The sequence below is a fragment of the Hoplias malabaricus genome, chromosome 4, assembly GCF_029633855.1.
Source record: "Hoplias malabaricus isolate fHopMal1 chromosome 4, fHopMal1.hap1, whole genome shotgun sequence".
Lineage (NCBI taxonomy): Eukaryota > Metazoa > Chordata > Actinopteri > Characiformes > Erythrinidae > Hoplias > Hoplias malabaricus.
In genome coordinates, this window is record NC_089803.1 from 64,207,311 (window position 1) to 64,351,489 (window position 144,179).

A 144,179-nucleotide genomic window follows, 5' to 3' on the forward strand; every position below is an offset into this window, starting at 1 on the left:
GACCGTGGCCTGAGGAGATACACATCGTTTTACATTAGATTTAACTATTGATTCTCGTTGTCCAGCACAGATCTGCTGGAGCAGAACCTGTAAATATGTTCCATTTATGTGTACAAACCAGGTTCCAAAAATGCTCTGACGGTTGCTAAAATGCAAATGAAAAAGCAGAAAGCAGTGATTTTTAAATCCACTTTGACCAGCTTTTAAAGAAAAACAGAACAAAACAAACTGCATAACATCCTCTATGTTATTTTGTATATTTTAACTCATTCTGACGCTCTCCCGCCTGCAACACGCTTCAAAAAAGTGTCAGTCTTCACAAGAAACGTCATGCAACAAAATATGCTCCAGAGATGAGTCTAGTAATTTAGTCTCCTCAGCGCACAGGCGTTTATCTGTCCCTATGGAAAATAAATTTACTCCTACACCTGTCCGGGCCTACAGTGCTCCTGGGAACAGCCCCTCCCACTTCAGCACATTTTTCAAAGATCAACCAAAGGTAGATTTAGCTGAAGCTAGTGGTCCAGTTTGCCTTTACGTGCAATTTTAAGTGTTTAACCCTCTACAGCACATGACATCATCAACAGACTCAGGACTCTGAAGAATATTTATGAAAATATGAGCAAAATATGATGAAAAAAGTCCAGTGCAGTTGAGCAGATGTAGACAGGACTTGTTTAACGGAACAACAGCAAAAAAATCTGCTTTAAAACTGGACCTCAGGTTTCAGATATCAAGATCAATGTACATTAAAACTGCCATAATTTAAAATTAATATGATAAAACATTAAATGGCTGCTTTCTGTTTTTATTGGAATAAATAGTTGTACAAAGAGGGGCGACACGGTGGAGCAGCAGGTGGTGTCGCAGTCACACAGCTCCAGGGACCTGGAGGTTGTGGGTTTGATTCCCGCTCCGGGTGACTGTCTGTGAGGAGTGTGGTGTGTTCTGTGTCTGCGTGGGTTTCCTCCGGGTGCTCCAGTTTCCTCCCACAGTCCGAAAACACACGTTGCAGGTGGATTTGGCGACTCAAAAGTGTCCGTAGGTGTGAATGTGTGTGAGTGAATGTGTGAGTGTGTGTGTTGCCCTGTGAAGGACTGACGCCCCCTCCAGGGTGTATTCCCGCCTTGCGCCCAATGACTCCAGGCTCTGCACCCACCGCGACCCTGAACTGGATAAGCAGTTACAGATAATGAATGAATTTGTACAAAGACAGCATCATCGACAAGCGGCCCTAATGTTTTGTTTCATTAGTCAATTTGCACAATCCATTATCTTTCAAGCTGAAGCATGTCTTGACTTTTTGAAAAACAATTGAAGCCATGGGAGTGGTTTTATAGCCCTCTGGCAGACTCTTGGCGTTGGGAACAGTCAACTAAAGCTCATGTGCAACTACTCCAGAGCATCCCATTCCAAGAAGGAAACAGTGCCTCGACTGATCTCCTGTATTTTGAGGAAACTAGAGTAAATCTGAGTGTTGTAAATTGACCAATCCAGACATTATTGATTAGACCTGACTGGCAGCACGTTGGCCTTTAGCTTCCTCTGGAGCTAAAGCAGAAATAAAATGTCAGCCAGAAATTGGGAGATGTTTTTAAATTCTAGCGAAGAGACAGAGGCTTTGGGTAAAGGTCACGTCCAAAAGGACAGCGCCACATAATCACATCCACTTTCACACTGTCTAATTGCTTTAGAAACAGACTGAGGGCCAGAGAGACCTCAGCTAAATCTGGATTGCCTGGACAAAATTATATGGACACCTGTTCATCCAACATTTCCTTTAAAAAATAAAGGTATCAATGAGGAGTGTGTTCATGTTTACTGCAGTTACTGTCTCTGCAGTCCTGGGAAGACTTTGCACTTCATGCTGGGATACTGCTCTGAGGAGCTGAATGACTTTTCCCTAGATACTCAGTGGGGGTTGTATAAGTGATGTTAAATGCTGGATGTTGGACACTACAAACTAGTGTGAGTTTAAACCACATTATATTATACTACATTAAACGCAAACCAAATATTCTCTATAGCATTTACATCTGTACTCTGAGCAGAACTTGATCCTCATGAACTTGTTCTCCAGACTCCTCATGGTGGTCTTTGGTCAGCATTGTCTTGTTTCATAATAATGTCTGTTCATTCCTCTTTACAAAACAACTTTTCAGTGGTGGGAGACAAGCCTTTCTGGAAAAACCTAAATACTTTGCCACTTTAGGCTTGGCCATTGTTTTGCTGCGAGAGTGTTTTTCCATATTTTCCTAGCATGGACTGGCCGGAGTCCTGTCGTGTTGAATGTGTCAGAGTCAGGCCCTCGGGATGGTGCTGAGATGATTGCGTGCAGTTTTACTCTTTAACTCACAGGCATGCTGGGAACTGGGGCGGAACTGGTGGGCTAACAGACCACCAGGAAAAAAGTCTCAAAGGCAAGTCAAACACAGTGCATCCCACAATAAACAGAGAGCTTTATCTGTTTTTTTTTTAAGTGAAAGGAAACAGAGTGCATCCAACAATTAAAAAAGTAAAGAAAACTTAGTGTGTCTTTTATGGCGTAATAGAAAACATGCTGCAACAAACACTCAAGAAAGTCTCATTGAGAAAATTAAAGGTTATTTTTATCATCAATGATAAGTAAGGTGTCTTATCCTAAGTTTACATATGGCCACCTCCCTATGGGGACCCTCTCTATGGAGCATAAACTGGTTCATTCAGGGACTACTCATCCCATGTGCTACTTAAAGTGCAACAATAACCAATCCTTTGGTGGTACAAATAACAGATTGCTCCATTGAGGACTGGGTAATAAAGGGAATCTGGGTCAATTAAATCACTGACACATTAGTTTTTCCCTGAACCCCTGCTTTGTAAGGACTGTGTGTCATTTTGTAGCAGAAGGTATAAGGATGAAGTATTTGTTCTCAGTGAAAAGAGGCTGGAGGAAAATGAGCATAACTTCCTGTCACTGCGATCCTCTCTCTGGTCGACTGAGTCGTTTTAATGAGAAAAATACGCTCCTTAATCCTGTCCAAAGAGGAGAAAGTCAAAACTGCAGTCTAAACTCCAGCTCAGTTTTCATTTCATTTCTCTGAGTCTTCCAGAGATGCGAGACAAATAGGAGCTTATCACTGAGGGAGAAAATACAGAACAGAAATAATACACACCGCTGTTAGGCTCAGTTCAATTCTGTCCTATTTCCATGTTTAGAAAAAGCCTCAGACAGAAATGTTTCACTTGACACCAATAAGTCTCCTTATCTGCCCTTTAATGTGCTTTACAAGGTCCCTCCATTTCAAAAGACTGCATATCCATATCAGGTCAAATAAAGCTCAGCAGGAAAGAAAATAACGTCATCAACTAGCACCACAATTCAATCATTCATTCATTCATTCATTCTTTCTTTGTTTGTTTATCTTCTGTCACCCCTTCACTCATTTCAAGGTCAGTGGGTCATTAGACTGCCTAGAAACACTGGGGCAAGGCAGGAACACACCCTGAACAAGGTGCCTGTCCATTGCTTGGTATCACACACTCACCCAGTCACTCACACTCACACCTGTAGATAATTTCACATGTTTTTGGAATGGGTAAGAAAACCAGAACACCAAGAGGAAACCCACACAGTCAGAGGGAGAACACAGACAGTGACTGTAGACGAGGATAGGACCCCGGACCCCAAGACCCTGGAACTGTGAGAAACTGAAACCTGCAGAAACCTTTGTTCCTCTGCACTGAAGGCATCAACACATCAACTGCCCAGCTCTGTTACATCAGTTCAACACGCTTGGAGGAGAACACTAATGGCCACATTCTGCTACATTAGCTCAACACCCTTGGAGGAGAACACTAACTAAGTCATCACACAGCTTTCATAAGGAGTGTTAAAACATTTTAAAAAATTAACCCTTTTCTTCCCTTCGGCCTAAACATGTGAAGTCTTTCCTGGAGAGCGAGGAAAACAGGAGAACGGGAGTAACAGCAGCAGAAGCAGCTGCCATGCAGATGAGTCTCATCGCCAAGTTAAGAGTCCTAAAGAGCTTGTAGCTGAGAGTGGGTGAACTGGGGGGCTTTTATCTGCAGAAGACGCTTAAAGAGAATCCTACACCAAAACAACTTAATCTCTTCTTAATCCAGTTTAACCCATTCCCATGTCCAATAGCAATTTTACCCTTTGTGGTTTAGTCTTTTTTCTTAACATTTAAAATATTAATTTACATCTCTATTCTCTCCTGAGGAGGAAATAATTACCCAGTATCAGACAGAGGCGGGAAATTAATGCGACAAATGCTTTGTGCTCAATCCTTTTATCATTTAATCCTGTCCCTCGCAGAGAAAAAAATCATCCTCACAATCAGGATTAACACAGACAGGGTGTGTAGGAACACAGTGAGGGGAAATATGTACAGAGACATTATTTCTCTTATGTCTCATAGTGTATAGGCTTTACAGCCAAGTTTAAAACCTTCAGAGAAGTGCAGAGACCGTCACTGATGACCACCCATCAGTTCAGAACCACTGGAGTGGCAGGTGTCCAAACCAGTTTGGAGTATCGAGTATTTCCAATGGTTTTTGGATAGAAGCTTATACAACCTTTGCTCTGAAATGAAGGGCATTAATCAGGAGAGTGTTTCTTTACTGCAGTCTCTACTCTTCTGGGAAGGCTTTACACTAGATGAGGTACATTGCTGTAACAATGATATTGCATTCAGCCATGAGAACACTGAAGACTTGTGAGAACAGGTACCGATGTTTGATGTTAGCTCCCAAATCATCTCAAATATAGTTGGGCTCCATCGCTCCAGAGAACACGGTTCCACTGCTACATGGGGGATGGAGGACTCTTGGCACTGGGCATGGTGACCTTAGGATGAGAGAGATTTCAGAGAGAGAACAAGTTCACATCTATAGTTTGTCTAATGCTTTTAATACAGGTTTTTTTTCTAATGTTCTCAGAAATGTCAGTGAGAGAGATTGTGTGTGTGTGTGTGTGTGTGTGTGTGTGTGACAGTTAGAGGTCGAGACTGATGTTTCATCACCCGCCTGTGGGGAACATCACTACACCTACTACTAAGAGATAGAGGAAAAGAGATTGAGAGAGAGAGAGAGAGAGAGAAGAATGGAAAGGAAACATGAAGTGTGAGGTTGGAAAAGACAAGAAATTCAGAAAAGAGGAGATAGTGAGGAATGAAAGCAATAAAGAGTGAGAGTGAGAATAAAGACACTGAAAAGAAAAAAAGAGAAGAATCAAATTAAACGGAAGAAAATACAAAAAGGGAAAGAGATAAGGAGAAAATACAGAAAAGTGTAATAAGGAGAGTTCAAAGGAAAGAATAAAGAAAGACAATAGGAAGCGAGTGATAAACTATTGAGAAATGATAGAGAAACAGCAAATGATAAAGAAAGTGAGTTCTGCTTTTGATTATTATTATTATTTTTGCTTTAAAAGGGGACATATTCACTTCATCGCTAGAGGAACAGGTGCTGAATAAACAGAAGAAAGGGGCTGAGGTGTTTGATCTTAGTGGTATTTTGACTAAAGCATGTCACAGAGGTTTTATTAAGAGCCCAGAACTGTGTTCACTTAAGGAAAAAGCGTAGAACGGGTCCCCTTTAAGACAAAAGGAGAATTTAAGGTTTTTCTGGAAAAGATGAGCAAAGACAATGGAGGAAAATTGACTGAGAGTAAACAGACGTCAACTGAAGAGGGAAAAAAATTAGCTCTTTATCTGTAAAACTGACATCATTTATTCCTCTTTCACTCGAGAGTCAGCACACAATTACAGCACTTTTCAAAAGTAAGAGGGAACTCGTCTCCACACACACACACAATAATCCGATAAGTTCAGAAAATCAGGTTCTGGCTACGATCCCTTCAACATGTTCCAGATCTTTACTAATGTGATCAGGAGAGACCTCAGAGTTCTGGTGATCGAATCAGGTTCAAATTTCACTTGTAAAAACACCCAGGACACACTGGGAGGTGATTAGAGACAGATCTTTACCACATTTAATACTTCCATGTGCACACAGTTATGCATGTAGATGCAGGTGGGATGCATTTCTCTTTATCAAGGGCCACACTTTCCCAAATATGAAGTCATACGTAAGAGAATGACAGGTTCTCTGATCTGCGAGAGTAGCCACAATTCTCCCTCAGCGGTCCTGACACCTGACTCCTCTCCCATGTCCAAAACCTTCTCTGAACAGTAGTAGCACTGACCACTGCAGGAATTACAGCGGCTGCCAACCAAAGCCTTCTCCTGCGCTGAAGCAGATGCTTCCCTGCCTGTTGTAGAACGTTTCTGCCCATATTTGACAGCGTATAATACACAGGTAACAGCCCGTGAAAAAGCATGTTTACAGAAGGTTTCAGGAGGTCAAACAGAGAATATGTGTGTGTCGGTGTGTGTTTTACATGAAAGAATGCAAGATCAGCTCTCATCTAGTCAAACGGAGAGTGTTGAGAATCTGTGAGAATTGTAAATGGAACCTGGACAAAGCAAAACCAGATACGAGGCAGATATGAAACACATGTTAATGCAAGATGTAAACAGGCTACATGAGTCAGTGACCAAATTTCTGTTTGATTACTGGGCGTGTACCTGTACCACTACTTAGCATCAACTCACCAATGACCTCACCACGGTGTGTCACATGACTTTCTACTTTTAAACCCGCTATAGTTTCAAACTATCTTAAAAATACCACCTTAAAAGAGCACATCTTATCACAACACATTAGCCGCAAATGACAACCAAGGTGCTAACGAAGCTAAAGCTAGTTTTAGAAGATGAGAGAGCTCCACTGGAGTGATATTTGGGATCCAGCTTTAATCATCCATCATCAGAACATGACCTCACTAATGTTTATGTGGCTGAATGCCATCACATCCACAGCAATGTTCCAACATTCGATGTAAATCTGCCTGATTAAAGCAGACGCAGGGAGGTACAAACTCCTGATTAAGGCCCTTCACTTCAGAAGAAACGCGGGATTACCATTTGTTCAGACATATTTGTCTCTAAAGTTTAGATAAAATATGAACTTAATATTTCACCACATTGCCATCAAGTTCAGACAGATTTACTTGTGTTTAAATGTTAGATTTGGTTCAGTGATTCAGATTTAAGCAGAGACTTCTCTCAAGGAGGATCGGACGTGCTTAGAGCTTTAAAGCAGAGTCTCTCTTTATGAACTCCAGTCACATCACTTATTATTTCGGCACGCTCCCAAAAACTCGACAGTGTCTCGCGTGTCTCCCTCAGGGAGTGAAATGTGCTCAGCAGGAGAATCTCAGCATGTGGTGAAGGACAGAAAACATTTTCTACTGCCCACTGTAAGTAAGAACCCAGAGGAAAATCGGATTTCTTAACAGTTGCTTGTTGATTCTCGGGAGACTTAATGGTGATTCTCCCCAAAACCCTCAGGAGAAACAGCATCAGACAAAAAACAGACATGAGCTATGTGCCCAGATAAAAGTGATGATGCTGTTTTCAGCTTCAGAGCTGAGAAGTTTCTTAGTGCTGACGGGTTCCGTCTGCAAATAAACATGAGAGTTATTATCTCAGCAAATCAGCCTTGAGTGAGGCTTTACAGAGATCTCCACTAAAGCTCCACATCTATGAGGAACTACAGAGATACTGAACAGAAAGTACAGAGATGTTGTGTAGGAAACTGTATACTATCCGCAGTGGTCTGTTGTGAGTTCTTAGAATCCTTAAATAGTGAACTAGGGAGTGAGTAATGAGAAATAAACTAGAGAAAAAGAGAGGGGGCATTGAGGGAGGTCCTCTATTACTGTTCATTAGTGTATTAGCTCAGTAAACGAGTGGGAGTGGGGGCTGAGACGCCGTTTGAGGTTTGGCTGGAAACCAGTGGCTGGAAAACAGAGAGAACCCTCATCTTTCTTTCGTCATCATTTCTCTGAAGAGTTGTCAAGGCAAACGCTTCATATTAAGGTTGATTATCTCTTGATAAGGGGCCATTAGAGCTGATGAATTCATTCCAAATGTTTGAGGCTGTGTGGCCCTGTGCCAAAGTAAAGGAAATGTGCCAGAAATTCTGAGGAATATCCATGATTAATGTCCATATTCAATAACAACATAACACATCATACAGAGCATAAAGTTCAATAATAAAAAGCAGGAGGGGGGTCAATACGACAATTTTCATCATTACCATAAAATCAGTCGGTTAAAACATTACACCACAACAATATGCTTTAAATAAAAGCATTGTTCTTAGCTTCTGGCAAAAACTCTGTTTTTTGGTTCTGGTTTAATGGACACTGAATGATACGCCCAAAAATAATACAGTCAGCTTTCCGTATCCAGCAGAGCACAACTCTGAATCCACACAAAGGAAGTGATATATAGGCCCTGCCATTTCACACATCCTCAGTCTCTCTCCAGCACTTGTTGTTTGAGCATTGTTTGCCTCTCCTCTCCATCGGTAGATGCTTGTGTTCTGAAAACGTACGACTTTTTATTTTGCCATTTTTCCCTGTACAATATAGTAGAACTATTTACATCATTTACACTATATTTGTTATTACGCCATTTTATATAAGGGAATCAAGTATGTGTAATTTGGTGTCCGCAGACATACCCAGAACCTCCATGCCCACAAAGGGATGAGTGTATATCTTCTTTCATATCATATGCTATCATTTGTATTAATACCCACCCTAAATTAGTATAGATAATAGAACAGATTTTACCCTCAAAGAAAAACAAAAGGCTAATTCTGGAATAATATACTGAAATAGCTAGTTAATAAGATCTTTTTAAAATGATTTACTTATTTTCATTCATTCATCGCAGTAGCGGTGGGTCCAGAGCCTACCTGGAATCATTGGGCACAAGGCGGGAATACGCCCTGGAGGGGGAATTTACTTATTTATTTTTTTGCAATATTTGAAAAAAACGTTTTTTGTTTTTTTTTATTGATGTGGTTTTTGTTTTTGTAAAATGTTGTAAAAGTGGGAATCAGACTGTAAATATGAAAAGTATACAACATTAAACAGCAGCTAGTTTTGGGAATTGTTTTACTGGTAAGTGCTGTCATAAGTGAATGGCTAGACTTCACCCTTCCTGATTAGAGCGTAAGATTACACAGTGTCACCTAGTGTACTGAAGTAACACCTGTTAATAGTTCTGCATTCCATTAATAGTGGCTTAAAGATCAAAACAGCCCACCACTTTAGCACATCATTAAAAAGCCTGAAATATTCATTATCAGTCTAAATCATTGTTTGATTTTAATAGCTATTGTAATTGATTGATCACTTGGGCCTAATTCAGAGCCATTTTCCCATGTATTATCAGTGTCTCATTAGATAAAAGTAAGAAGCTAATGTTGGACATAGACTAAAACACATTAAATTTACGCAACGAAGAGGATAATATTGAATTTATTGCAGGCTGAATCTGTTAAGAGGATGAAAGAGGAAAGTTTGAGGCTAAATTTCCCCAAAAAATCACATCAAAAGCTCGAGGATTTTACCCACTGTCGGAGCATCCGAATAGTTTTGGATTTCGCTGACACTACACGCTGTAATCAAACACAAACCAAACAGGCCTCATTACACACTGGAGAGAGAGATGAAATCAGCAACATTTCAGACTCCCCAAGACACACACACACTCGTTTGTGATTTGTGTCAGCACATTCCACACATCGAGACCGAAACAATTCCCTCAGACATACACAGAAACAAACACACTCATCACAACTCGCTGAAAGCACTTAGCACGGATACTTTTTAGAAACTTTTTAGACACCCATTATGAGTCAATTCTGATCAGGCAGTGTGTCTAAATCATGAAAGCAAACGGCATTCTCTGGAGCAGCTGCATATGAGCCTAAGGCCACCATGCTCAATGCTAAGCCAGAGCTAGCGGGATATAAAGCCTGCAGAATTAAATCGTAGAACAGTGGAACTGGGTTCTCTGACGTGTGAGGGAGCTTCTTCCAATAGATTTGGAATGTTACAAGACTCTCCAAAAATGATTACAAGTGCCAAAGAATGTGAGATTCATAGCAACTCTATACGACATGGTGTCCCACCAAATCTGTCCCCATCAGATTAGCAGCATTTAAAGGTTCCTACTTTGAGGGGAAGATCAACTAAAGGACAACTTCTAAACAAAAGCTTAGGCACCAAAATGTAATTGCACCGTTATTTAAGGTGGAAAGACAAATTCAAAATTATAAAAATACTTCAGGTAGATTAACACTGTAATACATGGTCTTGGTTAATTATCCTGCTGTGGAGGATGATTAAATTCATGGCTCATTCTGTAGTGTAGACTGCACTGTGATACAATAAATATATTTTATTAATTTTATGTTCTAAAGAATTATTAAGACACAAGGAATTACAAATGCTTGCACTTTTATTAGATGCGGAGTAAGCACATTCTTTGGTTTCTTTTCTTTTGTTTTTTTTTCTGACTGAATGTGCTTTATAAGTCCAAACCTCTCTTCATCCAGCATCCTTCTCTGCTCTGAGTTTCAGAAATGTTTCAGACAGGAGATTAAAGCCTGTGATGCTGCAGTAATGTAGAAACTGCTGGTGTTTTCCAGAGATGTCGCTCACAGATGAATGCAGGGGAAAAAGTGGTGATTCATCATGACATTCTAATTCACGGTCGTCCAGGAGTCAGTTCACAAACCATCAACATCATACCACCTTAATTCTCACCATTTTTAAACACACAGCCTCTAAAAACGTACAGTATACTACCTTAAAAAAACGAGTAATTTTAGAGTTTATTCATAATCTATGTCCAGATTTATTCATTCACTCATTTCTCATCATTCATAAACTCCCCTTTTACCCTTCCATTCATTCAAAATTCAACTTTTATCGTACATAAATCCATCATTCTTTCATTCATCCCTCATCTGCCCATCATCCATCCAATCATTCATTCATAAATTCATCCACACATCCCCTGATCCCTCATTCTGTCTGTTATCTCTCTCTCTGTCCAAACCGTGTTCAAGCTGTGCAACTCCTTCTGTTCCAATCCAAACGGCAAGCTGGCCATTTTTAACCCTTTAGGTTCTGCGAGGTCTCCTAAAGCCAACTGTTTATCACAGAGGGATCTGGTGCTCAGGGTTACATTTTCAACACTTTAGAGAAGAAGACGATCCTGAGGAAACATTTAGAGCACAGATGTTGCTCGGTGATGGCTCAGGTAAAAACTGCTACACTTCCTCAGGAGAAACAACCTCAGACAAAATGTTTGCATGCAGCACTTGCAAACTGCAGATAGAAATGCACACTGAGCTTAAACATGGCAGAGGCGGGAGAAGATATAAAGAGTCTAACAATGGAGATCAGGCAGCCATGTCTCTGAGGACTGTGCAACATAAAGGAGTGCGTAATTTAAACAGAATAGTCGAGATAAATCGTTACGTTTGCCAGGTGGGATAGTATCTGTGCTTCCTTATGAGAATCCCAGAGAATCAATAGCCAGAGCAGAGCACTTGGACTGCAGAAGTAATGCATGTTAACTGGCACATTTGCATGCATTCTACACTTGAACTCATTATACAGCACAGAAATGAAAGTCAGTGTTCTGCAAGGAAAATTACTGCAGTTGAATTTGTTTTTTAAATTCAGTGCAGTTCAGTGTAAATACAACTAATGTTTACATTGTACTGCACTGAATTACACTGAACTGTTTTGAATACAGCTGTATATTACACATTAGAGGCAGTGTACACACCATATACTTTATAGAACCAGATGTTTATGGACAGATGCTCTTGAAATGAACAGTATTGTGTTTGTTTGTTCCTCTTTGCTGCTTCTAATGTTCTGTGGAGGTTCTATGCTGGATGCTGAAACATGTCTGACAGGATTTGATGGATTTCAGCCACAAACCAACCTGAAGATGCTGGTGAGAGCTCCATCACGCCACAGAACACTGTTCCACTGCTTCAGAGGTCAATGCTGAGAGGATTTAAAACCCTCTGCTATTCGTCATTACTTTGCAGTATTCTTATTAATCCTCCATCTTCATCACTCCATACTGACACTCACACGTACCGTTTAATGGCCTTGTTTTTATTATTTGTAGAAAAATACAGTTTGTAGCCCATATCTTTTATTGCTAGTAGGTGTAATATGGAACATTATACTGAATGAAAACTAGATTTAAAATAAACGGTGTTGCGCTGATATTCATGGCGTCAAATCACACTGGAATGTGCTGAACTGCATTAAACTGCATCGTCTTACATTGCGTTTTTCTGTATTGGATTGTGTTCAGTGCTGAATGCACACAAATTTACAGATGATGTCTGTTACTATTACAGTACACATGCTGCTGTTGATTCTTTGTGACTCTCATAAAGAGGCACAGACATTATCCAACATACCCTCGGCTCATCATCATTCTCTCATTCTCATTACGGTTTGATGTTATTATTATGATTATTGACATGCATTAAACTGAAATGCATTCCACTGTGCAGAAGTGCAAGGCATGTTTGGTGCATTAGAGTATCCTCTGGTTGCTATTATTAATGATGGTTTATTGTTTAATTATTGCTACTGATACGCATTACGCTAAAATGCCCTGCATTGACAGTAATCTTAGGTCATCATCGTTAATATTAATTGTTATTGATTTGAATTGAATTGAAGTGAACTGCATTGAATTGGAGTGATGTTTTGTGTTGAATAAAAGGCCATTATCGTCGTTATAATTGATTATTATTGCATTAGTATTGACATCCATTGCATTGTATTGCAATTATTATATTACATGAAAGTTCTGTTACATTGCAATTCTGCTTAAGGAGTAACATCAGGCCATTGCTGTTTTACATGCGTTGCATTAAAGTGGGTTGTATCTTTGCATTGCATTAAGCTAAACTCCTTATTACTGTTTTGATCGTTGAATATTTTACTACCATTAACATGCGTTGCATAAAAGTGCACGAGCATCAAATCTGAACTTGGTCTCGTGCATATTGTTACCGGCTTGCCGCACGAGCCCCATGTCTGTGTCTGTGCATGCGTGTAGGTGTAGGTGTGCACGCGCCTAACAAGGGTTCTAATCCAATTTAATCTAATCTTATCTAATCTGCACCACCTTTGTCTCTTCAGCAGGTAATCAGCAGCGCGCGCGAGAGAGAGCAGATTAGCATCAGTGACTCACTTGAAGGAGATCAGCTGAGATCAGATCAGATCCAGAAATCCAAATCCCACAATAGGCTCGCGACACCTCCTCCGTATCCGTCTCCATCTCCGCCTCGCGCTGCTCCTCCGCTCGCTTTAACGCCCGGATGAAAGAAAGCGCGCGCGCGTGTGTTTGCTACCTGTGAGCGCCTCCCCGTGCACGAGCCCCAACACAGTAGCAGAACACCACGCGAGTCACTCCCAGTTTTCTCTCTCTGTCACTCTCTGTCTGAGTCTCTCTGCCTGTGGCTAAGGTGGATCTCTCTGTCACACACACACACACATACACACACAGACTCCCAGACCCAGACCTGAGCGCCCGCAGTGTCCACTGGGTGGTGCAGTTTCTTCATATATTAATTCTTTAGGTAGGATAGTAGAAAAGACACTTTTCTGTAATATTCACTAAAGACCCATCAATGGCTTCGATACTTTTCTGTGTAATTAATATTAATGTCCGCATTTTCTAGTATTTATTTAATAGAATAATCCTCGCTGTGTTCAAACATTGTGGCAATACTCGTATTTCATTGTTAAGGTTTGGTTGGAAACCTGGTCAAATTCTTATCAACGACCAACAGAAAATTGTCCTATCAGCATTGTTTATTTCAGCGGTATCCAGGCAGATTCAGCCAAGCTCATTTCCCATTGGTCAACACTTCAAGCGCTATACTGAGATAAAATACCTTTATCTTTAGGAAGGGTGTGGGTATCATAGGGTTATGAAAGGGTGAATCAGTTTGTTCCTCTTTGCTTCTATACTTTGCACTAAATGTTGGAACCTTTCTAAGAGAATTTGATGGCATTCAGCCAGAGAAAATGTTGCTTCCTCCCCATACACACACAAAGGCAGACACTTAGCATTGAGCAATATGATTTTAGGCTCATGTGCAGCCACTCTAGAACTTCGTCATTTTGTTTTATGTTTTTGTGTAAATAATAAACACCTATTGTTAGCAGTGGGTGCACATAAATGTAGCCACTCAGGGGGTTCACAATCATTTTGACATGCTGTGTAGTAATTTGATAAGAGTATTTTCAAGCATGAATGACCTGTGGCTTATAACTGTACAAATGGTGCTCTCTAGTGGTGGAGTTGTGACATTGCATTTTTTTAACCTTATATCTTTTAAGGTTAGTCCTCAGGAAAGGAAGTATAATTTGTTTATATTGATCTGCTCTAGACAAAGTGTCGAAGATTTAGGGGTATCTTTACGCAGTGACGGAATATAGTACACAGACCCACAGTTTCCTAATCTGTTTATTTTCTTTAGTTTAGAATGAGCCCTTAGTATCTACATAAAGAGCCAGTCCTCTGCCAACAGAGGCCGCTTTCTCCCACTCCAATGTCTCTACCGTAGCCCAAAACACTGGCTCTAGGAAGTGCCCGTCGAAGTTTTATGTTGAAGTGGCAGCTTAGAAAGAGAGTGGGCGGTTTATTCAGTTATTCGCAGCATGTAACCTCACTAAACGCTACTACATTTTACACACTGGACTTTTAAGCTTGAAACGTTACCACAAAAAAATAAGGCTACATAGGTTTTCAAATAAAAATGTGAAAATATAATAAAAATAATAATAATAATAATAATAATAATAATAATAATAAGGTTTAAAACATTCCCTATAAAAATCTTGTATTATATATATATTTCGGTAGAAACAATTGTTTCATTAAAATTAATTTATTCATTCTTTCCAAGGTGTTGCCATGGTGTTAGGGTCCAGTAATTGAGAAGAACTGCAGAGCTGTAATGATTTTTGTGAGGCTTTTATTTTGCATAAGAGTGCAGCTTTTCCCCTTTTTTCTCGAATCCTCTCAGAGGTCAGACTCTGTCCAGTGTTACACAACTTAGGCATTTGGAAAACTATACACATATCTAAATATTTACAGACCATTTTGAAATTAAGGATATTTATCAGGAGTTTGTTCCTCTTTTGTTGAAATAAAACAGTTTCTGATCCTGTGAAGACTGTATCTACATTAGATATTTGAACATGTTTGTGAGGATTTGATGGGATTCAGCTGTATAATTATTACTGAGGTCAGGGACTGAGTTCCAGATCAAATATAACTTCAGCTCACCCTTAAAGTAAAAGATTATTATATTAAACGGATTAAATTCTAATGCAGCAAAAGACAAGGAAAGTGGCACGGTGGCGCAGCAGGTTAGTGTCGTAGTCACACAGCTCCAGGGACATGGAGGTTGTGGGTTCGATTCCTGCTCTGGGTGACTGTCTGTGAGGAGTTTGGTGTGTTCTCTCTGTGTCTGTGTGGGTTTCCTCCGGGTGACTGTCTGTGAGGAGTGTGGTGTGTTCTCCCTGTGTCTGCGTGGGTTTCCTCCGCTTGACTGTCTGTGAGGAGTGTGGTGTGTTCACTCTGTGTCCTCGTGGGTTTCCTCCAGGTGACAGTCTGTAAGGAGTGTAGTGTGTTCTCTCTGTCTGCGTGGGTTTCCTCCGGGTGACTGTCTGTGAGGAGTGTGGTGTGTTCTCCCTGTGTCTGCGTGGGTTTCCTCCGCGTGACTGTCTGTGAGGAGTGTGGTGTGTTCACTCTGTGTCCTCGTGGGTTTCCTCCAGGTGACAGTCTGTAAGGCGTGTAGTGTGTTCTCTCTGTGTCTGCGTGGGTTTCCTCCGGGTGACTGTCTGTGAGGAGTGTGGTGTGTTCTCCCTGTGTCTGCGTGGGTTTCCTCCGCGTGACTGTCTGTGAGGAGTGTGGTGTGTTCACTCTGTGTCCTCGTGGGTTTCCTCCAGGTGACAGTCTGTAAGGCGTGTAGTGTGTTCTCTCTGTGTCTGCGTGGGTTTCCTCCGGGTGCTCCGGTTTCCTCCCACAGTCCAAAAACACACGTTTGTAGGTGGATTGGTGACTCAAAAAGTGTCTGTAGGTGTGAGTGTATGAATGAATGTGTGAGTGTGTGTGTTGCCCTGTGAAGGACTGGCGCCCCGCTTTGCGCCCAATGATTCCAGGTAGGCTCTGGACCCACGGTGACCCTGAATTGGATAAGTGTGTACAGATAATGGATGGATGGATGAAAAGGCAAGGAAAACATAACATAACACATTTAAGCAGAATGCTCTTTATTAAAACAAGCAATAAACAACAGTATTTAGAAAAGTTTAAAAGATCCATCAGCCCAGCACTGACCAAAATACTCAAACACAGGTGGAAACACTACGGGATGAGATGTACGAACATGATGGATTAACACATAACATACAATGTGCTGTTCCTTTATGCACAAAAAATCAAACATAAACAATTACAAACAAAAATTTTACGCAATAAAATGTTACTATTTACCACTGACCCTTGGCCCAGCCACACCACCACAACCGGCTCCACGCTGATGCACGGGGGATCTGTGCTGAATGCCACAAATAATATAAAAATATAAGATACATTAATTTATAAAAAAATCCAAAACTCTGTTCTGCATGACATAATTATTTAATTAACTTAAATAATTTAACTGAGTAAAAATACATGGTATTCTTGTCATACACTGGTGTCCTGTCTTTTGTCTAATGAATCCAGTTAGGTTCTGAACCCAACAAAGTCCTGATCAGGATGAAGCAGCTACAGAAGTTGAATGAATGAATGAATGAACAAAAATACACAGAATCACACACAAACACAAATACTTTCTAGCATGAAATATTAAAGTTAACATTTGCTTTTGCTTCAATGTGTGTAAATATTTTAATTTGTGATAGACATCTCTTAAAAAGCAGTGCACACACAGGGCATATTCAACTAAAGCTCAAGGTTCAATGATGTCACAAATGGTTTCCTTTTTGGTAAAAAGCCACTGTTATAGCGGTAATAGGTGGAGTCTGTTGGCTTCTTTTCAGTTTTAGCAACATTAGCATTTTGAAGAAACAGTTTAAAGGAAGGTTAAAACAGCCATTTTGTCCACTGCACTGATCCTATATTAATCATGGCCTATGACATGTAGGGGACCCACTCTATGGACTTTATGTTTTGGTTTGTGAGGTGTAATTTATGAATTAAAGGCTTGGATCTAACTCTTCTGTGGGTATTGTTTCTGATGTCTCTTGCCAAGAATTGGTGTCAGATGTCTCTTGATCAGTGCTGGTGTCGAAATGGACAGTTTCTTGCCGGACAATGTTTCCATAAGTTGCCTCTTCCTCTCGGGAGGGCTGTCCTGAAACGTCTGCCGGAGCTGAGTTTTGGGGCATTTCTGTCTCGGTCTGATCTCCAGAGCTGTGTCTGATGGTGGCGTAATCGGGCGTGAGCTGGGAAAGACCTAGGATAACGCCAGATCCATTTTGTCCATTTGGGAAGCTTATTGTGGAGTAGTGGAGAGAGTCTGAATTCCTTTGGTCTGGGTTAAGTGTTCGTCCAGCGGATAAAATAGTTTTATTGGAATAAAGAGTGTCTACATTATCCCCTTCCACCTGAAAAACAGTACACATCCTCCTATAAAACCTGATGGATTTGTACTTTCAAATACTTTTAGTAAAGTACGTTTGTGAGTAAAACTTGGGTGTGTTTGTGTAGAGCGAGAGAGCGAGAGAGAGAGAGAGAGAGAGAGAGAGAGAGAGAGAGCGACAGAGAGAGAGAGAAAGAGAGAGAGAAAGAGAGAGAGAAAGAGAGAGAGCGACAGAGAGAGAGAGAGAGACAGAGAGAGAGAGAGAGTGAGAGAGAGAGAGAGAGAGAGAGAGAGAGAGACAGAGACAGAGCGAGAGAGAGAGACAGAGACAGAGCGAGAGCAAGAGAGAGAGAGAGAGAGAGAGACAGATTATTTTTACAAACCCTTTCATTTAAAAGCAGTCCAGCATTATCTTCTGGTGAAGGTCTGTGAGGTTTCCTCCTTAAAAACAAAATGAAATTCTCTTTAATTATTAGATTAAAACACATCTCCACCTCACATACAGAATTAACAGTTAAGGAATGTTAAACAAGCCACTAACACCTGTAACTACAGCTCACACAAAGTCAATCTCACTCTACGAGACTGAACACAAATAATGTCTTCAAATAAATAAAGCATGTTCTGTAGACGCACCGTCTGAATATATACATTCCACACAGCATCATCACTGCACATGCTCCGATAGCCAAACCAATCAGAAGAGAGGACACGTGCAGATAATCTACAGAGATCAGAAACAATCACGGTTAGTGAGTCTAATTCAGTTAATACACAGCTTAGCAATGTCCTCAATATTGATTACTACTACTGATGTGTTATTGATGGTCTCTTGTGCATCACTTAATGAAACACAGCTGCAGTAGGTGTTTCTGATAAAATGGCCAGTGAATGTATATATGCATCATGTTGCTGGGGTGTTACTCAGTGGTTGTTAAAGTTTGCAGGCTGCTAAGGTTATGCTAGGTGGTTGGTCGGTAGGGTTGACACCTATGTCTTTTTGTACACAAAATCTAGCCACTGTTACACTGACTACTGACAGAGCACTTAGCCCACAGGCTTACCTGATTGTGGAGATACGTAACCTTTGGGTCCAGGCGTCTCGGCTAAACAGAAACATAAACATAGGGAAATGACATGAGATTTGAATTGAGCACACTAAAATCTACTCTATGTCCATTTACAGCACAGTGCACTTAGCATACTTATGATGACCCTCAGACTGAATTAACCCTCTGCTCTGAAGCATATCTCTCACATTCTATTAACATTCAGCATTTCCTTTTGCTGCAGCTATCAGCGGCCTCTGTTCATAAATGAACGACTTGAACTCTGTGTGCCTGACAACCTCAACTTTAAATCGGACATTCAACATAGCAACTGACAGTCTTGTTTCTTTTGTCTGACCCTATTTCTTCCATGTGCCAGAACACTCTCTCTTTGTAGGTGTTGCTGACTGGTGTGGAAAGACCAAAGCAGTTGCAAGAAACTGTAGTTCCGTGGTGTCAGTTGCCTTTCTCTGCATGTCTTTCTCAACATCCAGGGCTTGTCTTTGCTGTAAACTCAGACCACAGGAGTGACAAAGCAATGTGGGCAATAAGCTAATACTTGAATGTGTCATCAATATACACGGTGTCTTTGCAAAAAAAACAACCTACAAGGCTTCTGATCAGTCCCTCTTACTCAGGTAATACACTTCTGTCCATGTGCCTTGTGATAAACTGATTGTGCAATAGGTTATTCACAGTGTAAACCTTGATCACAGTAGAACTCCAGCTAGCTGGGATGCTAGCTGTAAGAGGTACTGTACAGACCATTATTGGCACTAAAGGTGCAAAAAGTATGTACTTTTAAAATGTGAACAGTGGTTTAAAAGTCCATTTATGTTCCCTAAAGTTATACTAGAATCTCTTCTCCAGAAAAACAGTAGAATATTTGTACCCTTTAGGGTACCACTACGGTGACAGTTTTTCTGAGATTGTCAGTAGCACCACACAAAAATGTCCAGACAACACTCAGGCAGTTATCCTTTCCAAGGAATACAAAGCAGGAATTTAAGCCTGGCCAACACTCTAAAGTCCTCTGGAAATCTTTTCTGGAGTCCTCTGCACGTTAGCTAGTTTGTGGGACATGCTTCAGAATGTATCTTGTAGAAGTGAATTTTAAACCACTCCTTAAAAGTTATCACTTTTACACTTTAAGCACAAATGCCTCTTCATCACACCCCGCAGAACTAAAAGTACTTCTGAGTGTTATTTACGATGTAACACTTGCAACTGCCCCTCAAAAACGTGTGGGTTAACTCCTTAGATTCTAACAAACAGTAATTATCTGATGCTTTATCTGAACAACTTGTACTAACATGCTTTCAGTGACGGAGACTACAGCTTTAAATATAGCTTCAATAGATTTGTCTTCACACTCTTAGATGCACAGAAACATTGGACTGTGCATGGAAACAACTTTACATGGCCAGAATTGGATGCATCAGAACACGCTGAAAAGTACGGAGCTTTTAGCAACTCCACTCCTAATCTCACTTGGCTAACGATGCTGACATCCTCACTGAATATTTTCTAACTAAACATGTTCCCACCGTCAGAGTACAGGAAGCTATAGTCATGTCTCACATAGTAATGTTAATTAGGTGATAACATTTCTGTCTGAGTCATTTTTTAATGATGAGTAATGATATTTCCTTATTTTGTCTTGTGTTTAGGTTTCAGTTCGACAAAGTTTTACCTTTGTGTTTAGTCATAATTATACATTTTTTTGGTCATTTTCAATTAAGTTAATCATTTTTATTTCTCAAACCCAGTAGGCACAAACTCTTCTTCATGCTCTGACTCTCCACCCATGTCAATAGTTATATTGTTCCTCTAGAGCAACTTGTCAGTTCAGAGTCCAAATTGTAAAGTGTCATTTGAGCATGATTTTGAAGACACTACATCAGGGCTCTGGGCTGAATGTGGACCAAAAATCATTGCAAGTTTCTTTGTTACTAAGCAACAGAAAAAACAGTGTAAATGTTCGAAATAACTTGTGTTCCTTAGCGAAGTAAATAGCGCGTCGCTAAATAGCACAAACTTAGTACAGAGTGGGGAGCCATAGTCACAACCCATGTGGTTACCATTGTGTTCAAAAGTTTCTATGATGCTATTAAGGTTTCCCTAGTGGTTTTTACTGTGTCACTCGGTGGTTGATAATGTCCTGTGTGGCTGCTCGCCTTTATAGTCAGTTGGCAAAATGTTACTAGTTGTTTTCTTTTGTTTTCTACACGGCTACGACTAGAGTATCCAGCTACTAAATATTTCTGAAGAGAAAAAGAGATAGTTCCCAGTTGCAGAAGAGAGAAGTGCTTAGCAGAGTCTCTAACAATGTTGCAAGCTAGGTTCCTTGGCCACAGGAAAAAAAAGAATAACACTGCTAACAATAATGTCACTTCCTTTTTGTGGCTTTTAAGATGAGACAAGTGTGAAAGCACTCTACTTTACTTTTAGGAAGGACAAAAAAGCTCATGTTTGAGAGCAAAACCTAAATGTACTGTTTAAGGCTCTCTTAAAATCAGCTCTGTACAAAAACACGCAAATGGAGTATTTGCGTACAGACCCTGTACAGACCCTCCATAACGCAAGCACAATAATAAATAATCCACTTTTAAAACTACACTAAAGTAGCTGTATATTATCCTCTATTCAGGATTATTAGTTAAAATAGGTTTTATTGTCATCTGCAAAATACACCGATTAACAATGAATAATCCCACATTGTCCACCTTAATGGTTAGAGGACTGGGCTTGAAGTGGGTTGAAGTGCCCTTGAGGAAGGCACCTAATCCCCAAATCCCCTGGGTGCTGAGGATGGCTGCCCACTGCATTACGAGTTTTTTAGAAGTGTTTATACGAAGACATGCATGTATGTTGTTACCATGCACCCAAGCATGGTAACAAAACACCCACATTCTCTCTCTCTCTCTCTCTCTCTCTCTCTCTCTCTCTCTCTCTCTCAGCTCTATATGGGAACACACAGAGACAGACAGAGTGTATTCAGATTATATATATGTTTTACAAATTAATTACCTCATGCAATATGTTCTTTTACCCAAATGACACAATTGGTTCCAAATATGACAAAATATTACCATTACTGCTTGGTGGCCACAACAGTGGACTGTTACATTTTCAAAGAAAATCGTATAAAACGTTTGTACCCACATGGTCATGTCTGTAACTTTCCAGAGTAAAAAGTATTAATAAACAATAATAAATCATTGTAAATTATGTGGTTTAAAATGATGCTTGGATAGTGTATACTATACAAAATATTATAATATAAAAGACAATGTTGCTAATAAGAATGGATGTTTATTCCCCACCAATAGGCTTTGTATTTAAAGGCACAATCTGTCATTTTGAAAGCAAAATTACCACATGATAGTTATGAACTGGATTATTCCATATTTATTCATTATTTCTAAGAAGTGTAACTCATACAAGGTGTCAGTTAAAAATCTGTTAAATGACAGAGGCTAATGCCTGGAGATTGTTCCTGATTGTTCCTTTACATAAAAGCAGTGTTTTCTGACCTGAATTACTGCAGCGTCCCACAAAGTTAAAGACCAGAGTGGAGGAGCCGAGCTGACTGGTGCTGACACACTGCAGATGAGGTGAGGACATTGACAGATGTGATTGATGCACGGAGAGGATGCTCTTCAATCCAGACACTCCTACAGACTCATTCTTAATGGAAAAATTCCCTGACTGAGAGACAGGTTGTCCATTTAGATGCCACTCCAGTTTAGGAACAGGACGCCCTCGAACCTCACACAAGCAAATCATCATCGCTGTGTCATTATCGCTGCTTTTACAGTGGGACGAGGTCAAGAACTGGGGAGAAACTGAAAGAGAGAGAGAGTTACCATATTGTTACAGTGGGAAGGGAGAGAGACGCATAGAGCAAAGATGTCACCAACTTTCTGCAGAGTGAATCACTACAGACCTCCAAACTTTATGTAGCCTACAGATTAGCTCAGGATCAGTGTGTTAAGAGGTTCATGGAATTGGTTTTCATGACCAGGCAGCTGCATCCAAGCATTACATCACCAATGCAAAGCGTCACATGCAGTTGTGTAAAGCACAGCGCCACTGGACTCTAGAGCAGTCATGTTTTCTGGTGTGATGAATCATGCTTCTCATCCCGCAATCCGATGGACAAGTCTGGGTTTGGCAGATGCCAGGAGAACGATACTTGACTGCATTGTTTTAAGTGTAAAGGTTGGTGGAGGTGGGGGTGGGGAGTTATGGTGTGGGGTTGTTTTTCAGGAGTTGAGCTCAGCTCCTTAGTTCATCTGCAATGAGTGCTTAATGCTTCAGTATAGCAAGAGATTTTGGACAACTACATGCTTCCAACTTTGTGGGAACAGTTTGGGGACAGCACCATCCTGTTGCAAAATGACAGTGCACCAGTGCACAAAGCAAGGTCCATAAGGACATGGATGAGTGAGTTTAGTGTGGAGGAAGCTGACTGGCATACACAGAGCCCTGACCTTAACCAGACAGAATGCCTTTGGAATTAATTAGAGTAGAGACTGAGGGTCAGGCCTTCTCATTCAACATCAGTGTCTGAACTCACCAATGCACTTCTGGAAGAATGATCAAATATTCCCATAAACACGCCCCTTGTGGAAACCTTACCCAGAAGAGTTGAAGCTGTTATACATCTGCAAAGGGTGGGATGTCACTCAAGTTCATATGCATGCAAAAGCAGACATGCAGTCCATTTTCAAATACAGGAGCCATTTTTGTCATATGTCAACACAGACAATCATATATTCAAGAATGTGTAACAGAGCAAGTTTATATGATATTTCATCACCAAATTCAAACCTGACTGTTAAATTAAGTTAAACTGTAATTGACAATGCTACATAGCTAATCCACCTGCAATTACCCAGAACACATCACACTCACAGTGAGTAGAAGACTGAAAATAAGACCCAAATATGCTAGAACACATACTAGAAATATGCTAGGTAGTGACACTACCTAACCTCAAATAATATTGAACTCTTATGAGAAAAGATTTGGAAAGTGTTAAACCAACATATACACACCTAGTACGTCACTGCCTACTGCTGTAGTACTGTTTGATTCTATTCTAATATTGGGGTGTGTGGGTGGTAAGGATGTATATGACTTAATTATAAGAGGATTCGGTTTGATAAGTGATCATTCGATACAGTTAGTTGAGGTTTGTGGATGTAGTGGCCTCACCCACCAGTTTTCTTAACTCAATAGCACAGTTCTGCTTTACACTGAACTGCTTTACACTGAGGAATGTGTGAATGTGGTTGTTTTCAATGGAGCAAAACCAATACATAAAAAAAGGCATAATACATAATTCAGTATATTCAAAAAGAGCATTACAATTTTTTTCAATTATTCAGTTATGTTCTCTGTCTATATTTATACAAAATGTATAGAACATAAGATAAACAGTTTTCAAAAGTACAGTATTAACAATGTGCATAGTGAAAATTATGATCTGCAACACATAATACTGTCTGCTAGACTTATCTGCTACTCCACACCATGCCGTCTTTTCATGTGTGTCGCCAGGTTCGTCGTGCTACTAACGTATTTTATAGCCCCACGGCATTGTTTGCAGATTGTGTGCGTCTTGTCAAGTTGACCACCTCACTTAAAAAAACAGAAATATTGCCAGACATGATGTGATTGATTTGTGTGTCTTTTTTGGTGCATTAAATATCTCTTAGTCGTTGCTAATGCTCTCATTTCCCTCCATTTTGTTGAGTACGTCTGCATGCTAGCGTCAGTGCCTGAGGACACAATGGTGCATTTATGTTGCCTCGAAATAAAAAAGAAATCAATAAAAAAATGTTACCTTGGAAATACATTTGAATAAGGAGTAGGTACTGGAAAACAAAACACCTGACTAACCATGGTATTTGCAGATGCAAAAAAGGCTAGAGGAGATGCACCATAAATTCGCCTGCAAATAAAACCCGATGCACCTTGAATCTACCGGTGCAGTTGCATCGCAGACATGTGTGTAAAACCACCGATGTGAATTGGTGAATGTCCCCTAGTGCACAGTGACTTCACCACTGTTAAATCAACACTAGTAGTGTTAAATTAACACTGTTAGTGTAATAATTTAACACTAAAAGTGTTGATTTAACACTGGTGAATTTGCTGTGTGGGTGGGGTTGTATTTTTTTTAAGAAAAACACTTACTGCTTAGATAAACAACTTTTTATATCTAGTTTGCTCAGGTGCCTAAGACTTTTGCACAGTACTGTAGATGTACATACATGCATTTACCTAATAATCAAAAAGATATTTATGATCTATACATTGTGTCCAAAATTTATATAATACATAAATGTGTGTGTGTTGTTATATATATATTTTTATATTTTGTGATATAGGTCCATATATAGATATCTAACAAATCTTCCTTGAGGGGGAGAGGGAGTGAATGAGAAAGAAAGAGAGAGAAAGAGAATGTTTGTAGTGTCTATGCTAATTTTAGCTCTAACAGCAGAACATATAAAAAGACTAGATTTTCCACAAGAAAAAAACAGTGACCACAATGTGTTGAAACAAGTCTGCAGCATGTAGATGCACTGAAGTGAAATATGATGAGATAAACTTCACTATTATTTCACAATTAGTTCACAAATGTATTTCTTTTTCTAAAATATTCTACAAGGTAATTATTCTCTTTGTTACATCTCTGTAATTATCTCATTATTGAAATGTGCACCCTATGTTCTAGATTCTAAGATTAGATTAAAGCTGTTTCAGATTTCAATACCTCCAGTAATGAGATCTCTAACTCGTTTTAGTGTTGTGGTTTTTCAGCACATTTACACTTCCTCTTATTACTTTCATTGTTGTACATTTGCACAGAAGCAGACACAGAAACAAAGAAAGAGTTTTAGTAAATGATAAATGATTAATTCATCATTAGAACTGTGAGATTGTGACAAAGTTTTTTGAGTTTTAAAATCCAGCAATATCTCAGAGTAAAGGTTAAACTATGGACTGTTGTGAGCATGTAAACACAATCATTCTTATTCACACTGAAATTAGCCATGCTTTGCCTGCAGCTATTGCCAGTGCAAGTCCCTCAACACATCTTAGAGAACCTAATTTAAATTTAATCCTGATTTTAAAAAGCAAAGCAAAATCAGCACAAACTGGCTCAAATTTAGCAAATCAGTCAGAATACGTAATCAGCTGCACATCCAATAGCTCGGCTTATTTGTACACTACCCACTGAATGATTGCTAAAAAAATTTGCATTTTTCCACATGATGCAGAGGTGTCAGTACATTGGGCCCACTGTGTTTACCATTTGCATAAGTTCTAGACATTTCTCTTTGCTAGCGTTGTCTCTAAAGTTAGTTCAGATGAGAAAGGGTTTCTAAGTTTTTACTCTTACTTCCTCTAAAAGCTTCTGCATTAAGGAGTTTTCAGGCATTGCACAAGGTCTGGAACTTCATGACTGATAAAATCTATTGTTGAAAACGTTGCATGCGACTGACCTGAACTACACTCAGCCACAAAGAGCTAGCTGTAGTTTTCTGACAGTTCATAAAGATCTGAACTTCCTCTGAATCTTCTCTGATTTACTGTTGAGGAGCAAAATGGTGATAGACAACTGGGAAACTAGAGGCTCACTGAGGTCACCAGATCTATCTCCACTTTTTATAAGAACATTTATTAAGCCTTTGAGGTGAAATAAAACAACATCAATTACATTTCTTTATTGAAATTTTGAAAATGTATACTATTGTATGTCCTCTATTGAAAAGAAAGCAGTTAGTAATCTATTTCTTTGGATTATTTTGTTAGATATCTCCATTTAAACACATGTTCTCACTGAAAAACTCTTCATCTCCACTGCTAAAGACTGGACAAGCAAACACTGTTACAAAAAATGGAAATAGCTGATATACAGTTCTTTGCTGCAAGTTCTCAATTATTCACTTCTCTCTTATATAACCAAAGAGTTAAGATGTGTTTGTGTAGAGAAACTTGAGCACTGTGGAGCTGTACTCTAACTGAACCTCTATTTGTAACAATGAGTCATGAGATCCACATTGATTCTGAGCTCTACAGTCGTATAAACCACTGTGTGCATCAACTGTGCTGGTCCCATAGTCCAACCCTCTGTTTCTGTCCTTATCCTGGTCCTAATCCTTTTCCTCTGTCCTTGTCCCAGTCGCTTACATTTATCTCCTGCATCTGTTTTGTTACACAATGGTGGTACAGAATTTCTCAAAATACGTAATTCTACACCACTTGTAATTTCCTAATGAACGAAAGCTAACATAGCATTAAACATTGTACTCACACTGAACCTCCAGCTGCACAGATGAGTTCTGAGATCCATGTTGGTTCTGAGCTCTACAGTAGTATAAACCACTGTATGTATCATTAGTCTCAGTGATGTTGAATGTGGGTCCGGTCTCTATCTGCTCCCCATTCTCTCTGATCCAGGTGTAGCTCACTGCTGGGTTTCCATCACTGCTGCAGCTCAGAGAAACAGAACTGCCCCACATCACTGAACCAGATGGAGATACAGATACAGATGTGTTCCTAGGAGCATCTGAGGAATCCAACAGAATTTTGGCATTAAACATTGGTGAGAAAAGGTTATTAAGCTGTAAGTATCAAGTACCAGGTCAAGTCTCAAGCAAAGAGACAAATCTCTATTAAAGACACGAGTCAGTTTTGTCATATGCTTTCTGAGTTAATTTAATCAAGCTCAGAGTTCAGAGAAAATTTGGCCAAATCTCAAGTAAATACAGAAAAATTCTTAATCTAGTCCTGAGTCCCTTTGGGAAAATCTCAAGTCAAGTCTGAAGGCCTAGTTGTCAACTAAGAATTAAGACAGTACAGAGAGCAAACTCTCAGACCTCATACATTTTGGACAAAGACACAGAAAACCACAGCCTTGGAGGATGACCAAGACCTGAGCGATTACTGCTGATTGATTTTTATTTTGGCATAACACCTACTGGCAAAAATTCACCAGTGTACTTACATTGTACATCCAGCTGCACAGGTGTGTTCTGAAATCCATGTTGGTTCTGAGCTCTACAGTTGTATAAACCATTGTGTGTATCATTAACCTCAGTGATGATGAAAGTGGGTCTGGTCTCTATCTGCTCCCCATTCTCTCTGAACCAGGTGTAGTTCACTGCTGGGTTTCCTTCACTGCTGCAGCTCAGAGAAAGAGAACTGCCCCACATCACTGAACAAGATGGAGGTACTGATATTGATGTGTTCCTAGAAGCATCTGAGAAAGAAATCGAGTCATGGTATGAAGCTGAGGTGGGAACAAGACATTAAGTTGCCGTACTGAGTAAGTCTCCAGCCTGTCTCAGGTTTGAGTCCCAGATTGAAACTCAATATATAAATAAGTCTCTATTAAAATCACAAGTCAGTTCCTGAGTCAGTTTAATGCAAACAATCAAATCACAACTCGAGAACTGAATCAATGCAGACAAAACCTAAGATGAGTACTACATTAATGTGCAAAGACACAGTATTATAAACTTCCAGGAGGGCCAAGACTGGCAGAGTTATCAGTTATCAGGACTCTTCGAGTATAACACTGATAATTAATCAATATCACATGATGGGAATGCTGTTATACTCAGTGTTTATAGTTGAAAGTTCCAGTGCTGTTATACACTGTATCATCAATCATGGAATATATCAGGAGTATTTCAGCACTGTACTTACATTGTACATCCAGCTGCACAGATGAGTTCTGAGATCCATGTTGGTTCTGAGCTCTACAGTAGCAGAAACCACTGTGTGTCTCATTAGTCTCAGTGATGTTGACAGTGGGTCCGGTCTCTATCTTGGATCCATTCTCTCTGAACCAGGTGTAGTTCACTGCTGGGTTTCCATCACTGCTGCAGCTCAGAGAAACAGAACTACCCAACATTACTGGACGAGATGGAGATACTGATACAGAGGTGTTCTTAGGGGCATCTAAAAAGGACAAGGAATTATGGTATGAAGCAGAGCTGGGAATAAGTCGTTAAGCGGCAGGTGATGACTAGGTCTCAATCCTGTTCCAAGTCTGTGTCCAGGTCAAACATCATGTAAAGACAGAGACAATTCTCACTTAAAGTCACGACTCAGTTTAGTCAAACTGTGATCTCGTTAGTGAGTTCTCACTGTTCCATAATAATCTACACATCATCTATAATGATCTAAACAGTGCAACAAAGCTATGGAAATGTCTGATATACAGTTCTTTATTCTTTTAGTCAATTATTCTCTTCTGTCTTATATAATCACAGAGGTGAGACGTATTTGTGTAGAGAAACTTGAGCACTGTAGAGCTGTACTCTAACTGAACCTCTATTAGTAACAATGAGTTGTGAGATCCACATTAATTCTGAGCTCTACAGTCGTATAAACCACTGTGTACATCAACTGTGCTGGTCCCATACTCCAACCCCCTGTTTCTGTCCTTATTTTAGTCATAATCCTTATCCTTTGTCTTTGTCCCAATCCCTGCCCCTATACTCTTCTCATTGAATGCATATGTCACTCAGCACTCACACGTATACTGGTTTGTCTCCTGCATTTGTTTATGGCCAATTCTCAGGGTCTAATCATCAAGTCTTAAACAAGTCAGTACAGTGAGGTAACTCTGTGACTTCATACATAACTGGACAAAGACACAGTGAAGATATGATCATGGAGGATGACCAAGACCTGAACAATTATCTGTTGTTAATATTTTTAGTATAACACAACAATAATGCCAACTTAAAAAAAACTTCTTTGATAATTAGGTCCAATCAGTTTACTCGGGCAGAACTAACTCTTGTATAATCTCTACAGTAGTATAAACTATTGTGTATCAGAAACTGAACTGCCCAACATCACTGAACCAGACTGAGGTGCAGATACAGATGTGTTACAAAGTGCATCAAATGAAGCCAAAAGAATTCTGGCCTTAAACAGAGGTGTAAACATTCTATAAAGTTGCAGGGAGTAAGTCCAATGTCTTGACATTTGAGTCCCTGGTTGTTTCTCAGTCAAAGACAGACAAGTCTCTATTACATTCATGAGTATGTAGAGTCCAATTGTCACAGTTGGTCCCTCCTTCTCCTTGTTTCAGTCTTGTTTCTGTTTTCTACTCTTGGGTTTTCTCTTTCTTAAGCCTTTAGTTTTCCTTGGTGTTTCTCTGTCCATGTCTCCCACGTGCTTTCTGTTTAGGTTTTGTCCAGGTGCTTGTCTACTCATCGGTCCTAGCCACGCCTCCTTCCTAATGTGACTGCTCCTGGTGTTGCTCATTAGTATGAGTTTAAAACCCGGTCCTTAATGTCTGTGTTTGTCGGTCATTCGTGATGTTTCTCTTGTCGTGTTTTTGTGCTGGTTTTCCCTGAGTCTCTTGTTCTGATCACTTCGTTTATCTGTCTTAGCATTTCTCAGGTTTTCCTTTGTATTAGTCTTTGTCTTTGCCAGTTTTGTCTCGTATTTGTTCCCTATTTTGTATATTTGTCTTGCCTTCTGTTTCATTCCTGTCTATTGTACCTTTGCCTTTCTGTATTCTCTGTGGTATTTGTTTTATATTATAGTCTACATTCACTTGGTTACTTTGCTTTTTAGTGTTGGTTCTAGTCTTTTGTATTATGTTGCGTGTCTCTTTCTCTTTCTCTCTCTCTCTCTCTCTGTCTCTCTCTCTCTCTCTCTCTCTCTCTCTCTGTCTATTTTTAGGTGTTTCTCTGTAGATGCTTGGTATTACTTTTACTTTTGCCCATGTCTATGTTTAGTTTCTTAGTTTCTCAGACAGATGTTGTGTGATTTGTTCTAGGTTTAGTTCACATCAGTTTGTTTTAGTAGTATTTCCTGGTCTTTCTGTTCTATTTGAGTGGTTGCATCTTGCATTTACGTCTGACTCCTCGTTACTGTGCACCATAAATCCTGACATCAATTATGACCTGGTTCTGAAGTCAGTTTAATCAGACTGGCATATCTGACATGTCTATAGAGAAAATAAATTGTAATTATACAGAAGGTAAGATGTAAAATACAGCAAACACGGTGGGAAGTCTTCCACCATGAAAACCTGGCAACATTCACAGACACTGTACTGTCTTACATCAGTCACTGTCACTGTCATGGATACGGTCACTGTGGAAAAATCAATCTGGGTATATCCAAACCAAAAAGCATGGATGACTAACCAAGTCCGCATGCTCCTCCAAGCCCGTGACGCGGCCTTCAGATTGGGCGACAGAGCACTATATAGTACAACTCGTGCTAACCTGAGGAGAGGCATCAGAATGGCCAAAGCAGGGCACAAGAGGACAATAGAGGAGCAGCTAAACAACCCTCGTCAGGTTTGGCAGAACATCCAGTCCATCACCAATTACAAAGGCTGTGCTACGACATCCGGTGACTCAGATGTTGCACTGGCGGAGGAACTGAACTGCTTCTATGCCCGCTTTGAGACCCAGGCACAGCTCTTAACTACAACACCACCCACCCTCCTACTACAACCCACTTCTGTCTTTGGCTCCCCCGCACTCATTCTTGCAGCTGAGGATGTGAGAAGGGCGCTTCGTGCTGTGAACCCCAGGAAGGCTACAGGCCCAGATGGTGTACCAGGGAAGGTGCTTAAGGCATGTGCTGATCAGCTAGCACAGGTCTTCACCAATATCTTCAACCTGTCACTGAAGCAAGCCGTCATCCCAGCCTGCTTGAAATCAGCCACCATTATCCCAGTGCCCAAAAAATCACCCATGACCAGTCTCATTGACTTTTGCCCGGTAGCACTCACCCCAGTCATCACCAAGTGCTTTGAGAAACTGGTTCTAAAACACACCAGTTTGCATACCGGACTAACAGATCTACAGAAGATGCAATAGTCATCACTCTCCATTCAGCACTGAGTCACCTGGAGAAACGGGGGACTTATGTCAAGATGCTCTTCATTGACTACAGCTCTGCCTTTAATACAATAATTCCAGACAAGTTAGTCAATCTGGGGCTCTCACCATTAACCTGCTACTGGATCAAAGACTTTCTGACCAACCGACCCCAGCAGGTGAAACTGGGTTGTCACTTCTCTTCCGTCCGTACCATCAGCACCGACTTCCCCCAAGGATGTGTGTTGAGTCCACTTCTCTATTCACTCTACACATCCGACTGCAGTCCTGCCCACCCAGAGAACATCATAGTGAAATTTGCTGATAACACAACGGTGGTGGGACTGATAACAGGGGGAGACGAGACGGCCTACAGAGATGAGGTCCTGAAACTTGGTGAGTGGAGTGCAGGCGGAACAGGACTGAATGTGTGAATGTGTGGAGCAAGTGGAATCTTTCAAATTCCTTGGAGTTCACATCTCTGCAGACCTCTCTTGGACAGTCAACACCTCTGCACTGGTTAAGAAGGCCCAGCAGTGGCTTCATTTCCTGAGGGTGCTCAGGAAGGAGCAACTACACACGCGCCTGCTGGTGACCTTCTACCACTCCACCATAGAGAGCCTACTGACCTATGCTATGTCAGTGTGGCACTCCAGCTGCACAGAGGCTGACAGAAAGAGACTGCAGAGGGTGACCAATACTGCAAGAAAAATCATTGGCTGCTCTCTGCCTTCCATAAACTCCATCTATAATTCTGGAAATGGAAACATTCTGAAGGAAACTACCCATCCTGGCTTCCACCTCCTTAACCTGTTGCCTTCTTGTAGGCACTACAGGTTCATACCGGCCAAAACAAACAGACTCAGGGACAGCTTCTTTCCCAAAGCCATTACATTGCTAAATGGGAATCTGCACTCACTGACATTTACAGTGTGTCATCTGTTCTGTCTGTCCTACTTGTCTATAGGGTACTTATATGTTTCTAAAGTTTTTATTAGATAGTTCTAACTTTTCTATTTAAATATTGCACTGTGGGCACTTTAAGGAGCAGCTTCCAATTTCATTGTACTATGTATACTGTGTATGCTATGTATAATGACAATAAAGGCTTTCTAATCTATTTCTATTCTATTCTAAAATGTCCTGTGCAAATCCATTAGAGCTTCATATAGGGCCCAGGCCACTGAACTGTCTGCATTATCAACAACCGTAAACAAACCCTTAATCTAGTCCTGAGTTCATGTGGGGAATCTAGTCGAGTTTTGAGTCCTACTCCTCAAGTCAGAATTAAGTCACTACACACAGCAAACTCTCTGACTTCATAATTAATACATTAATGGACAAAGACACTGTAGAAATAAGAACAAGACCTGGGCTGTTAATGACAATAAATGTTCTGAGTATAATACACACAGATGAATGTATTTACAGATTACAGTATTTCAACACTGAACACTACTCACACTGAACGTCCAGCTGCACAGATGAGTTCTGAGATCCATATTTGTTCTGAGCTCTACAGTAGTATAAACCACTGTGTGTATCATTAGTCTCAGTGATGTTGAATGTGGGTCCGGTCTCTATCTGCTCCCCATTCTCTCTGAACCAGGTGTAGTTCACTGCTGGGTTTCCATCACTGCTGCAGCTCAGAGAAACAGAACTGCCCCACATCACTGGACCAGAGGGAGACACTGATACAGATTTGTCCCCAGGAGCATCTGAAAGAAAAATAGAATAATTATATTCAGAGGTGGGAATAAGTAATTAACTTACAATTAACAATTGAGTCTCATCTGAAGTCTGTCAGTCCCAGATTCAGTACACACCAGTCTCAGGTTGAGTCCAGAGCTCTACCAACAAAATCCCACTAAACTGATCACATTTAGGACACCACACAACTTTCAGCTCATAATCACATTGTACAGTAATTATATTCGTTCATAAACCAGACTTACACAAAACACGTAATGTAAGAGAGTTCTTTCTTGTTTTTTTTATTTCTTTGTTTTTCAGCTGGTAGGTGGCAGTGCAGTTGATACTGAGTCCATGATGAAGACGAGTAACTGTGAAGTTCAGGTGAGAGGAGACGAAGCTGGAGTTTTGGTTCTGTTCCTGGGAGCTGTTATTCTGCAGGGGGCGCCATGTTAAAGTTGGGGGCTGAGAGGTACAGAGTGAAAAAGCTGAACAGAATAAACTCACAGAACTTCCCTCCAACACTTCTTTTCTCTGATTCTGCTCCTCCATCTGCTCTCCATACAGAGTCAGTGTGGGTTTGGGGGGTGAAGCTAAGACACAACAGAGATTTACAATAAATAAACAATTATATTTTATTAGGGAGTTTTACTGATAATTAACCAGGAATTAACTAGGACTAAAGCTCCTTCACACACTTCTACCCAAGTAATTAAACAGAAAATACTTCTGGGGAAGAAAGAAAGATTTGAAATCTTGATCAAACTGAAGAAGCAAATGGCCCTCACAAGATCCAGCAAAATACCCAGAGCTGTCCCCCACTAGACCCAGTACCATACCCAGGACATTACCACAATAGACTCAGTACAGTAGTCAGGAAATGATCACAGGAGCCCTGGTTCAACACCCAGAAAATTATCACAAAACCCAGTACAATACAAGCATTTTACCCTCAAGAGATTTAAGAGTCGCGTGTGAACAACATTTCCAAGCATTTCCAAGAACAGTAGCAGCGTAAAGGGCTTCAGAGTGTGACATTTCACAAGTGCCACAGATATAAATTATATTAACTGTCACCAGTCTAGTGTTTATAGTTTGAAAAAGAATACAGTCACACTGTCACTAACCTGTGATGTTTATTGAAAGGGGTGGCTCTCTAAAAGTGTATTTCACTCTTCCTTCGATTCTGAAGTAATACATCCCATTGTCTCTCTCACTGACGCTGTTGAAGATGGTGGTGCAGTTCTTCTTACTGGTATCTCCTATTAACTCCCCTTGAAGTTTATTGACTTTTTTGCTGGAATCAAAGACTACATTTTCTGTCTCGTAGCCACCTTTATACCATACAACATTAGGACTGTTCTTAAGTTCTTGTTCATATCTGCTGCTGACTGTAAAAGAGCAGGGTATGAGAACACAGTGTCCACTCACACCTTCTACACTCTGTGGAAGAGTGACACTGAAACCCTCCAAAGGCAATGAAGCCACTGAAAACACAAAGAAAGTGTCACATTAAACTTTACTGCACACACACACTACTACACTACACATGACACAAGGCTAAACTCACACTCAGAACATCATTTCTATAAATAAAACAGAGCTCCCTGAACACACACTATAGATGTTCTAATGAAATAAAATGACACATTTTGTATGAAATGTTGTAATAATTGGCAAAGACATAGTTTATCAGATTAGGAAAAAGACTCTAAATCCAGATCTGATCCTGTAATGAGAACAGAAGAACAGTTTTAGAGATAACTGCAGAAAAGACTGCACTTCTCTAAACCCCACCCCTGAATTCCCAGGAAACTGCAAATTCTTCTGTCCATGTTTTTTTAATATCCTTAGTACAGTCAATAACACATTTATAACAAGCTAGTTATACATTATTATAGCCTCGCAGAACTATTTCTGATCTGGAAGAAGTGTAGAACATGAAGTTAACTCCAAATACAGCTGTAAAGCTCCTGAAATGGAAACATGAGCCAGGTGCAGTGAGTGGGGTCCTGAGACTGAGATAAAGAACAATAACTGAGTTACGACAGCAGAGTGTAAACTCACAAATACATAATGGACATACCTCCAAACAAACAACAAACGAAAACCAGTTTCTGATCTAACTTCATCTTTCTGAAGAGGAAAAGTCACCTGAAGAAGAGAGATGTGTAAATTAGTTCAGTAAAGAAACATCGTCTCTGCAGTGGATTTCACTCTCGGAGGAGAACACTAACTGCTCAGATCTTTTACATCAGTTACAGACTCTGAACTGACTTTATTCTCAGTGATGGGGAGAGGGAGGGCTGTCCTACCGACCCAGAGACAGAGAGAGGACACTTATTAATTGTTATTACATTTAGACAAATAAATTAAACCTCAAATCAAATGTGTCCAACAGGAAAAGAGCTGAGGGACATTTCTATTGGATAGTCCTCATCTCTGGACTAAAGTTATCTGTGAACCTCATTAATCCTGCTGTGAACCATTCTACGAGAGAGAGAGAGAGAGAGAGAGAGAGAGAGAGAGAGAGAGTGGGAAGGAACAGAAAAGAACAAAGAATGAAAATGAAACACAAATAAAAAATCAGGATCTAATGTGAAGGAGAATAACACAGACCCCTCTCCTCACTGATAAACTGCTATAAAACACTCAAGAAAGTTAAACTCCCTCAGTGTTTTACTGAAGCTCTCGTCTTTGAGGAAATGTAACTATTCACTGCACTCCTCGTTATTTTACAGTTTCACAGATGATGTTCCTTTAGTGGAATGTGAAAAATCAAACATCAGAAATGTAAAGAGAAAAAGAACAGTGTGCTTCTTACCTCAGAGAAAATGGAAACCCACTCAGAGAATTACAAACATCAATCATTTCAAAAATAAAATGATATATTCCAGCATTTAAAGCAGCGTCAGTGATCAGCAGCTGATTCAGTCTGAGTTTTCAGAGCAGAGAAACACTACAGCGTCCAGTGCAGAGAGAACACAGGGGCAGAGCTGAGAGAAACCGCCCAAACAGAAATGACCATCAGCTGCAGAGGGAGGACGAGGAGTGTGTGTGGTTCTTACCTCACAGAGAGGAGGAGAAATCTCCTAAACACTGTTCAGATACTGTACAACTGCTGTAACCACACACACACACACACACACACAAGCTTCCTCTCACATTCACCAAGAACCCAATAATCTACAAACAGCTCATACTCATGATCCAAAACATTAAGACCATCCTACTCCCAGGAGCTAAGCCACACTTCACACACGAGTCATTACGACTGTCTTATATTCACCACCAAAAACAATGTCCACAAACTCAACACCATCGTTCAGCAATGAGCCGAAATATTAAGACCACTTTACACTAAAAAGTCAACATTTTAACACCACTCCACGCCCATAAGCCAAAATATCCCTACCCTCCTCCAGAAGATACATAGAGCATTTTCTACAGTGGTGAGCCCAGGGTAGACACCACAGGTTCTATTCATTACAATGAAGCATCACAATGATTATGAAGATGTAATTGTAAAGTAACAATACTGTGTTCCTTTAAGGAAGTGTGTCCTTGTTCAGTTTGTTGTAAGCACTGGTTTACTGCAGTTCAAAATACTACACAGATTACATCTCTTTAATTGAAAGCTCTCCGGGGTGTTTCTATTGGTTACTCAAACCTGCCACAAGAACCAGCTTCTTCAGCTCATATTAGTCCTAATATTTTGGAGCACAATTAAGTCATTTTACAGAAACTTTGACCCAGACCCAAATGTAGTGTGACCAGACGTCCTCTTTTACCCGGATATGTGCTATTTTTTAGACTTAAAAAATGTCCTGGCGGAATTTCACAAACATCAGGAACTTACATAGAATTTTCGAGAAGCGTTTCGTTCACGAACTAGTCCCGCCCTCCCCTACTCCGATTGGTTCGCTTGAGTGAGAAAGGGGCGTGGTGAAGCAGCCTAAAATCTTCTGATTGGACGGTCTGACTGGTCTGATTATCGTTATTGGTCGATAATCTTCTATGTAAATCTTTAATTGGTCAGTCTGCACGTCAGTAGTCCTTGTTTACGTCAGGCAAAGCTCATGTACCTACCCTCATCTCGAGCAGCTATGCCGAAACGTAAAAGTTCTTGGATGAATTAAAAAAGAAATTCCCATGTTTTCCCATGTGTAGCAAATAAAGGTGTAAAGGACCAAAAAGCACACATAGGTACAGCTAATCATACAACGGCAGCGAGGGGCGAGAGCTCATCACACACCCCACCCCGGAGGCGTGTCCTCTTTTTCACCATCTCAGATCTGGTCACCCGACCCAAATGTTCCTGTGTTTGTTCTGAAGAGCCCTAACGCACCGCTTTGTATAAATCAACCTGAAAACATCTGCTAACACAAAGACTGATACATAGCACACCTTCATTAAAAACAAGAAGAAATAATCATCACCTGGAGACCGGGGAGTAGCACTGTTTTATGAGAATGTTCCAGAAAAATGATTTACACAAAGTTATTTACACAAACATCTTAAACGCCCCTGTGTTGGAGTGGGGGGATGCTGCCCCCTTGTGGCCACTCACATCAAGTGCAATCTGTCAATTATTCATTCTTCACTGGCTGCGTTTCCACAAATGTATTATTCAATGCTGTTTTTAAATGAGAACTAAACAGGTCCAACTCTAATTTACTGCATACTGCACAGGAGGTGTGTATCAAATGTTGCTGCACTTTTTCAGGTGAAGTATTTCCCCATTTTCGCTTGATACAAGACATCAGCTGCTCAACAGTCTGTGGTGGCCATTGTCTTCCACTGTGTTTTACCCTCTTAGATGAGCTTAACTCTGCAGTGTGTTCACATGTAATTGATGCATGGCTTTCTCTTTGTGTATTAGAGGTTGTATTTCTTGTGGCAGACTGTGTTAAGGGACAATGATTTTCCAGTAACTGACTTCTGCCGTTACAACAAACCACATTAAAGACAAATAGAAACATAATTTTAGGGGAATATACAGTACAATGTCTCTCTCTTCCCAGTGGCTGAAACCAACCAATTTATAGATCAGCAGGTGTCCTTTTAACACTTTGTCCACTACAAATATTAACTGGAAAGTGTGTATGGAGTTGTATTTAAACCAAAAGCTACAGTGATCATGTGATTTCAAATCATACTTTTGAATGTAAATATAGTGAAAATACTAAAAGTAATGAGTGAGTGATTTGGGGGTTTTAGTGAATTCAGCACCACTTTCTGATGTGGAAATGTACATTTGTTCTACATTTGGTCATTTTCATTCATTCAGATCCATTCTAAAAGTTTAGTTTTTACTTTTGATGTCACAGTTTCTCCAAATGTCTGCTTCCAATAGCAAAGTTAAAATAAATCAGACTTCAACATTGGAATTAATTGTATTTGTGGCTCACACTCTTCAATGCACTTTTACATTTTATACATTATTTTAAAGAAGACACACACAGAAACAACACCAAAAAATGGTTTTATAAAACACACAATAAAATAAGTTCCAAGTAAAAAGAACCCAAAGTCTTTCTTCTTTCAGACAACTTTAAACAATAGAAATGAAATACATTGCTGCCTTGTGCCCAGTGATTCCAGGTAGGATCTGGACCCAAAGCCACAGTGAACTGAATAAACGCTTACAGACAACGAATGAATAAAGTAATGAAACACATGAGAAATATCCAACAAAAGAATAGAAGTTTTATAGATTAAATCATGAAAAGAACATTCTAGATAAAATGTTTATATCTCTCTGATACATACATTTAAAAGTATAAATGAAACACACTCAATCCACATCAAATCTGAACAATGAAGAAACAAATACAAAGTAAGAAACTTATTCAGAATTGTGTCAAATGAAAAACCAACAGGTAACACATCTATTTTAATAATAAATCATTTTTCAATCCTATAAAAAATAAAAAGTTAAGCAAATTATTTGATATATTTTAATCTCCACACACACACACACACACACACACACACACACACAGCAACATTTAATTCCTAAAAGATCCCTAACAGTCCCCATACAGTCCAAGGGGGAGCCGCAATGCCTGCTGGGAGTTCTGCTGCTAGTCCCAGTTCTTCACGGTACGTGGTCTTCATCCCAAAACTAACCACACAATATCATTGGTCACACTCTGTGCTTGTATTAGCTGGAGTCTATGATGTCATCTTACACCATTTACTGCACGTGGCTTGGAATTTAAACCAGGAATCGTACACATTTTGTGAAATGTTTAAACTCACTGAGAGCAACGTTAAATTTCAGGCACAGGCTGTAAATCCCTCATATCTCACTACATCCTGCAGTATACAGGTCTCACAATACTGGCTCCTGCACTGCTGACAGTCGGGTATCAGTCGTGTTCACGACTCCACACTGGACATAGTGTATAGCACTGTATTTGGGGAAATAAGCCAAGATTTTATAACTCACACTGTACCACGCAAGGAGTCGTCTCCCTACATTTTTCTCACACAGCATCAGCCATTTTTACATTTGTCTCCAGTGGCAACAAACATTGTACTTTTTTCCACGTGACATCATTCTTCTACTAAATAAGCACTGATTATAAAGCCCTACCATACACTACTATGGTTTTAGTGGAGTAAAGACAGTCTCCATCTTCTCCTTCTTCCTCCTGAGGAATCAAACAATATTAAATATTTACTCAGTTATAAATATAGATCATGTATTCAATACAAACACTGACAGATCTGTACTTTACAGATTTTCATATACTTTAATTGTACATTAGTGAGTAAAAGAATCTACTTAGTTACAGTTTATCCACCTCTATGTACTCCATAATATGTTTAAATGTGTGTGTGTGTGTGTCTGTGTGTGTGTGTGTGTGTTTACAAACCCCTTCAGTTAAAACCCATCCTTCAGTTTTTTCTAGTGAAGATTTGTGGTGTTTTCTAAAAAAAAAAAAAGGATATTTAATGATTAGATTTAAATATATCTCCCCCACACATGCAGAATTAATAGTTAATGAATGTTAAAGACAGAAGAATATAAACAGTTGATTGTAAAATAATTGTTTCAGATTTAATCATATACTTAAAATTGTCCACATTCTTCCTGATTTTATGTGAAAATAAGAGACAAGCATCTGCAGAGAAAACACATCTGCTCACATTTACACAGAGAACTGTTAACTGTCTGTAAATGATTGTTAAATAATTGTTAATTACTATTTATGTATTACAACATAATTAATAACTACTAATAAGGAGATTGTAAACCAATTATAAATCTTTATAAGTGAAGTCTCATGCTAAGGTGGTACCCGTGTGTTTATGAACTGTAGGAAGAACCCGGAGCAGCCAGAGGAACCCCACACAGACACAGTGAGAACACACAGAACTCCTCACATAGCCCTTTACCACCAAAATAAGTCAGTTCACAAATAACACTAAATGATTCAGTTCAAGATCCTCTGAACCTTGCTGCTCTCCCACATTTTCACCAGTTTAAATGGGATCTATGTGTACATCAGCAGCAGGGGGCGCTGTGGAGATGCTCAGTCCAGCGTCGCTGTGGCTGAATTCAGCTCCAGCTCCAGAGGCAGAGATATAATAAGAAAAGAGTCGTGTTTTATCCGCTGTTTACAGCAGGTTCTGATACACAGGTGTAAATGATACTGAGTTTTTGGGCCGTTCTGCCGAGCTATGAACAGTGAGAACAAAATTATCCATCGCTCCTTAAAGGGGATGTCTACAATTATGGGGAAGCACAATACTCTCTGGCTTGTTTATGTTCAGGATGTCTCCCTCTTTTAAAGTGGAACGGTAAATTTTAGAAGAAATATGATCAAACCCAGGGCCCTGCAGCTGCGTAACTAATTGTTGTGCCACTGTGCTGCCATCTGTTCATATTTAAAATATTATTTGCATAAAATTGAAATCACAAACTAAAATTAACATCAAAATTTCCCATTCAAGGCTCTTTTTGCAGAGAATGTGTTCACTTATTTTCACAGAAATGTCCATAATTTTGGCCAATATTGTCTAAATATCTGCAACCAACTAGATATAGGACTGAGGATGAGATACTCTTAAAAGTCTGGAAACATAATAAAAAGATTAAAAAATAAATTCAGTGAGCTTCAGGTTCAGACCAGCTGTGATACAGATGTGTTAAGCATAAAATACATGAGAATTTTAAAGGAGCACTTGGGCTATATGTGCATTAACAGGCTGAAGTGACTCCAATCAGATTTTTGTCCTTAATTAGATCTTAATCCATGTGTTTTTGTTCAGAACTGTGTGGATATAAATCAAGAGCAGTACTTTGGTGTAGAAGCTGGTTAATTAAGGACCCACATCAAGCACTACACTGGGCTTAGGGCCCTATTTGTGAGAGAGCCACATAAAAGTATCAATGTGCACTGAACAGACAGAATTTCTTAAAGTGTATAAATTATGTTAATAAAGCCTCACCTTCTGCATAAATATATTTCACCCAGGATTACTGCAGCCGCTCCAGCAACTGCACCAATCAGAACACAGGTAATCTGCAGATGACCTACACAGATCATAAATGGACAAACAGAGAATGATCCAGTTACTAGAGTTTAGCCGTGTGCTCGGTTGACTATTGTTTGGCTAAAACAGTATAGCTGGGATGTTGCTAGGTTTCCAGGTTTGTTGCTATCTCCTGTTGCTATGGTGTTAAAGTGGCTTGAAGGGTGTTACTAGCTGGTTGCTATGCTGTTCTACATTTGTTGCACTATTTTGGTGTTCTGCCATTTTGAACTAGTGTCTGAAAACAGTGGACATTTTTCTGTGCACTCAAGCGGTCCCACAATGCACAGCAAATGTAGTGTACAATCAATATACACTACTGGTGGACAGTGGATACCCATAATGCACTTTGGTCTTTCGTAAAAATAAGGCCCCCAGATTTTGCGTTCCAAAGCATGCCACAGGAAATAAGCAGAGGAGCTCTTCATTCACTCCAGTTCATTCCAGTTCTTACTACTCACCCTGCAGTAAGATAAGGACTCTTTGGCAACAGAATTAAAACAAACGAAAACATTTTAACAGTTTCTTGTTTAACAGTCATTTCACTTCCTTTTTATGGTTGTTGAAGTGAGAAAATTTTGAAAGAGTGCATCAGTTAAGTGTCAAGAAAAAAGAAAGTAGAATATCTTTTAAAAACAAGTGTAAATATCATGTATAGTGCCCTGTTAAAACAGCTCTGTGTGAAAGAGATAAATGGGGGTATTATGATATTATGTACTCCACTATTATACTAAATGAACAAACCTGTAAATTGGTATTCAACTCTATTCATATGATTTGTTTACATTTATATATAGCATCTTTCATACACTGCAATCATTCAAAGTGTTTGACCATTGAAAACATAAACATATGATTATAACTTATGTAAAGAAACATAATTAAAAAAGGCTTCAGACATAAAATAAAATAAAAACAAAAGCTTTAGAACAATCAGAGGTGTGGCACCTCAGTAAAGCTTTAACACAGAGATTTACAACAAATTTGTGAATGAGGAAGAGCACTGCTTTCACCCAAAGAGTAGCAGCAGTGACTGAATAATATTGTACTTTGAAGCAAAACCAACCTCTAAGATCTTAATCAATACTTGGAATATTCATGCAACTAACGTTTAAAACCTCCAAACAGTCGATAAATCCTAGGAGAAGTTTTAGATAATATAAGAATCAAGAATTGGAATCAAACAAACATTAAGACAAAAAATTAAAGGAAAAGACTTAAAATAAAATAAAATAGAGTTCAATGTGTACTGAGAGTAGAGTACAACCTTTAGAGCTCAATCATAGACACATGAAAAGGGGATGTTTTTAACCTAGATTTAAAAGTCTCTACATTTGGGGCACATCTAAGACCTTCTGGCAGTTTGATGCAGTTATTTGCAGCACAATGGTTATGCTACTTCACCTACTTCAAGCAGAAATAAACCCGATGGAATGCAGACATCCAGTACTAACTACAGATTTGTGAAAACACCAAGCTACAGCAGAGATCACATTTGTTTATATCTGTCTCCCCATGGCAGCTCTTAAAATTACACCATGATGTTTTGAAGAGGTTCAAACAACCCTTGGATTTTGGAGATGACGAAAGAACCCAGCGATGGATGGTGCAACAAGGAATTCTCTACTGATCTGTCTGAAATGGGGCACAGAGCTGTGTTCAGTCACAAAGAACAATAACAAAAGCAAATACTCAGTGATTAAGTAATGCTCAACGTTACCTCCACATTTGTTGTGGATTTAAAACACTGCAGCTCATGTTAGAGATGGTGTTTTTCAATATTTCCACTCTACTGAAGATAAAAACATGACTGAGTATCTCTAGATGTTGTTGTGACTCTAAACCATTAATTCTGATTATGCAAACCGGATTCCAAAAAAGTTGGGACACTAAACAAATTGTGAATAAAAACTGAATGCAATGATGTGGAGGTGCCAGCATCTAACATTTTATTCAGAATAGAACACAAATCACAGATCAAAGTTTAAACTGAGAGAGCGCATCATTTTAAGGGAAAAATATTCATTCATTCATTCATTCATTCATTATCTGTAGCCGTTTATCCAATTCAGGGTCGCGGTGGGTCCAGAGCCTACCTGGAATCATTGGGCGCAAGGCAGGAATACACCCTGGAGGGGGCAGGGAAAAATATGTTGTTTCAAAATTTCATGGCGTCAACAAATCCCCAAAAAGTTGGGACAAGGCCATTTTTTACCACTGTGTGGCATCCCCCCTTCTTCTTACAACACTCAACAGACGTCAAATGTTCTCTATAGGTGAAAGATCTGGACTGCAGGCTGACCATTTCAGTCCCCGGATCCTTCTTCTACGTAGCCATGATGTTGTGATTGCTGCAGAATGTGGTCTGGCATTATCTTGTTGAAAAATGCAGGATCTTCCCTGAAAGAGATGACGTCTAGATGGGAGCATATGTTATTCTAGAACCTGAACATAGTTCTCTGCATTAATTGTGCCTTTCCAGACATGCAAGCTGCCCATGCCACAAGCACTCATGCAACCCCATACCATCAGTGATGCAGGCTTTTGAACGGAGCGTTGATAACAACTTGGGTTATCCTTATCCTCTCTGGTCCGGATGACATGGCGTCCCAGTGTTCAATAAAGAACTTCAAATCGTGACTCATCTGACCACAGAACAGTCTTCCTTTTTGCCACACTCCATTTTAAAAGACCACTGGCCCAGTGCAAACGTCTGAGCTTGTGGAGCTTGCTTAGAAATGGCTTCCTCTTTGCACTGTAGAGTTTCAACTGGCAACGGCGGAAGGCACGGTGGATTGTGTTCACTGACAATGCTTTCTGGAAGTATTCCTGAGCCCATTCTGTCATTTCCTTGACAGTGGCATTCCTGTTTGAGGTGCAGTGACGTTTAAGGGCCCGGAGATCACGAGCATCCAGTAGAGTTTTATGGCCTTGACCCTTACGCACAGCAATTGTTCCAGATTCTCTGAATCTTTTGATGATGTAATGCACGGTTGATGATGATAACTTAAAAGTCTTTGCTATTTTACGCTGGGTAACACCATTCTGTTATTGCTGCACTATCTTTCTGCGCAACAATTGTGGAATTGGTGATCCTCTTACCATCTTGGCTTCAGAGAGACACTGACACTCTGAGAAGCTCTTTTTATACCCAATCATGTTGTCAATTGACCTAATTAGTGTTAATTGGTCTTCCAGCTTTTCGTTATATGCTCAGTTTCCTTTTTCCAACCACTTATTGCTACTTGTCCCAACTTTTTTGGGATGTGTTGACACTGTGAAATTTTGAATCAACGTATTTTTCCTTTGAAATGTTACATGTACTCAGATGAAACTTTTGATCTGTCATCTATGTTCTGTTATGAATAAAATATTGACATTTGCCATCTCCACATCATTGCATTCAGTTTTTATTCACAATTTGTTTAGTGTCCCAACTTTTTTGGAATCCGGTTTGTATTTTTAAGATGGAAGAAAGCTGTTTTGGTGATGGCTTTGATGGCCTGAGCCTGCTAACAAATAATGAAATAAAATCCTGCAAACAAGCACTGAACATAATCAGCAATAGGTTTAATACAGAATCTCTGACACATCCAGGCCACTGGGTGTCAGTAAAAGAGCTGTTTCAGTACAAAGATTAATCACTGGAGAAAATGACTGAATGCTGCTTTAAGTAAAGCAGTGTTTTCTGACCTGAATTACTGCAGCGTCCCACGAAGTTAAAGAGCAGAGTGGAGGAGCCGAGCTGATTGGTGCTGACACACTGCAGATGGGGTGAGGACATTGACAGATGTGATCGATGCATGGAGAGGATGCTCCTCAATCCAGACACACCTACAGACTCCTCCTTAATGGACAGACTGCCTGACTGAGAGACAGGTTGTTCATTTAGACGCCACTCCAGTTTAGGAACAGGACGCCCTCGAACCTCACACAAGCAAACCATCATCACTGCGTCATTATCACTGCTGTTACAGTGAGACGGGGAGGTCAAGAACTGGGGAGAAACTGAGAGAGAGAGAGAGAGAGGTGAGTTTTCAGGTAAAAAGTAAACACTAGTCACATTCATTCAACATTAGAACTGTGAAATGGTGACAAATGATGATTGATTCCAATTTGTTCTGGAGTTTTAAAATCCACTAAAGTAATATTTCCCAGTAAAGTTTAAAGGAGTGACTGTTGTAAGAATGTAAACACAATCTCTCTTATTCTCATGATAAATATCTATGGTGTTTACTGAAAGTGTTAATGAAATGAGTTTTTACATTGCCCTGTCAATGACTGATAAGAAATTTGCATTTTGGTACAAACATATGTCCCATAACCTTTTCACTTAAACAAAGAAAAACAAAAAATACACAGGCAAAAAAAAAAAAAGTTGAGTTCTAAATAGTTCTGTTTTACAGAGCTCTCACTAAAGTTAGTTCAGAGAAGAACTAGCTTTCAGGGGATTCCTAATTTTACTCGTATTTCCGGTAAAATACTTTTCAGGTTGTGCCCAATGTCGGAAGCTTCATGACCAACAAAGTCTATTATTAAAAACACTGCATGTGACTGAACTACAGCACATTCAGCCACAAAGAGCAAAGTCTCAGTTTTCCCACAGTTTCCTAATGATCTAAAGTTCCTCTGAAACTGTCTTGATTTGCTTCATTAACCTTTTAGAATTAAAAATAAAAAGGTGACAGACATCTGGGAAACTAGAGGCTCACTGAGGTCACATGACTGTGTGCTAACATTCCATCTTTACATTTAATAAAAGTATTTTTGAGGTAGAATAAGACAACTTACATTTACATACTGTTTAAAAGAAAGCAGCCACTAAAGCATTTCTTCTGTTTCTTATGATGTTAGATCTCTCCATTTAGCTCTCACTGAAAAACTGTTCATCATGAAAAACTGTTGTAAGTTGTCAGTTATTCTCCTCTGTCTAATTTAACCACAGGGTTATTTGTAGAGAGATAGTTGAGCACTGCAGAGTTGTACTCTAACTGACCCCTTAATAATAACAAGGAGCCGTATGATCCACATTGATTCTGAGCTCTAGGGTCGTATAAACCACTGTGTGCATCAACTGTGCTGGTCCCATAGTCTAACCCTCTGTTTCTGTCCTTATCCTGGTCCTAATCCTTATCCTCTGTCCTTGTCCCAATCTCTGTCCCTAATCATCTTGTTGAATACATATGTCACTCAGCACTCACACATTAGTTTTTCTCCTGCATTTGTTTTGCTACACAGTGGTGGGACAGAATTTCTGTAAATACGTAATTCTATATCACCTCTGATTTCCTAATTAATGAAACTTACTAATGAAGTTGTACTCACACTGCACCTCCAGCTGCACAGATGAGTTCTGAGATCCATGTTTGTTCTGAGCTCTACAGTAGTATAAACCACTGTGTGTATCATTAGTCTCAGTGATGCTGAATGTGGGTCCGGTCTCTATCTGCTCCCCATTCTCTCTGAACCAGGTGTAGTTCACTGCTGGGTTCCCATCACTGCTGCAGCTCAGAGAAACAGAACTGCCCCACATCACTGAACCAGAGGGAGACACTGATATTGATGTTTTCCAAGGGGCATCTGAAAGAAAAATAGAATAATTATATGAAGCAAAGGTGGGAATAAGTAATTAACTTACAATTAACAATTGAGTCTCATCTGAAGTCTGTCAGTCCCTGATTCAGTACACACCAGTCTCAGGTTGAGTCCAGAGCTCTACCAACAAAATCCCACTAAACTGATCACATTTAGGACACCACACAACTTTCAGCTCATAATCACATTGTACAGTAATTATATTCGTTCATAAACCAGACTTACACAAAACACGTAATGTAAGAGAGTTCTTTCTTGTTTTTTTTATTTCTTTGTTTTTCAGCTGGTAGGTGGCAGTGCAGTTGATACTGAGTCCATGATGAAGACGAGTAACTGTGAAGTTCAGGTGAGAGGAGACGAAGCTGGAGTTTTGGTTCTGTTCCTGGGAGCTGTTATTCTGCAGGGGGCGCCATGTTAAAGTTGGGGGCTGAGAGGTACAGAGTGAAAAAGCTGAACAGAATAAACTCACAGAACTTCCCTCCAACACTTCTTTTCTCTGATTCTGCTCCTCCATCTGCTCTCCATACAGAGTCAGTGTGGGTTTGGGGGGTGAAGCTAAGACACAAAAGAGATTTACAATAAATAAACAATTATATTTTATTATGGAATTTTACTGATAATTAACCAGGAATGGATTAAAGCTCCTTCACACACTTCTACCCAAGTAATTAAACAGAAAATACTTCTGGGGAAGAAAGAAAGATTTGAAATCTTGATGAAGCTGAACAAGCAAATTGCCCTCACAAGACCCAGCAAAATACCCAGAGCTGTCCCCCACTAGACCCAGTACCATACCCAGGACATTACCACAATAGACTCAGTGCAGTAGTCAGGAAATGATCACAGGAGCCCTGGTTCAACACCCAGAAAATTATCACAAAACCCAGTACAATACCCAGCATTTTACCCTCAAGAGATTTAAGAGTCGCGTGTGATCAACATTTCCAAGCATTTCCAAGAACAGTAGCAGCGTAAAGGGCTTCAGAGTGTGACATTTCACAAGTGCCACAGATATAAATTATATTAACTGTCACTAGTCTAGTGTTTATAGTTTGAAAAAGAATACAGTCACACTGTCACTAACCTGTGACGTTTATTGAAAGGGGTGACTCTGCAAAAGTGAATTTCACTCCTCCATCGATTTTGAAGTAATACGTCCCAGTGTCTCTCTCACTGACGCTGTTGAAGATGGTGGTGCAGTTCTTCTTACTGATATCTCCTATTAACACCCCTTGAAGTTTATTGACTGTTCCACTGGAATCAAAGACTACTTTATTTGTCCCATCAACTTCTTTAAACCATACAACATTAGGACTTTTCTTAACTCTATATTCATATTCGCTGCTGACTGTAAAAGAGCAGGGTATGAGAACACAGTGTCCACTCACACCTTCTACACTCTGTGGAAGAGTGACACTGAAACCCTCCAAGGACAAAGCCACTGAAAACACAAAGAAAGTGTCACATTAAACTTTACTGCACACACACACTACTACACTACACATGACACAAGGCTAAACTCACACTCAGAACATCATTTCTATAAATAAAACAGAGCTCCCTGAACACACACTATAGATGTTCTAATGAAATAAAATGACACATTTTGTATGAAATGTTGTAATAATTGGGAAAGACATAGTTTATCAGATTAGGAAAAAGACTCTAAATCCAGATCTGATCCTGTAATGAGAACAGAAGAACAGTTTTAGAGATAACTGCAGAAAAGACTGCACTTCTCTAAACTCCACCCCTGAACTCCCAGGAAACTACAAATTCCTCTGTCCATGCGTTATTAATACCCTTAGTACAGTCAATAACACATTTATAACAAGCTAGTTATACATTATTATAACCTCGCAGAACTATTTCTGATCTGGAAGAAGTGTAGAACATGAAGTAACTCCAAATACAGCTGTAAAGCTCCTGAAATGGAAACATGAGCCAGGTGCAGTGAGTGGGGTCCTGAGACTGAGATAAAGAACAATAACTGAGTTACGACAGCAGAGTGTAAACTCACAAATACATAATGGACATACCTCCAAACAAACAACAAACGAAAACAAGTTTCTGGTCTAACTTCATCTTTCTGAAGAGGAAATGTCACCTGAAGAAGAGAGATGTGTAAATTAGTTCAGTAAAGAAACATCGTCTCTGCAGTGGATTTCACTCTCGGAGGAGAACACTAACTGCTCAGATCTTTTACATCAGTTACAGACTCTGAACTGACTTTATTCTCAGTGATGGGGAGAGGGAGGGCTGTCCTACCGACCCAGAGACAGAGAGAGGACACTTATTAACTGTCATTACATTTAGACAAATAAACGAAACCTCAAATCAAATGTGTCCAACAGGAAAAGAGCTGAGGGACATTTCTATAGGATAGTCCTCATCTCTGGACTAAAGTTATCTGTGAACCTCATTAATCCTGCTGTGAACCATTCTAAGAGAGAGAGAGAGAGAGAGAGAGAGAGAGAGAGAGAGAGAGAGAGAGAGAGAGAGAGGAGAGAGAAAGAGAGAGAGAGAGAGGGAGAGAAAGAGAGAGAGAGAGAGAGAGAGAGAGGGAGAGAGAAAGAGAGAGAGAGAGAGAGAGTGCGAGAGATAGAGAGAGAGAGAGAAAGAGAGAAAGGGAAAAAAGAAAGACAGAACAGACTCAGTGCGAAGGAACAGAAAAGAACAAAGAATGAAAATGAAACACAAGTAAAAAATCAGGATCTAATGTGAAGGAGAATAACACAGACCCCTCTCCTCACTGATAAACTGCTATAAAACACTCAAGAAAGTTAAACCCCCTCAGTGTTTTACTGAAGCTCTCGTCTTTGAGGAAATGTAACTATTCACTGCACTCCTCGTTATTTTACAGTTTCACAGATGATGTTCCTTTAGTGGAATGTGAAAAATCAAACATCAGAAATGTAAAGAGAAAAAGAACAGTGTGCTTCTTACCTCAGAGAAAATGGAAACCCACTCAGAGAATTACAAACATGAATCATTTCAAAAATAAAATGATATATTCCAGCATTTAAAGCAGCGTCAGTGATCAGCAGCTGATTCAGTCTGAGTTTTCAGAGCAGAGAAACACTACAGCGTCCAGTGCAGAGAGAACACAGGAGCAGAGCTGAGAGAAACCGCCCAAACAGAAATGACCATCAGCTGCAGAGGGAGGACGAGGAGTGTGTGTGGTTCTTACCTCACAGAGAGGAGGAGAAATCTCCTAAACACTGTTCAGATACTGTACAACTGCTGTAACCACACACACACACACACACACACAAGCTTCCTCTCACATTCACCAAGAACCCAATAATCTACAAACAGCTCATACTCATGATCCAAAACATTAAGACCATCCTACTCCCAGGAGCTAAGCCACACTTCACACACGAGTCATTACGACTGTCTTATATTCACCACCAAAAACAATGTCCACAAACTCAACACCATCGTTCAGCAATGAGCCGAAATATTAAGACCACCTTACACTGAAAAGTCAACATTTTAACACCACTCCACGCCCATAAGCCAAAATATTCCTACCCTCCTCCAGAAGATACATAGAGCATTTTCTACAGTGGTGAGCCCAGGGTAGACACCACAGGTTCTATTCATTACAATGAAGCATCACAATGATTATGAAGATGTAATTGTAAAGTAATGATACTGTGTTCCTTTAAGGAAGTGTGTCCTTGTTCAGTTTGTTGTCAGCACTGGTTTACTGCAGTTCAAAATACTACACAGATTACATCTCTTTAATTGAAAGCTCTCCGGGGTGTTTCTATTGGTTACTCAAACCTGCAACAAGCACCAGCTTCTTCAGCTCATATTAGTCCTGATATTTTGGAGCACAATTAAGTCATTTTACAGAAACTTTGACCCAGACCCAGATGTAGGGAGACCAGACGTCCTGTTTTACCCGGATATGTCCTTCATTTTAGACTTAAAAAATGTCCAGACGGAATTTCACAAACATCCGGCATTTTGTTTTTCTAGAGCTTCCATAGAACTTTTGAGAAGCGTTTCGTTCACGAACTAGTCCCGCCCTCCACTACTCCGTTTGGTTCGCTTGAGTGAGAAGGGGGCGTGGTGAAGTAGCCAAAAATCTTCTGATTGGACGGCCTGAATGCTACCGTTATTGGTCGATAAACTTCTCTGTAAACATTTAATTGATCTGTCTGCACGTCAGTCGTCCTTGTTTACGTCAGACAAAAGTCATGTACCTACCCTCATCTCGAGCAGCTATGCCGAAACGTAAATGTATATTATTTTAATTCTCGAATGATTTAGAAAAGAAATTCCCATGTGTAGCAAATAAAGGTGTAAAGGACCAAAAAGCACACAAAGGTACAGCTAAGCATACAACGGCAGCGAGGGGCGAGAGCTCATCACTCACCCCACCCCGGAGGCGTGTCCTCTTTTTCACCATCTCAGATCTGGTCACCCGACCCAAATGTTCCTGTGTTTGTTCTGAAGAGCCCTAACGAACAGCTTTGTATAAATCAACCTGAAAACATCTGCTAACACTGAAGATAAAAATGTTTCTTTGGACCGTTCTCAAAGTATTTAAAATTTACCAACCCATGAGAAAATAACAAAAAGGTCCAAAATACACTCTCCCTCTTCGGGGGAGGCGTGTCCGTTACGAGAGAGTCGCAGACACCAGTCGAGTGAAGTTCAAAGCAAATCAAAGTATTTATTTACCAAAATACTGGATCCAGGAGAATTCACACATTGAGAACAGTCTAATACCCCTCCCAAGTGAAAATTCTGACCTCCCATCATCTGACTCAAAAAGTTATACCCATGATGACGTATAGCCTGGTGGTGAGGCGTTTCTGGCTGATTAGCGTATATTAATATGCATAATTTCACGTGTTAGTACTCAGCTCTTCACGTGCAATATTCAGGTGCCTGTTGTGACCCTGAAGACATTCATTATCTGGTCAGGCTTACAATGGGCCTCTCTTCTCAGCACTTTTTTTCCCTAGAGACTAAAATTTAGGGAGTTAGAAATACACTTCAAGGCCACAAGAAGAAGCTACAGATCAGCGCCTCCGTGCCCAACACTATGATGTCAGTGTGTTACAATCCTGGAGTGCACATCTGTTCAAGGTTAGACGTTAAGAATTAAAACTGTGTGTTAATATCAAGTTATCATGCCATATAGTGAAGTTAGCTTATAATATGTCTTTAGGAGTAATTATCATATGAGTTAGTAGTGCAGAATCAAGCAAAAATGTTTAACTACATGTGTAAGTAATTAATAATGTAAATACTGGTTAGTCATTCATATACATGCATATAGGGTACAGGATTTCACACAATGAGTATGTAGTTATAAATGCTAATTTAACTAATCATCATTTAAGGATATTTGTCAACAAACACAAAGTAATAAAATTGTTTTCTACAACAATTCCCCCTTTTGACCTGTCCAACTGACAGGTCAATACATTTAGATAAATGGTAAACAATTAATGTTAGATTGGTCTGCCTAGGTCACCCCCGGTTTGGCGAGAGACTTAGGTAGAGCGTGATGGCAGATTGTGGTGGTAGCGGGCAATTACACCGCTCCTGTTGGGAGTGGACACCTCTGTCCTACCACTCACTCTCTGGACTAAGAGATTACAATGAGCCCTATATGTGTATATGTTAAAGTGTATTCTTCATCCGTTGGTAGGGATCTGCGCTGGGGGCAAGGATAGACTTTCCTTGTCGTGCCCCTGCCTCAGGGGATTATTCTGCCCCTATGTTGGTTGAGGCTGCTTGATCAGCCTCTTCTGAGGTGTTGTTTTCCTTCAGTGAATGTTTGATGTTAGGTGTCGGTGCGGCTCTGCACTGTGTGAGGTGGTACCACTATAAGCCTTTACCCTTCAGCCGGACTGCACAACTGGTTCTCTCTGTCACCTAGTAGGGTCCTGTCCAGCGAGGTTCATACCACTTCCGCTTGATAACCTTCAGGAGGACCCAGGGTGAGACTGTCACTTCTGGATCCTTCTCCTCCGTTTCTTCTCCTTCTCTCCTTTCCTGCACCTGTATAGAGAAATCTTTACAAACAGCTTTTAGTTCTTCATATAGCTGTCGGTACTCTGCTTGAGGTAGTTTCTGGGGGGACGCAAGCGCGCTGGAGGGGCCTTGAAAAGGTATGCCCCTCCCTAATTCAAAAGGAGTGAACCCTGTATTTCTGTTCACTTAACTACGGACACTAATTAAAACAATTGGAAGGGCATCAAGCCAATTCATGCCCGTGGCCAGTTTGATCTTTGCTAATTTGGATTTCAAATTTTGATTCATCCTCTCCACCTGACCTTGTGAGGCAGGATGATACACACAACCATAGCTATGGCGCAGCCCCAATTACTGCTCCACCCACTGCAGTGTTTTGCTCGTGAAATGACTCCCGTTATCTGAAAAAATGTTTTTCTAGGAAACCCATGGTTCGGAATCCAACAATTAATCAGAAACTTACAGACTGATTTTGCATCTTCCCTCAGAGTGGGGAGTGCCTCCACCCACCCCGAGAATCTATCTACAACGACCAGGAGATATCTATATCTCCTAATGGGGTCAATCATATCTGTGTAATCCATTTGAATCTCATGTCCATGATAATCTGGCAATGGAAACCTTCCTGGAGCTAGTTTAAATGCTTTTGCTACATTCTGAGTGTTACAAATCTGACATTTAGTGATGTAATCAACCACTAATGCTGACATGTATTGGTGCCACCATTGTTTTAGATTTTCCAGTGTTTTGTTGTTTTCCTATATGTGCCACTTCTAATGCTGAAATTACTGCTAGCAGTTCTGCGTTCCCCCTTTTTCTGAAACAGTACACCATTAATCACAGTGTCTGTTTCAGAAACATCCATGTAAAAACGTAGTGAATAATCAGGTCTGGCTAAGTCAACTGCAACTGATAAGGTTTGTTTAACATCTATAAACGCCTGTTCAGACTCCACCGTCCAATTCAGTTTACCAGACAAATTTCTCATCCCTAGAGATTTAACCATGTCCCTAAAAGGTTGTGTTCGTTCGACAAAGTCAAGAATCTATTGTCTGCTGTAACCAGTCAGTCCTAAAAATGCTAACATGTCTTACACAGTCTCAGGTTTTTTGTTTATATTGGGGAATCCAAATTGGTTGTGTAATATTCATACAAAAAGATACGGGTGTCTGATTAGTGTATCCTACATCATCTGGTCCTGTGGACCACAATGTCCACCCCACGGCTCCATGCTGTATTGGCCAGCAGGAAGATGTGATAGTTCCGGTTTTGGTGCCGCCTGTGGGTGTAGTGCCTGGTGTGGATAGCTGGTGTCAGTAAAGAGTGGTGACTTCCATTGTCCTGCCCAGTGGCCCATGGCTCCACATCTTAGGCACGCCCCGGTCTGGTGGTGGACCCTGCCCCTCCACCTACCATTACCCCGCCCCCTGCCCCATGAGTAGGGCTGATATGGGAAATATGAAATTAGTCCATAATTATACGGTGGGTTTTGTGGTGGCCCTGTTTGGGTTGGCATATATGTTTGTGTTCATGTATGTTTGTGGTGGTTGAATGTTTGGTTGTGGTACTGCAGTCATAGGCATCATGGTATCAGACTTTGTTTGCTTTTTATTATCATTAATAGATTTCCTGGCTTCTGCTAGTTGAACAGTTAGTAGGTCCCTTTGTAACTTAACTGTCTCCTTGTCTTTATTATCTAATTTTAAATGGTACATATTTATATGTTCCTGTACTAGTGGCCACTAATGGAAACATAGTGCCGACGTTAGTGTCAGTCCCAAACCTCTCAGGCGGGTGTCGGTGTCTAGTGCTTCGTCTCAAAATGTCTGTTTTGTCAGAGGTGTGCATGTGCGTTCTAAAGTCTGTTGTTTTAATTCCAATTGTCTCTTTTCTTCTAATATGAGGTTTTCCATGATACGCAATGTTTTGTTCAAATCAGAAATCCGTCTACCACCACATCGTCCGTTTGCACTGTCCTCATCATCTGCTGTGCGTCCGTCATCATGGTCAGAGTCATCATCAGTTGTGACATGGCCCTCTAAATCTGCTTTAATCCTAATGTTTTGTTTAGTTTTTCGTGGCATCTGGTTCTTAAATGGTGTTGTCAGTGTTTGTTTATGGTGAAGGCGCGGTTTATCCTGTTCTATATAACTTCCCGTGGTATCTATAATGTCAGAAAAGTCGGTGTTAATATTTGTGTGCAATTAAAATTGACTCTCGTGGCCTCCGGAATTTAAATGGATCTTCTGTGTGTGCGTTTGTGTGTGTGTCTCTGTGTGTTGCCTGCTCACAGAGCCCAGCCCCTCCCTTCTGTGTCTGCGTTTGTGTGTGTGACTCTGTAAATTCACTGTGCCCGAGTCTACACTGAAGACAGGCAGGATGATGTCAGCTGGTGGGACGTGGCCTATGTTGTATGGCGGAGGCGGGGCAGTAGCCCCCTCCCCCTTATGTTTTGTATACGGACCTGGTGTTTTCAATGTAACAATCTGTGTTGTTAGCGCTTTCCGGCTCAGTTTATATAAAAAAGAAAAGAAAAGTTTTAAAGTCAAGTTTTCAAGCTCAGCCAAGAAAAGCAGGACCACCTCAGCCCTGTGAAAAATTTCACAGGCTGATAAGAAACGTAGTGCGTGTCTTCAAACAGTATTTAATTTAGAAGCAAGCCAAGCCTAATGTACATTAAGTATCAAACCAACCCACGAACCGAAAAAGCTCTTTAGTCAGACGCAAATAACACACCAATATATGAAATAGAATTTGTAATAAACAGAAAAAACCAAAGACTATATTTTAGAAAACCGAACACACTTATCAGTCAACAAGCCACCATCGTGCCTATTATGTAGAGTATCAATTTCCAACCGAACAAAACAAACATCATCAGCACACCATCAATAAGCAGTCAAATTACAAGATATATTATAAAAAGTGAAAACAAAATTTTGAGAACTACAGAAATAGCAAGCAAGTGACAAAATATCTTATGATGAACAAAAAGTTCAAACCGAGGCAGAAAATAAATTTTTAACACCAACTACCACAGTCAAAAAAAAAATGCAAACTGAACCGGAAAAAAAATTCTTAGGTCAATAAGCAGTAAACAAAATACCAAATATATTTTTATCCACTACCAGTCTAAATTAACCCCAATAACAAAGAAACCAGATTCAAAATTAGAGCAAGTGTTCAAGTAACAATTTTCCCTTTAATTCCCATATTTAAACCTTACAGTTTCCCCAATGTACCCTATTAATACCTCAGCTTTACACCTTGCTCTCCTTTCTCCTATTCTCAACCTCTAAAAACGTCTTTCTGGAGCTCATTGTCTATATTTTCTTAATTTATAGTCTCCAAGAAAGCTCATTTAATTAACTTTATATATTTTACTTTAAAAACGTCTTCCGTTCAGGCTCATTGTCATAAATAAACAAACCCCTCATTTTATTGAGGTTCATATTCTTTAAATAACTGTCCTTGAACGAAGCTCATAATCGTTACCATTACAAATTTCTATCCCTATTTTTTCTAAATCTCTCTTTCTGACACTTTCCGTTCACTTTAAACACACTCTCTCACTGACACTCTAAAAACAGAGATGTCCTTTCCCCCCTTTTTCTCTAAACACACTCACCTAAAATTTATGGCTCTTTACAGCCCATGGAGATATCTCCACACACCCACACTCAAAAGCAACCGCAGAAGAAAAGGGGATTGATCAGTCCCCCACTTTCTCCATTTTCTCCCAAAAAAAAAATGTTTCAGCTGACACACACACATACACATACACAGCAAGACACTCCTCTATCGCCCTCTAGCGAGCAAAAACATACACGACAGTCACATAACAGCCTGTAAGAATAACAGGCAATTCCAAACAGACATAAAACATGAATACACAATCAAATTTCATTAAAATATACAACAAATTGTGGCGGGAACAACTTCCGCTCTTTTTATTTTAATCATTTCGCGGGGACAACTTCCGCTGCTTTTTTTAATTAATTAATACGCGGGGACAACTTCCGCTGCTTTTTTTTTTTTTTAATTAATTAATACGCGGGGACAACTTCCGCTGCTTTTTTTTTTTTTTTAATTAATTAATACGCGGGGACAACTTCCGCTGCTTTTTTTTAATTAATTAATACGCGGGGACAACTTCCGCTCGCGGGTACAACATCCGCTAATATTAATATACTTCTGAGGAGACGAACTCTCACGGCCTACCCTTAGACCAGGCAATTAACACGAAACCTCGTCAGGTTCCGAGCTGAGGACGCCACCACTCTGTCTCAGATGGGTACAACGTCCATCTATACCATTACAAATTCAATTTAAAATACCATGATGGGCACAACATCCATCTATTCCATAACCAAGCAACCCCAAATGTATAAACCAATAAAAAATTATAAAAACATATTCAAAATAAATTGATTTGCTCAATACCCCACTCCGGACCACCTTCGGGGCTCCACACCACTCCAATTTAAAATGTCCAATATACAGAATTTGAATAAACAGGGTCTGCACACCCACCTTAGTATGTTGCGGCCGCTAGTGGAAAGGAGTCCCAAGGTGTCCAGTCTGGACCTCCCGCACATCGGGGTCACCAATTTGAAGATAAAAATGTTTCTTTGGACCGTTCTCAAAGTATTTAAAATTTACCAACCCATGAGAAAATAACAAAAAGGTCCAAAATACACTCTCCCTCTTCGGGGGAGGCGTGTCCGTTACGAGAGAGTCGCAGACACCAGTCGAGTGAAGTTCAAAGCAAATCAAAGTATTTATTTACCAAAATACTGGATCCAGGAGAATTCACACATTGAGAACAGTCTAATACCCCTCCCAAGTGAAAATTCTGACCTCCCATCATCTGACTCAAAAAGTTATACCCATGATGACGTATAGCCTGGTGGTGAGGCGTTTCTGGCTGATTAGCGTATATTAATATGCATAATTTCACGTGTTAGTACTCAGCTCTTCACGTGCAATATTCAGGTGCCTGTTGTGACCCTGAAGACATTCATTATCTGGTCAGGCTTACAATGGGCCTCTCTTCTCAGCACTTTTTCCCTAGAGACTAAAATTTAGGGAGTTAGAAATACACTTCAAGGCCACAAGAAGAAGCTAAAGATCAGCGCCTCCGTGCCCAACACTATGATGTCAGTGTGTTACAATCCTGGAGTGCACATCTGTTCAAGGTTAGACGTTAAGAATTAAAACTGTGTGTTAATATCAAGTTATCATGCCATATAGTGAAGTTAGCTTATAATATGTCTTTAGGAGTAATTATCATATGAGTTAGTAGTGCAGAATCAAGCAAAAATGTTTAACTACATGTGTAAGTAATTAATAATGTAAATGCTGGTTAGTCATTCATATACATGCATATAGGGTACAGGATTTCACACCATGAGTATGCTAATTTAACTAATCATCATTTAAGGATATTTGTCAACAAACACAAAGTAATAAAATTGTTTTCTACAACACACAAAGACTGATACATAGCACACCTTCATTAGAAACAAGAAACAATAATAATCACCTGGAGACCGGGGAGTAGCACTGTTTTATGAGAATGTTCCAGAAAAATGATTTACACAAAGTTATTTACACAAACATCTTAAACGCCCCTGTGTTGGAGTGGGGGGATGCTGCCCCCTTGTGGCCACTCACATCAAGCGCAATCTGTCAATTATTCATTCTTCATTGGCTGCGTTTCCACAAATGTATTATTCAATGCTGTTTTTAAATGAGAACTAAACAGGTCCAACTCTAATTTACTGCACACTGCACAGGAGGTGTGTATCAAATGTTGCTGCACTTTTTCAGGTGAAATATTTCCCCATTTTTTCGCTTGATACAAGACATCAGCTGCTCAACAGTCTGTGGTGGCCATTATCTTCCACTGTGTTTTACCCTCTTAGATGAGCTTAACTCTGCAGTGTGTTCACATATAATTGATGCATGGCTTTCTCTTTGTGTATTAGAGGTTGTATTTCTTGTGGCAGACTGTGTTGAGTGACAATGATTTTCCAGTAACTGACTTCTGCCGTAACAACAAACCACATTAAAGACAAATAGAAACATAATTGTAGGGGAATATACAGTACAATGTCTCTCTCTTCCCAGTGGCTGAAACCAACCAATTTATAGATCAGCAGGTGTCTTTTTAACACTTTGTCCACTACAAATATTAACTGGAAAGTGTGTATGGAGTTGTATTTAAACCAAAAGCTACAGTGATCATGTGATTTCAAATCATACTTTTGAATGTAAATATAGTGAAAATACTAAAAGTAATGAGTGAGTGATTTGGGGGTTTTAGTGAATTCAGCACCACTTTCTGATGTGGAAATGTACATTTGTTCTACATTTGGTCATTTTCATTCATTCAGATCCATTCTAAAAGTTTAGTTTTTACTTTTGATGTCACAATTTCTCCAAATGTCTGCTTCCAATAGCAAAGTTAAAATAAATCAGACTTCAACATTGGAATTAATTGTATTTGTGGCTCACACTCTTCAATGCACTTTTACATTTTATACATTATTTTAAAGAAGACACACACAGAAACAACACCAAAAAATGGTTTTATAAACCACACAATAAAATAAGTTCCAAGTAAAAAGAACCCAAAGTCTTTCTTCTTTCAGACAACTTTAAACAATAGAAATGAAATACATTGCTGCCTTGTGCCCAGTGATTCCAGGTAGGATCTGGACCCAAAGCCACAGTGAACTGAATAAACGCTTACAGACAACGAATGAATAAAGTAATGAAACACATGAGAAATATCCAACAAAAGAATAGAAGTTTTATAGATTAAATCACGAAAAGAACATTCTAGATAAAATGTTTATATCTCTCTGATACATACATTTAAAAGTATAAATGAAACACACTCAATCCACATCAAATCTGAACAATGAAGAAACAAATACAAAGTAAGAAACGTATTCAGAATTGTGTCAAATGAAAAACCAACAGGTAACACATCTATTTTAATAATACATCATTTTTCAATCCTATAAAAAATAAAAAGTTAAGCAAATTATTTGATATATTTTAATCTCCACACACACACACACACACACACACACAGCAACATTTAATTCCTAAAAGATCCCTAACAGTCCCCATACAGTCCAAGGGGGAGCCGCAATGCCTGCTGGGAGTTCTGCTGCTAGTCCCAGTTCTTCACGGTACGTGGTCTTCATCCCAAAACTAACCACACAATATCATTGGTCACACTCTGTGCTTGTATTAGCTGGAGTCTATGATGTCATCTTACACCATTTACTGCACGTGGCTTGGAATTTAAACCAGGAATCGTACACATTTTGTGAAATGTTTAAACTCACTGAGAGCAACGTTAAATTTCAGGCACAGTTCTGTAAATCCCTCATATCTCACTACATACTGCAGTATACAGGTCTCACAATACTGGCTCCTGCACTGCTGACAGTCGGGTATCAGTCGTGTTCACGACTCCACACTGGACATAGTGTATAGCACTGTATTTGGGGAAATAAGCCAAGATTTTATAACTCACACTGTACCACGCAAGGAGTCGTCTCCCTACATTTTTCTCACACAGCATCAGCCATTTTTACATTTGTCTCCAGTGGCAACAAACATTGTACTTTTTTCCACGTGACATCATTCTTCTACTAAATAAGCACTGATTATAAAGCCCTACCATACACTACTATGGTTTTAGTGGAGTAAAGACAGTCTCCATCTTCTCCTTCTTCCTCCTGAGGAATCAAACAATATTAAATATTTACTCAGTTATAAATATAGATCATGTATTCAATAAAAACACTGACAGATCTGTACTTTACAGATTTTCATATACTTTAATTGTACATTAGTGAGTAAAAGAATCTACTTAGTTACAGTTTATCCACCTCTATGTACTCCATAATATGTTTAAATGTGTGTGTGTGTGTGTGTGTGTGTGTGTGTGTGTGTTTACAAACCCCTTCAGTTAAAACCCATCCTTCAGTTTTTTCTAGTGAAGATTTGTGGTGTTTTCTAAAAAAAAAAAAAGGATATTTAATGATTAGATTTAAATATATCTCCCCCACACATGCAGAATTAATAGTTAATGAATGTTAAAGACAGAAGAATATAAACAGTTGATTGTAAAATAATTGTTTCAGATTTAATCATATACTTAAAATTGTCCACATTCTTCCTGATTTTATGTGAAAATAAGAGACAAGCATCTGCAGAGAAAACACATCTGCTCACATTTACACAGAGAACTGTTAACTGTCTGTAAATGATTGTTAAATAATTGTTAATTACTATTTATGTATTACAACATAATTAATAACTACTAATAAGGAGATTGTAAACCAATTATAAATCTTTATAAGTGAAGTCTCATGCTAAGGTGGTACCCGTGTGTTTATGAACTGTAGGAAGAACCCGGAGCAGCCAGAGGAACCCCACACAGACACAGTGAGAACACACAGAACTCCTCACATAGCCCTTTACCACCAAAATAAGTCAGTTCACAAATAACACTAAATGATTCAGTTCAAGATCCTCTGAACCTTGCTGCTCTCCCACATTTTCACCAGTTTAAATGGGATCTATGTGTACATCAGCAGCAGGGGGCGCTGTGGAGATGCTCAGTCCAGCGTCGCTGTGGCTGAATTCAGCTCCAGCTCCAGAGGCAGAGATATAATAAGAAAAGAGTCGTGTTTTATCCGCTGTTTACAGCAGGTTCTGATACACAGGTGTAAATGATACTGAGTTTTTGGGCCGTTCTGCCGAGCTATGAACAGTGAGAACAAAATTATCCATCGCTCCTTAAAGGGGATGTCTACAATTATGGGGAAGCACAATACTCTCTGGCTTGTTTATGTTCAGGATGTCTCCCTCTTTTAAAGTGGAACGGTAAATTTTAGAAGAAATATGATCAAACCCAGGGCCCTGCAGCTGCGTAACTAATTGTTGTGCCACTGTGCTGCCATCTGTTCATATTTAAAATATTATTTGCATAAAATTGAAATCACAAACTAAAATTAACATCAAAATTTCCCATTCAAGGCTCTTTTTGCAGAGAATGTGTTCACTTATTTTCACAGAAATGTCCATAATTTTGGCCAATATTGTCTAAATATCTGCAACCAACTAGATATAGGACTGAGGATGAGATACTCTTAAAAGTCTGGAAACATAATAAAAAGATTAAAAAATAAATTCAGTGAGCTTCAGGTTCAGACCAGCTGTGATACAGATGTGTTAAGCATAAAATACATGAGAATTTTAAAGGAGCACTTGGGCTATATGTGCATTAACAGGCTGAAGTGACTCCAATCAGATTTTTGTCCTTAATTAGATCTTAATCCATGTGTTTTTGTTCAGAACTGTGTGGATATAAATCAAGAGCAGTACTTTGGTGTAGAAGCTGGTTAATTAAGGACCCACATCAAGCACTACACTGGGCTTAGGGCCCTATTTGTGAGAGAGCCACATAAAAGTATCAATGTGCACTGAACAGACAGAATTTCTTAAAGTGTATAAATTATGTTAATAAAGCCTCACCTTCTGCATAAATATATTTCACCCAGGATTACTGCAGCCGCTCCAGCAACTGCACCAATCAGAACACAGGTAATCTGCAGATGACCTACACAGATCATAAATGGACAAACAGAGAATGATCCAGTTACTAGAGTTTAGCCGTGTGCTCGGTTGACTATTGTTTGGCTAAAACAGTATAGCTGGGATGTTGCTAGGTTTCCAGGTTTGTTGCTATCTCCTGTTGCTATGGTGTTAAAGTGGCTTGAAGGGTGTTACTAGCTGGTTGCTATGCTGTTCTACATTTGTTGCACTATTTTGGTGTTCTGCCATTTTGAACTAGTGTCTGAAAACAGTGGACATTTTTCTGTGCACTCAAGCGGTCCCACAATGCACAGCAAATGTAGTGTACAATCAATATACACTACTGGTGGACAGTGGATACCCATAATGCACTTTGGTCTTTCGTAAAAATAAGGCCCCCAGATTTTGCGTTCCAAAGCATGCCACAGGAAATAAGCAGAGGAGCTCTTCATTCACTCCAGTTCATTCCAGTTCTTACTACTCACCCTGCAGTAAGATAAGGACTCTTTGGCAACAGAATTAAAACAAACGAAAACATTTTAACAGTTTCTTGTTTAACAGTCATTTCACTTCCTTTTTATGGTTGTTGAAGTGAGAAAATTTTGAAAGAGTGCATCAGTTAAGTGTCAAGAAAAAAGAAAGTAGAATATCTTTTAAAAACAAGTGTAAATATCATGTATAGTGCCCTGTTAAAACAGCTCTGTGTGAAAGAGATAAATGGGGGTATTATGATATTATGTACTCCACTATTATACTAAATGAACAAACCTGTAAATTGGTATTCAACTCTATTCATATGATTTGTTTACATTTATATATAGCATCTTTCATACACTGCAATCATTCAAAGTGTTTGACCATTGAAAACATAAACATATGATTATAACTTATGTAAAGAAACATAATTAAAAAAGGCTTCAGACATAAAATAAAATAAAAACAAAAGCTTTAGAACAATCAGAGGTGTGGCACCTCAGTAAAGCTTTAACACAGAGATTTACAACAAATTTGTGAATGAGGAAGAGCACTGCTTTCACCCAAAGAGTAGCAGCAGTGACTGAATAATATCGTACTTTGAAGCAAAACCAACCTCTAAGATCTTAATCAATACTTGGAATATTCATGCAACTAACGTTTAAAACCTCCAAACAGTCGATAAATCCTAGGAGAAGTTTTAGATAATATAAGAATCAAGAATTGGAATCAAACAAACATTAAGACAAAAAATTAAAGGAAAAGACTTAAAATAAAATAAAATAGAGTTCAATGTGTACTGAGAGTAGAGTACAACCTTTAGAGCTCAATCATAGACACATGAAAAGGGGATGTTTTTAACCTAGATTTAAAAGTCTCTACATTTGGGGCACATCTAAGACCTTCTGGCAGTTTGATGCAGTTATTTGCAGCACAATGGTTATGCTACTTCACCTACTTCAAGCAGAAATAAACCCGATGGAATGCAGACATCCAGTACTAACTACAGATTTGTGAAAACACCAAGCTACAGCAGAGATCACATTTGTTTATATCTGTCTCCCCATGGCAGCTCTTAAAATTACACCATGATGTTTTGAAGAGGTTCAAACAACCCTTGGATTTTGGAGATGACGAAAGAACCCAGCGATGGATGGTGCAACAAGGAATTCTCTACTGATCTGTCTGAAATGGGGCACAGAGCTGTGTTCAGTCACAAAGAACAATAACAAAAGCAAATACTCAGTGATTAAGTAATGCTCAACGTTACCTCCACATTTGTTGTGGATTTAAAACACTGCAGCTCATGTTAGAGATGGTGTTTTTCAATATTTCCACTCTACTGAAGATAAAAACATGACTGAGTATCTCTAGATGTTGTTGTGACTCTAAACCATTAATTCTGATTATGCAAACCGGATTCCAAAAAAGTTGGGACACTAAACAAATTGTGAATAAAAACTGAATGCAATGATGTGGAGGTGCCAGCATCTAACATTTTATTCAGAATAGAACACAAATCACAGATCAAAGTTTAAACTGAGAGAGCGCATCATTTTAAGGGAAAAATATTCATTCATTCATTCATTCATTATCTGTAGCCGTTTATCCAATTCAGGGTCGCGGTGGGTCCAGAGCCTACCTGGAATCATTGGGCGCAAGGCAGGAATACACCCTGGAGGGGGCAGGGAAAAATATGTTGTTTCAAAATTTCATGGCGTCAACAAATCCCCAAAAAGTTGGGACAAGGCCATTTTTTACCACTGTGTGGCATCCCCCCTTCTTCTTACAACACTCAACAGACGTCAAATGTTCTCTATAGGTGAAAGATCTGGACTGCAGGCTGACCATTTCAGTCCCCGGATCCTTCTTCTACGTAGCCATGATGTTGTGATTGCTGCAGAATGTGGTCTGGCATTATCTTGTTGAAAAATGCAGGATCTTCCCTGAAAGAGATGACGTCTAGATGGGAGCATATGTTATTCTAGAACCTGAACATAGTTCTCTGCATTAATTGTGCCTTTCCAGACATGCAAGCTGCCCATGCCACAAGCACTCATGCAACCCCATACCATCAGTGATGCAGGCTTTTGAACGGAGCGTTGATAACAACTTGGGTTATCCTTATCCTCTCTGGTCCGGATGACATGGCGTCCCAGTGTTCAATAAAGAACTTCAAATCGTGACTCATCTGACCACAGAACAGTCTTCCTTTTTGCCACACTCCATTTTAAAAGACCACTGGCCCAGTGCAAACGTCTGAGCTTGTGGAGCTTGCTTAGAAATGGCTTCCTCTTTGCACTGTAGAGTTTCAGCTGGCAACGGCGGAAGGCACGGTGGATTGTGTTCACTGACAATGCTTTCTGGAAGTATTCCTGAGCCCATTCTGTCATTTCCTTGACAGTGGCATTCCTGTTTGAGGTGCAGTGACGTTTAAGGGCCCGGAGATCACGAGCATCCAGTAGAGTTTTATGGCCTTGACCCTTACGCACAGCAATTGTTCCAGATTCTCTGAATCTTTTGATGATGTAATGCACGGTTGATGATGATAACTTAAAAGTCTTTGCTATTTTACGCTGGGTAACACCATTCTGTTATTGCTGCACTATCTTTCTGCGCAACAATTGTGGAATTGGTGATCCTCTTACCATCTTGGCTTCAGAGAGACACTGACACTCTGAGAAGCTCTTTTTATACCCAATCATGTTGTCAATTGACCTAATTAGTGTTAATTGGTCTTCCAGCTTTTCGTTATATGCTCAGTTTCCTTTTTCCAACCACTTATTGCTACTTGTCCCAACTTTTTTGGGATGTGTTGACACTGTGAAATTTTGAATCAACGTATTTTTCCTTTGAAATGTTACATGTACTCAGATGAAACTTTTGATCTGTCATCTATGTTCTGTTATGAATAAAATATTGACATTTGCCATCTCCACATCATTGCATTCAGTTTTTATTCACAATTTGTTTAGTGTCCCAACTTTTTTGGAATCCGGTTTGTATTTTTAAGATGGAAGAAAGCTGTTTTGGTGATGGCTTTGATGGCCTGAGCCTGCTAACAAATAATGAAATAAAATCCTGCAAACAAGCACTGAACATAATCAGCAATAGGTTTAATACAGAATCTCTGACACATCCAGGCCACTGGGTGTCAGTAAAAGAGCTGTTTCAGGACAAAGATTAATCACTGGAGAAAATGACTGAATGCTGCTTTAAGTAAAGCAGTGTTTTCTGACCTGAATTACTGCAGCGTCCCACGAAGTTAAAGAGCAGAGTGGAGGAGCCGAGCTGATTGGTGCTGACACACTGCAGATGGGGTGAGGACATTGACAGATGTGATCGATGCATGGAGAGGATGCTCCTCAATCCAGACACACCTACAGACTCCTCCTTAATGGACAGACTGCCTGACTGAGAGACAGGTTGTTCATTTAGACGCCACTCCAGTTTAGGAACAGGACGCCCTCGAACCTCACACAAGCAAACCATCATCACTGCGTCATTATCACTGCTGTTACAGTGGGACGAGGTCAAGAACTGGGGAGAAACTGAGAGAGAGAGAGAGAGAGGTGAGTTTTCAGGTAAAAAGTAAACACTAGTCACATTCATTCAACATTAGAACTGTGAAATGGTGACAAATGATGATTGATTCCAATTTGTTCTGGAGTTTTAAAATCCACTAAAGTAATATTTCCCAGTAAAGTTTAAAGGAGTGACTGTTGTAAGAATGTAAACACAATCTCTCTTATTCTCATGATAAATATCTATGGTGTTTACTGAAAGTGTTAATGAAATGAGTTTTTACATTGCCCTGTCAATGACTGATAAGAAATTTGCATTTTGGTACAAACATATGTCCCATAACCTTTTCACTTAAACAAAGAAAAACAAAAAATACACAGGCAAAAAAAAAAAAAAAGTTGAGTTCTAAATAGTTCTGTTTTACAGAGCTCTCACTAAAGTTAGTTCAGAGAAGAACTAGCTTTCAGGGGATTCCTAATTTTACTCGTATTTCCGGTAAAATACTTTTCAGGTTGTGCCCAATGTCGGAAGCTTCATGACCAACAAAGTCTATTATTAAAAACACTGCATGTGACTGAACTACAGCACATTCAGCCACAAAGAGCAAGTCTCAGTTTTCCAACAGTTTCCTAATGATCTAAAGTTCCTCTGAAACTGTCTTGATTTGCTTCATTAACCTTTTAGAATTAAAAATAAAAAGGTGACAGACATCTGGGAAACTAGAGGCTCACTGAGGTCACATGACTGTGTGCTAACATTCCATCTTTACATTTAATAAAAGTATTTTTGAGGTAGAATAAGACAACTTACATTTACATACTGTTTAAAAGAAAGCAGCCACTAAAGCATTTCTTCTGTTTCTTATGATGTTAGATCTCTCCATTTAGCTCTCACTGAAAAACTGTTCATCATGAAAAACTGTTGTAAGTTGTCAGTTATTCTCCTCTGTCTAATTTAACCACAGGGTTATTTGTAGAGAGATAGTTGAGCACTGCAGAGTTGTACTCTAACTGACCCCTTAATAATAACAAGGAGCCGTATGATCCACATTGATTCTGAGCTCTAGGGTCGTATAAACCACTGTGTGCATCAACTGTGCTGGTCCCATAGTCTAACCCTCTGTTTCTGTCCTTATCCTGGTCCTAATACTTATCCTCTGTCCTTGTCCCAATCTCTGTCCCTAATCATCTTGTTGAATACATATGTCACTCAGCACTCACACATTAGTTTTTCTCCTGCATTTGTTTTGCTACACAGTGGTGGGACAGAATTTCTGTAAATACGTAATTCTATATCACCTCTGATTTCCTAATTAATGAAACTTACTAATGAAGTTGTACTCACACTGCACCTCCAGCTGCACAGATGAGTTCTGAGATCCATGTTTGTTCTGAGCTCTACAGTAGTATAAACCACTGTGTGTATCATTAGTCTCAGTGATGCTGAATGTGGGTCCGGTCTCTATCTGCTCCCCATTCTCTCTGAACCAGGTGTAGTTCACTGCTGGGTTCCCATCACTGCTGCAGCTCAGAGAAACAGAACTGCCCCACATCACTGAACCAGAGGGAGACACTGATATAGATGTTTTCCAAGGGGCATCTGAAAGAAAAATAGAATAATTATATGAAGCAAAGGTGGGAATAAGTAATTAACTTACAATTAACAATTGAGTCTCATCTGAAGTCTGTCAGTCCCTGATTCAGTACACACCAGTCTCAGGTTGAGTCCAGAGCTCTACCAACAAAATCCCACTAAACTGATCACATTTAGGACACCACACAACTTTCAGCTCATAATCACATTGTACAGTAATTATATTCATTCATAAACCAGACTTACACAAAACACGTAATGTAAGAGAGTTCTCTGTTGTCATTTCTTTATTTTTCAGCTGGTAGGTGGCAGTGCACGTGATACTGAGTTTATGATGAAGACGAGTAACTGTGAAGTTCAGGTGAGAGGAGACGAAGCTGGAGTTTTGGTTCTGTTCCTGGGAGCTGTTATTCTGCAGGGGGCTCCATGTTAAAGTTGGGGGCTGAGAGGTACAGAGTGAAAAAGCTGAACAGAATAAACTCACAGAACTTCCCTCCAATACTTTCTTCCTCTGCTTCTGCTCCTCCATCTGCTCTCCATACAGAGTCAGTGTGGGTTTGGGGGGTGAAGCTAAGACACAAAAGAGATTTACAATAAATAAACAATTATATTTTATTAGGGAATTTTACTGATAATTAACCAGGAATGGATTAAAGCTCCTTCACACACTTCTACCCAAGTAATTAAACAGAAAATACTTCTGGGGAAGAAAGAAAGATTTGAAATCTTGATGAAGCTGAACAAGCAAATTGCCCTCACAAGACCCAGCAAAATACCCAGAGCTGTCCCCCACTAGACCCAGTACCATACCCAGGACATTACCACAATAGACTCAGTGCAGTAGTCAGGAAATGATCACAGGAGCCCTGGTTCAACACCCAGAAAATTATCACAAAACCCAGTACAATACCCAGCATTTTACCCTCAAGAGATTTAAGAGTCGCGTGTGATCAACATTTCCAAGCATTTCCAAGAACAGTAGCAGCGTAAAGGGCTTCAGAGTGTGACATTTCACAAGTGCCACAGATATAAATTATATTAACTGTCACTAGTCTAGTGTTTATAGTTTGAAAAAGAATACAGTCACACTGTCACTAACCTGTGACGTTTATTGAAAGGGGTGACTCTGCAAAAGTGAATTTCACTCCTCCATCGATTTTGAAGTAATACGTCCCAGTGTCTCTCTCACTGACGCTGTTGAAGATGGTGGTGCAGTTCTTCTTACTGATATCTCCTATTAACACCCCTTGAAGTTTATTGACTGTTCCACTGGAATCAAAGACTACTTTATTTGTCCCATCAACTTCTTTAAACCATACAACATTAGGACTTTTCTTAACTCTATATTCATAATCGCTGCTGACTGTAAAAGAGCAGGGTATGAGAACACAGTGTCCACTCACACCTTCTACACTCTGTGGAAGAGTGACACTGAAACCCTCCAAGGACAAAGCCACTGAAAACACAAAGAAAGTGTCACATTAAACTTTACTGCACACACACACACTACTACACTACACATGACACAAGGCTAAACTCACACTCAGAACATCATTTCTATAAATAAAACAGAGCTCCCTGAACACACACTATAGATGTTCTAATGAAATAAAATGACACATTTTGTATGAAATGTTGTAATAATTGGGAAAGACATAGTTTATCAGATTAGGAAAAAGACTCTAAATCCAGATCTGATCCTGTAATGAGAACAGAAGAACAGTTTTAGAGATAACTGCAGAAAAGACTGCACTTCTCTAAACTCCACCCCTGAACTCCCAGGAAACTACAAATTCCTCTGTCCATGCGTTATTAATACCCTTAGTACAGTCAATAACACATTTATAACAAGCTAGTTATACATTATTATAACCTCGCAGAACTATTTCTGATCTGGAAGAAGTGTAGAACATGAAGTAACTCCAAATACAGCTGTAAAGCTCCTGAAATGGAAACATGAGCCAGGTGCAGTGAGTGGGGTCCTGAGACTGAGATAAAGAACAATAACTGAGTTACGACAGCAGAGTATAAACTCACAAATACATAATGGACATACCTCCAAACAAACAACAAACGAAAACAAGTTTCTGGTCTAACTTCATCTTTCTGAAGAGGAAAATTCACCTGAAGAAGAGAGATGTGTAAATTAGTTCAGTAAAGAAACATCGTCTCTGCAGTGGATTTCACTCTCGGAGGAGAACACTAACTGCTCAGATCTTTTACATCAGTTACAGACTCTGAACTGACTTTATTCTCAGTGATGGGGAGAGGGAGGGCTGTCCTACCGACCCAGAGACAGAGAGAGGACACTTATTAACTGTTATTACATTTAGACAAATAAACGAAACCTCAAATCAAATGTGTCCAACAGGAAAAGAGCTGAGGGACATTTCTATTGGATAGTCCTCATCTCTGGACTAAAGTTATCTGTGAACCTCATTAATCCTGCTGTGAACCATTCTACGAGAGAGAGAGAGAGAGAGAGAGAGAGAGAGAGAGAGAGAGAGAGACAGAGAGAGAAAGAGAGAGAGAGAGAGAAAGAGAGAGAGAGAGAGAGAGGGAGAGAGAAAGAGAGAGAGAGAGAGAGAGTGCGAGAGATAGAGAGAGAGAGAGAAAGAGAGAAAGGGAAAAAAGAAAGAAAGAACAGACTCAGTGCGAAGGAACAGAAAAGAACAAAGAATGAAAATGAAACACAAGTAAAAAATCAGGATCTAATGTGAAGGAGAATAACACAGACCCCTCTCCTCACTGATAAACTGCTATAAAACACTCAAGAAAGTTAAACCCCCTCAGTGTTTTACTGAAGCTCTCGTCTTTGAGGAAATGTAACTATTCACTGCACTCCTCGTTATTTTACAGTTTCACAGATGATGTTCCTTTAGTGGAATGTGAAAAATCAAACATCAGAAATGTAAAGAGAAAAAGAACAGTGTGCTTCTTACCTCAGAGAAAATGGAAACCCACTCAGAGAATTACAAACATGAATCATTTCAAAAATAAAATGATATATTCCAGCATTTAAAGCAGCGTCAGTGATCAGCAGCTGATTCAGTCTGAGTTTTCAGAGCAGAGAAACACTACAGCGTCCAGTGCAGAGAGAACACAGGAGCAGAGCTGAGAGAAACCGCCCAAACAGAAATGACCATCAGCTGCAGAGGGAGGACGAGGAGTGTGTGTGGTTCTTACCTCACAGAGAGGAGGAGAAATCTCTGTTCAGATACTGTACAACTGCTGTAACCACACTCACACACACACACACACACACACACACACAAGCTTCCTCTCACATTCACCAAGAACCCAATACTCTACAAACAGCTCATACTCATGATCCAAAACATTAAGACCACTCTACTCCCAGGAGCTAAGCCACACTTCACACACGAGTCATTACGACTGTCTTATATTCACCACCAAAAACAATGTCCACAAACTCAACACCATCGTTCAGCAATGAGCCGAAACATTAAGACCACCTTACACTGAAAAGTCAACATTTTAACACCACTCCACGCCCATAAGCCAAAATATTCCTACCCTCCTCCAGAAGATACATAGAGCATTTTCTACAGTGGTGAGCCCAGGGTAGACACCACAGTTTCTATTCATTACAATGAAGCATCACAATGATTATGAAGATGTAATTGTAAAGTAATAATACTGTGTTCCTTTAAGGAAGTGTGTCCTTGTTCAGTTTGTTGTCAGCACTAGTTTACTGCAGTTCAAAATACTACACAGATTACATCTCTTTAATTGAAAGCTCTCCGGGGTGTTTCTATTGGTTACTCAAACCTGCCACAAGCACCAGCTTCTTCAGCTCATATTAGTCCTAATATTTTGGAGCACAATTAAGTCATTTTACAGAAACTTTGAACCAGACCCAAATGTAGGGAGACCAGACGTCCTGTTTTACCCGGATATGTCCTTCATTTTAGACTTAAAAAATGTCCAGACGGAATTTCACAAACATCCGGCATTTTGTTTTTCTAGAGCTTCCATAGAACTTTCGAGAAGCGTTTCGTTCACGAACTAGTCCCGCCCTCCACTACTCCGTTTGGTTCGCTTGAGTGAGAAGGGGGCGGGGTGAAGTAGCCTAAAATTTTTGGATTGGACGGTTTGACTGTAGAGCTACCGTTATTGGTCGATAAACTTCTCTGTAAACATTTAATTGATCTGTCTGCACGTCAGTCGTCCTTGTTTACGTCAGACAAAAGTCATGTACCTACCCTCATCTCGAGCAGCTATGCCGAAACGTAAATGTATATTATTTTAATTCTCGAATGATTTAAAAAAGAAATTCCCATGTGTAGCAAATAAAGGTGTAAAGGACCAAAAAGCACACAAAGGTACAGCTAAGCATACAACGGCAGCGAGGGGCGAGAGCTAATCACACACCCCACCCCGGAGGCGTGTCCTCTTTTTCACCATCTCAGATCTGGTCACCCGACCCAAATGTTCCTGTGTTTGTTCTGAAGAGTCCTAACGCACCGCTTTGTATAAATCAACCTGAAAACATCTGCTAACACAAAGACTGATACATACCACACCTTCATTAGAAACAAGAAACAATAATAATCACCTGGAGACCGGGGAGTAGCACTGTTTTATGAGAATGTTCCAGAAAAATGATTTATACAGTTATTTACACAAACATCTTAAACGCCCCTGTGTTGGAGTGGGGGGATGCTGCCCCCTTGTGGCCACTCACATCAAGTGCAATATGTTAATGATTCATTCTTCATTGGCTGCTTTTCCACAAATGTATTATTCAATGCTGTTTTTAAATGAGAACTAAACAGGTCCAACTCTAATTTACTGCACACTGCACAGGAGGTGTGTATCAAATGTTGCTGCACTTTTTCAGGTGAAATATTTCCCCATTTTCGCTTGATACAAGACATCATCTGCTCAACAGTCTGTGGTGGCCATTATCTTCCACTGTGTTTTACCCTCTTAGATGAGCTTAACTCTGCAGTGTGTTCACATATAATTGATGCATGGCTTTCTCTTTGTGTATTAGAGGTTGTATTTCTTGTGGCAGACTGTGTTAAGGGACAATGATTTTCCAGTAACTGACTTCTGCCGTTACAACAAACCACATTAAAGACAAATAGAAACATAATTTTAGGGGAATATACAGTACAATGTCTCTCTCTTCCCAGTGGCTGAAACCAACCAATTTATAGATCAGCAGGTGTCCTTTTAACACTTTGTCCACTACAAATATTAACTGGAAAGTGTGTATGGAGTTGTATTTAAACCAAAAGCTACAGTGATCATGTGATTTCAAATCATACTTTTGAATGTAAATATAGTGAAAACACTAAAAGTAATGAGTGAGTGATTTGGGGGTTTTAGTGAATTCAGCACCACTTTCTGATGTGGAAATGTACATTTGTCCTACATTTGGTCATTTTCATTCATTCAGATCCATTCTAAAAGTTTAGTTTTTACTTTTGATGTCACAATTTCTCCAAATGTCTGCTTCCAATAGCAAAGTTAAAATAGATCAGACTTCAACATTGGAATTAATTGTATTTGTGGCTCACACTCTTCAATGCACTTTTACATTTTATACATTATTTTAAAGAAGACACACACAGAAACAACACCAAAAAATGGTTTTATAAACCACACAATAAAATAAGTTCCAAGTAAAAAGAACCCAAAGTCTTTCTTCTTTCAGACAACTTTAAACAATAGAAATGAAATACATTGCTGCCTTGTGCCCAGTGATTCCAGGTAGGATCTGGACCCAAAGCCAAAGTGAACTGAATAAACGCTTACAGACAACGAATGAATAAAGCAATGAAACACATGAGAAATATCCAACAAAAGAATGGAAGTTTTATAGATTAAATCACGAAAAGAACATTCTAGATAAAATGTTTATATCTCTCTGATACATACATTTAAAAGTATAAATGAAACACACTCAATCCACATCAAATCTGAACAATGAAGAAACAAATACAAAGTAAGAAACTTATTCAGAATTGTGTCAAATGAAAAACCAACAGGTAACACATCTATTTTAATAATAAAAAAAAAATAAATAAAAAGAGTTAAGCAAATTATTTCATATATTTTAATCTCCACACACACACACACTTAACCCCTAAAAGATCCCAAACAGTCTCCATACAGTCCAAGGGGGAGCCGCAATGCCTGCTGGGAGTTCTGCTGCTAGTCCCAGTTCTTCACGGTACGTGGTCTTCATCCCAAAACTAACCACACAATATCATTGGTCACACTCTGTGCTTGTATTAGCTGGAGTCTATGATGTCATCTTACACCATTTACTGCACATGGCTTGGAATTTAAACCAGGAATCGTTTGCATTTTGTGAAATGTTTAAACTCACTGAGAGCAACGTTAAATTTCAGGCACAGGCTGTAAATCCCTCATATCTCACTACATACTGCAGTATACAGGTCTCACAATACTGGCTCCTGCACTGCTGACAGTCGGGTATCAGTCGTGTTCACGACTCCACACTGGACATAGTGTATAGCACTGTATTTGGGGAAATAAGCCAAGATTTTATAACTCACACTGTACCACGCAAGGAGTCGTCTCCCTACATTTTTCTCACATAGCATCAGCCATTTTTACAATTGTCTCCAGTGGCTACAAACATTGTACTTTTTTCCACGTGACATCATTCTTCTACTAAATAAGCACTGATTATAAAGCCCTACCATACACTACTATGGTTTTAGTGGAGTAAAGACAGTCTCCATCTTCTCCTTCTTCCTCCTGAGGAATCAAACAATATTAAATATTTACTCAGTTATAAATATAGATCATGTATTCAATAAAAACACTGACAGATCTATACTTTACAGATTTTCATATACTTTAATTGTACATTAGTGAGTAAAAGAATCTACTTAGTTACAGTTTATCCACCTCTATGTACTCCATAATATGTTTAAATATGTGTGTGTGTGTGTGTGTGTTTACAAACCCCTTCAGTTAAAACCCATCCTTCAGTTTTTTCTAGTGAAGGTTTGTGGTGTTTCCTGAAAAAAATGGATATTTAATAATTAGATTTAAATATATCTCCCCCACACATGCAGAATTAATAGTTAATGAACGTTAAAGAAAGAAGAATATAAACAGTTGACTGTAAAATAATTGTTTCAGATTTAATCATATACTTAAAATTGTCCACATTCTTCATGATTTTATGTGAAAATAAGAGACAATCATCTGCAGAGAAAACACATCTGCTCACATTTACACAGAGAACTGTTAATTGTCTGTAGATGATTGTTAAATGATTGTTAAATACTATTAATGTATTACAACATAATTAATAACTACTAATAAGGAGATTGTAAACCAATTATAAACCTTTATAAGTGAAGTCTTATGCTAAGGTTGTACCCATGTGTTTATGAACTGTAGGAAGAACCCGGAACAGCCAGAGGAACCCCACACAGACACAGTGAGAACACACAGAACTCCTCACATAGCCCTTTACCACCAAAATAAGTCAGTTCACAAATAACACTAAATGATTCAGTTCAAGATCCTCTGAACCTTGCTGCTCTCCCACATTTTCACCAGTTTAAATGGGATCTATGTGTACATCAGCAGCAGGGGGCGCTGTGGAGGTGCTCAGTCCAGCGTCGCTGTGGATGAATTCAGCTCCAGCTCCAGAGGCAGAGGTATAATAAGAAAAGAGTCTCTTTTTTAAGGTGGAATGGTATATTTTAGAAGAAATATGATTGTTATTTGAATGCTTAAGTTTAACTGTAAATATTTATTCACTGTTTGAATTACCACATACACTCCTATGGAGCAGGAATAGAGCAACATCCTCATCTCGGTTTGTGCTTTTGAATGTTTGGAGTTCTCTCCATTGTCTAAAATAACGACAGATGCCTCTTCTCTCCCATGAGCAGAGTGAGAGAGAGAAAGACTACCATACTGGAGACAGTTTGTTTTGTTACAAATTTACAGACACAGAGGCCTCATAGACACATTAGAGCAGTGTCCAGCACACAGACAGACTGCAGAGCAAACATCTTTTCTGAGGAAACATCTATTGAAATTTATAAAAAGTGTTTTTTGATTCCAGTCACGAACTTCACGTTTCAGTTGCACTAACCACAGAAAACACACACGTTTTACTGAATGCCAACGTTTCTAAATTAGGTTCTTCAATAGGAACCAAACTGGTTCCTCCTTGGTGGAAAAGGGCTAACAGATAGTGATCTGAAGCAAGGATTAAACCCAGGACCCCAGGGCCCTGCAGCTGCGTAACTAATTGTTGTGCAACTGTGCTGCCATCTGTTCATATTTAAAATATTATTTGCATAAAATTGAAATCACAAACTAAATTTAGTACCAAAATGTCCCATTCAAGCCTCTTTTTGCAGAGGATGTGTTCAATTATTTTCACAGAAATATCCATAATTTTGGCCAATATTGTCTAAATATCTGCAACCAACTAGATATAGGACTTAAGATGAGCTACTCTTAAAAGTCTTAAAAACTACTTGTGAAAGAGCCACATAAAAGTATCAATGTGCACTGAACTGACAGAATTTCTTAAAGTGTATAAATTATGTTAATAAGGCCTCACCTTCTGCATAAATATATTTCACCCAGGATTACTGCAGCTGCTCCAGCAACTGCACCAATCAGAACACAGGTAATCTGCAGATGACCTACACAGATCATAAATGGACAAACAGAGAATGATCCAGTTACTAGAGTTTAGCCATGTGCTCGGTTGACTGTTGTTTGGCTAAAACAGTAATAGCTGGGATGTTGCTAGGTTTCCAGGTTTGTTGCTATCTCCTGTTGCTACGGTGTTAAAGTGGCTTGAAGGGTGTTACTAGCTGGTTGCTATGCTGTTCTACATTTGTTCGGTGGTTGTTGAAGATTTCTCAATTGTTTTTGGCTTTGTCCAAAATGGCTCCATATTTTTGTTTTAGGGCACATTTGAGTGTGAGACCGTTTTTCTGTGAGAATCTGAATCCTAGTGTAATTTGAGTGTGAGTTTGCGGGCATTCAAATCTCACACAATCTCACACAAAATAAGATGTTTATTGTAAACATTATAGCTCACTATATGATCTGAATGAGGACCAGGATGCATTCTGAGTTTCTTTATTACTAAGCAATGGCAGTGGAAATGAATTCACTTTCTTGTGCTGTGTCAAATACTGTGCCCTATTCACTTTATAGTGCACTATTTTGGTGTTCTGCCATTTTGGAGTAGTGTCTGAAAACTGTGGACATTTTTCTGTGCACTCAAGCAGTCCCACAATGCACAGCAAAAGTAGTGTACAATCAATATACACTACTGGTGGACAGTGGATACCCATAATGCACTTTGGTCTTTCGTAAAAATAAGGCCCCCAGAATTTGCCTTCCAAAGCATGCCACAGGAAATGTGCAGAGGAGCTCTTCATTCACTCCAGTTCATTTCGGATTTTGAACCAATAAAGGTATCTCAGAGTTATTTCTGATTACCCATTACTTGCTGCAGTATTCAGATAAAAGGGTGTCCTGCCACTTTTGACTCACCCTGTAGTAAGATAAGGACTCTGACAACAGAATTAAAACAAACGAAAACTATTTTAACAGTTTCTTGTTTTAGCAGTCACTTCACTTCTTTTTATAGTTTTTGAAGTGAGAAAATTTTGAAAGTGTGAATCAGTTAAGTGTCAAGAAAAAAAGAAAGAAAATTATCTTTTAAAACACAAGCGTAAATATCATGTATAGTGCCCTGTTAAAACAGCTCTGTGTGAAATAGAGAGATGGGGGTATTGTGATATTATGTACTCCACTATTGCACTAAATGAACAAACCTGTAAATTATCCTCTATTCAAATGATTTGTTTACATTTATATATAGCATCTTTCATACACTGCAATCATTCAAAGTGCTTGACCATTGAAAACAGAAACATATGACTATTACCTACGTAAAGAAACATAGTTAAAAAGGCTTCAGACATAAAATAAAATAAAAATAAAAGCATAAGAACAGTCAGAGGTCTGGCACCTCAGTAAAGCTTTTACACAGAGAGTTACAACAAATGTGTGAATGAGGAAGAGCACTAGAATTACAGCTTTCACCCAAAGAGTAGCAGCAGTGACTGAATAATATCGTACTTTGAAGTAAAACCAACCTCTAAGATCTTAATCAATACTTGGAATATTCATGCAACTAATGTTTAAAACCTCCAAACAGTCGATAAATCCTAGGAGAAGTTTTAGATGACATAAGAATCAAGAATTGGAATCAAACAAAAATTAAGAAAAAAAATTAAAAGTATAGACATTTTTAAAAGTAAAGTGCAATAAGCATATGGTGAATCATAAAAGAGTAATAATAAATAGAGTACAATGTGTACTGAGTGTAGAGTACAACTTTTAGAGCTCAATCATAGACACATGAAAAGAGGAAAGTTTTTAACCTAGATTTAAAAGTGTCTATATGAGGGGGAAATTTTAAGACCAGCAGTAGGTTTAATGCAGAATCTCTGACACATCCAGGCCACTGGGTGTCAGTAAAAGAGCTGTTTCAGGACAAAGATTAATCACTGCAGAAAATGACTGAATGCTGCTTTAAGTAAAGCAGTGTTTTCTGACCTGAATTACTGCAGCGTCCCACGAAGTTAAAGAGCAGAGTGGAGGAGCCGAGCTGATTGGTGCTGACACACTGCAGATGGGGTGAGGACATTGACAGATGTGATCGATGCATGGAGAGGATGCTCCTCAATCCAGACACACCTACAGACTCCTCCTTAATGGACAGACTGCCTGACTGAGAGACAGGTTGTTCATTTAGACGCCACTCCAGTTTAGGAACAGGACGCCCTCGAACCTCACACAAGCAAATCATCATCACTGCGTTATTATCACTGCTGTTACAGTGGGACGAGGTCAAGAACTGGGGAGAAGCTGAGAGAGAGAGAGAGAGAGAGTGAGAGAGAGAGAGAGAGAGAGAGAGAGAGAGAGAGAGGGTTAGTTTTCAGGTAAAAGGTAAACACTGATCACATTCATTCAACATTAGAACTGTGAAATGGTTAAATGATGATAATTGATTCCAGTTTGTTCTGAACTATTAAAATCCACTAAAGTAATATTTCCCAATAAAGGAGTGACTGTTGTAAGACTGTAAACACAATCTCTCTTATTCTGATGATAAATATCTGTGGTGTTTACTGAAAGTGTTAATGAAACCTCACATCTTTGAGAACCATGTAAATTAAAGCCTGATTTTTTTTAAAAGCAGAGAAAAATCAGCACAAAATAAACTATAGGGTCAGTATATAAAAAAAATCTGCTGCTTCCTAACTCTTACTTCCTTTAAGTGTTTTCAGGTCGTGCCCAATGTCGGAAGCTTCATGACTGACAAAATCTATTATTAAAAACACTGCATGTGACTGGACTACACAACATTTAGCCACAAAGAGCCAAATCTCAGTTTTCCCCCAGTTTCCTAATGATCTAAAGCTCTGAAACCTTCTTGATTTGCTTCATTAACAGTTGAGAATTAAAAATAAAAAGGTGACAGACATCTGGGAAACTAGAGGCTCACTGAGGTCACGTGGTTGTGTGCTAACATTCTATCTTCACATTTAATACAAATATGAGGTTTTTGAGGTAGAATAATTTCTTAATGATTGATTGCAATGTTCTTTTCAGAGACATAATCTGCAGTCGACTACTAAATGACTACTTGCAACAGAAAAAAATATATTTTAAGGAACGTTGTGTGAAATAAAAAAAAAATGACGTGTGAACGTTGTGTGAAAAAAAAGGAGTTTAAAACCCTGTCCTTAGCGTCTGTGTTTGTCGGTCATTCGTGATGTTTCTCTTGTCGTGTTTTTGTGCTGGTTTTCCCTGAGTCTCTTGTTCTGATCACTTCATTTATCTGTCTTAGCATTTCTCAGGTTTTCCTTTGTATTAGTCTTTGTCTTTGCCAGTTTTGTCTCATTGTTCCCTATTTTGTAAATTTGTCTTGCCTTCTGTTTCATTCCTGTCTATTGTACCTTTGCCTTTCTGTGTTCTCTGTGGTATTTGTTTTATATTATAGTCTAAATTCCCTTGGTTGCTTTGCTTTTTAGTATTGGTTCTAGTCTTTTGTATTATGTACTCTCTCTCTCTCTCTGAGCGGAGCGTTGTGATTGAGAGCGGTTGGCGTTTTTGCCAATTTTTTTGTGCGTGTGCGTTATTTTCAGATTTTTTCTGAAGTTTGTGTGAGTGTGCGTGTGTGAGGTGTGTTTTGGTGGTGTGTTTGTGGAGGTAGGGCCTGTGGGGGAGTCTGCTGTCGGCGTTTGGCGGAAGCATGGCGTCCTCCCACACCCGGCTGTGTGAGAGTCTGACCCGCCGGCACGCGGTGAAGGTGGAGTGCCGGGCGAGTATGGATGAGTGTGGTATGGCGGCGGTAGATGTCGTCGGCCACGAGAACATGGTTTCCATCTCGCGAATGAACAACGCGTTTGTTTTGTTTTTGGTTAACGAGCAGTTCGCGGCTGATTTGGTGGAAAAAGGTTTAGTTATTAATGACCAGTTCACGCCTGTGCTGCCCCTGAGTACCCCGTCCAAAAGGATTATTTTGTCTAACGCCCCTCCCTTCATTAAAGATGAACACATCGCTCAGGAGCTTTCCCGCTTTGGGAAGCTCGTCTCCCCGATCAAGAAGATCCCCATAACCTGTAAGTCGCCCTTACTTAAACACTTGGTGTCTTTCAGAAGAGCTGTTTTCATGGTGTTGAATGGAGGAGCTGAAAGTTTGGACTTAGTTCTGAAGTTTAAAGTTGATGGTTATGTTTATACAGTTTTTGCTTCGACTGAAAGTAGTATGAAGTGTTTTGGGTGTGGACAGGTCGGACATCTTATTCGTGCCTGCCCTGAACGAGTTAATACAGGTACTGAGGGGACAGGGGGTACTGAGCGGTTGGGGCCTGTAGTGGCTGTGCCTGCGGTGGTCGTCCCCCCTGCGACTGCTGCTTGGCCGGCTGCACGGACCCCGAACAGCACAATGTCACCACCGGGGGGGTCTGCTGTTGGGGTGGCTGCCGGGGACGTGCTGGCCGCGGTGGAGCCTTTTTCGGGGGGGCCCTCTGTTGGGGTGGCTGCTGGGGCCGCGTTGGCTGCAGTGAAGCGCTCTTCGGCGGGGACCTCTGTTGGGGGGGCTGCCGGGGCCGCGTTGGCCGTGGTAGAGCCCTCTTCGGTGGGGTCCGCTGTTGTGGTGGAGCACTCATCAGCGGGGCCTGCTATTGGGGTTGCTGCCGGGGCCCCGTTGGCCGTGGTGGAGACCTCTTCCGTGGGGCCCTCTGTTGGGGTGGCTGCCGGGGCTGTGGGGGAGCCATCTTTGGCCGGAGCCCTCTGTGGGGGTGGCTGCCAGGGTCGCGTCGGCCGTGGTGGAGCCCTCTTTGGCAGGGCCTGCTGTTGGGGTAGAAGCTGGGGCCGCGTCGGCCGTGGTGGAGCCCTCTTCGGTGGGGCCTGCTGATGGGGTGTCTCCCGGGGCCGCGGTGGCCGCGGTGGAGACCTCTTCGGCGGGGCCTGCTGCTGGGGTGGCTGCCGGGGCCGCGTCGGTCGCGGTGGAGCCCTCTTCGGTGAGGCCTGCTGCTGGGGTGGCTGCCGAGGCCGTGTCGGCCGAGGTGGGGCCCTCTTCGGTGGGGCCTTGTGGGGGGGGCTCTGGTGGTGTTTACGTGGAGGAGAGGGACGGAGGGGTGCAGCACAGCTGTTCTGAACTGGCTCCAGCCTGAGAAGCAGAACAGGAGGCTGGAGGAGTAAACCTTATGGAGGTTGAGTCCGTTTTTAAAATTCCTCATAAGAGGAAGAAGAGGGGCCAGGGAAAGGGAAAAAAAACAGGCTAAACAAGATGTGACGGCAGTGGAGGACAGAGACTCTGACAGTGAGGGCTCTCTCTCTGACTCGGGATGGTCTGTGTGCTCCCAGGAGGAGAACAGGCCTCAACTGTACACTGTTGAAGAAATTAGAAAGTTTTTACGAGTTACTAAAGGACAGAAGGGTGTGAGGGTGGAGGAACATTTCCCAGACAGTGTACAGTTCATACGGGACGTCAAACACTTGCGGAGGGAGGGGGTTTTTACGGAGCAGGAGACGTTTAGACTAAAAAAGTTACTGACCAAACTGAACAAAGTGCAGTGTGAAGACGACTCCTGAACGGACTTTTATCTCTGATTGTTTTTGTCCCCTCTTTTTTACCTTTTTTTAATGGAAGGTTTTCAAATCGCCACCTTAAATATTAATGGGGCAAGGGACTGTGAGAAAAGGGCAAAGTTTTATGAGCTGGTTAAACACAAACGTATTGATGTTGTCTTTGTTCAGGAAACCCACAGTGATGTGGAATATGCTGCTGAGTGGGCGAAGGAGTGGAGTGGGCTCGCTATTCTCAGCCACAACTCATCCCTTAGCGGTGGGGTGGCACTCCTTTTCTCACAGTCTTTTATTCCGGTCTCTTATACAGTGGAGGAAGTTTTAAAGGGGCGACTTTTAAAAGTGAGGGCTGTCTTTGAAGAAGACACTTTTGTTTTTATCTGCGTCTATGCTCCAACACTAGGAGCTGAGAGGTTACTGTTTTTAGACGCACTGAGCTCTCTTTTAACAAGTTGTGACTCCACAGAGTTTTTAGTCTTGGGTGGAGATTTTAACTGTACAGCACACAGAACAGACCGGAATCATGGCGAACCTCACGCGGCTTCACGGAAGCGTCTTTGCGAGATGCTGGAGGCTCATGAGTTGTGTGATGTCTGGAGAAGTTTCCATGATGAACAAAGACAGTACACATGGGCCCACAGTAAAGATAACATGCTCTGGCTGGCCAGACTGGACCGCTTTTATTGTTTTAGACATCAACGATCTCTTTTTACACAGTGTTTTATTGCCCCGGTAGGAATCTCTGACCACTCTATGGTCCAGGGAACTGTCTCAAAAACTAAAGTGAAGCCGCGGAGTGCGTACTGGCATTTTAATACTACACTTTTAGAAGATGCCAATTTTAAAGAGTCTTTTACCTTTTTCTGGGGTGTTTTTAGAGCAAAGAGAAATGATTTTACCTCTGTTCAGCAATGGTGGGACGTAGCCAAAGCTAATGTTTAATTATTCTGTCAACAGTACACTCTCAATGTCACGAGGGACATTACTAGGTCACTTAAAGCTCTGGAGATTGGAATAGTGGGGCTCCAGGGTCTTGCGGAGACCCCAGGAGATTTAGAGCATATTAGAGCTCTAAACAAAAAGAAGGCTGCTCTGGCTGATTTATTGGGTATAACAGCACAGGGGGCGCTGGTCCGCTCACGCTTTCAGTGCGTGAATGAACTGGATGCTCCTTCTAAGTTCTTCTTTAATCTTGAGCGTAGAAATGGACAGAAGCGGTACATGCACGCTGTGCGATCAGAATCAGGGGATCTCCTTAATGATCCTGCTGACATTCGCAAGCGAACAGTCAGCTTTTTCTCAAAGCTGTATGAGAGCGAGCGCACAGCGACGCAGGAGGTGGAGGAGAGGTTCCTCAGGAATATGACCAGATTGACGCAGTCGGCAGCAGCGCAGCTGGATGCTGAACTCTCTTTGGAGGAGCTGCATGAGGCCCTCCACGGTATGGAGAATGGTCGCGCTCCTGGCATTGATGGCCTACCAGTAGAGTTCTACAAGACTTCCTGGTCGGTCATCGGCCAGGATGTGCTGGAGGTCCTCAGGTGCAGCATACGCGATGGAAAGCTTCCTTTGAGTTGCAGGAGGGCGGTGCTGACGCTGCTGCCGAAAAAGGGGGACCTGTCCGAACTGAAGAACTGGCGCCCCGTGTCTCTGCTGTGCGCCGATTGTAAACTGCTCTGGATGTGGCTGGTCCCTCAAATGTCATACCGAGGTAGGGTTCTCATCATCAACAACCTGGCTGCGTCCTCCCTATGGCATAAACTGGCGTGTGTCGATCCCCCACCAGGCTTGCTGGCCAATCTTCAAGCTCTGCTGGTGGATTTTTTTTGGGATCGACTTCACTGGGTTCCTCAGGGAGTTCTTCATCTTCCCAAGGATGAGGGAGGGCAGGGGCTCATTCATTTAGCCAGTAGGGTGGCTGCCTTTCGCCTCCAGTTTATACAAAGACTGCTTACTGGCCCCAAAGAACTGGTTTGGAGGGAGGTAGCCTACAGGATCCTGTACACAGTGGGAGGCCTGGGGATGGACAGGACCCTGTTTTTAATGAACCCAAAGTTACTGGACACTGCTGGTTTACCTGCATTTTATCGTGGGCTTTTTAAAATATGGAGTTTTTTTAAAGTCAAAGGACCAGAGAGTACAACGCTGCACTGGCTGCTGGAGGAACCTCTGCTTCACGGCGCCCAGATGGACATTTCAGGCCTGTCGACTCCTGCACTGACCAGAGTCCTGGTTTCTTCGGGGGTCACCACACTGCGTCAACTGGTGGACACTGCGGGACCTGATCTTTCCGGTACAGAGAGACTGACTGCACGGTTAGGCCTGAGGTCTCTGCGCGTGGTATCTTAATCTCTGTGCAAGTGGAGGACAGCGCTGACCCCTGAGGAACTTAGGATGTTGATAGACTACGGTGCAGGGGTGACTAGACCTGCAGAGGACGACCCCTTTCCTGCTCTCATCCTGGCCCCTGACCTGGAGGACTGCGAGGGGCCCCTGCTGGAGTGTAAGTGGGAGTCCTGCATGAAGTTGGACAGTGCATCCGGGAAGCTGCTGTACAGAGCATGCGTGAAAGCTCTAAACAAAAAGAGACTGAATGGGAGGGTGGACACGCCGTGGAGGGAGGTTCTGTCTCTGAATGATGATGTAAAGCCTGAGTGGAGAGCGTTGTATAAGCCACCGTTAACAAAAAGAGCTGCTGACCTCCAGTGGAGGGTTTTACATGGGATTTTACCTGTCAACTCTTTTATCTCTGTTTTAAACCCTGAGGTTGCACCAGTTTGCCCTTTTTGCACGCAGAGGGAAACTGTCTTTCACGCTTTTATAAGATGTTTTAGGCTACGTCCCCTTTTTGATTTTTTACAGACAGTTTTTATGGCTTTTAATGTGATTTTTACTGAGCACACTTTTATCCTGGGTTTTAAATACAAAAAGAAGGAGAGGGCCAAGTGCCAATTGTTGAATTTTATCCTTGGTCAAGGCGAAACTGGCCATTTACACCAGTCGGAAAAACAAGGTGGAACAGGACACTGACAGTGAGGTCAGAAGGGTTTTTATCAGACTGGTGAGATCAAGGATTTTTACTGATTTTAATTTTTATAAGTGCATGAAAACTCTGGAGGTGTTTGAGGAGGTGTGGTGCTGTGGGGGAGGGGTTTGTTCTGTATGTGATGGAGAACTAATTTTTAATCCAGTTTTCAGTTAAATGCACTTTTTTTATATATATACCCAGGTTTTATAGTGTGAGTGTTGTTTACAAGTAGTTTTTATGTTTCAAAATTGAACTTGGACGTATACTGAATCCAGTTGTTGTTAATAAAAGACCCTAAAAAGTCAAAAAAAGTCTCTCTCTCTCTCTCTCTGTCTCTCTCTCTGTCTCTCTGTGTGTATTTTTAAGTGTTTCTCTGTAGATGCTTGCTATTTCTTTTACTTTTGCCAATGTCTATGTTTAGTTTTAGTTTCTTAGTTTCTCAGACAGTGATTCATTTGTGTGATTTGTTCTAGGCTTTGTTTACATCATTTTGTTTTAGTAGTATTTCCTGGTCTTTCTGTTCTATTTGCATCTTGCATTTACATCTGACTCCTCGTTACCGTGCCCCATAAATCCTGACATTAATTATGATCTGGTTCTGAAGTCAGTTTAATCAGACTGGCATATCTGACCTGTTTATAGAGACAATAAATTGTAATTATACAGAAGGTAAGATGTAAAATGTCCTGTGCAAATCCATTAGAGCTTCATATAGGGCCCAGTCCACTCAGCTGTCTGCATTATCAACAACCATAAACAAAGCCTTAATCTAGTCCTGAGTCCATGTGGGAAATCTAGTCAAGTTTTGTGTCCTACTCCTCAAGTCAGAATTAAGTCACTACACACAGCAAACTCTCTGACTTCATAATTAACACATTAATGGACAAAGACACTGTAGAAATAAGAACAAGACCTGGGCTGTTAATGACAATAAATGTTCTGAGTATAATACACACAGATGAATATATTTACAGATTACAGTATTTCACCACTGAACACTACTCACACTGAACGTCCAGCTGCACAGATGAGTTCTGAGATCCATGTTGGTTCTGAGCTCTACAGTAGTATAAACCACTGTGTGTATCATTAGTCTCAGTGATGCTGAATGTGGGTCCAGTCTCTATCTGCTCCCCATTCTCTCTGAACCAGGTGTAGTTCACTGCTGGGTTTCCATCACTGCTGCAGCTCAGAGAAACAGAACTACCCAACATCACTGGACCAGAGGGAGACACTGATATTGATATGTTCCCAGGAGCATCTGAAAGAAAAATAGAGTAATAATATGAATCAGAGGTGGGAATAAGTAATTAACTTACAGTTAACAATTGAGTCTCATCTGAAGTCTGTCAGTCCCTGATTCAGTACACACCAGTCTCAGGTTGAGTCCAGAGCTCTACCAACAAAATCCCACTAAACTGATCACATTTAGGACACCACACAACTTTCAGCTCATAATCACATTGTACAGTAATTATATTCATTCATAGACCACACTTACACAAAACACGTAATATAAGAGAGTTCTCTGTTTTTATTTCTTGGTTTTTCAGCTGGTAGGTGGCAGTGCAGTTGATACTGAGTCCATGATGAAGACGAGTAACTGTGAAGTTCAGGTGAGAGGAGACGAAGCTGGAGTTTTGGTTCTGTTCCTGGGAGCTGTTATTCTGCAGGGGGCTCCATGTTAAAGTTGGGGGATGAAAGGTAGGAGACAAAAAAGCTGAACAGAATAAACTCACAGACTTTCTCTCGAACACTTGCTTCCTCTGATTCTGCTCCTCCATCTGCTCTCCATACAGAGTCAGTGTGGGTTTGGGGAGTGAAGCTAAGACACAAAAAGATTAACAATAAATAAACAATTATATTTTATCAGTGAATTTTATTGATAATTAACCAGGAATGGATTAAAGCCCCTTCACACACTTCTACCCAAGTAATTAAACAGAAAATACTTCTGGGGAAGAAAGAAAGATTTGAAATCTTGATAAAGCTGAACAAGGAAATTGCCCTCACAAGACCCAGCAAAATACCCAGAGCTGTCCCCCACTAGACCCAGTACCATACCCAGGACATTACCACAATAGACTCAGTGCAGTAGTCAGGAAATGATCACAGGAGCCCTGGTTCAACACCCAGAAAATTATCACAAAACCCAGTCCAATACCCAGCATTTTACCCTCAACAGGTTCAAGAGTCGCGTGTGAACAACATTTCCAAGCATTTCCAAGAACAGTAGCAGCGTAAAGGGCTTCAGAGTGTGACATTTCACAAGTGCCACAGATATAAATTATATTAACTGTCACTAGTCTAGTGTTTATAGTTTGAAAAAGAATACAGTCACACTGTCACTAACCTGTGATTTTTATTGGAAGGGGAAACTGAAAATAAGTGAATTTCATTCTGCCTTCAATTCTGAAGTAATACGTCCCAGTGTCTCTCTCACTGACGTTGTTGAAGATGGTGGTGCAGTTCTTCATACTGGTATCTCCTATTAACTCCCCTTGAAGTTTATTGACTTTTCTGCTGGAATCAAAGACTACATTTTCTGTCTCGTAGCCACCTTTATACCATACAACATTAGGACTGTACTTAAGTTCTTGTTCATATCTGCTGCTGACTGTAAAAGAGCAGGGTATGAGAACACAGTGTCCACTCACACCTTCTACACTCTGTGGAAGAGTGACACTGAAACCCTCCAAGGACAAAGCCACTGAAAACACAAAGAAAGTGTCACATTAAACTTTACTGCACACACACACTACTACACTACACATGACACAAGGCTAAACTCACACTCAGAACATCATTTCTATAAATAAAACAGAGCTCCCTGAACACACACTATAGATGTTCTAATGAAATAAAATGACACATTTTGTATGAAATGTTGTAATAATTGGGAAAGACATAGTTTATCAGATTAGGAAAAAGACTCTAAATCCAGATCTGATCCTGTAATGAGAACAGAAGAACAGTTTTAGAGATAACTGCAGAAAAGACTGCACTTCTCTAAACACCACCCCTGAACTCCCAGGAAACTACAAATTCCTCTGTCCATGCGTTATTAATATCCATAGGACAGTCAATAACACATTTATAACAAGCTAGTTATACATTATTATAACCTCGCAGAACTATTTCTGTTCAGGAAGAAGTGTAGAACATGAAGTTAACTCCAAATACAGCTGTAAAGCTCCTGAAATGGAAACATGAGCCAGGTGCAGTGAGTGGGGTCCTGAGACTGAGATAAAGAACAATAACTGAGTTACGACAGCAGAGTGTAAATTCACAAATACATAATGGACATACCTCCAAACAAACAACAAACGAAAACAAGTTTCTGGTCTAACTTCATCTTTCTGAAGAGGAAAAGTCACCTGAAGAAGAGAGATGTGTAAATTAGTTCAGTAAAGAAACATCGTCTCTGCAGTGGATTTCACTCTCGGAGGAGAACACTAACTGCTCAGATCTTTTACATCAGTTACAGACTCTGAACTGACTTTATTCTCAGTGATGGGGAGAGGGAGGGCTGTCCTACCGACCCAGAGACAGAGAGAGGACACTTATTAACTGTTATTACATTTAGCCAAATAAATGAAACCTCAAATCAAATGTGTCCAACAGGAAAAGAGCTGAGGGACATTTCTATTGGATAGTCCTCATCTCTGGACTAAAGTTATCTGTGGAACTCATTAATCCTGCTGTGAACCATTCTACGAAAGAGAGAGAGAGAGAGAGAGAGAGAGAGAGAGAGAGAGAGAGAGAAAGAGAGAGAGAGAGAGAGAGAGAGAGAGCAAGGGAAAGGAGAAAGAAAGAACAGACTCAGTGCAAAGGAACAGAAAAGAACAAAGAATAAAATGAAACACAAATAAAAAATCAGGATCTAATGTGAAGGAGAATAACACAGACCCCTCTCCTCACTGATAAACCGCTATAAAACACTCAAGAAAGTTAAACCCCCTCAGTGTTTTACTGAAGCTCACGTCTTTGAGGAAATGTAACTATTCACTGCACTCCTCGTTATTTTACAGTTTCACAGATGATGTTCCTTTAGTGGAATGTGAAAAATCAAACATCAGAAATGTAAAGAGAAAAAGAACAGTGTGCTTCTTACCTCAGAGAAAATGGAAACCCACTCAGAGAATTACAAACATCAATCATTTCAAAAATAAAATGATATATTCCAGCATTTAAAGCAGCGTCAGTGATCAGCAGCTGATTCAGTCTGAGTTTTCAGAGCAGAGAAACACTACAGCGTCCAGTGCAGAGAGAACACAGGAGCAGAGCTGAGAGAAACCGCCCAAACAGAAATGACCATCAGCTGCAGAGGGAGGACGAGGAGTGTGTGTGGTTCTTACCTCACAGAGAGGAGGAGAAATCTCCTAAACAGAGAAGAGGCTCTTTAACACTGTTCACATACTGTACAACTGCTGTAACCACACACACACACACACATACACACACACACAAGCTTCCTCTCACATTCACCAAGAACCCAATAATCTACAAACAGCTCATACTCATGATCCAAAACATTAAGACCATCCTACTCCCAGGAGCTAAGCCACACTGCACACACGAGTCATTACGACTGTCTTATATTCACCACCAAAAACAATGTCCACAAACTCAACACAATCGTTCAGCAATGAGCCGAAATATTAAGACCATCTTACACTGAAAAGTCAACATTTTAACACCACTCCACGCCCATAAGCCAAAATATTCCTACCCTCTTCCAGAAGATACATAGAGCATTTTCTACAGTGGTGAGCCCAGGGTAGACACCACAGGTTCTATTCATTACAATGAAGCATCACAATGATTATGAAGATGTAATTGTAAAGTAATAATACCGTGTTCCTTTAAGGAAGTGTGTCCAAGTTCAAAATACTACACAGATTACATCTCTTTAATTGAAAGCTCTCCGGGGTGTTTCTATTGGTTCCTCAAACCTGCGACAAGCACCAGCTTCTTCAGCTCATATTAGTCCTAATATTTTGGAGCTCAATTAAGTCATTTTACAGAAACTTTGACCCGGACCCAAATGTAGGGTGACCAGACGTCCTCTTTTACCCGGACATATCCTCCATTTTAGACTTAAAAATATCCGGCCGGAACTTCACAAACATCCGGCATTTTGTTTTCCTGGAATGTTCGAGAAGCGTTTCGTTCACAAGCTAGTCTCGCCCTCCCCTACTCCGATTGGTTCGCTTGAGAAGGGGGCGGGGTGAAGTAGCCTAAAATCTTCTCATTAGACGGTCTGACTGTAGAGCTACCGTTATTGGTCGATAACCTTCTCTGAAAATATTTAATTGATCTGTCTGCACGTCAGTCGTCCTTGTATACGTCAGACAAAACTCATGTACCTACCCTCATCTCGAGCAGCTATGCCGAAACGTAAATGTATATTATTTTAATTCTCGAATGATTTAGAAAAGAAATTCCCATGTTTTCCCATGTGTAGCAAATAAAGGTGTAAAGGACCAAAAAGCACACATAGGTACAGCTAAGCAAACAACGGCAGCGAGGGGCGAGAGTTCATCACTCACCCCACCCCGGAGGCGTGTCCTCTTTTTCACCATCTCAGATCTGGTCACCCGACCCAAATGTTCCTGTGTTTGTTCTGAAGAGCCCTAACGCACCGCTTTGTATAAATCAACCTGAAAACATCTGCTAACACAAAGACTGATACATACCACACCTTCATTAGAAACAAGAAGAAATAATCATCACCTGGAGACCGGGGAGTAGCACTGTTTTATGAGAATGTTCCAGAAAAGTGATTTACACAAACATCTTAAACGCCCCTGTGTTGGAGTGGGGGGATGCTGCCCCCTTGTGGACACTCACATCAAGTGCAATCTGTCAATTATTCATTCTTCGTTGGCTGCGTTTCCACAAATGTATTATTCAATGCTGTTTTTAAATGAGAACTAAACAGGTCCAACTCTAATTTACTGCATACTGCACAGGAGGTGTGTATCAAATGTTGCTGCACTTTTTCAGGTGAAGTATTTCCCCATTTTCGCTTGATACAAGACATCAGCTGCTCAACAGTCTGTGGTGGCCATTGTCTTCCACTGTGTTTTACCCTCTTAGATGAGCTTAACTCTGCAGTGTGTTCACATGTAATTGATGCATGGCTTTCTCTTTGTGTATTAGAGGTTGTATTTCTTGTGGCAGACTGTGTTGAGTGACAATGATTTTCCAGTAACTGACTTCTGCCGTTACAACAAACCACATTAAAGACAAATAGAAACATAATTTTAGGGGAATATACAGTACAATGTCTCTCTCTTCCCAGTGGCTGAAACCAACCAATTTATAGATCAGCAGGTGTCCTTTTAACACTTTGTCCACTACAAATATTAACTGGAAAGTGTGTATGGAGTTGTATTTAAACCAAAAGCTACAGTGATCATGTGATTTCAAATCATACTTTTGAATGTAAATATAGTGAAAACACTAAAAGTAATGAGTGAGTGATTTGGGGGTTTTAGTGAATTCAGCACCACTTTCTGATGTGAAAATGTACATTTGTCCTACATTTGGTCATTTTCATTCATTCAGATCCATTCTAAAAGTTTAGTTTTTACTTTTGATGTCACAGTTTCTCCAAATGTCTGCTTCCAATAGCAAAGTTAAAATAAATCAGACTTCAACATTGGAATTAATTGTATTTGTGGCTCACACTCTTCAATGCACTTTTACATTTTATACATTATTTTAAAGAAGACACACACAGAAACAACACCAAAGAATGGTTTTATAAAACACACAATAAAATAAGTTCCAAGTAAAAAGAACCCAAAGTCTTTCTTCTTTCAGACAACTTTAAACAATAGAAATGAAATACATTGCTGCCTTGTGCCCAGTGATTCCAGGTAGGATCTGGACCCAAAGCCACAGTGAACTGAATAAACGCTTACAGACAACGAATGAATAAAGTAATGAAACACATGAGAAATATCCAACAAAAGAATGGAAGTTTTATAGATTAAATCACGAAAAGAACATTCTAGATAAAATGTTTATATCTCTCTGATACATACATTTAAAAGTATAAATGAAACACACTCAATCCACATCAAATCTGAACAATGAAGAAACAAATACAAAGTAAGAAACTTATTCAGAATTGTGTCAAATGAAAAACCAACAGGTCATGGACATCATTCTTCTACTAAATAAGCACTGATTATAAAGCCCTACCATACACTACTATGGTTTTAGTGGAGTAAAGACAGTCTCCATCTTCTCCTTCTTCCTCCTGAGGAATCAAACAATATTAAATATTTACTCAGTTATAAATATAGATCATGTATTCAATAAAAACACTGACAGATCTGTACTTTACAGATTTTCATATACTTTAATTGTACATTAGTGAGTAAAAGAATCTACTTAGTTACAGTTTATCCACCTCTATTTACTTCATAATATGTTTAAATGTGTGTGTGTGTGTGTGTGTGTGTGTGTGTGTGTGTGTTTACAAACCCCTTCAGTTAAAACCCATCCTTCAGTTTTTTCTAGTGAAGGTTTGTGGTGTTTCCTGAAAAAAATGGATATTTAATAATTAGATTTAAATATATCTCCCCCACACATGCAGAATTAATAGTTAATGAATGTTAAAGAAAGAAGAATATAAACAGTTGATTGCAAAATAATTGTTTCAGATTTAATCATATATTTAAAATTGTCCACATTCCTTTTATGTGTAAAGACAAGAGACACGCGTCTGCTCACATTTACAGACAATTACTGTATATTTACTGAATTTAACTCATTGGCTACAAAAGTAAAAATGTACCTTGTGTAAAAGTTATGGGACATTATATATTCCTCTTCATGGTAGTAACACAAAGGCTACGACACCATCACTCGTACAATCACACTTACGGACAATTGAATAACAATCCACCTAACAACCCCTTGTTGATACCACTTTAAAATAAGACTACAATCATAAATGTTTTAAATGGTTTAAAATCCTGTTTAGTACATGGTTATTATGTAGGTGATTAACACCTTAGAGTTCATTAATAATCATTTGTAACACAGTGATAGTTTTTGAAGTTTTTGTCTAATACTGAAACTGTCAGAGAACTTACTGAAAATGTCAAGGTGAAGAATAAGCTCAGGCCTGAGAATGTGAATTTAGTGATTTCATACGTTAAAGTACTCCACATTATCACTGATGTATTAAAAGGCACACTGTTGGTGGTTAATTCATTAAATGGTCTATTAACAAATATGTGCTGAAGCCAACAAGCTTAATGCTGATTGATGGAGAAGACAAAGTAGGATGAGTATCATCTGAGGTTTAACAATGTAGATGGATGTGGGTTTTCAATTTGGCAAACAACAGGTCACAGTGGCACTTTCCACCTATGTGTATTACAACATAATTAATAACTATCAATAAAGAGATGTTAAATAATTTCTAAACCTTTAAAATTATAGTTTTATTCTAAAGTGATACCCATGTGTTTCTGGACTGTAGGAGAAAACCGGAGCTACCAGAGGAAACCCATGCAGACACAAGGAGAACACACTGAACTCCTCACATAGGTCTTTTCCACCAAAATAACTTTGGTTCTAATTCCAGGTCACTTCAAGTTTCTCTAAACCTTGCTGCCCTACAGTGAACCCACGCACATTTTCACCAGCTTAAATGGGATCTATGTTTACATCATCAGCAGGGGGCGCTGTGGAGATGCTCAGTCCAGCGTCGCTGTGGCTGAATTCAGCTCCAGCACCAGAGTTATAAGAAAAGAGTTTACAGCAGGCCCTGATACATATGTGTAAATGATACTGAGATTTGGGGAGTCCTGCTGACAAGATTGTCCAAATATTTGCAGTCAATTACACATAGACCTGAGGGTGGGCTACTCTTAAACAAAACTCTGGAAATGAACCATTTAAAATGAATTCACCAAGCTTCACATTCAGGTCAGTTGAGATACAGACGTGTTAAGCATAAATTACAAATGAATATTAAAGGAGCACTTGAGCTATGTCTGAATCACCAGGCTGTAGTGACTATTCCTCCTTAATGAGATCTTAATGGGATGTTTTTGTCCAGACCTGTGTGGATGTGACAAATCAAGAGCAGTACTTTGGTGTAGAAGCTGCTTATTTAAGAACCCACATCATGCACTACACTGGGCTTAGGGCCCCCACTTTTGGACAGAGCCTCATAAAAGTATCAATGTGCACTGAACAGACAGAATTTCCTAAAGTGTATTTAATTATGTTAATAAGGCCTCACCTTCTGCATAAATATATTTCACCCAGGATTACTGCAGCCGCTCCAGCAACTGCACCAATCAGAACACAGATAATCGGCAGATGACCTTCACGGATCATAAATGGACAAACAAGCTGTATTTGAGAGACAAACGTAGAATGGACCAGTAAATAGGGTTTAGCCGTGTGCTCAGCTGAATAACGTTGTTTGGCTAAAGCAGTATAGCTGGGATATTGCTAGGTGGTTCCTATGGTTTCCAGGTTATTGCTAGGTGTCTGAGGAGGTTTAAAGGGTGTTGCAAGGTGATTGTTGTAGCTTTCTCAAGTGGTGTTTTGTCCAAAATGGCTCCCAATTTACGTTTTTGGTCACTACTGGTCTTTTTCAGTGATGTGTGATTTTGGCCAGTGATGTCACCACTGCACCATTACACAGTGAAAACAATGAAGAACATTTTTTTTTATTCTTGCTCAGCAGTGACACCACTTTAACTGCAGAAGATGAGCAAAGTGAGATAATTCCACACAAGAGACACTCAGCAAGTACCAAAATACCAGGGATACATTTTCCACTTATCACTGAAGTGCATTTGTTTACATTTCATGCGAAGGACTGTCACAGCCAACATAAGAGTGATCCTCTCATTAAAGACTTCTCTCATTAAAGCAGGGGTGTCCAAACTTACCTGCAAAGGGCCAGTGTTGCTGCAGGTTTCATTGCAGCAAATGATCAATTGTTTAAAGACTGAGACTGACTGATTAAACGAGTGGAATCAGGTGTGCTCTCCTTGTAGTGAAAACCTGCATTCACAGTGGCCCTTTGCAGATAGGTTTGGACACCACTGTATTTAAGCTAAATCATATGAATACGTTACATGTTTAGGTCGTGGTGATGACGACGGTGAAGCCATATTATATTGTTTATTATCAGCTTAACAAAGCTACAGTTCAACCTAAAAATATATATTAAAAACATTAATGTGTCGTGTTAATGAAACAGCTCAATGTTTGGCAGAATAATAAAGTAAACCTGAAAATATTCCAGATTTTTATGGTATTACTTTGTGTATTAGATCTGCCCTGAGCCTCGGTGTCCCTATTCTTTTATTTTCCTCAACAAGTGTTTACACATGGCCCCTCCCATAAGTCCACAGACACTTTCACCTGGGGTTATTGAAGGGAATCAACCATGTTCCATTGCGAGCCTGTGACATTCCTCACAGAAACCACTAAGGAGCCTCGGAAAACAGTGAGGCATTAACCCTTTAAGTGCAACTAGAATCTCTGTTTTCAGACCTGTGTGGTCTTAATGCTTTAAAAATGCTGAAGTTAAAGGAAAAACCCTGTTTATCTGTAGCGATATAAACATAAATGTCAGGCAGTTCAGTTAATATAAATAGGATAATTCAATGTTACTAAATGCAAGATCCTTTATATTTTATCAAAAAGAAGTAATATTTATAGAAACAAGATATCGGTGGTAACCAGACATTTATGCACCAATATTTACATTTCAATATACATTTCTGATCGATCAGCGGTGCTAATGGAGTGTAATGGAGGTCACAGACTCATTTAAAAAAAAATACTGAGCAACTAAATCTCTTTGTCGTAACCGATTATCCAGGGTTCAGAGTGACGGAGGCTCCAGAGCGTACCAGGAATCACTGGGTGCAAGGCAGGAAAGCATTCTGGATGGAGCACCAGTCCAACACAGGGCACTACACTCACACACACACACACACACACACACACACACACCTCACAGACATAGACCCAAAGCAATCCTCAAACTCACAACCTCAGGTCTCTGGAGCTGCCCTCATCATTTGACTTAAGTTCAAATTTAAATCACTAAAAATAAATATATAGACATATGCTTTAGCAGCATTCCTATAGAAGCTGTGAGATAAGATTTCTGACCACAGCACAAAAAGGAAACAAAAATTCTAACAATTACTCCTCTTCCTTTTTGTGGTTATGAAGTGAGAATATTTTGAAAGCATGCAGCAGTTAAATGTCAGGAAAAAAGAAAAAAAGATTTTTTTAAAGCACAAGCTTAAATATAATGTTTAACGCCCTGTTAAAACAGTTCTGTGTAAAATGGACTGATAGCGGATTTTTCCAAATACAGAAAATTCCATTTTAAAAGCAAAATATTAAGTATTCCCCTCTTATAAAATTACACCATGAGCTTTTAAATAAGTTCAAACACCTCTAGGATCAGTGGTCGAAGAAAGAATCCAGTGAGAGTTGGTTGGTGCAACATGGAATTAAATGGGACACGGGCTGTGTTCACAATAAGAAAACAATGCTTAATATTACTTTAAATGTGGTTTTAAAAGTTCCCATTAGAAACTGTGTTTTGCAATGTCACTGGCTACATTTCTACCCTATAAAAGCACGACTGAATATCTCTACATCCTGTTTACAAACCCAACCTTTCTTCTGGTTATATTTTTAAAATGATAGGAGGCTGGTTTGGTGATGGCTTTGATACGGCTAATAAAGGAGAGTCTATTAGGAACACCTGTGCCTCTACCTGCTAACAAGTAATGGAAACTAATATCCTGCCAACAGGCACTGAATGTAAAGCAGCTAAAGGTTTAATACAGAATCTCTGACACATCCAGGCCACTGCGTGTCAGTAGAAGAGCTGTTTCAGGACAAAGATTAATCACTGGAGAAAATGACTGAATGCTGCTTTAAGTAAAGCAGTGTTTTCTGACCTGAATTACTGCAGCGTATCACGGAGTTAAAGAGCAGAGTGGAGGAGCCGAGCTGATTGGTGCTGACACACTGCAGATGGGGTGAGGACATTGACAGATGTGATCGATGCATGGAGAGGATGCTCCTCAATCCAGACACACCTACAGACTCCTCCTTAATGGACAGACTGCCTGACTGAGAGAGAGGTTGTTCATTTAGACGCCACTCCAGTTTAGGAACAGGACTCCCTCGAACCTCACACAAGCAAATCATCATCACTGCGTCATTATCACTGCTTTTACAGTGGGACGAGGTCAAGAACTGGGGAGAAACTGAGAGAGAGAGAGAGAGGTGAGTTTTCAGGTAAAAAGTAAACACTAGTCACATTCATTCAACATTAGAACTGTGAAATGGTGACAAATGATAATTGATTCCAGTTTGTTCTGAATATTTAAAATCCACTAAAGCAATGTTTCCCAATAAAGGAGTGACTGTTGTGAGAATGTAAACACAATCTCTCTCATTCTCATGATAAATATCTGCGGTGTTTACTGAAAGTATTAATGAAACCTCACATCTTTGAGAACCATGTAAATTAAAGCCTGATTTTTTTAAAAAGCAAAGTAAAATCAGCACAGAATACACTCTAAGGTCAGTATGTGAAAAGAATATATAATCAGCTGCACTTCCAATAGCTGCGCTGCTCATTTGTATATTGCCCTGTCAATGACTGATAACAAAACACCTATAAACAGAATACACAGAAAAAAAAAGATATATATATATGGTTGTAGAGAGCTCAGTACATTGAGGCCATCTGCATGAGTTCTAAATAGTTCTGTTTTACAGAGCTCTCACTAAAGCTAGTTCAGAGAGGAAGGGGATTTCTAATTTAACTCTTACTTCCTTTAAGTGTTTTCAGGTCGTTCAATGTCTGAAGCTTCATGACCAACAAAATCTACTATTAGAAACACTGCATGTGACTGAACTACAGCACATTCAGCCACAAAGAGCAAAGTCTCAGTTTTCCCACAGTTTCCTAATGACCTGAAGCTCCTCTGAAACCTTCTTGATTGGCTTCATTAACAGTTGAGAATTAAAAATATAAAAAGGTGACAGACATCTGGGAAACTAGAGGCTCACTGAGGTCACATGACTGTGTGCTAACATTCAATCTTCACATTTAATAAAGATATTTATGAGGTTTTTGAGGTAGAATAAGACAAAATACGTCAGATTAATTTCTTAATGATTAATTGCAATGTTCTTTTCAGAGACATAATTTGCAGTCGACTACAAATTGACTACTTACAACAGAAAAAAAACATATTTTAAGGAACGTTGTGTGAAATAAAAAAAATGACCTTCTGTTTCTTATGATGTTAGATCTCTCCATTTAGCTCTCACTGAAAAACTGTTCGTCATAAAAACTGTTGTAAGTTGTCAGTTATTCTCCTCTGTCTAATTTAACCACAGTTGTATTTGTAGAGAGATAGTTGAGCACTGACCCCTTAATAATAACAATGAGTTGTGAGATCCACATTGATTCTGAGCTCTAGAGTCGTATAAAGAGTCGTCTGTTTCTGTCCTTATCCTGGTCCTAATCCTTATCGTCTGTCCTTGTCCCAGTCTCTGTCCCTAGTTTTCTCATTGAATGTATATTGTCACTCAGCACTGACACACCTTTCTCCTGCATTTGTATTTTCTACAAAGTGGTGGGACAGAATTTCACCCAATACATAATTCTACATCACCTCTGATTTCCTAATTAATGAAACTTTCTAATGAAATTGTACTCACACTGAACCTCCAGCTGCACAGATGAGTTCTGAGATCCATGTTGGTTCTGAGCTCTACAGTAGTATAAACCACTGTGTGTATCATCAGTCGCAGTGATGCTGAAAGAAGGTCCGGTCTCTATCTGCTCCCCATTCTCTCTGAACCAGGTGTAGTTCACTGCTGGGTTTCCATCACTGCTGCAGCTCAGAGAAACAGAACTACCCCACATCACTGGACCAGATGGAGATACAGATACAGAGGTGTTCTTAGGGGCATCTAAAAAGGACAAGGAATTATGGTATGAATCAGAGCTGGGAATAAGTCATTAAGCTCCAGGTGATGAGTAGGTCTCAATCCTGTCCCATGTCTGTGTCCAGGTCAAACCTCATGTAAAGACAGACAATTCTCAGTTAAAGTCACGACTCAGTTTAGTCAAACTGTGATCTCGTTACTCACTGTTCCATAATAATCTACACATCATCTATAATGATCTAAACAGTGCTATAGAACTATGGAAATGTCTGATATACAGTTCTTTATTGTAAGTTCTCAATTATTCTCTTCTGTCTCATATAATCACAGAGGTAAGACGTGTTTGTGTAGAAGAACTTGAGCACTGTAGAGCTGTACTCTAACTGAACCTCTAGTAATAACAATGAGTCGTGAGATCCACATTGATTCTGAGCTCTACAGTCGTATAAACCACTGTGTGCATCAATTGTGCTGGTCCCATAGTCCAACCCTCTGTTTCTGTCCTTATTTTGGTCATAACCCTTATCCTATACTATTATGTATCAGAAACTGAACTGCCCAACATCACTGAACCAGACTGAGGTGCTGATACAGATGTGTTACAAGGTGCATCAAATGAAGCAAACAGAATTCTGGCCTTAAACAGAGGTGTAAACATTCTATAAAGTTGCAGGGAGTAAGTCCAATGTCTTGACATTTGAGTCCCTGGTTGTTTCTCAGTCAAAGACAGACAAGTCTCTGTTACATTCATGAGTATGTAGAGTCCAGTTGTCACAGTTGGTCCCTCCTTCTCCTTGTTTCAGTGTTGTTTCTGTTTTCTACTCTTGGGTTTTCTCTTTCTTAAGCCTTCAGTTTTCCTTGGTGTTTCTCTGTCCATGTCTCCCACGTGCTTTCTGTTTACGTTTTGTCCAGGTGCTTGTCTACTCATCGGTCCTAGCCACGCCTCCTTCCTAATGTGACTGCTCCAGGTGTTGCTCATTAGTATGAGTTTAAAACCCGGTCCTTAGTGTCTGTGTTTGTCGGTCATTCGTTTAAAGTTGACAAATTTAGTAAATTTTCTGGATATTTTGGGATCTTTGGGCCATTTGTGCACAGATTTCCCACTGTACATTGAATTATTGTTATGTGATACAGCCAAAAACAACACACCTTTCCGTCATTTTGCATTAAATTAAGTGCGACTTCTAGAGTTGTTGTCCACCATCTATTAATTAATAGACGCCTATTAGAGTTTCCGAACACCATTTGGGGGGACCAACGGTCTTTTAAACCTTATTCCTTGAATTACTAACAAATAACATGTTTTCTGACTATCAATAAACACAAGTTAGGAACTCAAATTCCACTGTATTTATTTGTTTGACACTGTCATATAGCTGCTGCTTAGTCTTTAAAGATAAATAGAAACATAATTTTAGGGGAATATACAGTACAATGTCTGTCTCTTCCCAGTGGCTGAAACCAACCACTTTATAGATCAGCAGGTGTCCTTTTAACACTTTGTCCACTACAAATATTAACTGGAAAGTGTGTATGGAGTTGTATATAAACCAAAAGCTACAGTGATCATGTGATTTCAAATCATACTTTTGAATGTAAATATAGTGAAAACACTGAAAGTAATGAGCGAGTGATTTGGGGGTTTTAGTGAATTCAGCACCACTTTCTGATGTGGAAATGTACATTTGTCCTACATTTGGTCATTTTCATTCATTCAGATCCATTCTAAAAGTTTAGTTTTTACTTTTGATGTCACAATTTCTCCAAATGTCTGCTTCCAATAGCAAAGTTAAAATAAATCAGACTTCAACATTGGAATTAATTGTATTTGTGGCTCACACTCTTCAATGCACTTTTACATTTTATACATTATTTTAAAGAAGACACACACAGAAACAACACCAAAAAATGGTTTTATAAAACACACAATAAAATAAGTTCCAAGTAAAAAGAACCCAAAGTCTTTCTTCTTTCAGACAACTTTAAACAATAGAAATGAAATACATTGCTGCCTTGTGCCCAGTGATTCCAGGTAGGATCTGGACCCAAAGCCAAAGTGAACTGAATAAACGCTTACAGACAACGAATGAATAAAGTAATGAAACACATGAGAAATATCCAACAAAAGAATGGAAGTTTTATAGATTAAATCATGAAAAGAAAATTCTAGATAAAATGTTTATATCTCTCTGATACATACATTTAAAAGTATAAATGAAACACACTCAATCCACATCAAATCTGAACAATGAAGAAACAAATACAAAGTAAGAAACTTATTCAGAATTGTGTCAAATGAAAAACCAACAGCTAACACATCTATTTTAATAATAAATCATTTTTCAATCCTATAAAAAAATGAAGAGTTAAGCAAATTATTTGATATATTTTAATCTCCACACACACACACTTAACCCCTAAAAGATCCCAAACAGTCTCCATACAGTCCAAGGGGGAGCCGCAATGCCTGCTGGGAGTTCTGCTGCTAGTCCCAGTTCTTCACGGTACGTGGTCTTCATCCCAAAACTAACCACACAATATCATTGGTCACACTCTGTGCTTGTATTAGCTGGAGTCTATGATGTCATCTTACACCATTTACTGCACGTGGCTTGGAATTTAAACCAGGAATCGTACACATTTTGTGAAATGTTTAAACTCACTGAGAGCAACGTTAAATTTCAGGCACAGGCTGTAAATCCCTCATATCTCACTACATACTACAGGTCTCACAATACTGGCTCCTGCACTGCTGACAGTCGGGTATCAGTTGTGTTCACGACTCCACACTGGACATAGTGTATAGCACTGTATTTGGGGAAATAAGCCAAGATTTTATAACTCACACTGTACCACGCAAGGAGTCGTCTCCCTACATTTTTCTCACATAGCATCAGCCATTTTTACATTTGTCTCCAGTGGCTACAAACATTGTACTTTTTTCCATGTGACATCATTCTTCTACTAAATAAGCACTGATTATAAAGCCCTACCATACACTACTATGGTTTTAGTGGAGTAAAGACAGTCTCCATCTTCTCCTTCTTCCTCCTGAGGAATCAAACAATATTAAATATTTACTCAGTTATAAATATAGATCATGTATTCAATACAAACACTGACAGATCTGTACTTTACAGATTTTCATATACTTTAATTGTACATTAGTGAGTAAGAGAATCTACTTAGTTACAGTTTATCCACCTCTATTTACTTCATAATATGTTTAAATCTGTGTGTGTGTGTTTCTGTGTGTCTGTCTGTGTGTGTGTTTCTGTGTGCGTGTGTGTGTGTGTGTGTGTTTACAAACCCCTTCAGTTAAAACCCATCCTTCAGTTTTTTCTAGTGAAGATTTGTGGTGTTTCCTGAAAAAAAAATGGATATTTAATTATTAGATTTAAATAGTTATTTCAGATTTAATCATATACTTCAAATTGTCTACATTCTTCCTGATTTTATGTGAAAATAAGAGACAAGAATCTGCAGAGAAAACACATCTGCTCACATTTACAGACAAGTGTTAATTGTCTGTGAATGATTGTTAAATGATTGTTAATTACTATTAATGTATTACAACATAATTAATAACTACTAATAAGGAGATGGTAAACCAATTATAAACCTTTATAAGTGAAGTCTTATGCTAAGGTGGTACCCGTGTGTTTATCAACTGTAGGAAGAACCCGGAACAGCCAGAGGAACCCCACACAGACACAGTGAGAACACACCAAACTCCTCACATAGCCCTTTACCACCAAAATAAGTCAGTTCACAAATAACACTAAATGATTCAGTTCAAGATCCTCTGAACCTTGCTGCTCTCCCACATTTTCACCAGTTTAAATGGGATCTATGTGTACATCAGCAGCAGGGGGCGCTGTGGAGGTGCTCAGTCCAGCGTCGCTGTGGTGGAATTCAGCTCCAGCTCCAGAGGCAGAGGTATAATATGAAAAGAGTCGTGTTTAATCCACTGTTTACAGCAGGTTCTGATACACAGGTGTAAATGATACTGAGTTTTTGGGCCGTCCTGCCGAGCTATGAACAGTGAGAACAAAATTATCCATCGCTCCTTAAAGGGGATGTCTACAATTGTGGCGAAGCACAATACTCTGTGGTTTGTTTATGTTCAGGATCTCTCCCTCTTTTAAGGTGGAACGGTATATTTTAGAAGAAATATGATCAAACCCAGGGCCCTGCAGCTGCGTAACTAATTGTTGTGACACTTCGCTGCCATCTGTTCATATTTAAAATATTTTTTGCATAAAATTGAAATCACAAACTAAAATTAGCACCAAAATTTCCCATTCAAGGCTCTCTCTGCAGAGGATGTGTTCACTTATTTTCACAGAAATATCCATAATTTTGGCCAATATTGTCTAAATATCTGTGACCAACTAGATATAGGACTGAGGATGAGCCACTCTTAAAAGTCTGGAAACATAATGAAAAGATTAAAAAATAAATTCAGTGAGCTTCAGGTTCAGACCAGCTGTGATACAGATGTGTTAAGCATAAAATACATGAGAATTTTAAAGGAGCACTTGGGCTATATGTGCATTAACAGGCTGAAGTGACTCCAATCAGATTTTTGTCCTTAATTAGATCTTAATCCATGTGTTTTTGTTCAGAACTGTGTGGATATAAATCAAGAGCAGTACTTTGTGTGTAGAAGCTGGTTATTTAAGGACCCACATCAAGCACTACACTGGGCTTAGGGCCCTATTTATGAAAGAGCCACATAAAAGTATCAATGTGCACTGAACAGACAGAATTTCTTAAAGAGTATAAATGATGTTAATAAGGCCTCACCTTCTGCATAAATATATTTCACCCAGGATTACTGCAGCCGCTCCAGCAACTGCACCAATCAGAACACAGGTAATCTGCAGATGACCTACACAGATCATAAATGGACAAACAGAGAATGATCCAGTTACTAGAGTTTAGCCATGTGCTCGGTTGACTGTTGTTTGGCTAAAACAGTATAGCTGGGATGTTGCTAGGTTTCCAGGTTTGTTGCTATCTCCTGTTGCTACGGTGTTAAAGTGGCTTGAAGGGTGTTACTAGCTGGTTGCTATGCTGTTCTACATTTGTTGCACTATTTTGGTGTTCTGCCATTTTGAACTAGAGTCTGAAAACAGTGGACATTTTTCTGTGCACTCAAGCGGTCCCACAATGCACAGCAAATGTAGTGTACAATCAATATACACTACTGGTGGACAGTGGATACCCATAATGCACTTTGGTCTTTCGTAAAAATAAGGCCCCCAGATTTTGCCTTCCAAAGCATGCCACAGGAAATAAGCAGAGGAGCTCTTCATTCACTCCAGTTCATTCCAGTTCTTACTACTCACCCTGCAGTAAGATAAGGACTCTTTGGCAACAGAATTAAAACAAACGAAAACATTTTAACAGTTTCTTGTTTAACAGTCATTTCACTTCCTTTATATGGTTGTTGAAGTGAGAAAATTTTGAAAGAGTGCATCAGTTAAGTGTCAAGAAAAAAGAAAGTAGAATATCTTTTAAAAACAAGTGTAAATATCATGTGTAGTGTCCTGTTAAAACAGCTCTGTGTGAAAGAGATAGATGGGGGTATTATGATATTATGTACTCCACTATTATACTAAATGAACAAACCTGTAAATTGGTATTCAACTCTATTCAGATGATTTGTTTACATTTATATATAGCATCTTTCATACACTGCAATCATTCAAAGTGTTTGACCATTGAAAACATAAACATATGACTATAACCTACGTAAAGAAACATAATTAAAAAGGCTTCAGACGTAAAATAAAATAAAAACAAAAGCTTTAGAACAATCAGAGGTGTGGCACCTCAGTAAAGCTTTAACACAGAGATTTACAACAAATGTGTGAATGAGGAAGAGCACTGCTTTCACCCAAAGAGTAGCAGCAGTGACTGAATAATATTGTACTTTGAAGCAAAACCAACCTCTAAGATCTTAATCAATACTTGGAATATTCATGCAACTAACGTTTAAAACCTCCAAACAGTCGATAAATCCTAGGAGAAGTTTTAGATGATATAAGAATCAAGAATTGGAATCAAACAAACATTAAGACAAAAAATTAAAGGAAAAGACTTAAAATAAAATAAAACAGAGTTCAATGTGTACTGAGAGTAGAGTACAACCTTTAGAGCTCAATCATAGACACATGAAAAGGGGATGTTTTTAACCTAGATTTAAAAGTCTCTACATTTGGGGCACATCTAAGACCTTCTGGCAGTTTGATGCAGTTATTTGCAGCACAATGGTTATGCTACTTCACCTACTTCAAGCAGAAATAAACCCGATGGAATGCAGACATCCAGTACTAACTACAGATTTGTGAAAACACCAATCTACAGCAGAGATCACATTTGTTTAGATCTGTCTCCCCATGGCAGCTCTTAAAATTACACCATGATGTTTTGAAGAGGTTCAAACAACCCTTGGATTTTGGAGATGACGAAAGAACCCAGCGATGGATGGTGCAACAAGGAATTCTCTACTGATCTGTCTGAAATGGGGCACAGATCTGTGTTCAGTCACAAAGAACAATAACAAAAGCAAATACTCAGTGATTAAGTAATGCTCAACGTTACCTCCACATTTGTTGTGGATTTAAAACACTGCAGCTCATGTTAGAGATGGTGTTTTTCAATATTTCCACTCTACTGAAGATAAAAACATGACTGAGTATCTCTAGATGTTGTTGTGACTCTAAACCATTAATTCTGATTATGCAAACCGGATTCCAAAAAAGTTGGGACACTAAACAAATTGTGAATAAAAACTGAATGCAATGATGTGGAGGTGCCAGCATCTAACATTTTATTCAGAATAGAACACAAATCACAGATCAAAGTTTAAACTGAGAGAACGCATCATTCTAAGGGAAAAATATTCATTCATTCATTCATTATCTGTAGCCGCTTATCCAATTCAGGGTCGCAGTGGGTCCAGAGCCTACCTGGAATCATTGGGCGCAAGGCAGGAATACACCCTGGAGGGGGCAGGGAAAAATATGTTGTTTCAAAATTTCATGGCGTCAACAAATCCCCAAAAAGTTGGGACAAGGCCATTTTTTACCACTGTGTGGCATCCCCCCTTCTTCTTACAACACTCAACAGACGTCAAATGTTCTCTATAGGTGAAAGATCTGGACTGCAGGCTGACCATTTCAGTACCCGGATCCTTCTCCTACGTAGCCATGATGTTGTGATTGCTGCAGAATGTGGTCTGGCATTATCTTGTTGAAAAATGCAGGATCTTCCCTGAAAGAGATGACGTCTAGATGGGAGCATATGTTGTTCTAGAACCTGAACATAGTTCTCTGCATTAATTGTGCCTTTCCAGACATGCAAGCTGCCCATGCCACAAGCACTCATGCAACCCCAGACCATCAGTGATGCAGGCTTCTGAACGGAGCGTTGATAACAACTTGGGTTATCCTTATCCTCTCTGGTCCGGATGACATGGCGTCCCAGTGTTCCATAAAGAACTTCAAATCGTGACTCATCTGACCACAGAACAGTCTTCCTTTTTGCCACACTCCATTTTAAAAGACCACTGGCCCAGTGCAAACGTCTGAGCTTGTGGAGCTTGCTTAGAAATGGCTTCCTCTTTGCACTGTAGAGTTTCAGCTGGCAACGGCGGAAGGCACGGTGGATTGTGTTCACTGACAATGCTTTCTGGAAGTATTCCTGAGCCCATTCTGTCATTTCCTTGACAGTGGCATTCCTGTTTGAGGTGCAGTGACGTTTAAGGGCCCGGAGATCACGAGCATCCAGTAGAGTTTTACGGCCTTGACCCTTACGCACAGCAATTGTTCCAGATTCTCTGAATCTTTTGATGATGTTATGCACGGTTGATGATGATAACTTAAAAGTCTTTGCTATTTTACGCTGGGTAACACCATTCTGTTATTGCTGCACTATCTTTCTGCGCAACAATTGTGGAATTGGTGATCCTCTTACCATCTTGGCTTCAGAGAGACACTGACACTCTGAGAAGCTCTTTTTATACCCAATCATGTTGTCAATTGACCTAATTAGTGTTAATTGGTCTTCCAGCTTTTCGTTATATGCTCAGTTTCCTTTTTCCAACCACTTATTGCTACTTGTCCCAACTTTTTTGGGATGTGTTGACACTGTGAAATTTTGAATCAACGTATTTTTCCTTTGAAATGTTACATGTACTCAGATTAAACTTTTGATCTGTCATCTATGTTCTGTTATGAATAAAATATTGACATTTGCCATCTCCACATCATTGCATTCAGTTTTTATTCACAATTTGTTTAGTGTCCCAACTTTTTTGGAATCCGGTTTGTATTTTTAAGATGGAAGAAAGCTGTTTTGGTGATGGCTTTGATGGCCTGAGCCTGCTAACAAATAATGAAATAAAATCCTGCAAACAAGCACTGAACATAATCAGCAATAGGTTTAATACAGAATCTCTGACACATCCAGGCCACTGGGTGTCAGTAAAAGAGCTGTTTCAGGACAAAGATTAATCACTGGAGAAAATGACTGAATGCTGCTTTAAGTAAAGCAGTGTTTTCTGACCTGAATTACTGCAGCGTCCCACGAAGTTAAAGAGCAGAGTGGAGGAGCCGAGCTGATTGGTGCTGACACACTGCAGATGGGGTGAGGACATTGACAGATGTGATCGATGCATGGAGAGGATGCTCCTCAATCCAGACACACCTACAGGCTCCTCCTTAACGGACAGACTGCCTGACTGAGAGACAGGTTGTTCATTTAGACGCCACTCCAGTTTAGGAACAGGACGCCCTCGAACCTCACACAAGCAAATCATCATCACTGCGTCATTATCACTGCTGTTACAGTGGGACGAGGTCAAGAACTGGGGAGAAACTGAGAGAGAGAGAGAGAGAGAGAGAGAGAGAGAGGTGAGTTTTCAGGTAAAAAGTAAACACTAGTCACATTCATTCAACATTAGAACTGTGAAATGGTGACAAATGATAATTGATTCCAATTTGTTCTGGAGTTTTAAAATCCACTAAAGTAATATTTCCCAGTAAAGTTTAAAAGAGTGACTGTTGTAAGAATGTAAACACAATCTCTCTTATTCTCATGATAAATATCTATGGTGTTTACTGAAAGTGTTAATGAAATGAGTTTTTACATTGCCCTGTCAATGACTGATAAGAAATTTGCATTTTGGTACAAACATATGTCCCATAACCTTTTCACTTAAACAAAGAAAAACAAAAAATACACAGGCAATTTTACTCGTATTTCCGGTAAAATACTTTTCAGGTTGTGCCCAATGTCGGAAGCTTCATGACCAACAAAGTCTATTATTAAAAACACTGCATGTGACTGAACTACAGCACATTCAGCCACAAAGAGCAAAGTCTCAGTTTTCCCACAGTTTCCTAATGATCTAAAGTTCCTCTGAAACTGTCTTGATTTGCTTCATTAACCTTTTAGAATTAAAAATAAAAAGGTGACAGACATCTGGGAAACTAGAGGCTCACTGAGGTCACATGACTGTGTGCTAACATTCCATCTTTACATTTAATAAAAGTATTTTTGAGGTAGAATAAAACAACTTACATTTACATACTGTTTAAAAGAAAGCAGCCACTAAAGCATTTCTTCTGTTTCTTATGATGTTAGATCTCTCCATTTAGCTCTCACTGAAAAACTGTTCATCATGAAAAACTGTTGTAAGTTGTCAGTTATTCTCCTCTGTCTAATTTAACCACAGGGTTATTTGTAGAGAGATAGTTGAGCACTGCAGAGTTGTACTCTAACTGACCCCTTAATAATAACAAGGAGCCGTATGATCCACATTGATTCTGAGCTCTAGGGTCGTATAAACCACTGTGTGCATCAACTGTGCTGGTCCCATAGTCTAACCCTCTGTTTCTGTCCTTATCCTGGTCCTAATCCTTATCCTCTGTCCTTGTCCCAATCTCTGTCCCTAATCATCTTGTTGAATACATATGTCACTCAGCACTCACACATTAGTTTTTCTCCTGCATTTGTTTTGCTACACAGTGGTGGGACAGAATTTCTGTAAATACGTAATTCTATATCACCTCTGATTTCCTAATTAATGAAACTTACTAATGAAGTTGTACTCACACTGCACCTCCAGCTGCACAGATGAGTTCTGAGATCCATGTTTGTTCTGAGCTCTACAGTAGTATAAACCACTGTGTGTATCATTAGTCTCAGTGATGCTGAATGTGGGTCCGGTCTCTATCTGCTCCCCATTCTCTCTGAACCAGGTGTAGTTCACTGCTGGGTTCCCATCACTGCTGCAGCGAGAAACAGAACTGCCCCACATCACTGAACCAGAGGGAGACACTGATATAGATGTTTTCCAAGGGGCATCTGAAAGAAAAATAGAATAATTATATGAAGCAAAGGTGGGAATAAGTAATTAACTTACAATTAACAATTGAGTCTCATCTGAAGTCTGTCAGTCCCTGATTCAGTACACACCAGTCTCAGGTTGAGTCCAGAGCTCTACCAACAAAATCCCACTAAACTGATCACATTTAGGACACCACACAACTTTCAGCTTATAATCACATTGTACAGTAATTATATTCATTCATAAACCAGACTTACACAAAACACGTAATATAAGAGAGTTCTCTGTTGTCATTTCTTTATTTTTCAGCTGGTAGGTGGCAGTGCACGTGATACTGAGTTTATGATGAAGACGAGTAACTGTGAAGTTCAGGTGAGAGGAGACGAAGCTGGAGTTTTGGTTCTGTTCCTGGGAGCTGTTATTCTGCAGGGGGCTCCATGTTAAAGTTGGGGGCTGAGAGGTACAGAGTGAAAAAGCTGAACAGAATAAACTCACAGACCTTCCCTCCAATACTTTCTTCCTCTGCTTCTGCTCCTCCATCTGCTCTCCATACAGAGTCAGTGTGGGTTTGGGGGGTGAAGCTAAGACACAAAAGAGATTTACAATAAATAAACAATTATATTTTATTATGGAATTTTACTGATAATTAACCAGGAATGGATTAAAGCCCCTTCACACACTTCTACCCAAGTAATTAAACAGAAAATACTTCTGGGGAAGAAAGAAAGATTTGAAATCTTGATGAAGCTGAACAAGGAAACTGCCCTCACAAGACCCAGCAAAATACCCAGAGCTGTCCTCCACTAGACCCAGTACCATACCCAGGACATTACCACAATAGACTCAGTACAGTAGTCAGGAAATGATCACAGGAGCCCTGGTTCAACACCCAGAAAATTATCACAAAACCCAGTACAATACCCAGCATTTTACCCTCAAGAGATTTAAGAGTCGCGTGTGAACAACATTTCCAAGCATTTCCAAGAACAGTAGCAGCGTAAAGGGCTTCAGAGTGTGACATTTCACAAGTGCCACAGATATAAATTATATTAACTGTCACTAGTCTAGTGTTTATAGTTTGAAAAAGAATACAGTCACACTGTCACTAACCTGTGACTTTTATTGAAAGGGGTTACTCTGCAAAAGTGAATTTCACTCCTCCATCGATTTTGAAGTAATACGTCCCAGTGTCTCTCTCACTGATGCTGTTGAAGATGGTGGTGCAGTTCTTCTTACTGATATCTCCTATTAACACCCCTTGAAGTTTATTGACTGTTCCACTGGAATCAAAGACTACTTTATTTGTCCCATCAACTTCTTTAAACCATACAACATTAGGACTTTTCTTAACTCTATATTCATAATCACTGCTGACTGTAAAAGAGCAGGGTATGAGAACACAGTGTCCACTCACACCTTCTACACTCTGTGGAAGAGTGACACTGAAACCCTCCAAAGGCAATGAAGCCACTGAAAACACAGAGAAAGTGTCACATTAAACTTTACTGCACACACACACTACTACACTACACATGACACAAGGCTAAACTCACACTCAGAACATCATTTCTATAAATAAAACAGAGCTCCCTGAACACACACTATAGATGTTCTAATGAAATAAAATGACACATTTTGTATGAAATGTTGTAATAATTGGGAAAGACATAGTTTATCAGATTAGGAAAAAGACTCTAAATCCAGATCTGATCCTGTAATGAGAACAGAAGAACAGTTTTAGAGATAACTGCAGAAAAGACTGCACTTCTCTAAACCCCACCCCTGAATTCCCAGGAAACTGCAAATTCCTCTGTCCATGCGTTATTAATACCCTTAGTACAGTCAATAACACATTTATAACAAGCTAGTTATACATTATTATAACCTCACAGAACTATTTCTGATCTGGAAGAAGTGTAGAACATGAAGTTAACTCCAAATACAGCTGTAAAGCTCCTGAAATGGAAACATGAGCCAGGTGCAGTGAGTGGGGTCCTGAGACTGAGATAAAGAACAATAACTGAGTTACGACAGCAGAGTGTAAACTCACAAATACATAATGGACATACCTCCAAACAAACAACAAACGAAAACCAGTTTCTGGTCTAACTTCATCTTTCTAAAGAGGAAAAGTCACCTGAAGAAGAGAGATGTGTAAATTAGTTCAGTAAAGAAACATCGTCTCTGCAGTGGATTTCACTCTCGGAGGAGAACACTAACTGCTCAGATCTTTTACATCAGTTACAGACTCTGAACTGACTTTATTCTCAGTGATGGGGAGAGGGAGGGCTGTCCTACCGACCCAGAGACAGAGAGAGGACACTTATTAACTGTCATTACATTTAGACAAATAAACGAAACCTCAAATCAAATGTGTCCAACAGGAAAAGAGCTGAGGGACATTTCTATTGGAGAGTCCTCATCTCTGGACTAAAGTTATCTGTGAACCTCATTAATCCTGCTGTGAACCATTCTACGAGAGAGAGAGAGAGAGAGAGAGAGAGAGAGAGAGAGAGAGAGAGAGAGACAGAGAGAGAGAGAGAGGGAGAGAGAAAGAGAGAGAGAGAGAGAAAGAGAGAGAGAGGGAGAGAGAAAGAGAGAGAGAGAGAGAGAGAGAGAGAGTGCGAGAGAGAGAGAGAGAGAGAAAGAGAGAAAGGGAAAAAAGAAAGAAAGAACAGACTCAGTGCGAAGGAACAGAAAAGAACAAAGAATGAAAATGAAACACAAATAAAAAATCAGGATCTAATGTGAAGGAGAATAACACAGACCCCTCTCCCCACTGATAAACTGCTATAAAACACTCAAGAAAGTTAAACCCCCTCAGTGTTTTACTGAAGCTCACGTCTTTGAGGAAATGTAACTATTCACTGCACTCCTCGTTATTTTACAGTTTCACAGATGATGTTCCTTTAGTGGATTGTGAAAAATCAAACATCAGAAATGTAAAGAGAAAAAGAACAGTGTGCTTCTTACCTCAGAGAAAATGGAAACCCACTCAGAGAATTACAAACATCAATCATTTCAAAAATAAAATGATATATTCCAGCATTTAAAGCAGCGTCAGTGACCAGCAGCTGATTCAGTTTTCAGAGCAGAGAAACACTACAGCGTCCAGTGCAGAGAGAACACAGGAGCAGAGCTGAGAGAAACCGCCCAAACAGAAATGACCATCAGCTGCAGAGGGAGGACGAGGAGTGTGTGTGGTTCTTACCTCACAGAGAGGAGGAGAAATCTCCTAAACAGAGAAGAGGCTCTTTAACACTGTTCACATACTGTACAACTGCTGTAACCACACACACACACACACATACACACACACACAAGCTTCCTCTCACATTCACCAAGAACCCAATAATCTACAAACAGCTCATACTCATGATCCAAAACATTAAGACCATCCTACTCCCAGGAGCTAAGCCACACTGCACACACGAGTCATTACGACTGTCTTATATTCACCACCAAAAACAATGTCCACAAACTCAACACCATCGTTCAGCAATGAGCCGAAATATTAAGACCATCTTACACTGAAAAGTCAACATTTTAACACCACTCCACGCCCATAAGCCAAAATATTCCTACCCTCTTCCAGAAGATACATAGAGCATTTTCTACAGTGGTGAGCCCAGGGTAGACACCACAGGTTCTATTCATTACAATGAAGCATCACAATGATTATGAAGATGTAATTGTAAAGTAATAATACCGTGTTCCTTTAAGGAAGTGTGTCCAAGTTCAAAATACTACACAGATTACATCTCTTTAATTGAAAGCTCTCCGGGGTGTTTCTATTGGTTCCTCAAACCTGCGACAAGCACCAGCTTCTTCAGCTCATATTAGTCCTAATATTTTGGAGCTCAATTAAGTCATTTTACAGAAACTTTGACCCGGACCCAAATGTAGGGTGACCAGACGTCCTCTTTTACCCGGACATATCCTCCATTTTAGACTTAAAAATATCCGGCCGGAACTTCACAAACATCCGGCATTTTGTTTTCCTGGAATGTTCGAGAAGCGTTTCGTTCACAAGCTAGTCTCGCCCTCCCCTACTCCGATTGGTTCGCTTGAGAAGGGGGCGGGGTGAAGTAGCCTAAAATCTTCTCATTAGACGGTCTGACTGTAGAGCTACCGTTATTGGTCGATAACCTTCTCTGAAAATATTTAATTGATCTGTCTGCACGTCAGTCGTCCTTGTATACGTCAGACAAAACTCATGTACCTACCCTCATCTCGAGCAGCTATGCCGAAACGTAAATGTATATTATTTTAATTCTCGAATGATTTAGAAAAGAAATTCCCATGTTTTCCCATGTGTAGCAAATAAAGGTGTAAAGGACCAAAAAGCACACATAGGTACAGCTAAGCAAACAACGGCAGCGAGGGGCGAGAGTTCATCACTCACCCCACCCCGGAGGCGTGTCCTCTTTTTCACCATCTCAGATCTGGTCACCCGACCCAAATGTTCCTGTGTTTGTTCTGAAGAGCCCTAACGCACCGCTTTGTATAAATCAACCTGAAAACATCTGCTAACACAAAGACTGATACATACCACACCTTCATTAGAAACAAGAAGAAATAATCATCACCTGGAGACCGGGGAGTAGCACTGTTTTATGAGAATGTTCCAGAAAAGTGATTTACACAAACATCTTAAACGCCCCTGTGTTGGAGTGGGGGGATGCTGCCCCCTTGTGGACACTCACATCAAGTGCAATCTGTCAATTATTCATTCTTCGTTGGCTGCGTTTCCACAAATGTATTATTCAATGCTGTTTTTAAATGAGAACTAAACAGGTCCAACTCTAATTTACTGCATACTGCACAGGAGGTGTGTATCAAATGTTGCTGCACTTTTTCAGGTGAAGTATTTCCCCATTTTCGCTTGATACAAGACATCAGCTGCTCAACAGTCTGTGGTGGCCATTGTCTTCCACTGTGTTTTACCCTCTTAGATGAGCTTAACTCTGCAGTGTGTTCACATGTAATTGATGCATGGCTTTCTCTTTGTGTATTAGAGGTTGTATTTCTTGTGGCAGACTGTGTTGAGTGACAATGATTTTCCAGTAACTGACTTCTGCCGTTACAACAAACCACATTAAAGACAAATAGAAACATAATTTTAGGGGAATATACAGTACAATGTCTCTCTCTTCCCAGTGGCTGAAACCAACCAATTTATAGATCAGCAGGTGTCCTTTTAACACTTTGTCCACTACAAATATTAACTGGAAAGTGTGTATGGAGTTGTATTTAAACCAAAAGCTACAGTGATCATGTGATTTCAAATCATACTTTTGAATGTAAATATAGTGAAAACACTAAAAGTAATGAGTGAGTGATTTGGGGGTTTTAGTGAATTCAGCACCACTTTCTGATGTGAAAATGTACATTTGTCCTACATTTGGTCATTTTCATTCATTCAGATCCATTCTAAAAGTTTAGTTTTTACTTTTGATGTCACAGTTTCTCCAAATGTCTGCTTCCAATAGCAAAGTTAAAATAAATCAGACTTCAACATTGGAATTAATTGTATTTGTGGCTCACACTCTTCAATGCACTTTTACATTTTATACATTATTTTAAAGAAGACACACACAGAAACAACACCAAAGAATGGTTTTATAAAACACACAATAAAATAAGTTCCAAGTAAAAAGAACCCAAAGTCTTTCTTCTTTCAGACAACTTTAAACAATAGAAATGAAATACATTGCTGCCTTGTGCCCAGTGATTCCAGGTAGGATCTGGACCCAAAGCCACAGTGAACTGAATAAACGCTTACAGACAACGAATGAATAAAGTAATGAAACACATGAGAAATATCCAACAAAAGAATGGAAGTTTTATAGATTAAATCACGAAAAGAACATTCTAGATAAAATGTTTATATCTCTCTGATACATACATTTAAAAGTATAAATGAAACACACTCAATCCACATCAAATCTGAACAATGAAGAAACAAATACAAAGTAAGAAACTTATTCAGAATTGTGTCAAATGAAAAACCAACAGGTCATGGACATCATTCTTCTACTAAATAAGCACTGATTATAAAGCCCTACCATACACTACTATGGTTTTAGTGGAGTAAAGACAGTCTCCATCTTCTCCTTCTTCCTCCTGAGGAATCAAACAATATTAAATATTTACTCAGTTATAAATATAGATCATGTATTCAATAAAAACACTGACAGATCTGTACTTTACAGATTTTCATATACTTTAATTGTACATTAGTGAGTAAAAGAATCTACTTAGTTACAGTTTATCCACCTCTATTTACTTCATAATATGTTTAAATGTGTGTGTGTGTGTGTGTGTGTGTGTGTGTGTGTGTGTTTACAAACCCCTTCAGTTAAAACCCATCCTTCAGTTTTTTCTAGTGAAGGTTTGTGGTGTTTCCTGAAAAAAATGGATATTTAATAATTAGATTTAAATATATCTCCCCCACACATGCAGAATTAATAGTTAATGAATGTTAAAGAAAGAAGAATATAAACAGTTGATTGCAAAATAATTGTTTCAGATTTAATCATATATTTAAAATTGTCCACATTCCTTTTATGTGTAAAGACAAGAGACACGCGTCTGCTCACATTTACAGACAATTACTGTATATTTACTGAATTTAACTCATTGGCTACAAAAGTAAAAATGTACCTTGTGTAAAAGTTATGGGACATTATATATTCCTCTTCATGGTAGTAACACAAAGGCTACGACACCATCACTCGTACAATCACACTTACGGACAATTGAATAACAATCCACCTAACAACCCCTTGTTGATACCACTTTAAAATAAGACTACAATCATAAATGTTTTAAATGGTTTAAAATCCTGTTTAGTACATGGTTATTATGTAGGTGATTAACACCTTAGAGTTCATTAATAATCATTTGTAACACAGTGATAGTTTTTGAAGTTTTTGTCTAATACTGAAACTGTCAGAGAACTTACTGAAAATGTCAAGGTGAAGAATAAGCTCAGGCCTGAGAATGTGAATTTAGTGATTTCATACGTTAAAGTACTCCACATTATCACTGATGTATTAAAAGGCACACTGTTGGTGGTTAATTCATTAAATGGTCTATTAACAAATATGTGCTGAAGCCAACAAGCTTAATGCTGATTGATGGAGAAGACAAAGTAGGATGAGTATCATCTGAGGTTTAACAATGTAGATGGATGTGGGTTTTCAATTTGGCAAACAACAGGTCACAGTGGCACTTTCCACCTATGTGTATTACAACATAATTAATAACTATCAATAAAGAGATGTTAAATAATTTCTAAACCTTTAAAATTATAGTTTTATTCTAAAGTGATACCCATGTGTTTCTGGACTGTAGGAGAAAACCGGAGCTACCAGAGGAAACCCATGCAGACACAAGGAGAACACACTGAACTCCTCACATAGGTCTTTTCCACCAAAATAACTTTGGTTCTAATTCCAGGTCACTTCAAGTTTCTCTAAACCTTGCTGCCCTACAGTGAACCCACGCACATTTTCACCAGCTTAAATGGGATCTATGTTTACATCATCAGCAGGGGGCGCTGTGGAGATGCTCAGTCCAGCGTCGCTGTGGCTGAATTCAGCTCCAGCACCAGAGTTATAAGAAAAGAGTTTACAGCAGGCCCTGATACATATGTGTAAATGATACTGAGATTTGGGGAGTCCTGCTGACAAGATTGTCCAAATATTTGCAGTCAATTACACATAGACCTGAGGGTGGGCTTCTCTTAAACAAAACTCTGGAAATGAACCATTTAAAATGAATTCACCAAGCTTCACATTCAGGTCAGTTGAGATACAGACGTGTTAAGCATAAATTACAAATGAATATTAAAGGAGCACTTGAGCTATGTCTGAATCACCAGGCTGTAGTGACTATTCCTCCTTAATGAGATCTTAATGGGATGTTTTTGTCCAGACCTGTGTGGATGTGACAAATCAAGAGCAGTACTTTGGTGTAGAAGCTGCTTATTTAAGAACCCACATCATGCACTACACTGGGCTTAGGGCCCCCACTTTTGGACAGAGCCTCATAAAAGTATCAATGTGCACTGAACAGACAGAATTTCCTAAAGTGTATTTAATTATGTTAATAAGGCCTCACCTTCTGCATAAATATATTTCACCCAGGATTACTGCAGCCGCTCCAGCAACTGCACCAATCAGAACACAGATAATCGGCAGATGACCTTCACGGATCATAAATGGACAAACAAGCTGTATTTGAGAGACAAACGTAGAATGGACCAGTAAATAGGGTTTAGCCGTGTGCTCAGCTGAATAACGTTGTTTGGCTAAAGCAGTATAGCTGGGATATTGCTAGGTGGTTCCTATGGTTTCCAGGTTATTGCTAGGTGTCTGAGGAGGTTTAAAGGGTGTTGCAAGGTGATTGTTGTAGCTTTCTCAAGTGGTGTTTTGTCCAAAATGGCTCCCAATTTACGTTTTTGGTCACTACTGGTCTTTTTCAGTGATGTGTGATTTTGGCCAGTGATGTCACCACTGCACCATTACACAGTGAAAACAATGAAGAACATTTTTTTTTATTCTTGCTCAGCAGTGACACCACTTTAACTGCAGAAGATGAGCAAAGTGAGATAATTCCACACAAGAGACACTCAGCAAGTACCAAAATACCAGGGATACATTTTCCACTTATCACTGAAGTGCATTTGTTTACATTTCATGCGAAGGACTGTCACAGCCAACATAAGAGTGATCCTCTCATTAAAGACTTCTCTCATTAAAGCAGGGGTGTCCAAACTTACCTGCAAAGGGCCAGTGTTGCTGCAGGTTTCATTGCAGCAAATGATCAATTGTTTAAAGACTGAGACTGACTGATTAAACGAGTGGAATCAGGTGTGCTCTCCTTGTAGTGAAAACCTGCATTCACAGTGGCCCTTTGCAGATAGGTTTGGACACCACTGTATTTAAGCTAAATCATATGAATACGTTACATGTTTAGGTCGTGGTGATGACGACGGTGAAGCCATATTATATTGTTTATTATCAGCTTAACAAAGCTACAGTTCAACCTAAAAATATATATTAAAAACATTAATGTGTCGTGTTAATGAAACAGCTCAATGTTTGGCAGAATAATAAAGTAAACCTGAAAATATTCCAGATTTTTATGGTATTACTTTGTGTATTAGATCTGCCCTGAGCCTCGGTGTCCCTATTCTTTTATTTTCCTCAACAAGTGTTTACACATGGCCCCTCCCATAAGTCCACAGACACTTTCACCTGGGGTTATTGAAGGGAATCAACCATGTTCCATTGCGAGCCTGTGACATTCCTCACAGAAACCACTAAGGAGCCTCGGAAAACAGTGAGGCATTAACCCTTTAAGTGCAACTAGAATCTCTGTTTTCAGACCTGTGTGGTCTTAATGCTTTAAAAATGCTGAAGTTAAAGGAAAAACCCTGTTTATCTGTAGCGATATAAACATAAATGTCAGGCAGTTCAGTTAATATAAATAGGATAATTCAATGTTACTAAATGCAAGATCCTTTATATTTTATCAAAAAGAAGTAATATTTATAGAAACAAGATATCGGTGGTAACCAGACATTTATGCACCAATATTTACATTTCAATATACATTTCTGATCGATCAGCGGTGCTAATGGAGTGTAATGGAGGTCACAGACTCATTTAAAAAAAAATACTGAGCAACTAAATCTCTTTGTCGTAACCGATTATCCAGGGTTCAGAGTGACGGAGGCTCCAGAGCGTACCAGGAATCACTGGGTGCAAGGCAGGAAAGCATTCTGGATGGAGCACCAGTCCAACACAGGGCACTACACTCACACACACACACACACACACACACACACACACCTCACAGACATAGACCCAAAGCAATCCTCAAACTCACAACCTCAGGTCTCTGGAGCTGCCCTCATCATTTGACTTAAGTTCAAATTTAAATCACTAAAAATAAATATATAGACATATGCTTTAGCAGCATTCCTATAGAAGCTGTGAGATAAGATTTCTGACCACAGCACAAAAAGGAAACAAAAATTCTAACAATTACTCCTCTTCCTTTTTGTGGTTATGAAGTGAGAATATTTTGAAAGCATGCAGCAGTTAAATGTCAGGAAAAAAGAAAAAAAGATTTTTTTAAAGCACAAGCTTAAATATAATGTTTAACGCCCTGTTAAAACAGTTCTGTGTAAAATGGACTGATAGCGGATTTTTCCAAATACAGAAAATTCCATTTTAAAAGCAAAATATTAAGTATTCCCCTCTTATAAAATTACACCATGAGCTTTTAAATAAGTTCAAACACCTCTAGGATCAGTGGTCGAAGAAAGAATCCAGTGAGAGTTGGTTGGTGCAACATGGAATTAAATGGGACACGGGCTGTGTTCACAATAAGAAAACAATGCTTAATATTACTTTAAATGTGGTTTTAAAAGTTCCCATTAGAAACTGTGTTTTGCAATGTCACTGGCTACATTTCTACCCTATAAAAGCACGACTGAATATCTCTACATCCTGTTTACAAACCCAACCTTTCTTCTGGTTATATTTTTAAAATGATAGGAGGCTGGTTTGGTGATGGCTTTGATACGGCTAATAAAGGAGAGTCTATTAGGAACACCTGTGCCTCTACCTGCTAACAAGTAATGGAAACTAATATCCTGCCAACAGGCACTGAATGTAAAGCAGCTAAAGGTTTAATACAGAATCTCTGACACATCCAGGCCACTGCGTGTCAGTAGAAGAGCTGTTTCAGGACAAAGATTAATCACTGGAGAAAATGACTGAATGCTGCTTTAAGTAAAGCAGTGTTTTCTGACCTGAATTACTGCAGCGTATCACGGAGTTAAAGAGCAGAGTGGAGGAGCCGAGCTGATTGGTGCTGACACACTGCAGATGGGGTGAGGACATTGACAGATGTGATCGATGCATGGAGAGGATGCTCCTCAATCCAGACACACCTACAGACTCCTCCTTAATGGACAGACTGCCTGACTGAGAGAGAGGTTGTTCATTTAGACGCCACTCCAGTTTAGGAACAGGACTCCCTCGAACCTCACACAAGCAAATCATCATCACTGCGTCATTATCACTGCTTTTACAGTGGGACGAGGTCAAGAACTGGGGAGAAACTGAGAGAGAGTGAGAGAGGTGAGTTTTCAGGTAAAAAGTAAACACTAGTCACATTCATTCAACATTAGAACTGTGAAATGGTGACAAATGATAATTGATTCCAGTTTGTTCTGAATATTTAAAATCCACTAAAGCAATGTTTCCCAATAAAGGAGTGACTGTTGTGAGAATGTAAACACAATCTCTCTCATTCTCATGATAAATATCTGCGGTGTTTACTGAAAGTATTAATGAAACCTCACATCTTTGAGAACCATGTAAATTAAAGCCTGATTTTTTTAAAAAGCAAAGTAAAATCAGCACAGAATACACTCTAAGGTCAGTATGTGAAAAGAATATATAATCAGCTGCACTTCCAATAGCTGCGCTGCTCATTTGTATATTGCCCTGTCAATGACTGATAACAAAACACCTATAAACAGAATACACAGAAAAAAAAAGATATATATATATGGTTGTAGAGAGCTCAGTACATTGAGGCCATCTGCATGAGTTCTAAATAGTTCTGTTTTACAGAGCTCTCACTAAAGCTAGTTCAGAGAGGAAGGGGATTTCTAATTTAACTCTTACTTCCTTTAAGTGTTTTCAGGTCGTTCAATGTCTGAAGCTTCATGACCAACAAAATCTACTATTAGAAACACTGCATGTGACTGAACTACAGCACATTCAGCCACAAAGAGCAAAGTCTCAGTTTTCCCACAGTTTCCTAATGACCTGAAGCTCCTCTGAAACCTTCTTGATTGGCTTCATTAACAGTTGAGAATTAAAAATATAAAAAGGTGACAGACATCTGGGAAACTAGAGGCTCACTGAGGTCACATGACTGTGTGCTAACATTCAATCTTCACATTTAATAAAGATATTTATGAGGTTTTTGAGGTAGAATAAGACAAAATACGTCAGATTAATTTCTTAATGATTAATTGCAATGTTCTTTTCAGAGACATAATTTGCAGTCGACTACAAATTGACTACTTACAACAGAAAAAAAACATATTTTAAGGAACGTTGTGTGAAATAAAAAAAATGACCTTCTGTTTCTTATGATGTTAGATCTCTCCATTTAGCTCTCACTGAAAAACTGTTCGTCATAAAAACTGTTGTAAGTTGTCAGTTATTCTCCTCTGTCTAATTTAACCACAGTTGTATTTGTAGAGAGATAGTTGAGCACTGACCCCTTAATAATAACAATGAGTTGTGAGATCCACATTGATTCTGAGCTCTAGAGTCGTATAAAGAGTCGTCTGTTTCTGTCCTTATCCTGGTCCTAATCCTTATCGTCTGTCCTTGTCCCAGTCTCTGTCCCTAGTTTTCTCATTGAATGTATATTGTCACTCAGCACTGACACACCTTTCTCCTGCATTTGTATTTTCTACAAAGTGGTGGGACAGAATTTCACCCAATACATAATTCTACATCACCTCTGATTTCCTAATTAATGAAACTTTCTAATGAAATTGTACTCACACTGAACCTCCAGCTGCACAGATGAGTTCTGAGATCCATGTTGGTTCTGAGCTCTACAGTAGTATAAACCACTGTGTGTATCATCAGTCGCAGTGATGCTGAAAGAAGGTCCGGTCTCTATCTGCTCCCCATTCTCTCTGAACCAGGTGTAGTTCACTGCTGGGTTTCCATCACTGCTGCAGCTCAGAGAAACAGAACTACCCCACATCACTGGACCAGATGGAGATACAGATACAGAGGTGTTCTTAGGGGCATCTAAAAAGGACAAGGAATTATGGTATGAATCAGAGCTGGGAATAAGTCATTAAGCTCCAGGTGATGAGTAGGTCTCAATCCTGTCCCATGTCTGTGTCCAGGTCAAACCTCATGTAAAGACAGACAATTCTCAGTTAAAGTCACGACTCAGTTTAGTCAAACTGTGATCTCGTTACTCACTGTTCCATAATAATCTACACATCATCTATAATGATCTAAACAGTGCTATAGAACTATGGAAATGTCTGATATACAGTTCTTTATTGTAAGTTCTCAATTATTCTCTTCTGTCTCATATAATCACAGAGGTAAGACGTGTTTGTGTAGAAGAACTTGAGCACTGTAGAGCTGTACTCTAACTGAACCTCTAGTAATAACAATGAGTCGTGAGATCCACATTGATTCTGAGCTCTACAGTCGTATAAACCACTGTGTGCATCAATTGTGCTGGTCCCATAGTCCAACCCTCTGTTTCTGTCCTTATTTTGGTCATAACCCTTATCCTATACTATTATGTATCAGAAACTGAACTGCCCAACATCACTGAACCAGACTGAGGTGCTGATACAGATGTGTTACAAGGTGCATCAAATGAAGCAAACAGAATTCTGGCCTTAAACAGAGGTGTAAACATTCTATAAAGTTGCAGGGAGTAAGTCCAATGTCTTGACATTTGAGTCCCTGGTTGTTTCTCAGTCAAAGACAGACAAGTCTCTGTTACATTCATGAGTATGTAGAGTCCAGTTGTCACAGTTGGTCCCTCCTTCTCCTTGTTTCAGTGTTGTTTCTGTTTTCTACTCTTGGGTTTTCTCTTTCTTAAGCCTTCAGTTTTCCTTGGTGTTTCTCTGTCCATGTCTCCCACGTGCTTTCTGTTTACGTTTTGTCCAGGTGCTTGTCTACTCATCGGTCCTAGCCACGCCTCCTTCCTAATGTGACTGCTCCAGGTGTTGCTCATTAGTATGAGTTTAAAACCCGGTCCTTAGTGTCTGTGTTTGTCGGTCATTCGTTTAAAGTTGACAAATTTAGTAAATTTTCTGGATATTTTGGGATCTTTGGGCCATTTGTGCACAGATTTCCCACTGTACATTGAATTATTGTTATGTGATACAGCCAAAAACAACACACCTTTCCGTCATTTTGCATTAAATTAAGTGCGACTTCTAGAGTTGTTGTCCACCATCTATTAATTAATAGACGCCTATTAGAGTTTCCGAACACCATTTGGGGGGACCAACGGTCTTTTAAACCTTATTCCTTGAATTACTAACAAATAACATGTTTTCTGACTATCAATAAACACAAGTTAGGAACTCAAATTCCACTGTATTTATTTGTTTGACACTGTCATATAGCTGCTGCTTAGTCTTTAAAGATAAATAGAAACATAATTTTAGGGGAATATACAGTACAATGTCTGTCTCTTCCCAGTGGCTGAAACCAACCACTTTATAGATCAGCAGGTGTCCTTTTAACACTTTGTCCACTACAAATATTAACTGGAAAGTGTGTATGGAGTTGTATATAAACCAAAAGCTACAGTGATCATGTGATTTCAAATCATACTTTTGAATGTAAATATAGTGAAAACACTGAAAGTAATGAGCGAGTGATTTGGGGGTTTTAGTGAATTCAGCACCACTTTCTGATGTGGAAATGTACATTTGTCCTACATTTGGTCATTTTCATTCATTCAGATCCATTCTAAAAGTTTAGTTTTTACTTTTGATGTCACAATTTCTCCAAATGTCTGCTTCCAATAGCAAAGTTAAAATAAATCAGACTTCAACATTGGAATTAATTGTATTTGTGGCTCACACTCTTCAATGCACTTTTACATTTTATACATTATTTTAAAGAAGACACACACAGAAACAACACCAAAAAATGGTTTTATAAAACACACAATAAAATAAGTTCCAAGTAAAAAGAACCCAAAGTCTTTCTTCTTTCAGACAACTTTAAACAATAGAAATGAAATACATTGCTGCCTTGTGCCCAGTGATTCCAGGTAGGATCTGGACCCAAAGCCAAAGTGAACTGAATAAACGCTTACAGACAACGAATGAATAAAGTAATGAAACACATGAGAAATATCCAACAAAAGAATGGAAGTTTTATAGATTAAATCATGAAAAGAAAATTCTAGATAAAATGTTTATATCTCTCTGATACATACATTTAAAAGTATAAATGAAACACACTCAATCCACATCAAATCTGAACAATGAAGAAACAAATACAAAGTAAGAAACTTATTCAGAATTGTGTCAAATGAAAAACCAACAGCTAACACATCTATTTTAATAATAAATCATTTTTCAATCCTATAAAAAAATGAAGAGTTAAGCAAATTATTTGATATATTTTAATCTCCACACACACACACTTAACCCCTAAAAGATCCCAAACAGTCTCCATACAGTCCAAGGGGGAGCCGCAATGCCTGCTGGGAGTTCTGCTGCTAGTCCCAGTTCTTCACGGTACGTGGTCTTCATCCCAAAACTAACCACACAATATCATTGGTCACACTCTGTGCTTGTATTAGCTGGAGTCTATGATGTCATCTTACACCATTTACTGCACGTGGCTTGGAATTTAAACCAGGAATCGTACACATTTTGTGAAATGTTTAAACTCACTGAGAGCAACGTTAAATTTCAGGCACAGGCTGTAAATCCCTCATATCTCACTACATACTACAGGTCTCACAATACTGGCTCCTGCACTGCTGACAGTCGGGTATCAGTTGTGTTCACGACTCCACACTGGACATAGTGTATAGCACTGTATTTGGGGAAATAAGCCAAGATTTTATAACTCACACTGTACCACGCAAGGAGTCGTCTCCCTACATTTTTCTCACATAGCATCAGCCATTTTTACATTTGTCTCCAGTGGCTACAAACATTGTACTTTTTTCCATGTGACATCATTCTTCTACTAAATAAGCACTGATTATAAAGCCCTACCATACACTACTATGGTTTTAGTGGAGTAAAGACAGTCTCCATCTTCTCCTTCTTCCTCCTGAGGAATCAAACAATATTAAATATTTACTCAGTTATAAATATAGATCATGTATTCAATACAAACACTGACAGATCTGTACTTTACAGATTTTCATATACTTTAATTGTACATTAGTGAGTAAGAGAATCTACTTAGTTACAGTTTATCCACCTCTATTTACTTCATAATATGTTTAAATCTGTGTGTGTGTGTTTCTGTGTGTCTGTCTGTGTGTGTGTTTCTGTGTGCGTGTGTGTGTGTGTGTGTGTTTACAAACCCCTTCAGTTAAAACCCATCCTTCAGTTTTTTCTAGTGAAGATTTGTGGTGTTTCCTGAAAAAAAAATGGATATTTAATTATTAGATTTAAATAGTTATTTCAGATTTAATCATATACTTCAAATTGTCTACATTCTTCCTGATTTTATGTGAAAATAAGAGACAAGAATCTGCAGAGAAAACACATCTGCTCACATTTACAGACAAGTGTTAATTGTCTGTGAATGATTGTTAAATGATTGTTAATTACTATTAATGTATTACAACATAATTAATAACTACTAATAAGGAGATGGTAAACCAATTATAAACCTTTATAAGTGAAGTCTTATGCTAAGGTGGTACCCGTGTGTTTATCAACTGTAGGAAGAACCCGGAACAGCCAGAGGAACCCCACACAGACACAGTGAGAACACACCAAACTCCTCACATAGCCCTTTACCACCAAAATAAGTCAGTTCACAAATAACACTAAATGATTCAGTTCAAGATCCTCTGAACCTTGCTGCTCTCCCACATTTTCACCAGTTTAAATGGGATCTATGTGTACATCAGCAGCAGGGGGCGCTGTGGAGGTGCTCAGTCCAGCGTCGCTGTGGTGGAATTCAGCTCCAGCTCCAGAGGCAGAGGTATAATATGAAAAGAGTCGTGTTTAATCCACTGTTTACAGCAGGTTCTGATACACAGGTGTAAATGATACTGAGTTTTTGGGCCGTCCTGCCGAGCTATGAACAGTGAGAACAAAATTATCCATCGCTCCTTAAAGGGGATGTCTACAATTGTGGCGAAGCACAATACTCTGTGGTTTGTTTATGTTCAGGATCTCTCCCTCTTTTAAGGTGGAACGGTATATTTTAGAAGAAATATGATCAAACCCAGGGCCCTGCAGCTGCGTAACTAATTGTTGTGACACTTCGCTGCCATCTGTTCATATTTAAAATATTTTTTGCATAAAATTGAAATCACAAACTAAAATTAGCACCAAAATTTCCCATTCAAGGCTCTCTCTGCAGAGGATGTGTTCACTTATTTTCACAGAAATATCCATAATTTTGGCCAATATTGTCTAAATATCTGTGACCAACTAGATATAGGACTGAGGATGAGCCACTCTTAAAAGTCTGGAAACATAATGAAAAGATTAAAAAATAAATTCAGTGAGCTTCAGGTTCAGACCAGCTGTGATACAGATGTGTTAAGCATAAAATACATGAGAATTTTAAAGGAGCACTTGGGCTATATGTGCATTAACAGGCTGAAGTGACTCCAATCAGATTTTTGTCCTTAATTAGATCTTAATCCATGTGTTTTTGTTCAGAACTGTGTGGATATAAATCAAGAGCAGTACTTTGTGTGTAGAAGCTGGTTATTTAAGGACCCACATCAAGCACTACACTGGGCTTAGGGCCCTATTTATGAAAGAGCCACATAAAAGTATCAATGTGCACTGAACAGACAGAATTTCTTAAAGAGTATAAATGATGTTAATAAGGCCTCACCTTCTGCATAAATATATTTCACCCAGGATTACTGCAGCCGCTCCAGCAACTGCACCAATCAGAACACAGGTAATCTGCAGATGACCTACACAGATCATAAATGGACAAACAGAGAATGATCCAGTTACTAGAGTTTAGCCATGTGCTCGGTTGACTGTTGTTTGGCTAAAACAGTATAGCTGGGATGTTGCTAGGTTTCCAGGTTTGTTGCTATCTCCTGTTGCTACGGTGTTAAAGTGGCTTGAAGGGTGTTACTAGCTGGTTGCTATGCTGTTCTACATTTGTTGCACTATTTTGGTGTTCTGCCATTTTGAACTAGAGTCTGAAAACAGTGGACATTTTTCTGTGCACTCAAGCGGTCCCACAATGCACAGCAAATGTAGTGTACAATCAATATACACTACTGGTGGACAGTGGATACCCATAATGCACTTTGGTCTTTCGTAAAAATAAGGCCCCCAGATTTTGCCTTCCAAAGCATGCCACAGGAAATAAGCAGAGGAGCTCTTCATTCACTCCAGTTCATTCCAGTTCTTACTACTCACCCTGCAGTAAGATAAGGACTCTTTGGCAACAGAATTAAAACAAACGAAAACATTTTAACAGTTTCTTGTTTAACAGTCATTTCACTTCCTTTATATGGTTGTTGAAGTGAGAAAATTTTGAAAGAGTGCATCAGTTAAGTGTCAAGAAAAAAGAAAGTAGAATATCTTTTAAAAACAAGTGTAAATATCATGTGTAGTGTCCTGTTAAAACAGCTCTGTGTGAAAGAGATAGATGGGGGTATTATGATATTATGTACTCCACTATTATACTAAATGAACAAACCTGTAAATTGGTATTCAACTCTATTCAGATGATTTGTTTACATTTATATATAGCATCTTTCATACACTGCAATCATTCAAAGTGTTTGACCATTGAAAACATAAACATATGACTATAACCTACGTAAAGAAACATAATTAAAAAGGCTTCAGACGTAAAATAAAATAAAAACAAAAGCTTTAGAACAATCAGAGGTGTGGCACCTCAGTAAAGCTTTAACACAGAGATTTACAACAAATGTGTGAATGAGGAAGAGCACTGCTTTCACCCAAAGAGTAGCAGCAGTGACTGAATAATATTGTACTTTGAAGCAAAACCAACCTCTAAGATCTTAATCAATACTTGGAATATTCATGCAACTAACGTTTAAAACCTCCAAACAGTCGATAAATCCTAGGAGAAGTTTTAGATGATATAAGAATCAAGAATTGGAATCAAACAAACATTAAGACAAAAAATTAAAGGAAAAGACTTAAAATAAAATAAAATAGAGTTCAATGTGTACTGAGAGTAGAGTACAACCTTTAGAGCTCAATCATAGACACATGAAAAGGGGATGTTTTTAACCTAGATTTAAAAGTCTCTACATTTGGGGCACATCTAAGACCTTCTGGCAGTTTGATGCAGTTATTTGCAGCACAATGGTTATGCTACTTCACCTACTTCAAGCAGAAATAAACCCGATGGAATGCAGACATCCAGTACTAACTACAGATTTGTGAAAACACCAATCTACAGCAGAGATCACATTTGTTTAGATCTGTCTCCCCATGGCAGCTCTTAAAATTACACCATGATGTTTTGAAGAGGTTCAAACAACCCTTGGATTTTGGAGATGACGAAAGAACCCAGCGATGGATGGTGCAACAAGGAATTCTCTACTGATCTGTCTGAAATGGGGCACAGATCTGTGTTCAGTCACAAAGAACAATAACAAAAGCAAATACTCAGTGATTAAGTAATGCTCAACGTTACCTCCACATTTGTTGTGGATTTAAAACACTGCAGCTCATGTTAGAGATGGTGTTTTTCAATATTTCCACTCTACTGAAGATAAAAACATGACTGAGTATCTCTAGATGTTGTTGTGACTCTAAACCATTAATTCTGATTATGCAAACCGGATTCCAAAAAAGTTGGGACACTAAACAAATTGTGAATAAAAACTGAATGCAATGATGTGGAGGTGCCAGCATCTAACATTTTATTCAGAATAGAACACAAATCACAGATCAAAGTTTAAACTGAGAGAACGCATCATTTTAAGGGAAAAATATTCATTCATTCATTCATTATCTGTAGCCGCTTATCCAATTCAGGGTCGCAGTGGGTCCAGAGCCTACCTGGAATCATTGGGCGCAAGGCAGGAATACACCCTGGAGGGGGCAGGGAAAAATATGTTGTTTCAAAATTTCATGGCGTCAACAAATCCCCAAAAAGTTGGGACAAGGCCATTTTTTACCACTGTGTGGCATCCCCCCTTCTTCTTACAACACTCAACAGACGTCAAATGTTCTCTATAGGTGAAAGATCTGGACTGCAGGCTGACCATTTCAGTACCCGGATCCTTCTCCTACGTAGCCATGATGTTGTGATTGCTGCAGAATGTGGTCTGGCATTATCTTGTTGAAAAATGCAGGATCTTCCCTGAAAGAGATGACGTCTAGATGGGAGCATATGTTGTTCTAGAACCTGAACATAGTTCTCTGCATTAATTGTGCCTTTCCAGACATGCAAGCTGCCCATGCCACAAGCACTCATGCAACCCCAGACCATCAGTGATGCAGGCTTCTGAACGGAGCGTTGATAACAACTTGGGTTATCCTTATCCTCTCTGGTCCGGATGACATGGCGTCCCAGTGTTCCATAAAGAACTTCAAATCGTGACTCATCTGACCACAGAACAGTCTTCCTTTTTGCCACACTCCATTTTAAAAGACCACTGGCCCAGTGCAAACGTCTGAGCTTGTGGAGCTTGCTTAGAAATGGCTTCCTCTTTGCACTGTAGAGTTTCAGCTGGCAACGGCGGAAGGCACGGTGGATTGTGTTCACTGACAATGCTTTCTGGAAGTATTCCTGAGCCCATTCTGTCATTTCCTTGACAGTGGCATTCCTGTTTGAGGTGCAGTGACGTTTAAGGGCCCGGAGATCACGAGCATCCAGTAGAGTTTTACGGCCTTGACCCTTACGCACAGCAATTGTTCCAGATTCTCTGAATCTTTTGATGATGTTATGCACGGTTGATGATGATAACTTAAAAGTCTTTGCTATTTTACGCTGGGTAACACCATTCTGTTATTGCTGCACTATCTTTCTGCGCAACAATTGTGGAATTGGTGATCCTCTAACCATCTTGGCTTCAAAGAGACACTGACACTCTGAGAAGCTCTTTTTATACCCAATCATGTTGTCAATTGACCTAATTAGTGTTAATTGGTCTTCCAGCTTTTCGTTATATGCTCAGTTTCCTTTTTCCAACCACTTATTGCTACTTGTCCCAACTTTTTTGGGATGTGTTGACACTGTGAAATTTTGAATCAACGTATTTTTCCTTTGAAATGTTACATGTACTCAGATTAAACTTTTGATCTGTCATCTATGTTCTGTTATGAATAAAATATTGACATTTGCCATCTCCACATCATTGCATTCAGTTTTTATTCACAATTTGTTTAGTGTCCCAACTTTTTTGGAATCCGGTTTGTATTTTTAAGATGGAAGAAAGCTGTTTTGGTGATGGCTTTGATGGCCTGAGCCTGCTAACAAATAATGAAATAAAATCCTGCAAACAAGCACTGAACATAATCAGCAATAGGTTTAATACAGAATCTCTGACACATCCAGGCCACTGGGTGTCAGTAAAAGAGCTGTTTCAGGACAAAGATTAATCACTGGAGAAAATGACTGAATGCTGCTTTAAGTAAAGCAGTGTTTTCTGACCTGAATTACTGCAGCGTCCCACGAAGTTAAAGAGCAGAGTGGAGGAGCCGAGCTGATTGGTGCTGACACACTGCAGATGGGGTGAGGACATTGACAGATGTGATCGATGCATGGAGAGGATGCTCCTCAATCCAGACACACCTACAGGCTCCTCCTTAACGGACAGACTGCCTGACTGAGAGACAGGTTGTTCATTTAGACGCCACTCCAGTTTAGGAACAGGACGCCCTCGAACCTCACACAAGCAAATCATCATCACTGCGTCATTATCACTGCTGTTACAGTGGGACGAGGTCAAGAACTGGGGAGAAACTGAGAGAGAGAGAGAGAGAGAGAGAGAGAGAGAGAGAGGTGAGTTTTCAGGTAAAAAGTAAACACTAGTCACATTCATTCAACATTAGAACTGTGAAATGGTGACAAATGATAATTGATTCCAATTTGTTCTGGAGTTTTAAAATCCACTAAAGTAATATTTCCCAGTAAAGTTTAAAAGAGTGACTGTTGTAAGAATGTAAACACAATCTCTCTTATTCTCATGATAAATATCTATGGTGTTTACTGAAAGTGTTAATGAAATGAGTTTTTACATTGCCCTGTCAATGACTGATAAGAAATTTGCATTTTGGTACAAACATATGTCCCATAACCTTTTCACTTAAACAAAGAAAAACAAAAAATACACAGGCAATTTTACTCGTATTTCCGGTAAAATACTTTTCAGGTTGTGCCCAATGTCGGAAGCTTCATGACCAACAAAGTCTATTATTAAAAACACTGCATGTGACTGAACTACAGCACATTCAGCCACAAAGAGCAAAGTCTCAGTTTTCCCACAGTTTCCTAATGATCTAAAGTTCCTCTGAAACTGTCTTGATTTGCTTCATTAACCTTTTAGAATTAAAAATAAAAAGGTGACAGACATCTGGGAAACTAGAGGCTCACTGAGGTCACATGACTGTGTGCTAACATTCCATCTTTACATTTAATAAAAGTATTTTTGAGGTAGAATAAGACAACTTACATTTACATACTGTTTAAAAGAAAGCAGCCACTAAAGCATTTCTTCTGTTTCTTATGATGTTAGATCTCTCCATTTAGCTCTCACTGAAAAACTGTTCATCATGAAAAACTGTTGTAAGTTGTCAGTTATTCTCCTCTGTCTAATTTAACCACAGGGTTATTTGTAGAGAGATAGTTGAGCACTGCAGAGTTGTACTCTAACTGACCCCTTAATAATAACAAGGAGCCGTATGATCCACATTGATTCTGAGCTCTAGGGTCGTATAAACCACTGTGTGCATCAACTGTGCTGGTCCCATAGTCTAACCCTCTGTTTCTGTCCTTATCCTGGTCCTAATCCTTATCCTCTGTCCTTGTCCCAATCTCTGTCCCTAATCATCTTGTTGAATACATATGTCACTCAGCACTCACACATTAGTTTTTCTCCTGCATTTGTTTTGCTACACAGTGGTGGGACAGAATTTCTGTAAATACGTAATTCTATATCACCTCTGATTTCCTAATTAATGAAACTTACTAATGAAGTTGTACTCACACTGCACCTCCAGCTGCACAGATGAGTTCTGAGATCCATGTTTGTTCTGAGCTCTACAGTAGTATAAACCACTGTGTGTATCATTAGTCTCAGTGATGCTGAATGTGGGTCCGGTCTCTATCTGCTCCCCATTCTCTCTGAACCAGGTGTAGTTCACTGCTGGGTTCCCATCACTGCTGCAGCGAGAAACAGAACTGCCCCACATCACTGAACCAGAGGGAGACACTGATATAGATGTTTTCCAAGGGGCATCTGAAAGAAAAATAGAATAATTATATGAAGCAAAGGTGGGAATAAGTAATTAACTTACAATTAACAATTGAGTCTCATCTGAAGTCTGTCAGTCCCTGATTCAGTACACACCAGTCTCAGGTTGAGTCCAGAGCTCTACCAACAAAATCCCACTAAACTGATCACATTTAGGACACCACACAACTTTCAGCTCATAATCACATTGTACAGTAATTATATTCATTCATAAACCAGACTTACACAAAACACGTAATATAAGAGAGTTCTCTGTTGTCATTTCTTTATTTTTCAGCTGGTAGGTGGCAGTGCACGTGATACTGAGTTTATGATGAAGACGAGTAACTGTGAAGTTCAGGTGAGAGGAGACGAAGCTGGAGTTTTGGTTCTGTTCCTGGGAGCTGTTATTCTGCAGGGGGCTCCATGTTAAAGTTGGGGGCTGAGAGGTACAGAGTGAAAAAGCTGAACAGAATAAACTCACAGACCTTCCCTCCAATACTTTCTTCCTCTGCTTCTGCTCCTCCATCTGCTCTCCATACAGAGTCAGTGTGGGTTTGGGGGGTGAAGCTAAGACACAAAAGAGATTTACAATAAATAAACAATTATATTTTATTATGGAATTTTACTGATAATTAACCAGGAATGGATTAAAGCCCCTTCACACACTTCTACCCAAGTAATTAAACAGAAAATACTTCTGGGGAAGAAAGAAAGATTTGAAATCTTGATGAAGCTGAACAAGGAAACTGCCCTCACAAGACCCAGCAAAATACCCAGAGCTGTCCTCCACTAGACCCAGTACCATACCCAGGACATTACCACAATAGACTCAGTACAGTAGTCAGGAAATGATCACAGGAGCCCTGGTTCAACACCCAGAAAATTATCACAAAACCCAGTACAATACCCAGCATTTTACCCTCAAGAGATTTAAGAGTCGCGTGTGAACAACATTTCCAAGCATTTCCAAGAACAGTAGCAGCGTAAAGGGCTTCAGAGTGTGACATTTCACAAGTGCCACAGATATAAATTATATTAACTGTCACTAGTCTAGTGTTTATAGTTTGAAAAAGAATACAGTCACACTGTCACTAACCTGTGACTTTTATTGAAAGGGGTTACTCTGCAAAAGTGAATTTCACTCCTCCATCGATTTTGAAGTAATACGTCCCAGTGTCTCTCTCACTGATGCTGTTGAAGATGGTGGTGCAGTTCTTCTTACTGATATCTCCTATTAACACCCCTTGAAGTTTATTGACTGTTCCACTGGAATCAAAGACTACTTTATTTGTCCCATCAACTTCTTTAAACCATACAACATTAGGACTTTTCTTAACTCTATATTCATAATCACTGCTGACTGTAAAAGAGCAGGGTATGAGAACACAGTGTCCACTCACACCTTCTACACTCTGTGGAAGAGTGACACTGAAACCCTCCAAAGGCAATGAAGCCACTGAAAACACAGAGAAAGTGTCACATTAAACTTTACTGCACACACACACTACTACACTACACATGACACAAGGCTAAACTCACACTCAGAACATCATTTCTATAAATAAAACAGAGCTCCCTGAACACACACTATAGATGTTCTAATGAAATAAAATGACACATTTTGTATGAAATGTTGTAATAATTGGGAAAGACATAGTTTATCAGATTAGGAAAAAGACTCTAAATCCAGATCTGATCCTGTAATGAGAACAGAAGAACAGTTTTAGAGATAACTGCAGAAAAGACTGCACTTCTCTAAACCCCACCCCTGAATTCCCAGGAAACTGCAAATTCCTCTGTCCATGCGTTATTAATACCCTTAGTACAGTCAATAACACATTTATAACAAGCTAGTTATACATTATTATAACCTCACAGAACTATTTCTGATCTGGAAGAAGTGTAGAACATGAAGTTAACTCCAAATACAGCTGTAAAGCTCCTGAAATGGAAACATGAGCCAGGTGCAGTGAGTGGGGTCCTGAGACTGAGATAAAGAACAATAACTGAGTTACGACAGCAGAGTGTAAACTCACAAATACATAATGGACATACCTCCAAACAAACAACAAACGAAAACCAGTTTCTGGTCTAACTTCATCTTTCTAAAGAGGAAAAGTCACCTGAAGAAGAGAGATGTGTAAATTAGTTCAGTAAAGGAACATCGTCTCTGCAGTGGATTTCACTCTCGGAGGAGAACACTAACTGCTCAGATCTTTTACATCAGTTACAGACTCTGAACTGACTTTATTCTCAGTGATGGGGAGAGGGAGGGCTGTCCTACCGACCCAGAGACAGAGAGAGGACACTTATTAACTGTCATTACATTTAGACAAATAAACGAAACCTCAAATCAAATGTGTCCAACAGGAAAAGAGCTGAGGGACATTTCTATTGGAGAGTCCTCATCTCTGGACTAAAGTTATCTGTGGAACTCATTAATCCTGCTGTGAACCATTCTACGAGAGAGAGAGAGAGAGAGAGAGAGAGAGAGAGAGAGAGAGAGAGACAGAGAGAGAGAGAGAGGGAGAGAGAAAGAGAGAGAGAGAGAGAAAGAGAGAGAGAGGGAGAGAGAAAGAGAGAGAGAGAGAGAGAGAGAGAGTGCGAGAGAGAGAGAGAGAGAGAGAAAGAGAGAAAGGGAAAAAAGAAAGAAAGAACAGACTCAGTGCGAAGGAACAGAAAAGAACAAAGAATGAAAATGAAACACAAATAAAAAATCAGGATCTAATGTGAAGGAGAATAACACAGACCCCTCTCCCCACTGATAAACTGCTATAAAACACTCAAGAAAGTTAAACCCCCTCAGTGTTTTACTGAAGCTCACGTCTTTGAGGAAATGTAACTATTCACTGCACTCCTCGTTATTTTACAGTTTCACAGATGATGTTCCTTTAGTGGATTGTGAAAAATCAAACATCAGAAATGTAAAGAGAAAAAGAACAGTGTGCTTCTTACCTCAGAGAAAATGGAAACCCACTCAGAGAATTACAAACATCAATCATTTCAAAAATAAAATGATATATTCCAGCATTTAAAGCAGCGTCAGTGACCAGCAGCTGATTCAGTTTTCAGAGCAGAGAAACACTACAGCGTCCAGTGCAGAGAGAACACAGGAGCAGAGCTGAGAGAAACCGCCCAAACAGAAATGACCATCAGCTGCAGAGGGAGGACGAGGAGTGTGTGTGGTTCTTACCTCACAGAGAGGAGGAGAAATCTCCTAAACAGAGAAGAGGCTCTTTAACACTGTTCACATACTGTACAACTGCTGTAACCACACACACACACACACATACACACACACACAAGCTTCCTCTCACATTCACCAAGAACCCAATAATCTACAAACAGCTCATACTCATGATCCAAAACATTAAGACCATCCTACTCCCAGGAGCTAAGCCACACTGCACACACGAGTCATTACGACTGTCTTATATTCACCACCAAAAACAATGTCCACAAACTCAACACCATCGTTCAGCAATGAGCCGAAATATTAAGACCATCTTACACTGAAAAGTCAACATTTTAACACCACTCCACGCCCATAAGCCAAAATATTCCTACCCTCTTCCAGAAGATACATAGAGCATTTTCTACAGTGGTGAGCCCAGGGTAGACACCACAGGTTCTATTCATTACAATGAAGCATCACAATGATTATGAAGATGTAATTGTAAAGTAATAATACCGTGTTCCTTTAAGGAAGTGTGTCCAAGTTCAAAATACTACACAGATTACATCTCTTTAATTGAAAGCTCTCCGGGGTGTTTCTATTGGTTCCTCAAACCTGCGACAAGCACCAGCTTCTTCAGCTCATATTAGTCCTAATATTTTGGAGCTCAATTAAGTCATTTTACAGAAACTTTGACCCGGACCCAAATGTAGGGTGACCAGACGTCCTCTTTTACCCGGACATATCCTCCATTTTAGACTTAAAAATATCCGGCCGGAACTTCACAAACATCCGGCATTTTGTTTTCCTGGAATGTTCGAGAAGCGTTTCGTTCACAAGCTAGTCTCGCCCTCCCCTACTCCGATTGGTTCGCTTGAGAAGGGGGCGGGGTGAAGTAGCCTAAAATCTTCTCATTAGACGGTCTGACTGTAGAGCTACCGTTATTGGTCGATAACCTTCTCTGAAAATATTTAATTGATCTGTCTGCACGTCAGTCGTCCTTGTATACGTCAGACAAAACTCATGTACCTACCCTCATCTCGAGCAGCTATGCCGAAACGTAAATGTATATTATTTTAATTCTCGAATGATTTAGAAAAGAAATTCCCATGTTTTCCCATGTGTAGCAAATAAAGGTGTAAAGGACCAAAAAGCACACATAGGTACAGCTAAGCAAACAACGGCAGCGAGGGGCGAGAGTTCATCACTCACCCCACCCCGGAGGCGTGTCCTCTTTTTCACCATCTCAGATCTGGTCACCCGACCCAAATGTTCCTGTGTTTGTTCTGAAGAGCCCTAACGCACCGCTTTGTATAAATCAACCTGAAAACATCTGCTAACACAAAGACTGATACATACCACACCTTCATTAGAAACAAGAAGAAATAATCATCACCTGGAGACCGGGGAGTAGCACTGTTTTATGAGAATGTTCCAGAAAAGTGATTTACACAAACATCTTAAACGCCCCTGTGTTGGAGTGGGGGGATGCTGCCCCCTTGTGGACACTCACATCAAGTGCAATCTGTCAATTATTCATTCTTCGTTGGCTGCGTTTCCACAAATGTATTATTCAATGCTGTTTTTAAATGAGAACTAAACAGGTCCAACTCTAATTTACTGCATACTGCACAGGAGGTGTGTATCAAATGTTGCTGCACTTTTTCAGGTGAAGTATTTCCCCATTTTCGCTTGATACAAGACATCAGCTGCTCAACAGTCTGTGGTGGCCATTGTCTTCCACTGTGTTTTACCCTCTTAGATGAGCTTAACTCTGCAGTGTGTTCACATGTAATTGATGCATGGCTTTCTCTTTGTGTATTAGAGGTTGTATTTCTTGTGGCAGACTGTGTTGAGTGACAATGATTTTCCAGTAACTGACTTCTGCCGTTACAACAAACCACATTAAAGACAAATAGAAACATAATTTTAGGGGAATATACAGTACAATGTCTCTCTCTTCCCAGTGGCTGAAACCAACCAATTTATAGATCAGCAGGTGTCCTTTTAACACTTTGTCCACTACAAATATTAACTGGAAAGTGTGTATGGAGTTGTATTTAAACCAAAAGCTACAGTGATCATGTGATTTCAAATCATACTTTTGAATGTAAATATAGTGAAAACACTAAAAGTAATGAGTGAGTGATTTGGGGGTTTTAGTGAATTCAGCACCACTTTCTGATGTGAAAATGTACATTTGTCCTACATTTGGTCATTTTCATTCATTCAGATCCATTCTAAAAGTTTAGTTTTTACTTTTGATGTCACAGTTTCTCCAAATGTCTGCTTCCAATAGCAAAGTTAAAATAAATCAGACTTCAACATTGGAATTAATTGTATTTGTGGCTCACACTCTTCAATGCACTTTTACATTTTATACATTATTTTAAAGAAGACACACACAGAAACAACACCAAAGAATGGTTTTATAAAACACACAATAAAATAAGTTCCAAGTAAAAAGAACCCAAAGTCTTTCTTCTTTCAGACAACTTTAAACAATAGAAATGAAATACATTGCTGCCTTGTGCCCAGTGATTCCAGGTAGGATCTGGACCCAAAGCCACAGTGAACTGAATAAACGCTTACAGACAACGAATGAATAAAGTAATGAAACACATGAGAAATATCCAACAAAAGAATGGAAGTTTTATAGATTAAATCACGAAAAGAACATTCTAGATAAAATGTTTATATCTCTCTGATACATACATTTAAAAGTATAAATGAAACACACTCAATCCACATCAAATCTGAACAATGAAGAAACAAATACAAAGTAAGAAACTTATTCAGAATTGTGTCAAATGAAAAACCAACAGGTCATGGACATCATTCTTCTACTAAATAAGCACTGATTATAAAGCCCTACCATACACTACTATGGTTTTAGTGGAGTAAAGACAGTCTCCATCTTCTCCTTCTTCCTCCTGAGGAATCAAACAATATTAAATATTTACTCAGTTATAAATATAGATCATGTATTCAATAAAAACACTGACAGATCTGTACTTTACAGATTTTCATATACTTTAATTGTACATTAGTGAGTAAAAGAATCTACTTAGTTACAGTTTATCCACCTCTATTTACTTCATAATATGTTTAAATGTGTGTGTGTGTGTGTGTGTGTGTGTGTGTGTTTACAAACCCCTTCAGTTAAAACCCATCCTTCAGTTTTTTCTAGTGAAGGTTTGTGGTGTTTCCTGAAAAAAATGGATATTTAATAATTAGATTTAAATATATCTCCCCCACACATGCAGAATTAATAGTTAATGAATGTTAAAGAAAGAAGAATATAAACAGTTGATTGCAAAATAATTGTTTCAGATTTAATCATATATTTAAAATTGTCCACATTCCTTTTATGTGTAAAGACAAGAGACACGCGTCTGCTCACATTTACAGACAATTACTGTATATTTACTGAATTTAACTCATTGGCTACAAAAGTAAAAATGTACCTTGTGTAAAAGTTATGGGACATTATATATTCCTCTTCATGGTAGTAACACAAAGGCTACGACACCATCACTCGTACAATCACACTTACGGACAATTGAATAACAATCCACCTAACAACCCCTTGTTGATACCACTTTAAAATAAGACTACAATCATAAATGTTTTAAATGGTTTAAAATCCTGTTTAGTACATGGTTATTATGTAGGTGATTAACACCTTAGAGTTCATTAATAATCATTTGTAACACAGTGATAGTTTTTGAAGTTTTTGTCTAATACTGAAACTGTCAGAGAACTTACTGAAAATGTCAAGGTGAAGAATAAGCTCAGGCCTGAGAATGTGAATTTAGTGATTTCATACGTTAAAGTACTCCACATTATCACTGATGTATTAAAAGGCACACTGTTAGTGGTTAATTCATTAAATGGTCTATTAACAAATATGTGCTGAAGCCAACAAGCTTAATGCTGATTGATGGAGAAGACAAAGTAGGATGAGTATCATCTGAGGTTTAACAATGTAGATGGATGTGGGTTTTCAATTTGGCAAACAACAGGTCACAGTGGCACTTTCCACCTATGTGTATTACAACATAATTAATAACTATCAATAAAGAGATGTTAAATAATTTCTAAACCTTTAAAATTATAGTTTTATTCTAAAGTGATACCCATGTGTTTCTGGACTGTAGGAGAAAACCGGAGCTACCAGAGGAAACCCATGCAGACACAAGGAGAACACACTGAACTCCTCACATAGGTCTTTTCCACCAAAATAACTTTGGTTCTAATTCCAGGTCACTTCAAGTTTCTCTAAACCTTGCTGCCCTACAGTGAACCCACGCACATTTTCACCAGCTTAAATGGGATCTATGTTTACATCATCAGCAGGGGGCGCTGTGGAGATTCTCAGTCCAGCGTCGCTGTGGCTGAATTCAGCTCCAGCACCAGAGTTATAAGAAAAGAGTTTACAGCAGGCCCTGATACATATGTGTAAATGATACTGAGATTTGGGGAGTCCTGCTGACAGGATTGTCCAAATATTTGCAGTCAATTACACATAGACCTGAGGGTGGGCTACTCTTAAACAAAACTCTGGAAATGAACCATTTAAAATGAATTCACCAAGCTTCACATTCAGGTCAGTTGAGATACAGACGTGTTAAGCATAAATTACAAATGAATATTAAAGGAGCACTTGAGCTATGTCTGAATCACCAGGCTGTAGTGACTATTCCTCCTTAATGAGATCTTAATGGGATGTTTTTGTCCAGACCTGTGTGGATGTGACAAATCAAGAGCAGTACTTTGGTGTAGAAGCTGCTTATTTAAGAACCCACATCATGCACTACACTGGGCTTAGGGCCCCCACTTTTGGACAGAGCCTCATAAAAATATCAATGTGCACTGAACAGACAGAATTTCCTAAAGTGTATTTAATTATGTTAATAAGGCCTCACCTTCTGCATAAATATATTTCACCCAGGATTACTGCAGCCGCTCCAGCAACTGCACCAATCAGAACACAGATAATCGGCAGATGACCTTCACGGATCATAAATGGACAAACAAGCTGTATTTGAGAGACAAACGTAGAATGGACCAGTAAATAGGGTTTAGCCGTGTGCTCAGCTGAATAACGTTGTTTGGCTAAAGCAGTATAGCTGGGATATTGCTAGGTGGTTCCTATGGTTTCCAGGTTATTGCTAGGTGTCTGAGGAGGTTTAAAGGGTGTTGCAAGGTGATTGTTGTAGCTTTCTCAAGTGGTGTTTTGTCCAAAATGGCCCCCAATTTACGTTTTTGGTCACTACTGGTCTTTTTCAGTGATGTGTGATTTTGGCCAGTGATGTCACCACTGCACCATTACACAGTGAAAACAATGAAGAACATTTTTTTTATTCTTGCTCAGCAGTGACACCACTTTAACTGCAGAAGATGAGCAAAGTGAGACAATTCCACACAAGAGACACTCAGCAAGTACCAAAATACCAGGGATACATTTTCCACTTATCACTGAAGTTCATTTGTTTACATTTCATGCGAAGGACTGTCACAGCCAACATAAGAGTGATCCTCTCATTAAAGACTTCTCTCATTAAAGCAGGGGTGTCCAAACTTACCTGCAAAGGGCCAGTGTTGCTGCAGGTTTCATTGCAGCAAATGATCAATTGTTTAAAGACTGAGACTGACTGATTAAACGAGTGGAATCAGGTGTGCTCTCCTTGTAGTGAAAACCTGCACTCACAGTGGCCATTTGCAGATAGGTTTGGACACCACTGTATTTAAGCTAAATCATATGAATACGTTACATGTTTAGGTCGTGGTGATGACGACGGTGAAGCCATATTATATTGTTTATTATCAGCTTAACAAAGCTACAGTTCAACCTAAAAATATATATTATAAACATTAATGTGTCGTGTTAATGAACCAGCTCAATGTTTGGCAGAATAATAAAGTAAACCTGAAAATATTCCAGATTTTTATGGTATTACTTTGTGTATTACATCTGCCCTGAGCCCCGGTGTCCCTATTCTTTTATTTTCCTCAACAAGTGTTTACACATGGCCCCTCCCATAAGTCCACAGACACTTTCACCTGGGGTTATTGAAGGGAATAACCCATGTTCCATTGCGAGCCTGTGACATTCCTCACAGAAACCACTAAGAAGCCTCGGAAAACAGTGAGGCATTAACCCTTTAAGTGCAACTAGAATCTCTGTTTTCAGACCTGTGTGGTCTTAATGCTTTAAAAATGCTGAAGTTAAAGGAAAAACCCTGTTTATCTGTAGCAACATAAACATAAATGTCAGGCAGTTCAGTTAATATAAATAGGATAATTCAACATTACTAAATGCAAGATCCTTTATATTTTATCAAAAAAAAGTAATATTTATAGAAACAGGATATCGTTGGTAACCGGACATTTATGCACCAATATTTACATTTCAATATACATTTCTGATCGATCAGTGGTGCTAATGGAGTGTAATGGAGGTCACAGACTCATTTAAAAAAACATACTGAGCAACTCGATCTCTTTGTCGTAACCGATTATCCAGGGTTCAGAGTGACGGAGGCTCCAGAGCGTAACAGGAATCACTGGGTGCAAGGCAGGAACGCATTCTGGATGGAGCACCAGTCCAATACAGGGCAATACACTCAAACACGCACACACACACACACACATACACACGCACACGCGCACACACCTCACAGACGTAGACCCAAAGCAATCCTCAAATTCACAACCTCAGGTCTCTGGAGCTGCCCTCATCATTTGACTTAAGTTCAAATTTAAATCACTAAAAATAAATATATAGACATATGCTTTAGCAGCATTCTTATAGAAGCTGTGAGATAAGATTTCTGACCACAGCACAAAAAGAAAACAAAAATTCTAACAATTACTCCTCTTCCTTTTTGTGGTTATGAAGTGAGAATATTTTGAAAGCATGCAGCAGTTAAATGTCAGGAAAAAAGAAAAAAAAGATTATTTTAAAGCACAAACTTAAATATAATGTTTAACGCCCTGTTAAAACAGTTCTGTGTAAAATGGACTGATAGCGGATTTTTCCAAATACAGAAAATTCCATTTTAAAAGCAAAATATTAAGTATTCCACTCTTATAAAATTACACCATGAGCTTTTAAATAAGTTCAAACACCCCTTGGATCAGTGGCCGATGAATGAATCCAGTGAGAGTTGGTTGGTGCAACATGGAAATAAATGGGACACGGGCTGTGTTCACAATAAGAAAACAATGCTTAACATTACTTTAAATGTGGTTTTAAAAGTTCCCATTAGAAAGGGTGTTTTGCAATGTCACTGGCTACATTTCTACCCTATAAAAGCACGACTGAATATCTCTACATCCTGTTTACAAACCCAACCTTTCTTCTGGTTATATTTTTAAAATGATAGGAGGCTGGTTTGGTGATGGCTTTGATACGGCTAATAAAGGAGAGTCTATTAGGAACACCTGTGCCTCTACCTGCTAACAAGTAATGGAAACTAATATCCTGCCAACAGGCACTGAATGTAAAGCAGATATAGGTTTAATACAGAATCTGTGACTCATCCAGGCCACTGCGTGTCAGTAAAAGAGCTGTTTCAGGACAAAGATTAATCACTGCAGAAAATGACTGAATGCTGCTTTAAGTAAAGCAGTGTTTTCTGACCTGAATTACTGCAGCGTCCCACGAAGT

The 144,179-nt window shown here is 39.5% G+C and overlaps 4 protein-coding genes across 10 annotated transcripts in view; all 4 read right to left on the reverse strand.

Annotated features, from left to right (window-relative positions):
* Positions 1 to 16,258: 16,258 nt before the first annotated feature.
* Positions 16,259 to 91,490, reverse strand: LOC136694620 (sialic acid-binding Ig-like lectin 10). 7 transcript variants are annotated; one of them, XM_066668325.1, is made up of 14 exons: positions 91,307 to 91,490; positions 89,064 to 89,131; positions 88,414 to 88,464; positions 88,108 to 88,274; positions 87,256 to 87,579; positions 86,761 to 87,015; positions 28,362 to 28,616; positions 27,658 to 27,912; positions 26,965 to 27,219; positions 22,166 to 22,477; positions 18,645 to 18,686; positions 18,217 to 18,304; positions 17,964 to 18,021; positions 16,259 to 17,605 (listed from the first exon to the last, which is right to left on the reverse strand). In XM_066668325.1, the coding sequence occupies exons 1-14, from the start codon at positions 91,337 to 91,339 to the stop codon at positions 17,195 to 17,197; spliced, it is 2,574 nt and encodes an 857-aa protein (XP_066524422.1). In that variant the 5' UTR covers positions 91,340 to 91,490; the 3' UTR covers positions 16,259 to 17,194. The 7 variants fall into 7 exon arrangements, with proteins under 7 accessions (XP_066524422.1, XP_066524418.1, XP_066524420.1 ...); XM_066668321.1 differs by lacking the exon at positions 91,307 to 91,490 and adding exons at positions 89,869 to 90,136; positions 90,831 to 90,895 and having other exon boundaries at positions 88,108 to 88,464; XM_066668323.1 differs by having other exon boundaries at positions 88,108 to 88,464.
* LOC136694044 (B-cell receptor CD22-like) lies at positions 32,969 to 51,574 on the reverse strand. The gene is made up of 11 exons (XM_066667390.1): positions 51,569 to 51,574; positions 49,204 to 49,318; positions 48,738 to 48,788; positions 48,432 to 48,638; positions 47,817 to 47,902; positions 47,657 to 47,774; positions 47,060 to 47,332; positions 45,446 to 45,760; positions 34,333 to 34,692; positions 33,469 to 33,798; positions 32,969 to 33,231 (listed from the first exon to the last, which is right to left on the reverse strand). The coding sequence occupies exons 1-11, from the start codon at positions 51,572 to 51,574 to the stop codon at positions 32,969 to 32,971; spliced, it is 2,124 nt and encodes a 707-aa protein (XP_066523487.1).
* On the reverse strand, positions 62,530 to 69,137 carry LOC136694045 (sialic acid-binding Ig-like lectin 5). The gene is made up of 4 exons (XM_066667391.1): positions 68,813 to 69,137; positions 68,300 to 68,572; positions 66,688 to 66,999; positions 62,530 to 62,537 (listed from the first exon to the last, which is right to left on the reverse strand). The coding sequence occupies exons 1-4, from the start codon at positions 69,093 to 69,095 to the stop codon at positions 62,530 to 62,532; spliced, it is 876 nt and encodes a 291-aa protein (XP_066523488.1). The 5' UTR covers positions 69,096 to 69,137.
* A 47,365-nt stretch (positions 91,491 to 138,855) lies between the features above and the next one.
* Positions 138,856 to 144,179, reverse strand: part of LOC136695070 (myelin-associated glycoprotein-like) — a 19,320-nt gene continuing 13,996 nt past the window's right edge. Inside the window, exons 6-9 of the mRNA XM_066668880.1 lie at positions 144,153 to 144,179; positions 141,433 to 141,517; positions 139,659 to 139,713; positions 138,856 to 139,437 (exon numbers count right to left, since the gene is read on the reverse strand). The exon at positions 144,153 to 144,179 is cut by the window's right edge and continues 285 nt beyond it. Coding sequence (XP_066524977.1) covers positions 139,366 to 139,437; positions 139,659 to 139,713; positions 141,433 to 141,517; positions 144,153 to 144,179 — 239 coding nt within the window. The 3' untranslated portion in view covers positions 138,856 to 139,365. The remainder of the gene's footprint in view (positions 139,438 to 139,658; positions 139,714 to 141,432; positions 141,518 to 144,152) is intronic.

Coding starts and splice junctions, on each gene's coding strand:
- LOC136694044 (XM_066667390.1), bottom strand. Junction 34,693..45,445: donor GGGACGCTGCAGTAATTCAG/GTCAGAAAACAC, acceptor TTGTGTTTTCAG/TGGCTTCATTGCCTTTGGAG. Junction 33,232..33,468: donor TCTTACATTACGTGTTTTGT/GTAAGTCTGGTT, acceptor TTTTTCTTTCAG/ATGCTCCTGGGGACAAATCT.
- LOC136694620 (XM_066668323.1), bottom strand. CDS start 89,109: ATGAAGTTAGACCAGAAACTTGTTTTCGTTTGTTGTTTGTTTGGAG. Junction 87,016..87,255: donor TCTTATATTACGTGTTTTGT/GTAAGTGTGGTC, acceptor TTTTTCTTTCAG/ATGCTCCTGGGAACATATCA. Junction 18,022..18,216: donor GGAATGTATATATTCAGACG/GTGCGTCTACAG, acceptor TTTGTTTTTAAG/GAGGAAACCTCACAGACCTT.
- LOC136694045 (XM_066667391.1), bottom strand. CDS start 69,095: ATGGAGGAGCAGAAGCAGAGGAAGAAAGTATTGGAGGGAAGTTCTGTG. Junction 68,573..68,812: donor TCTTACATTACGTGTTTTGT/GTAAGTCTGGTT, acceptor TTTTTCTTTCAG/ATGCCCCTTGGAAAACATCT. Junction 67,000..68,299: donor GTGTGAGTACAACTTCATTA/GTAAGTTTCATT, acceptor TCTCTCTCTCAG/TTTCTCCCCAGTTCTTGACC.